The 144179-nt window shown below is 38.6% G+C and overlaps 3 protein-coding genes and 2 long non-coding RNA genes across 8 annotated transcripts; 1 reads left to right on the top strand and 4 right to left on the bottom strand.

The window, feature by feature from the left end:
* Positions 1-24027: 24027 nt before the first annotated feature.
* Positions 24028-120349, top strand: EMB1135 (RING/FYVE/PHD zinc finger superfamily protein). Of its 2 annotated transcripts, none has more exons than XR_016049353.1 (32): positions 24028-24871; positions 35754-35819; positions 35977-36150; positions 36313-36443; positions 39534-39610; positions 51737-51918; positions 52110-52187; positions 53335-53467; positions 64459-64519; positions 64609-64690; positions 65780-65908; positions 86129-86272; positions 86413-86512; positions 86607-86735; positions 99502-99572; positions 99675-99847; positions 100003-100096; positions 102553-102650; positions 102745-102880; positions 103049-103155; positions 109653-109748; positions 109852-109958; positions 110049-110169; positions 110446-110557; positions 110667-110790; positions 110939-111016; positions 111114-111232; positions 112251-112310; positions 112464-112566; positions 117568-117696; positions 119477-119588; positions 120007-120349. XR_016049353.1 is itself a non-coding variant. In XM_006855807.4 (32 exons), the coding sequence occupies exons 1-32, from the start codon at positions 24500-24502 to the stop codon at positions 120036-120038; spliced, it is 3711 nt and encodes a 1236-aa protein (XP_006855869.2). In that variant the 5' UTR covers positions 24028-24499; the 3' UTR covers positions 120039-120349. The 2 variants fall into 2 exon arrangements, 1 of the variants encoding a protein (XP_006855869.2); XM_006855807.4 differs by having other exon boundaries at positions 109871-109958.
* LOC148783152 (uncharacterized) lies at positions 114251-114927 on the bottom strand. The gene is made up of 2 exons (XR_016049356.1): positions 114842-114927; positions 114251-114377 (listed from the first exon to the last, which is right to left on the bottom strand). It is a non-coding gene; the product is annotated as an uncharacterized LOC148783152 (long non-coding RNA).
* Positions 115270-115807, bottom strand: LOC148783151 (uncharacterized). Its single transcript, XR_016049358.1, has 2 exons — positions 115667-115807; positions 115270-115467 (listed from the first exon to the last, which is right to left on the bottom strand). It is a non-coding gene; the product is annotated as an uncharacterized LOC148783151 (long non-coding RNA).
* Positions 120350-120480: 131 nt separating the features above from the next.
* Positions 120481-122488, bottom strand: LOC18445676 (metacaspase-4). The gene is made up of 2 exons (XM_006855809.4): positions 122064-122488; positions 120481-121576 (listed from the first exon to the last, which is right to left on the bottom strand). Exons 1-2 carry the CDS (start codon positions 122407-122409, stop codon positions 120654-120656), a joined length of 1269 nt encoding a protein of 422 aa, XP_006855871.2. The 5' UTR covers positions 122410-122488; the 3' UTR covers positions 120481-120653.
* Positions 122489-124673: 2185 nt separating this feature from the next.
* Positions 124674-141880, bottom strand: LOC18445678 (uncharacterized). 3 transcript variants are annotated; one of them, XM_088858257.1, is made up of 8 exons: positions 140298-141880; positions 139838-139959; positions 137317-138036; positions 136286-136538; positions 135990-136158; positions 131568-131667; positions 125224-125321; positions 124674-125090 (listed from the first exon to the last, which is right to left on the bottom strand). In XM_088858257.1, the coding sequence occupies exons 1-7, from the start codon at positions 141513-141515 to the stop codon at positions 125267-125269; spliced, it is 2637 nt and encodes an 878-aa protein (XP_088714383.1). In that variant the 5' UTR covers positions 141516-141880; the 3' UTR covers positions 124674-125090; positions 125224-125266. The 3 variants fall into 3 exon arrangements, with proteins under 3 accessions (XP_088714383.1, XP_088714382.1, XP_088714384.1); XM_088858256.1 differs by lacking the exon at positions 125224-125321; XM_088858258.1 differs by lacking the exons at positions 124674-125090; positions 125224-125321 and adding an exon at positions 128660-128925.
* Positions 141881-144179: the final 2299 nt, after the last annotated feature.

Raw genomic sequence — 144179 nt, 5'->3', positions numbered from 1 at the left:
GGCCTATGGATGAAGCTCACGACATTAAGCCTCTGGATGAAGTGCACGATGTTAAGCCTCTGGATGAAGCACACGACGTTAGGCCTCTTTAGTAAAGTGTGTGACGTTAGCATGAGTAACGCACGCGGCGCTCAGCCTTGGATAACGCACATGACAATAACTCTTTTAGAGAAGAGTCCGGTGCTAGCAGCTGAAGGACGCACAATGTTAAGCATAGCGATAGCAACAGACGGTAGCGGGTTCATGAGGCACAAGTGGCAGCGACTCGCATTCGACCTTCGGCCTCGACCCGCTCTGGCTTGGTCTCATCGCCATTTGGAGACGACAACTGGAGCGTCCTTTTGAGCTTGTGGGGGGCACTTTGTGTAACCCTTGTCTATAAAGGGGGTAAAACCCCATTTTACTGCTTTACCATCGGTAAAACAGTGAAGAGAGTTTAGAGCAAGAGAGAACTTCCGACAAGAGAAACCCCGACGAGACCCCATTGCTCAGAGACGTGCTAATCGAGCCTTAGCAAGTGTGAGGACATTCACAGGGTGGTTGCGAGAGTTTGTAGAGAGTGTCAAGACCTTTTGGAGAGGGTAAGAAGGGCTTCACAGGGATTCACTGAGACTTTTTCGGTGAAGAACAGTAGCCATTGAAGCAATTGCGAGGGAAATAGTGGTGCCATTAGTTTGCGACATGCACAGGGACTATTTGGTGGACTTTTGGTAGTTTTGCGATCACCGACAGTGAAGAAGAAGGAATAGTAGCTCTGGGGGACAGACCAGGGGATTCCAGTGATTTTTTTTACGGTCTTGTGATCACTGTCAGGGAGAACAGTGGTTCTGCTAGTAGCACTGTAATTTTTCAGCGAGTAGAGGAGTGCAAAGAAGGGAGAAAGAAACCCACAGGGTCACAGGGGAGCTTCTACAGAGGTTCCAGTGGTTTCCCGATATTCCCGGCTGCCGGTGACGGGAAAGAACAGGGTCAAAATGGGGTTCCCGGTGAGAAGAAGAGTTTTCGGTGAGAATAGGAAACGCTGGTAGGGGGCCTGAGGGGTCGAAATCCTATAACGGTTGGGAGGTGAAGGGCAGTGGGACGGCGAACGGTCACTCTTCGCACGCATGGTGACAGGCCACGTCGGGAGTGTCGGGCGGCGTGCCCAGATTTTGAGGAATGTGGGGCTGCATGTGTGGCACATGCGCACAGTTTGCAGTCGGTGTTAGACGCAGATGGCGTCAGTCCCCTTACAGCAGACGGCAATAGCCTCTCAATTGGAAGACCTCGTTGTGTCTTGTGTTGGGAAACAACGATAGCCTTGCCTTCTGAGCACGGCATTAGCACTGCCCCTTAGTGACTTGTGTGCGGCAATGAAGCCTTTGCTCTAGCTTCATGGCCCAGCCTTCAGGTGCCATTCCTGACGTGAAGAACCTCCACAAGTAGGGGATCTTGGCACTAATGAATTCACCAGCGAAAGTTTGGTGAGGGGTGAGCCAATCTGGCTCATCGATGCTTTGAGTGAACCAAGGTGGCCTTTGAGTGTCACCTTTGCTAGTGACCCCGTCCGCTTTGAGGTTAGAGAAGACAACGACGTGAATGTAAGAATAGAAGAAGGGGTAGGCCTCCTCCATTGTTTGCATAAGAGTATAGCCTCATGCGAGGGCTTGTCGACCCTAAGCAAGAGAATGGTGAAGACCCCGAGCCTGAAGTGGTCCTCTGCTGGCCTCCGGGTACAAGGGGAGTAAAAAGGTACTCTTCCTAGACCATAAGAGTGTTGAGTCGATACCGGAGTATTCTAAAGGGCGCTTCCTTGCTGGCCGCCATTCAGTGCTCGGCGAGATACTATGACTGTTGTTAATATCTCTACTAGACCTGTACTTCATTGGTGGGCTCCCACTCATCGATGCTATGTATGACGAGTTCGTGCCCCCGAACTCAGTCATTTTTTAAGGTGAACGGGTCAGGAAAGAATATCTGCTAGCTGGACTGCAAAAGTTATTTGCGGTTTACTAGCTGCTCTGCTTCGAGTCCAAGCATGGACACGTCTCCTTCATCGAGTGGGTGGCATTCTTCTATGGAGACTGTAATGATGAGGTCGGTCCAAGCCCAAGAAGAAAGGGGAAGGCATCCATGAAGGGAACACTTCCAGTATTTGAACTTCACAGAGGGAACAACCACATCTTCTTGGAGGCATACTTGGTACTCTTTCTATGTAAGTTTGCTCTCCCCAGAGGAGCAGACACTGTACGTCTAGGCACGTTCTATGTAGCCTATGACATGGCGAGGGGGCGAGAGTACGCGCTCGCACAACCTGTCTTATACAACATCTACTACGACTTAAGAGAGGTGTCCAGGGGAAAGCTTATTAGGGTGATGGAGGGAATGCCATAGTGGACGGCGAAGCCTTCCCAGGGGACTTCAAGACGCCTTTCCCCATCCACTACGTGTACGGCTGGCTTGGGGCTTATTTCCCCAACCTCAAAAATATGGTGTTGGAGGGAACAATGTGCTCATTTCTCTTGAGGATTGTTGGGCAGAAAGCAGTCTTCAAATTCCTGGTCATGAACGTAGCTTGTTCTACAATGACCACTTTCACATGAGTAGGCCCGCCTTCCCGGTCGGAAACCTTATGGATCGCGCTTTCTCCGAGCACTTGGGCAAGAGCCTGAATGATGCTTCTACTACTCATAAGGAGCTCATGTACATGTTGAGTGTCAGAGGCGGGGTGCTACCTTACCGCACCATCCACAGTGCCAAGCTTGAGGGGTATTTCCCTCATCGATTTGCCCGACAACACGTGATAGACCAGGGGTGCCCATTTTCGATATTCTTTGAGAAGTGGTACAGCAGGATCAGCCACAGAAAGAAAGACCACCTGGGGACTCATCGTGAGACCTGGCTCCCTAGACATATTCGCATGGCTTGGGCCACGTGCCTGGAGTTAACCGAGATACGTGCTGCCACATTTTGGTAGAATAGTGCAAGAAACTGAGGCCCACAAACACTGGTGGCAGATCACCAATAAGGGGTTGGGAAGCCAGTCACCCCTGAAAAGGGGAGTACTCCTGCTGGAGCCAGGACACGCAGCAGAGGAAGATGGCGAGGACTCCTCAATTGGGGGATACATTCACTCTGGGCTTCCCTTGGAACTAGCGCGACGTTGGGCAGCCCCTCCAAATTGCCGTGGACAAGTCTCTGCCATGATTTCTAGATATGGAGAAGAAGACAGAGAGCATTTTCGACAACCTCTCTGCTATTTTCAAGTCAAAGGAGGGCCTCAAGGTTCCGAGGTATGAAGAGTGCCCAGTCTAGGACTTGAACAAGTTGATAGGAGCCGCCCTCACAGCAAACTTGCCGCCGACTCTTCTCGAGGGGGTGTTTCTGAGACTGCTGCACCTTCTCAATCAAAGGGGAAGAAGAGGAAGTGGGATGCCCCGGCCATTCCTCGTGTGCCAGCTCGTCATGCAGCACGAGCTCCGAAGCGTAAGGGGCTCAAATGTCTAGTGGTTCAGGAGCCGGAATATGGTTCTTCACCGGCTGCTTCCTCGGAGTCCTATGTGTCTCCATTGGTCTCTGATTCACCCTTCGCTCTTGAGGTTTCATCTTCCCTTTCACTTGAGCCTTCTTCTGGCTCTTTAGAAGTTCCAGCAGGTGAGGGAGAGTGTCCAGTCCCAGTGGAGATCTATGGGGCTGGCGATGCAAGCCTTGAGGGTGCTGGTCAAGGTGAGGAAGTTGTTGTGGTTGAGGAAGCTGCTGCACCTACTGAAGCAGAGGATGCAGTCATGAAAGGGGCAACCCCAAACTCTGCTAAGAAGAGATGACCTGTGGTGATAGAGGAGGTTGGGGCCCCAGAGACTGAAGAAGGGCAACCCGAGCAGTAGGAAGAGGCCGAAGAGCCAGGAATCTTCAAGGGGCTGACCTTTATGGCTCAGAGGTGGTACCCCTGGCTGTCGAAGAGGCGGGCTCTGTCGCAGAGCCTATAGCTGAAATGGTTGCCATGGCGGACAAGGGCGAAGAAGGGGAGGGGAGAGGCGTCACACCTACCAAGGCAACTGTGGGAGTTCAAGAAGAGAGGGAGCAGGAAGAAGACACTGCCTCGGGAGGCTACCGGGGTGCACCATGATACTGAGGCGGTAGCTCCACGAGAGGAGGTTGGCCTTGCCCCAGTTGAGGCTGCGGAGCTTACAGAGGGCGAAGCTACAACACCTGAACATGAGAGGGTTGAGCCCGAAGAGGTTATGGGAGGAGATTTGAGGGAGAGGGTTGTTGCCGAGATACCAGAGCAGCCTGAGGATGCCCCTGAGTTTGGGAAGCCTGAGGCCATGGTTTTCGCGGTCACACCAGAGACGCTAGCGACCCATCTGGTCACTGTTCCTGCAAATCTCGTGGCTGCAACTGGGGATTCTCCTGCTGTAGTCACGCCTGCTGCGCCGCCTAAGCACATCCTCAATGAAATTCCTGAAATTATCATGGTGATGCTTCGGGTAGGCATTCAAAAGCTGAAGGAGATACCCCTGGCCGATCTTGGCGACGCATTCATGCAACTGAAGCAGCTTGCCCTAGGGGGCGCACTAGAGGCCATCCCATACTTTGATAGCATCGTGTATGAGTTAGAGGACTGGAGGGTGACGCCTTTGCAAGCGGAAGAGACTGCAACGCGACTTGGGGGCTCCTAGTTAGAGTCCTTGGAAGCCTCACTGGCACACAGTCACGAGCTGGCAGAGGCCCAACTATAAGAGAGGGAGGCAACTATCTCTCATAGGTTTGCCCTTACTTAGGAGGCCATAACACGCCACAACAAGGTAATGACCCTAAAGGCGAAAATAGCCAAGTGGGCGAGGGAACTTGAAAAGCTGGAGAAGGAGACGACAGCTTGGGATGCTGAGGATAAGGAGTTGAGCAGAGGCTACTTGACCTCGAGTACTCCTTGGACGAAAAGTTGGCCCTGGTGGAGCATGAGGCCGTGCTGGTGGCTGAACTAAGAGGAGACATCCAGCGAGGGAAGGCATCAGTTGAAGAGTGCAGGGGAAAGGTGAATGAGATCATTGACTGCTTTTGACAATGCCTTCTTTCTCTTTTTCTCTTCATTCTTCTATTGTAAAGAAAAGAACGCTAGTAATCCCCCCTTGATTTATGAATGAAATAGCTCATTTCTATTTCTGTGTGATGCATGTCTTTACTCTTTCCCTTCTTTTTCATTGCTTTTGCCCTTTCACAGTGTGAGAAGAAAAAGAATAGCCCACTCCTTGCTTTGTCTTATGACAGCTTGTTGTGGCTGTAATGGCCTCGAATGGGGGAGCAGTTGTTTCCTCACCCCTTAGTGTTTGACTAGATAGAGGCTCATAATTCATGGTTCTCATGATTTGGTGAGCTTATTTGTTATAAATACTCCAGTCCGGGGGAGCTTTGGCATCGCTTCAAGGTGCATTGCTCTTGAGCTCATCATAGGTCTTGATCTCAGGGATGAACTCCTTTAAGTGCTTTAATGCAACGCGCATAACCTCCAACTAATTCTGAAGGCTACGAACCTCACTTCTCATCTCTGTCATGGGATCTTGTTCCTGAGAGCCAAAGGGCTGACTCTTATCTACCTGTCCTTCTCCGAGAGCATCTGAGAAGTGTAAGAACTTCTTTTGGCTGCTGGTGATCTCCTTGTTCAAGGAGGATGGGATTTGGAGTACCTTCCATGGTGGTTGGTATGTCAGGTCTGCTTCTAGGAGAGCAATATGGATCTACAAGATTTTTTGCTGGTCCGACATGTAGGTGAGCCTCAGAGCTAGAAAGTCTACCTTTAGGGCTTTCTCAGTCTTAGAAGTTGCTTCTAGCTCGTTATTTTGTTTTAGAGAATTAGAAGTGGAGGTAGAGGGGGGAGCTTCATCTTCGGGGGATGACACCATGACCTCAGAGATGTGGCAAGGTATACTTGGGTAAATAGGAGTCAAGGAGAGGATCTTGCCTTGTTTTTCCTCCTCTTTGAACATATTTGTAATCATTCGCCCAAGGTCTTCGACATCATCATGAGACAAGGGTCCTATCTCGCTCACAGGTTTCCAATCATCATCCTTTGGCCTTTTGGTGCTAGAAGATCCGTGAAATAATACTTAGCATCAACATAGTGAGTCTCGGCTACAGGGAACGGTCTCTTGTTAGACCGTGTGATGTCTTCCATCTCGACTGTACTTGAAGCAATAGTGGAACGTGGAAGGATCCACCCCCCTGACTGTGAAGCCAAGGGCGGCCGAGCAGGACATTATAAGATGTATCGGTATCGATTACATGAAATTGAGCATAATCGTTCAGATCACTGATCTTGAGGCGAAGACGAACTGTCTCCTGATTGGTTGAACCCTTGCACGGTGATGTGGGTAGGAGTGAGGTTACTTGATCCTAATCCCAATCGGGTGAGGATCCTTCTTGGGATAGATGAGAGGCCTCCTTGGAACAAGAGCTTGAAGATGGCTCGGTCTTGGCTTAGGCTACCTGGGCGTTAGCAACTGCCAAGAATCCAGCCATCTAGGCCAGCATCTTTCTTAGGCGCTTATGGTGTGACCTACTAATGTTGGTGCCTTCGAGCTCTCTGTTTAGGGTGTCGAAATCTAGGCACTGCCGAACTGCACTTATGAAAGAGATGGAAGAAGAGGGAAGAGAAGAAGAAGAAGCATAGTTAGAGTGTTCTGCACAGCTTTTTACGTCGTCACTAGAATTGGACGTATACAGGAGGTATTTTAGGTCTTGCCCTGGCTCTGACTGTTGGGAGATGCTTTTAACGTCGTCAACCGTATTGGACGAGTCCCGAGCAGTTGATAACTCAAGGACGTCCACCAGATTGGACGAAGGAATAAAGCGAGTTACGCCTTGGAGGAAGTCCTGTAAGGTCGGCAGTCGAGGAAAGGGCATGAGAAATTCTTCCTCGACTGGTGGCTGAGGAATGTGGTTCCTTCGGCGAGTTGACCTAGGTGCTCGTCTCCTTCTAGATCCCTTGAGAGGTGTTTGGTCCATCCTATTGGGCTGATGAGTAGCCTTAGCTTACCGAGTTGCCTCACGCTTCAGGGACTTGAGCCTACTTCATCCACAGTTGACTTCCCAAGGCTGAGAAGTTAAGGGCTCTGAAGGGTCTAAGGTTTGCTCATAGGGGACCTGTAATGGGATTTCCTCTTGGACAGGAGTGATGGCTTGGAAGTGCTATGAGAGAAGGGTGCAAACAATGTAGCCTTTTTGTACCTTCTCCACGACTACAGCTTTGAACCCAGAGTATTCCCTTAGCTCTTGGCCCCATACCTAGTGATATGGACACCAGAGATTTTCCCTACCTTGGGCAAGATGCCTAGGCTGCTTGGCGGGTTTGGGAGTGACAAGACCATGTTGGAGCATCGCCGCAGATGGTCTAGCGCACTTTCCTGGGCTTGTGGCGAGAGGTCTTCTTGCACCGGTGGAGCAGGAACTTGAGGGTGTCCTTCTGGGTTACCATGAACTTCTTTATGTTGCTGCATCTTCTTTGCCAAGAGCTTGTGGAAGCCAGTGCATTTGCTCAGGTCATGGCCTCGTATCAGATGATACGGACACCAGAGGTTCTCAGTTCTTGGAGGCAAGAACTTGGGCAGCCTTGTCGGCTTTAGCGTGATGAGACCTTCTTCGAGCATTACAGAGAATACTGCATGGAGGACGGTAGCTCGTCATCATCTTGGATTGTCACTATGTGGGAAGCCTCAGTTGTCCCGAATACTTTCTTTAGCTCTTTGAGCTTTATCTGGCCCTTGTTAATAAGGGCTTTGATAATGTCTTTAAGTGTATAGCACTCTTGAGTGGGGTGGCTACTCTCATGTGACATGTGTAGTATCTTTCGTGTGCCTTCTGTCTAGCCTTCTCTGAGGATTTGGCCTCCTGCAGTTGGATCATGTTTTGCTTTAATAATAACCGAAGCAGCACAGGAACCCACTCCTTCTTAAAGGGGTACACCTTGTTATGATGCTAGATCAAGTAGTCACTTCGATTTATATTTTTAGGGGGTGGAACCGTATCATAGGACTACTGCTGCTTACCTTGAGCCTGAGGTGTCTGTGCCTTGGCTGTGACTACCTCTTTGGAGAGGTCCAAGGTTTGAGGGGCAGCTTTCTTAGTGTCAGTCATGGTGACAGCCGCACTAATCACCCCTTTTTGCTGGTTACACCAATTATGGGAGCGAGAATTGCCACGCCCTGGTCATTTCAGTCATGGCTCTTCATCGGGCGATGAACTTATCAACTGGCTCACCAGGCTCCTGAGTCAGAGTGAGGAGCATGATGGTTTCCACATTTCTCTGGACTTCATAAATGCGCTGGAAAACAATTGCTCCATTTCCTGCCATGGGTGTACCGAGCTTGGAGGTAGCGGAGCATACCACTAGAGGGTTGGCCCTTCGAGAGTCTCGACGAACTAATGGAGGTGGAGTCGCCGGTCAGCTGTCGTCTCTCAACAAGCTGCTTGTAAGTGAGTGATATGGTAGTGTAGGGATATAGTAGAGTCCAGTGGGGGAGTTTGCCTAGAAACTGTGTCATCACCAGGTAGGGAGTTGGCCTCATGGTGAGAAGAAAGGAAGGGGCCTGGAAGCCTCCAAGCGATCCATCTTTTCAAGAATGGACTGCATCATCACCTCGAACCTGTTCATCCATTCTTCTTGGGCGTCACCCGTCTTGTTGATCACCATGACGCTGATCGTTTCTTCTGGAGGGTCAGAGCCAGGTGGAGTCGTGGACTGCTGGGATTGGCGAGTCGTATGTGGCAAGTCGGTGCGTAGGGACTCAGCATGCCCCGACTGGACTCGAGTCTTGTATGCCGACTGTGTGAGGACTGGTTCTTGACAGTCTTGGGACCATGATTTCTTGGCAGCTTGGTTTTTTCCTGTGATGGTAATCACCGAGCAACATTCTTGGACTTCTTACTCATATTTTGGAATTCGAATAGGGAAGAAGGGATTGTGAGGCTGGAGGTCATCAAGAATGGTAACCTCAACTGCCTTAGGGGCCTCTCTAGTAGTAGCTACAAACCTCTCTTCTGCTTGATCTTGAGGCTGCAATAGACTTCACTCCAAAATTGAGCCTAAGATCTGGACTGCCCCGTTTTTCTTGAGCATGTGAGGGTTGTATCCATCAGCTAGAGCAGAGAGTGAGGTCCAATGATAGAGGGCAATCTGGGATGCTGCATTGGAGGCTGTAGGCTTCTATCTGCCATCACGCCTTTGCCTCGAATTCCTTTATGAGGTCTGGGTGCATGACTGACCTGAGGTGGCTGACTTGAGATGGTACTCTTAGGGAAAACCTTTGAGTACCAGGTCTTAAGGTGTTTGCCTGGCAAAGGGAGGGTGACAGAAGAAGGAACTAGCTCACAACTCCGCCTGAGTCGGGATCGGGGAGGAACTTGTAAAGCTGATGCATGTGCACCTTTGGAAGCAGCCCTCCAAGTGACTTGGGGGTCAGCCTGGGCTCGATCGTTCGACCTTAGGAGGCCAAGACCTACGAGCTCGTGTCTGTGAGGGATCGGGTAGGAGCTTATCTCTCACAGGGTGAAGCCGTGTATGCTGAGAGGGAGGATGAAGTGGTCGACCTCAATGTGCTCGAGCTGGCGCAGAACTGGCACTGCCCCGAGCTGTGGGATGCAGATGCATGGCACGTGCAGGGTTCGACCCAAGAAGACATAACCCTGGATGCGAGCTCAAGGTAGCATGAAATTTTCCTTGAGGTATGGCTCGAGTGGACGGACCACAAGCGTTTAGGTGTGTGCGAGAGGTGGAGGCCCCAGGATCTCCTCCTTGATGTGTTGAGCCTCTAGGCATAGAGGTTTGGGGTGGTGAAGGAGAATGGGGGGTGGCCTTGCGGCGACCCTTAGGAGTGATGACAACCTGCTTACCTTTGCGAAAGTGGACATGGCAGCCTTTCGACGTACCTTAGCAATGTGACTGGCAAGGGACTTGGCAAGAGCAAGATGCGTGTTGTGGGTGGTAGCAAATGTGCTACCAATGTGATGGGCCTTGGTTGACAGTCCACCAGTACTGGAAAGTGGGGAGTTAGGGACCTTCAAGTCCATTCTCACACCAATCCAAGAGAGAATCTGTGAGCCGGACTGTGAGCCCTGACTGAAAAGGAGTGTAGGGAACGAGGCTTTAGAAGCTTACTTCCCTGGGACGGTCATGAGTGCGGGGATGTGAAAATCCCCAACTCGGATAAACAGGTTAAGACGTCATGGAATGCAGTGCAAAAAGTAAAAGGTCATACTAATCAAGCAAGAGTGAACCGACAAAGGGGCAGCAAGTCCCTAGTGGAGTCGCCAAACTGATTGCATGCCTCTATCTCACCCCCCGTATCTAAATGATCGGGTGACGCGTGTCTCGGGTTCGAAAGATCTGAGACCGCTCTTCAGGAATCTTGTTCACAAAACAAGGGCATGTACCCCACTGGGGAGAGAAGAATTTCAAACATGAGGTGGGGACCAACCTCACTTAGGTCCGTGACTTACTCGGGCTGACTCGTGCGGGCGTCCTCTTAGATCACGTTGGAAAGCCCTCCAGGTGGTTCGCAATTGTCTCCCTTGACCTACAATCTCCTTGTTTTCTGCAAAGCACTAACATGGTTAATTTGCAAGACAAGTGGGTCGAGGAACCCACCCTTGTCTTGCTGCGAACGTGCACAGATGTGCACATTCATATGGTAGAGAAGATGAGAAGTTAGAGTGATGAAGAAGATGGTTTGAAAAAGGCGGAGAAAAGAAAAGAGGACTTGACAAGGGAATGACACTAGCATGATAGCTGGACCAGTTCAGTGACCGACTCGGAGTGGTAGCAAGACAGACACGGTAACTCAGACCGGCACGATGGCAATACTACTATAAACCAAGGCAGATATGACAGTCTTAATCTGGTGTGGCAGCAAGACGGGCATGGTACTCTGGACCAGCACGACAACAATACTGCTCGACAGCTAGATGCGATACCTATCGCCGCCCGGGAAGGGTCGTGCTGCCTTCTCATGGCCAATGCCGTCTGCAGTTCTCTGCTCACCCTTCCACCGTGAGCAGCAGTGTCCAGCGCCATCTAGGGGCCACAACACTATTACTGCACGACTGTGGACGACGATGCCTAATGCCGCCGGGACCTTCCTACTCCTTCATCTCGCATCTTCTCTCTGCTCTCTTCTATTCTCCTTTCTTCTTCCATTCTTGCTTGATTAAAGGATAGACTCAGTCTCGTACCATCATGGTGATCTAGCTGTCGAGCAGTATTGTTGTCGTGCTGGTCCAGAGTACCATGCCCGTCTTGCTATCGTCATCTATGATATGGGAAGGTAGCAGCGACCATTCGCGGGCCGTGATAGGTATCACTGTCTGTAATAGGCATAGAGCGCACAAAAGAGGCCTACGGACGGCGTTACGCATAGCCGTATATGATAGACGCGCATGGGTGAGACCCTAGTGGGCGACGATAGGCATCGCTGTCTGCGACCCGTAAGAGGAAGAGAGATAGTCTGCGGTCGGCGATACACATCACTGCGCGTGACACCAATCCTGGAACCGAAAGAGGAGCCTAACCTGCTGCTTGAGAGCGGCCCAGCTCACCGTGTGCTCCTTCAAACGGCACTATGCACAACAACAACTAACGTCGTGCGCGAACCATATTGAGGAAAAGAAACGAACAAAGGGAGAGAGAGAAGCACACGCATGGCGCTGCAATCGCCATGCACGACTTGCGAAACCACAGAAGGAGGAAGAAAGAAAGAGGCATGCACGACACTGCCACTGCTGTGCATGGCCTCTGGGAAAGACCAGTAGAGAAGAGGAAGACAAACGAAGAAGAAGAAAGACAAGAAGAGAGAAAAGAAAACCGAAGGGAGAGAAGAAGGGCAGAGAGAGAAAACACCTTGAAGATAGGAGGGTACCGCTCCAAACTTTCTCTCTCCACTCTCTCTCTCCAAGACGTGCTCAAGAGAACTCAAGAAGAAAGATTTGATTTTTATCGATCAAAGGTGGAATGCTTGTACAATGATTTATCAGCCTCTCTTCTGAAAAGGTCCCCCTCTCAATGAGAGGTAGCAGATATTTATAGACTAAGCCTAAAATGTGGGTGGATCACACAAAACTAACCCTAATTGATGATAATTAAGGTTTATTTGAATTTAAAAAACTAAGAAAATAGGGTACAAAATGACTGATTTGCTCTTTCTTAACAATTACAAAATTTCCAAAACGGTCCCTACTGAGAACTAGGGACGTTCTTGATTCTTCTTAGACGATCCATTGACAATCCGGCATCCAAATGAACAAAAGATGATTGCCATCGCGCAGGGCTCAATGCTATGATCATTTTGATACTAATTTTAAGCCACAAATCATACTTTAAACGCATGATCACGTAACTTGAAATTTGAATAGATCTTGAAAACTTTTGATTGGTAGTGCATCTTCATCTTAATGTTTTTCTTCGATTTCTTCGTTGAATTGCACTGAGCATGTCACCAGGTTCGCGTTGCAATGAATGAGACGTGATTTGCTGCCCGAATGAAGATTTGACAATCTTGAATTTTTTACCGGAATTTAGGATTTTGGTTGCCGAAATTTAAGATTCCGGCTGCCAGAATCTATAGTGAATTCAATTGAATCTTATGCGAAATCAGACCGTTCATCACATGCGGGGTTTGGAGTTCGGACTAACAATAGCCACCTTACGCACACGATGCAACTGGTCTCGCATTGATCGGACTCGCTGGTGCTGTGATATGGCCGTTCACGTGAGTGGAGGTCCTGCTGATTTTCTGCAACATGTTTCTTCAAATCGCGAACTTCTCTCTAGCTTTTCTCCTTGCTCCGACATCGTCATAGGACGTACCATATATCAAAACGCTCATTTCGACGAGACAAACACTCTCCAATAAGTTTGAGCGCGATTTGATCTTGGACGAGGGAGATATGGACGTCGCAATTTCATTGTTCGTGACTGTACTTTAATGGAGTTTAGTTGCAGGGTGGCCACATGAGAATAATGTGCTCCGCCTGTTTTAGTCTTTTACCTATAACTTCTTCTTGGAGTGTATGTTTAAGCTGAAATTTGACCCTTGGGTGTTTTCAACTGTGTCGGGTCCAATGGTAGTGGTCCCATTGCTATTTGATGCTCTGAGAGTAGGTTTCAGTTATAGGGGTCTATTTTTGGGTGTTAAAGGTTGACTCTGCCGAAACTGTTTCTTAGTCGGTACTACCTTAGAGATGTCGGAATGCGATGAAACTTGGTAGGAGGCTTTTAGGAGTCCTTATGAAGATCTTGACCTATTTTGGGGCCATTTTGAGACTGTCAAAATTTCCACTATTTGTGAAGCTTTATCGACCGGCTTCTCTCTTTTATTCCGCATCGGGGACCCATGGTGCTGAAAAATGTCTTCAAACACTCCCCTACTCTCTCCTTCACGCATGCAGATTTGAGTCGTAGGCCACGCCCTTTTTCTCTCTCTCCCCCTATCTTTCTCTTTCTCTCTCTCTCTCGTCTCCTATTTACTTACTCTCTTTTCTCTCTCTCATTCACTCTCGGGACTGTATGCCACACCCCTTCTCTCTCTCGCCCTCACTGCTCCCTCTCTCTCTCCCATTCACTCTGGGCCCTATGGGTTCAAGTCGCATGCCACACCCCTTCTCTCTCGCTCTCTCTCCCACGAATTCTCTCTCCTATCTCCCTCTATGTTCTTATTCTCTCTTCCCTCTCTCCCTCTTTATCTCTCTTTGCTCTATGTTCTCTCTCTACTCTCTATTTCTCTCTCCATGTTCTCTCTCTGCTTTCTATTTCTCTCTCCATGTTCTTCCTCTCTCCCTTTTTTCCTCTCTTCTCTCTCTACCCGTTCTCACAATCTCTCGCTCTCTTTATTCCCCCTTTTCCTCTCTCTCTCCCCCCATCTCTCATTTTCTCTTCTCTCTCTGCCCCTCACATTCTCTCTTCTCCCATCACTCGTTCTCTCTCTTTATCTCTATCCCTCTATGTCTCCCCCTAATTTCTATGTTATATCTCTCTCCTCATCTCTTTCTCATCTCTCTCCTCATCTCTTTCTCTCTCTCTCCCTTTATCTCTCTCTCTCTATTTTATTTATCTCTTCCTCTCTTCTTCTCTCTCCCTCTATCCTCGTCTCGGGCCTATGGCCATAAACCGCAGGCCCATTCCTCTCTTTCTCCCATTTTCTCGCCTCTCTCTCTCCGTCTCTTCTCTCTATCGTTCTCTCCCACATTCTCGTCTCTCTCTCTCTCCCTCTCTTTATCTCTATCTCTTTTCCCCATCTCGTCTCTATCTCTCTCTCTTCTCTCCTCTCTATCTCTCCTTCATTCTTGTAATACCTCTTGGGGAAGTTGACGTCGGAAGGCTGCCCATTTTTACCAACATCTTCTTGATTTATTTCTTTCAAATATTAAATAGTTCTATTTTCTAGATTTCCTTTATCTTTTCGAGCCTAACTTGAGGAGACACCTGAAAGCTAACAGTATAGGGGTTTAAAGAAAAAAGAGCAAGGCAAGGGAGTTGAATTCAAACCGAGCTACAAAAGCTCAGGGCGGCCTTCGCAATAGATCTAAGAGGGCAATTTGCCCGGACACATCCTACGAACCCAATGACAAGGTATGCTCTTGACACGCTAATCGTCGTACTAAAATTCTCTCATAATTGGTGTCTATTTACATGCTTTATGTGTGGTTGTTTGAGAGATGGTTTCTATTAAGTTCAGGTCCTCGACCCAAGCACCTCCTTTCGGAGCCTGTAGAAAATCCAAGCCCCACCACCCGAAGAGGCCTGAATTAGACCAAAGCAGAAGCATCAGGCTTCACTTCGTTTCGGTCTAGGCTAAAATCCAAAGGCTTCAGCCTCTTCAATCGAAGTGAAGCGAAGTTAACAACACTTTATGTGCAATCCATATACAAGTGAATATGTAAAGTGGTGTAGTTTGATTCTACATGAGCAATCTGTATGATTTTATGACTTGGGTCTCTATTAAGTTGTAAATCTTTATTTTTAAATGTTTTTTAAGTCTTTATGAGTTCAATTTTATGGCTGCAACAGTGAATAAAAGTTATGGGAACTTGTATATGCAAAGTATTACTTATAGAATTTTAATTTGAGTTCTAAGTTCAAGTGTTGTAAATGGAGCTTCCTAGACTCTATATCACCTTCAGGTCTTAGGGGTGTCCTTAGTTTTATATGATGGGTGACGATAAAGCTGGCCCTATCTTTTGTGAGGGGTCGGTGGTGACATTGTGGTCCCACGTGAGTGTGGGTTAAAGCCGACCTTTTTTTGAGTAAATCAATGAGGATTGGCGCCCTTGCTTATTTTCCATTAATAAGACAAAATAATTTATAACATTAACCATGTTGTAAGTAATTCTTGCTGAAAGAGGTAAAGATAAGAAAAAATATATGGGATGGGACCTCCACACAATAGCTTTCGCAAGCATTACAACATATATTTGTTATGCATTCAGCAACCATATTGCCTTCACGAAGCACGTGGAAATTTTGCCATTGGTGACTCACATGAGTTTATAGTTTGAAGAGGCAATTGGTTCCAGTGGTATGTAGTCTCCATGGTGATATGTATCGAAATGCGTAGTTTATACAAGAATGTGGGAATCACTTTCGATTGGCAAGGGTCTCGTAGGACACCTCCACAAGTAGCAACCCTTGTATTTTGAAAACATGAATTATCAAAGTTAAGCTTTAACAAGCCCTTTGGATTTTTTTTTTATTTTTTGGTGGTTGGGGTGGGGGGTTTCCTATGCAATCAAGAATGACCTATCAAGTGATCAAATGAATTGGATGATACGACCCAATAATTATGATCTGCTAGGGCATTTCGTTCAGTCCATATAAACCAGATTGTAGTAGAGAAGAGGGAGATCCAGACATTCCAAAGAAGGACTAACTTGAAATGGACTTTAATTGATTTTGTGAACATCTAAGTAAGAGATTATTCCATGGGCATATGCTTATCACATCTCCACATAATAGATTTCCATAAGACCTGTCAAAAAGCCCACTATAATAAACCATGGTTAGCATGGTCTTCTTTGTTTACTTCGCTTCCTACCTGTACCTCGAAGGATAGGGTGCATCAAAGAGGGGGGAAACTATAGACACCCAATTTGAAATTGACTAATTTCCTAAGTTCCTAAAACCCTAAAATTCCGAAAAACATGTGCACTTGAACCATAGTTAACCTATAGTCCATAATCCCTTGGAAAACCACTAAGTCTAGGTAAATCTTCCCAAATCTAGTCAAATCAGCCTAAATTTGTCCAATCTATTTGAAGACATTCTGATTGATCTAGTCTTATCCAACACAACACACAAGCCTAAACAAACCTTGATTAAAACCCCAAACTGAGTCAAAACTGATCCGAACCTGCCTTAGAACATGGTACAAAACGCTAGCATAATCTGGAAAAAAAAAAAAATCCATAAAGAGAGTGGCAACATATGATTAGTGCCGCTCAGCTTAGAGAACCCAGCGATGCGAGGTGTGTCCTTGGCCGATCAAGGTTCTAACAAATTTCTAAAATTTCCATAAACATGGACTTGTTCGCGGTCCAAGGTTATGGAAGTTTCTATGGATCTAATTTGGCTAGAGAATACCTAATTCTAAGCAACCCAAACTTCTGATCCTCATCATATTATAGCCTAATTGAAGCTTATAGAAACCCCCTCCTACACTGCCATAATTCAAACCTAAAATCCTGGAGAAATTCCTTAGAAATGAGATATAAAATCCTTAAGCTAGAGCAAACCTTGGAAAACCCTAATTCTCTTCAAAAACACAAATCCATAGCCCTTATGAAGACAATGACCAAAGCATCCAAACGTTAGGAAGAACATGCAATAGGACAAATTCTTCAAGAAAAGAGAAAGAAAATAAGTAAATCAACATACATTGTGATGCAAGTCTCAACTCTAGGTCATTAAGTGTCTCAGGCCAACTAACTCGGTCCATATAAGTTTTCTTTCTTTTAAATCTAAGTTTTTCTTTCTCGATTTCATTCTTGTTTATGTGATTTCAAGTTGGCTTGATATATGAGGAGAAATCTATTCTTATGTAAGACTTTTAACAAGACAAAAAGTGGAGCATACATTGTAGTTCAACAGACACCAATATTCTCTATCAATATTTTATTTGTTTTGTTTGAAGCCAAAATCATAAAGGATTTCGTCCTAAGATCACCGAACCTACCCAAACCAAACATGAACCTACCGAAACCAAACACGAACCAACTCAAACTAAACTCGCACCTACCCGAACCAAAATTGAACCTACCTAAACGAAACTCGAACCTACCCGAACCAACCCTAACCAAACCAAGCCAAATTGAACAACATATAGGACACACCTAGTCAGAGTGAAGTGTGACTCGAGGGGAAACCGAGGCGGTGAAGAGTGTTAGTGAGTGGAGCTGAACCGAGTTCAAGAGAGGGACCGGAGGGCTTTCTATTGCAGCGCTCACTGAGATCTAAGAGGGACCCCAATTTTGCTAGGTAAGTAATACCTCAAATTTTAATTCATTAGTTTTCCATTGCACTGCACCACACAATTTATCCGCACACACACTGCATGGGCACAAGGGGTCACCTACATGCGCACACACACACACGCGAAGGGTAAACCGTGGGGGCCAGTTGACCAACCACGTCCAGGGCCATCAGCCAACACATATTTTGGCCATCGATGAATTATGGCCGATGAACCAAATGATGTCCAATTTGAATAATTTTTGGACTAGAGGCATATGAGGACTCATTGAATATATATATTATGGCACCCCTCAATGTGATATTATACGATGCGATTTCCTTATGACCCGGCTGTTAGCAGACGACGGATTTAAAGACGTACCCAAACTCCTCTAATATTGTGTGGATAGGGAAATTGTGGCCTCAGGGATATGTAACCCATTGCTTGTCTCGAATTGAGTTAGCATAATAGTATTTCATGACTGATTGTTAGCCAAAATGCACATATGTTACTGAATAAGTTCGAAAGTACCATATTCAAACTCTTCCAATATTGTGTGGAATGGCATATTATGATCTCGAGAATATAGGACCTAGAGCTTGTCTCCAATTGAGATGACATGATCGTTAGCCAAGATGCACATTTTTTATTGATGATGGATTCGAATGTATATCATATCGTATTCAAAATCTTCCAATATTATATGGAGAGGTATATTATGGCCTCATGGATATATGTCTTGGAGTTTATCTCGAATTAAAATGGTTTGATACCATTTGCTATCATCAGTCGTTAGCCAAGGCATATGAGTTGACCCACGATCAAGACTCTTAAGGCATGTAGGGCCCCTCACATGATGAGTCCTAGGTGCATCATACTCCTTTATCATATCAGGTGCATGCCTCGCAAATATTTTATAATAATCATGTCCATTGGGTTTGTATTGTGATCCACTATCTGCGAAGGTATATAGAACTGACGTCCACTCAATACTTATTTCCTGCATCACACCCTCATGATTTTATGCATATGTCTATGTGTGTTCTTAGTCTTGTATAATGACTAAAATTACACCCAACAACCTGGAGGTCATAAACTTCCAAAGAGCAACACGAAGTTTTAAATACAAAAAAGTTACCAAAAAGGAGTAGGGTGATCGCTGGCTCCTCCCTCCCAAATAAGCCAAGGGGGGTATTCATGCTCTTCTTAAACATCCTGCTCTGTTGCATTAACGGCCTAACGAGTTAGTAAAAAAAAAAGGAGTTTGGTTTCAAGTATGCTAAGGGGTCTAAAAAAAGAGAGAGTAGGTCATCCCATTTATGCTTAAGGATGTAAAAGAAAAATATGAGAATGAGCTTAGCCAACCAAGCAGGAGATTGAAGGATAGGAAGCTGAGATATGATTTTGAAGATCAAGGTCCAATTGAAGCAATTCAAGGAGAAAAACTTCCACTAAAATTAAGCAGCTACTATCAAAGAAGTGTTGGATATCAACTAGGGGCAAGGAAAATCTAGAGATAACCAAGATTAAAACCTTCCTGCCACTTGGAGGAATGAAGGATGATCAAGTTCTTATATGTTTTTATGATGAAGTGCCACAAAAAGGAAAAACACTACTGACTCCTCTTCTTTTCCTCCTCCTCTTTCATCTTCTTCTTTTCCTCCTCTTTCTCCATCTTCCTCAAAAGTGAAAAAAGAAAAAGAAATAGAAAAAGAAAAAGAAAAATAAATTCTATTGTGTTGAAAATTTGAAAGAACCCCGAGCGTGGAAAAAACGCCACTGGGTTGAACATCCGAAAGAGGCCCATGGACGATAAGAAAAAGAAAAGAAAAAAGAAAATCCAAAAGAAATCTCGAGAATTGAAAAAAAGCCACCAAATTGAACACTTGAAACGATTAAAAAAACAGAACTAAAAGAAAAAGTTCTCTATATTTTTGTCTCATATCCATTATCTTTAGAAATTCTTCTTAACTTCTCCTCTCAAGTTAGAACAAGTCCAAGTAAATATGAGAAGCATCAACTATCTGAACTTCCAAGGGTTAGCAGTGGAGGAAAGAAGTTGGAAAGTCCGAGGAGATTCTGAACACATGAACAACATCCCATTTTACCCAAGACATTGGCTTACTCAAAATCTTAAAGGAAACTCTCCCTTGAGTTGTGATACATGAGCCAACGTTGCAAGTTAAAAGAGAACTCAATGATTCCTTATTCTGAAGATCCAAAGCTAAGGCTCGGCAAGCTCGTATTAAAAAAATAAGAAAACAAAAACAAAAAATAGTTTCATGATGGCAAGATCCTAAACTGTCTATCAACCTATTTTTTGAATTTCTCCCTCTTTTTAAGAATTTTCTCCCATGAGTTGGTGATTTAAAAAATCTTAGTTTCTTTGTTAAAATCATATGCCTAGTAACCTAGTTCTATTTTTCAAAATTTATCTATGTTTTACTAAAAATGATTTTTAAAAACAAAGGAGTTGGACCTCCCGTACATAATGCTACCGCGTTTCTGCCTTCTCTAAAATTCTAGAAGCATGGACTAAAACCCTCAGGAAAACTCATTTATAAGACGAACTAACATAGGTTCTTAAAACCTCAGCCTGAATCTATAATCATAAAAATTTAGAATCAAAGGTGAACAATAATTCAGTTAGCGAGAAAATCACTATCAATCATTATTATTTAAAATTTTCATTTGATTGAAAACCAGACTAAAAAACAAAGGTCTAAAGCTAAATATGACTATACTAGCATCCTAAATAGCATTAGGGTGACCTTAACAAGGAGAAGTCATGAGCTCAAAGCTAGTACGGTTTCTGCTGTCTGTCACATCGGATCTCAATTGTCGGTGACCTCTCAACACCACTGACCCAAAGGTAGTGTAGTACCCATTCGATGTCTTATGAATAAAAAATATCTATCGGCGTACTGCCTTCCTAATGGGTAGTGGTCATTTAAAAGGATGACCCCATTTTTCTTTCCATTGTCTCGGGTATCTACTTCTTTGCTATTCACCTGGTGTCTCATGTGAATGCCAAAGAGGGGAAACTGTAGACATCCCTTTGAAAATCTAACTAAGAGAATTTCTAAAAATCATGATTCTGAGTCCTAAGGACCACATTAATCCCTAGTGAGTCATAATCAACTTAGACCAATTTTAATTGTCCAAAACCCACCAAAATCTAGCCCAAGTTGTAATATGCTTTGAGAATTTCCAATGGTCAAAGGATCACCCGAATCGGACCTACGGATCAAAATTTTGGGTATGGGGAAGTTCACTTTGCTAAATTACAAAAATTAAGAAAATTCCCAGATAATTAGGAAATTCCTATAAAATTTCAAATAAATAGGGAAATGCTACAAAAATTTAGAATAAATCCTATACAGTAACGAAATTAATCCAAAAACCCTAGAAAAATAGGAAAAATTCTAAAACCCTTAGAAAATGAGGGAAAACCGTTGGAAAATAAAAAAAAAACAATAGGATAAAACCCCTAAGTTCAAATCCTCTCAAAATCCTCATCTTAAAAACAAGTTCTCCTCATATAAATCAAAACTTTAGAGTTATGCTTCAAGAAGGCAAGAGAAGACATTAAAAGGTGTAAATCAACCCGCAGTCCTGATACGGCCCCAACTCCGGGTTTTTCAAGTATGTGCTCTTTCTCTCTCTCTTTTATTTTAATTTATTTCTCTATTTTTTTTCTTTTTTTTTCTGGTTATTTCTTTATTTCTTAGATTTATTTGCATTTTATGAAGTCTTTAATCTTTAATATACATATTTTGAGCTGGTGCTGCCAGTATATTAAAAATATAACTAGATTTGTAAAGAATTGTGATGCTTCTAAGCCTATAATTTGAGTGACCCCACTCTCTCTATTGACCCCTAAAATTAACTCATTCTGCATGAGATTTAAATTGATCATGCTTTGAGATCAATGCAAATTCGAGCATAAATATCAAGGAATCTCCAATCCACAATATAGTGAATTGTACTGCCAATGAATGGGGTGGTATTTTGAACAAAATGCCCCTTTGCCACAGTGAGGTCTTAAGGGTGTGGCAGCCATCCATGCCTTCCTAAGGAATAATGTGCACCATAACATGTAGGCCGTGGACATAATTCCTTTTTCTTAATAATGGTGTGATCCAGTGGTTTGGAGAAGGGTGCCAATGGAAATTGTTGATGCCTACATCACTGGGAATGGTGGAACATTGAAGCTTATATTACTTAAGTATAGAACATCAAAGTTGAGCAACCGCCTCTTCTTTTGCTTTCCTTTGACTGTTGGGCCTAATGACCCAAGTCGTATTGGGGTTCACTCCATGATTCACATAATTGAGTCATGTTCGTTAGTCTCTAGAGAAAGTGGCGGATAAGAAATGGTATATGAAGGCTGTCCTGTTTCCTCGGACTCATCAACTATGCATTTGTCTTGTCATTAAGGAGGGAAAGAAATAAAAGTCTTTATCAGGGCTTTTAGGTACAATTGCAAGGATCATGTTGGGGCCCTTTCCTTTCCTTCTGAGATCTCTCGAAAGAAGAGATCAAGAGTGCCCCTATCGCCTGCAAATCGCTGCTCTTTATCTGTCTTGTTTGTTGGGGGAGTTGAGACTATAGCTCCAATTCAAGTCTCTTACTTGTCCGTGAGGGATGCTCAATGCATGCTACAAATGAGCCTCGTGATGATGTGCGAGGCACCTTACAGAATCATTAGGTGCTAGGGGTGTGCTCAAATCATCATATTTAACATCAGTTGTGACTTCATAATTTTCATGTCAATCATACCTCAAAAGAAAATATAATACAAAATAGCTAGAATAGACTTTTTCAGGATTCAGAACTCAAATAAGTAAGGTTATTTCGATAATTTAACCCACTTAAGTGTCCCTGCCAAACGATGAAAATACATTTGGTCGTTCATGGTTGGCAACATGGACTAGAGGTTCCACTTAAAAAAAGTGAATTATGTACTGCCAACCCAAAACAATTGGGATTATTATCGTGATTTGGCAGTTTGTGCATTGCTAACCCTGTAAATTGACTCATTCCAATTAAGTGGAGCTAAGTTACCAAAAATGTTCTATTTATTTAGGGTTCCAATTAAAATAAAATTTAAAAAGTAACATTTCTAATATTAATGAGATGATTTGACCATCTTAATGATTTTGCAAGATCCTTTAGCCCTCTAATTGATAATTTTCTTTTGTACATATTGTACTTCTTTTCACCTGTTAATACAATGGATTGGTTTTAAAACACCCTGGTCCTCAACAAAAGAAAATATTTTTTCTTGAAAACAAAAGGTAGCTTAATCATTATTATTATTGTCACCCATGTTTCTTAGCCACAACAGAGGAGACTACATATTATGATGCGATATGGTCATAATAACATCATAGCGATGAGCTATTGTAATCCCGTAATGGGTTGAACGGTGGTGAAGAACGGGTCCCAACCAAATATATTGTAACCCTATTTATAAACATCGTGACTTATTGAACCGTGATAATCCACATTGCCATGTTTTTTGATCACGACTATGAATTAAATTATATTTTTCATCAAATTATATTTTTCCTAGTCCACAGCCACATAGGGCCGTCAAAGCAGCTTGTAGCATCGTGCTCTGCAGCACAAACTTGCATTGTTGATATCATGCGAACTATTTCCCTGCTCATTGTCCTCTCCGCTGGAGAACTTTGATCAAGACCTTAGACTGTTAACATCGGACGGTAGAGTTAACACATAGTTTACTACTGGCTAGCTACTTTGTCAAACCCCTATTTTAGACGGTAGCATATCGGTATGTAAATATTTTACTTCTCGCACTTGAGTGTATTCGATATACTCCCTCAGGCATGATACTGATAGAAGTGCTTTTTAAATCTCAAAATTCTTGGATGTAATCTCTACGACTTGTAGAATAATCTCATAAACAAAATAGTGCCTTGAGATTGAATAGAGACTTTTCAATTTTTGAAAGGTTATATTTCATCGTCATCGTCAAAGCTTATTTTTAACTAATTGAGGTCGGCTACATGAGTCCTGGTCTGTCATCTTGCTCTATTAAAAGGCGTAGTCTTAGTAACGTTTTAAGTCTCAATATCTTTTCTTATTGCTTCGAACCATATCGAAATACTAGATCTTAGTGTTACAAAAACTTAAAAATTAAAAATTTTCTTTTAAAAATAATCATCTAATAATTTTTGAGATTGTATATAATGAGACTATTTACTTTTGATACAAAGAGCTCATAATTATTTATATCCATCTGATGTGAAGTCTCACAGCTTGGGTGAATCACAAAATTCAAGAAAATTTCGTTTGAAGTCTGAGTTTGGCCAATGGAATAAATATAGTGATCCAATTTTACATCTAATGGTCGAGATTAATTGTGACCACCTTAAATTAAAGATAAATGGTCTTAGTATACTTTTCCATAATTTTTATAGGATTCCTAAATTTCAGGCTAAAAAAATATTTGACCGAAGAAGTAGATACACAATATGCTCCCGCAGGAACATAGTATAGGCGCGCAATTGCTCCACGTTCGTCCCTTGCGGCGTCGTGTGAGGAGTGGGTCAGGTAGGGAGCGGAGAGAGGGAGGGCGAATGGGAGGGAAGAGGGAGCCGAAAAATTTTGCAGGTTCAAAAGGGCAGCACTCTCCGCCCAAAGCACAAAAGCCATGTAACAGGTGGACTTTCATATTTCTCTCTCCCCTTTGAAGCTCCGTTTCCTGGTTCCATTTCTCTAGGTTTCGAAGGAAGAGGAGGAGACATTTATCGCAGCTGGAATCGATTTGAAAGAGAGAGAGATGATCCCATTTCGCTGGGTTTTGAGTGCGAAGATGAGCATATGACAGCCGATTTTGATTGGAGAACATTCATAGCTAGAAGGCTTCTGTGATTATATTTCTTCATATCATGGCGTCGTGATAGAGCGTGATTCATTTTCTCAGGGTTTCAAAGAAGCAGGAGGTGCGTGCCACAGGTCTGAGAGAGAGAGCGAAAAGAGAGAGATAAAGGGAGAGAATGGTTCAGTCGGCGGCGGCGGCTGGGTGCCAGGTGAGATGTGCAGGGTGCAGGGGCATCCTGAATGTGGCGGCTGGAATGACTGAATTCTGCTGCCCCAATTGTCAGCTTCCCCAAATGCTTCCTCCAGAGCTCAGGGGAGTCGCTGCCAAGGGCATTGACCCCACGAAGATCCAGCTGCCCTGTGCCCGCTGCAGTGCCCTCCTCAATGTGCCCCATGGCCTCTCCAAGTTCACCTGTCCCCAGTGTGGTGTTGACCTTGCTGTCGACCTCCCAAAGCTTCAAAACTACCTTCTCTCCTCCTCTTCCTCCTCAATCTCCCCATTCCATCAACCCCCACCACCGCCACCGCCCCCCGAAGAGATCAATGAGGTTCTATCTATTCTCTACACTTTATTTGTTATTTTGCTTGCTTGGTGTTGTTCTCTCTTCTCATTCCTTTTCTTTTATACTCTTCCCATTTTTTAGTTAGGTACAATGATTCTGATAGTTGACAGTAATTGCTTTTGTTTGATTGGTACTATTCTCTACATCCCCCTCTTATATTCTCTTTCTTCCTTTCTCTTCATTTCTCTCTCTACTTTATTATGTTCTTTTGATGTTAGTTATATTTGATGGTCAATGGATGTTTCTGGCACAATTTTCCCTCCAGTTTTTTGCTTTGTTTTGGGTTTGCTTGTGTTGGTGTACTTATTTGCTTGTATATTTGTGCTGTTATTGTTGTAAGTGTTCTGTTTTATTGGATTTGCTTCTGGTGTGATTTGCTTCTTGACTTAAGTTAGGAGGTATTCCAGGGATCTGCATTTTGTGACTCCTAAGGTATCTATTTTTTTTGAATCTGCATTTTAAGGTATATTTTTGGGTACTCTTTTTAAACAAGTGGCTGAAGATGGTAACAAAATGCTCCATGTGGTCTTCTAATAGACTTAAACAGTTCATTGTTATGATTTCACATAAATATAAATGAAAATGCTAAAAATAAATAATAACATTAGAGATAGCATTTTCAAAGGGTTAAACCTCCTTACGAGCCACATCAAGGGGGCTAGTCCTCCATTAGGTTTTCTCTTTAATTTTCCTCCTCCTTCATATCGTATAACACCTTTATTTATCATTTCTGACTTAGTAGAATCTTAACCTTAAATTTGAATTCCAAACCTCTATTAAAAGGGAAAATGCATTGTTACCCCTTTCTATCTAACTCCCTTCTAAGCAAAACAAAACCTCAATTTAGCTCCAACTTACCTACTTAACCCAAAACCTTCCTTTTTAGAAGATTTACATAATCGCTTCCTATTTTAATAATTTTCCTAATTCTTAGGTTTCTAACATTCCATGATCCTTAAAACCAACCTTGCCCTCAAGGTTGTCTGATTTGGGCATTTAGCGCCATTGCACTCTTGATCTTCTTGATCATCCTTTTGTTTTTAGAGATCATTTCCAATATATTGGTTTTTGACTTCTAATACTCCCTACATCTCTTTGCAAATTTGTTTTTTCATTTGGGGTCCCTTGTGCTGCTTTGTTCATCTATTTGGAACGCTTGACCTCCTTCTTATTGTTCATCTTTTCAAAATTCTCTTTAACTTTCTTTGTTCTTCCTAATTATCTCGTAACACCTTTATTTATCATTTCTAGTTAATAAAACCTTAACTTGAAGCTTGAGTGAAACCTCTATTAGAAAAGGGAAACTAACTATATCCTTATCCCTATCTATCTATTTTCCCTCTAAGCAAAATAGAAACTCAATTCCAACATATCTACCTAACCCAAAACCTAATTTTTTATTCTTTAGAAGATTTATATAGCTGATACCTATTTTAGATATCTTCCTATTGACTAGGTTCCGAACATTCATCCCAAAAATGTTGCAAGTGCCTTGATGGGGAGTTTGCCTTGAAAGCTGGAGTGATATAATAAGTGAGGTCCTTGCAATATTGTTGAAATTACATCAAAACACCTTTGGTAATGGATTTATGGGTGCCCTAACTTGGAAAGATTTGTGAATATTAAACACAATAGAATGATCCCCAATTCTTAATGTTGCATAATTTGGGATGAAAAGTTCTTTGACTATGTTCTGCATTTTGATTGTGTTGCTTTGAAACGTGGGGCTGGTACTCTTTTGTTTTATGCATTCCACTTACACATGAAGTTTGAATATTGGGGCATTTTTATGGTGAAAATTGGTTTCATTCCTCAGATTCCATGTAAAGAACCAAAACCTTATAAGTCGAATCAATTCATGATTAAAGTTCAATCATTGATTCTATTGTCTCTTACTACGCAGGCTTGGCCATTGTTGTATGGTATGTCTTATGATATAAATGTTGTTCATATTGCACATCAGCTTACCCACCGTTTCTTATGACCCATTGAGGTCAACTCGGACCTGGAGCAAAAACTTAAGTCACAATAAGATTTGGTTAGGTCAATTTTTGTTTTTAAGTGAAACAATCCCCATCCTCCCTTCTGCTCCAACTTTTTCATTGATTCAATAGCCTCCAGATGAAGACTTTAACTTTGACATCCATTCGCCTATCGCGGTGGACACCCATGAACTTGAAAGGATAAAAAGAGGCAAGCTTAGTATGGGAGCCATGATTCAGATAATGGTTTGTATTTTGAGGGCAACATAGTCGACATTGCTGACACTCTCAGACACGATGCTGGCGCGTCTTAGTAAAGTGCCTCTCCCAAAACCCCAAAGTCTTTAGAGAATGAGCTAATTTACATTATGATATTAATTATGATTCCCCTGCCCATCCTTTAAGCAGGTTCCTCTCCTTGCTTCTTTATCTTTGAGCCCTAAGAAGCGTAGGTCTAGAAGGAAACAATCCCTACACCCCACTCCCTAAATGAAGATCCTCTATGGGAATATTAGGGGGCTTGGTAGTCATACCAAGCCTAGCACAATTTGTTTCTTTCCACTCAACACCTTGAAATTCTTGGCCTTTTTGAAACCGAGCTCTCGTTCCCGAATTTATCCTTAAATCAAGGACACTTGGGGTAGGAGGCCCTGTAGCTGGGTTGCTAAAGTCTCTCTGGGGGCATTTGGGTGCTTTGGTACCCTACCATTCTACAGGCCATTTCATTTTCTATTAGGGACTTTTCCATCAATGTCCTCTTTCGCTAAATCTCTGATAATCCCTCATCAAAGTTTCCTAGGCTACGGTCCTAATTGTCCTGCTGTCTGCCGAGCCTTTGACTTGAGCTCCTGTGGGAAAGGCCCTCTACTGACACCCTTTGGCTTCTTCAGGTTGACTTTAATGTCGTCAGATGGGATCATGAGAAGAGCTACGGAGGACGCATCACTACTTCTATGAGAGCCTTCTCTGACTTCATTGATAGCTTTCCCCTTATGGATATTCCACATTTAGGGGTCTCCTTCACTTGGTTTAACCATGCTGCCTCTCCTGTCATGACTAAGATTGATAGATTTTTGGTTTTGAACTCTTGAGAATCTAGATTCCCAGGAACATGTTCTTTTGTCCTCCCTAAGATAACTTCTAACCATAAGCCTATCCTCTTGGATACAAACCCCATCCCTTCAGTAATATTCCTTTTAGGTTTAAACTGTTTCGGCTTGATGAACCCTCTTTTCCGCAGTTCTTTAGAAGCTGCTAGACTTCCTTTTTGGTAAGAGAATGGGTTGTTTTAAGATTATTTAAAAACCTTTAGCTCTTGAAGGGCTCTATGAAACAGGGGAGCCACAATATCCCGGGTAACTTCAGGGAACAAATTCAAGAATGCACCACTCTTATTCATTCCCTGAACACCCTGGAGAAAGTTAGAGCTCTCTCAACCCTAGAATTGGCGGACAGGTTGTTTGCTAAACAAACTCTTTTGCAACTCCTCAAAAAGGAAGAGACCTTTTGGTATACACGGTCTAAAATAAAGTGGCTCAAGGCATGAGATTGATACACCGCCTTCTTCCATAAAACCACCAGCTCTAGAAGAAGAGGCGATGCTATTAATACATTCTCTCAGCCTGAGCAGGTATAATCATAGTCAGATGTTTTAGAAACCTCCTCTCATCGCCCACTAGGCTTAAGCCTCTCTCCTCTCCTTCTCTTCCTTATCTCCTAATGATGCAACTTTTCTTAAAAGGGTCGTTGTTGGAGGAAGAAATTCATAAGGCCGTTCTTGACCTAGGTAGGGAAAGCCCTTGCTTTCCCATCGCCATCTTCCAAGAATTCTGGGATATCATGGCTCCTGACCTCTTAGCCTTCATGAATTTTTTCATAGAAGCTGCCTGAACTTCGCTAGAAATTGTACTTTCATTGCTCTCATCCCCAAGATTGAAGGGCCGAAAAGTTGAGAGACCTTCGCCCTCTTAGCCTTGTTGACTCATCCTACAAAATCCTGGCCATGGTCCTTGCTAATCGCCTCCAAGCCATTTTACACTCTGTCATTTCCTGAACTCAATCCGCTTTTGTTGCCTATTGGCAAATACTTGATGAGGCTCTCTTCGCCCATGAAGCCATTCATTCTAGATTCAACTCTGGGCTTGAGGGCCTTGTCATTAAGCTTGACTGGGAAAAGGCCTATGACAAAGTCGATTGGGACGTTCTTGACGAAATGCAGAAGGGTGTTGGCATCAAGTGGAGATCCTGGATCAAGGCTTGTATTTCCAATCCTCAGTTTCTATTCTTATTAGTGGATCCCTTGTTGGTTTCTTCTCCACCTCCAGAGGCCTGAGGTAAGGAGACCCGCTATCCTCTTTCTTGTTCACCATCATTAGTGAGCTCTTCTTTAAATCTATCTCTAGGCTCTATGATACAGGTGTTCTTGGGGGCTTCCAAACTTCTTCTAGAGGTCTAGTTGTTTCCCATCTCCTTTATGCCGACGACACCTTGATTCTCTATGGTGCCGACCTAGCTCAATTGGATAATCTTTGGTTGTTCCTTTGATACTTCATAGTTACCACTAGAGTGGAAGTTAAAATGCTAACTTTGGAAAGGAAGATACCTCTCTCAGGCAGGTCGCACTACTCTTATTAAAGCAACTCTAGCCAACGCTCCGGTTTACCTTATGTCACTTTTCCAAATGCCAGTCTCTGTGGCAAACCGGTTGGAACAACTAATGAGAAACTTTCTTTGGTCAGGCCAAGCAGGAAATCTAAGTGTCACTTGATTTCTTGGGATAAAGTTTGCCTACCAAAACAATAGGGGTCCTAGGGATTAGGATCCTTAGAAAACATAACCAGGCCCTCCTAGATAAATGGTGGTGGCGTCTCGCAACCCAGATTGATTCCCTTTGGGTTCGAGTTTTGCGCCATAAATATAAGATGGCCGAAGGTACTTGGGTGCTAGATTTGAGAAATCTCAACAAGGTCTCAAGAGCGTGGAGATCTTTCACTTCTTCCCTTTTTCTTAAGGAATTTCATTCGTTTCCACTCAAGGGAGGGTACAAGAGTACGCTTCTGGTCGGATACTTGGCTCGGTCACACTCCTTTTATGGACCTGTTCCCTTCCCTCTACTCCATAGCCTTGAACAAAGAAGCTACAGTCGCAGAAGCAATGGCAGTGGTGGGAAACCGAAGGGTGTGGAACCCATCTTTCAAAAGGAATCTATCATATGAGGAAACCTCACACTTTCTTTCTCTGTCCGCAACCCTTCATAACTCCTTAGCAACATGTGGGCGGGATCAGCTGATTTGGTCTCTCACTTCCTCCGATACTTTCACGGGTGCATCTTTTTACACATGGCTGATACAACCACCCACTTTCCCTTTCAACCCCCCTTTGGTGTTATCAAAGGCGTGGTCTACAATCGCACCCCCCAAAGTGCAGTGCTTTAACTGGATAGCAGGATCACAAAGGGCTCTTACTATGGATCAAGTCCAAAAAAGAGGGATTCGCATTCCCAACAGATGTGCCTTGTGTTTGAGCGAAGAAGAATCGAACCCCCCATTTCTTCCTTCACTGTAACATGACCCATAGTATTTGGGGTCAATTGTTGCAGCTTTGTGGAGTTCAATGGGTTATGCCTGCGACAATCAAGGATTTGCTATCTTTCTACCCTGTTTCACACTAGCCGTTGGCTGGTAGAACACTATGGAAGGCTGCTGTGGCAGCAATCGTTTGGACACTATGGAATGAGAGAAATTCTAGGATTTTCCAAGGAAAAGCTACCAAAGGTGCAACCTTGCTCCACAAAGTTACGTCCTTAGTAACTTTCTGGGCTTCCAATCACCGTATCTTCTCAGGGTTCTCTGCTAACTCTTTCCTCTACAACTGAAAGAATATTATGCTCCATCGTCCTCGCAAGGCCCAAAGATCTCAGAACTTGCAACCTCTCCCTCTAGGTATCATTAAACTCAACTTTGACGGGTGCTCATTGGGAAACCCCGGTCATGCTAGAGCGGGAGGAGTGTTCAGAGACCATCATCGGGCAATTTTGTTTACTATTTCCAAATACCTTGGCATTCAAGATTCTCAGTACGCTAAGGCTAAGGCCCTTCTATTGGGCTTGAAAAGCTTCAATTTTTCTTGGGGGCAAAACCTTATTGTGGAAGGGGATGCTAGTAATATCATTTCATGGGCATCAGGGAGATCCTCTCCCCCATGGTATCTTGCTCCCATTTTTTATGAGATCACTGATATTTGCGGGGATATGGATGCCTCTTGGACGCATACCTTGAGGATGTCAAACGGCTTAGCTGATCTTCTAGCAAAGGACGGGGCTAGGGCTCACACTGAAGAACTCGCCGAGTCACATGACGTCTTCGACCCGGACCATGGAGGGACCAGGGAGCAATAGTACTCGACCAACTATTTTTTGACTTGCATCACATAGGCTCTGTGTAAATGGGCAATACTATTAGCCAATTTTTTGTATACTCATTGTATATCTTGTATCACCTAGGGCAGTCCATCTAACCAATTTTGTATAGGGTTGCTGGACAATTTTTTGGAGATTCCCACTGAAGAGGGATTCTCTGTTTAAACACCTCTGTATATCTCCTTTTATAGCAATACAATTAACTTTTATCAAAACAAAAAAGATGTTGGGAGTTAGGGTTTCTGAGGCTGATACTTTGTCCCTTGCATAACATCTTGGTTGTGCCACAGATTCTCTCCCTTCTAAATATTTAGACCTTCCCCTCTATCTAGGAAAACCCAGGAAGCATCTTTGGGACAATATCTTAGAGAAATTCACTTGGAAATTTGCCAATTGGAAGGGTAGATATCTCACCCTTTTATGGTAGAATCACTCTAATTAAAGCCACCCTGTCTAATATCCCTATCTGCCAGATGTCCCGCTTGCAGATTCCCTCCCCTTTGGCACAACGCCTTGAAAAACTTATGAAGAACTTCATTTGGAGTGGCACCACAAATGACCATAGATCTTATTTGGGTCTCTTGGGAGAAGATTTGCACCCTTAAGAAGTGTGGTGGTTTAGGTATTAAGAGGCTCAAAACCATGCACTCTACCCTTTTGGGTAAATGGTGGTGAAGTTCCCCCCATCCCCTCCTCTGGAAGGAAATTATTTGTGCTAAGTATGGTCTAGAGGACAATGGTTGGTTGCCATGAACCCCTTTGTTTAGAGCTTCTAAGGCTTATAAGTGTGCTTTCAAGTTACCCACCAGATTCAACTTAGGCAATGGCCTTAGAACCAGATTTTGAAAAGATCTCTGGGTTGGCACTCGAACCCTCGACCTTCTCTTTCCTACTTAGGCAATGGCCTCTTGGTTTTTATATTAAGGGGGAGACAGGAAAGGTTTGCAAGTTAAAGTAGGCAATCTAGGGACTTAAACAGTACCCTAGAGCATGGTTTAAAAAATTTAGTGAGGCTTTACTGAAATTTGGGTTCAAAAGAAGTCAAGTCGATCATACACTATTTGTGAAGAAGGATATTGTTGGAATTACTGCCCTTGTTGTGTATGTTTATGATATTATTGTGATAGGAATAATGTGAAGGGCATTGAGGATCTTAAATCTTATTTAAGCAATGTGTTTGATATCAAAGATTTTCGACCCCTTAAGTATATTTTGGGAATTGAAGTGGTGAGATCAAAGAAAGGGATAGTCATCTCTTAGAGAAAATATGTGTTGAACTTGTTACAAAAACCAGGGATGTTGAGATCTAGATCTGTAGATGCTTCTGTAGATGCTCTTATAAAAGTCACTCATAAACTTCAGGAAGAAAGGGGAGAGCTACTCAAAGATCCTAATCGGTATCAACGAATAGTGGGCAAGCTTATATATCTCACAATCACTCGATCAAACATTTCTTATTGCTGTTAGTGCGGTCGGCCAATTTATGCATGCACCATGTCCAACCCACCTCGAATCTGTGTATAGAATATTAAGATACTTCAAGTTTGCATTAGGGGAAGGGATATGTTTCTCAAATCAAAGACGTCCTGACGTTGCAGCTTACACATATGCTGATTGGGTTGGATGCCAAATTGATAAAAGATCAACAACTGGCTATTATAACTTCGTTTTGGGAAACCTGGTTAATTGGAAAAGCAAGAAGCAAAATGAGGTGGCAAGATCAAGCGCTGAAGCAGAATACAAAGCAATGGCTCATGGTACATGCGAAGTAATGTAAATAAAAAATGTTCTATTTTATTTGGGTATTAGAGTTAAGCTTCCCATGACTATATTATGACAACGAAGCAACCATTCATATTGCGGAAAATCCTGTTTTCATGAAAGGACTAAACACATTGAATTAGATTGTCACTTTATCAAAGAGAAGGTTGCTGCCAAGATCATTTAGACTCCTCATGTGAAATCTTAAGCTCAACTTACAGGTATCTTCGCCATGGGCGTTGTATGGGACAAATTACATGATATCATAAGCAAGCTGGATGTGATTGATATCTATGCACTCGTTCGAGGGGTGTGTTGGAATAAGCTTTATTTTATTTGATGGACAGAACTGTAATTTATCTTTTGTTTAGTCCTTATTGGTCTTATATCTCTAAATAGGGGCAGTATTATCCAAAGTTGTAATTAGGGTTATTGCTTAATGTATAAGAGGGGTAGCGGTCACAAGTGACCTCAATGCCACTCACTTTCCCTCTCTATCTCACTCCCTTTCTTCTTCTTCTTCATCATCATATTTATTTTCTTTCCTATCTTTTCTCTCTATAGATTCTACCAAACTGTTTTCTTCTCTCCTTTAATTTTAACACCTCAAAGGCATCCTAAAATTTTGCTGACAGAATTCCGCCTCTTCTTTTATGCGATCTCTCACAAATGCTTTAGGAGGCTATCTAACAAGTCAGACATGGAAATGGCGGTTCAAGACTTCCATGCAGCAGTAGAAATCACTCATGGGCGCCTGTACTCGCGGATACTGATATAAGGCAGCGGGACATACACTCTCACACAAAAACATCACAGACATGATGCATATGCTTGCACATATGACTCATAGGATGTTTATGGAGAGGAAAATAGAATGATTGGCAGCAGACTTTCTTGGTCTGCTTGCTCTGCCAATAATTGTAATATTATGAGCTATTATTTCTCCAACCAAATTAGTTATTAATAGCATTTGTTGTAACTTAGAAAAGAGAATAGACATCAATGTTTCACACTGAATTGTTCAGGTTATATGTATACGGCCTCTAAAAGTATCCCACAAGATAAGATTAGTTAACGGCCACTTCAAATCTTTACTGCCAAAGGATTGATTTTCGGGTGTGTAAAGACAAGCTGCTCAATTCAGAGCTCAAACCTGCTTGGCCTCATTCTAAATAGACAAGTCAATAACTTATTATAGTTGCTTGGATTTTTGGGTTATGCGAATAGATGCCCGTCTCACAAAAGCTTGCATTAGGCATTATTTACACACACACACACAGACAAAAAGAAAGGAAAAAAAAAAGACGAAAAGAAAGAAAAGGACAACTAACGTTTGATAAACAAATGCATGTCATGTTAGAAGAATAGAAAATTTGTAACATTTCACTAATTTTATAGAACTCACTGAAAGAAGGATTCAGGCAGTCGAAGTTTTTCCTTTTTTAGTTCCATTGGAAGAAACCACTTGTACAAGGGAAGAAAGGACATGACAAACACCACTATTGTGGAAATAAAATTCCCAGAGTCTATACTCCCTAATATATCGTCGTCGATATTGGTCTTCATAGATGCAATGCAAATGCATTATTGATTTTTCTGGATGTATAAACAAAACTGGCAGATCATCAAGGTGTGGCGCTGGAGGCAGTTAGTTGGGCATATTCCCCTGTAACCCACAAATCACATATGGGAGTTCTCCTTTATCATACATGACCTGCCAAAATTCAGTGAGGATAGGTATTTCAAGTTGTGACACCTCGCCAATATCATTGAACTTGTGAAGAATCGACAATCTTACCTTATCCAATTCTCTTTACACCCCTAAAACCTTCTTTACACAGGTGCTTCAAAAGTGGGTTCTATGACTTCTTGGACTGGCCAAACTGACTATTCCATGCCCTCTCTTTTTCAATTCCTAGAATATTCTTGAATGCCATCATTTTGTGGGTATCTTGTTCATCAAAGAATGAATTGATCATTTTGTGGGTATCTTGTTCATCAGAATGAATTGATCATTTTGTGGATATCTTAAGCAATTTCCCAGTTCCTCTTTAACATCATCATGAATATTTCATATTAAAATGTGAAAGTCCTTTGGGATTGTACCTGTTGATTATCAACTTAGCTGATTTTCACAGTGCTATACGATAATTACATGCTCCAATATTTGCATTATGCTATTTGATGAAACGAGAATCTCACGTAAGTTCTATTCTGTAAAAAAGAATTTTATGTAGGATGTGGCATAAGAGTACTGTTAATAGGTTGTGACATTAGTGGTTCAAAATCTTTGGAAGCGAAATGGCGTTTCATGGGACGCTAACTCAATCTTAGCGAGTCACTGCTGGGTGCAGGCTCCTTTGTCCGTAAAACTGGCAGTGTGTACGAGAACCAATAGTTTCAGTCAAGTTACGCCTTTGGAACTAGACTCCACTGGGAGGAAAGGGAAGATGACATTGATCACATTATAGTGCCATCTAATTGCTTGTGACTATCGTATCAGTGTGGCACGTTGCAAATTTTTGTTGTTAAATGTTTTGTCTCCTTTTATTCTATGGCTATTTGGTTTTCTTTGATCGCTATTTTAATATGAGGTATGAATGTGTGGCTACACTTCACATTCACCTTTATTTTATATACAGTTAATTGGAGAAAAATATAACTTCTTGCCAATTAATTAGATACTTTTGGGTTTTCCCTCTTTCAGGTGGCTGTGGATGTTGAAAGAGAAGAAGATGAAGGTGGGATGGTTGGAGACACATTTACTGACTATGTAAGATTCTCAAGTTTCAACACTTGGCCCCTTCCAGTTTGTTGTAAATTTATTTTCTCGTTGTAAGGCAATGTATGGAGATGGTAAGGGAACGGGTGGGCCTTTTGGTAGTGGGATTCTCATGATTGTAATTGTTATTTTCTCTCATTTTCTGCAGAGACCTTCCAAAATATCTATAGGCGGCCCTCATCCAGATGCAGTAGTGGAAACTTCTTCCTTGGCAGCAGTGCAGCCTCCAGAACCAAGTTACGACCTAAGACTCAAGGACGAAATCGAGAAATCAAAAGCATTATCCTGTTTACAGATTGAGACAATAGTCTATGCCTGTCAGGTTGATGGAAATATTTTTGAAGACCTCCTATTGAAATGAGAGTGCAATCAGTAAAAATAGTGATCTGTAAAAAAGAATTTGTCTACATGATCTTTATGCATTTCTATGCAATGTCTTTGTTATCATGTTTTCAATACTTATATGTTAATATTTGTATATCAGAGGCATCTTCATCACCTCTTAAATGATACGAGAGCAGGATTCTTCATGGGTGATGGGGCTGGTGTAGGTAAAGGTCGGACTATTGCCGGGCTCATATGGGAAAATTGGCATCTTGGAAGACATAAGGCACTGTATGTTTCACATTGGAAAGCATATTCTTTTTGTTATCCCATGCATGTACTAAATAATTTCTTAAAGAAATTTGCATCTTGTGTATAACATTACTTTGAGACATCAAGTTTGTCTTTTATTGTTTCAGAAAAGCATGTATTTTCATATTGTTGTGCAAAAGCATTATATAAACTACTAACATGCACACACTTCGCAGGCCCCACTAAAAGGTTATACATAAGATATTGCTAGAAATGTTATACAAAATAATACGATAAACCACTAGCAACATTAATTATAACATTAATGAAATTATTCTTGAAACGTCATAATATACCAAAATATGTTATTGGAGGAATATCTCTAAAATATTATTATCATAATCGTATTATGTAATATAGTCTTCATTATCTGAAAAGTCCAACAATAACTTCTATAGTGCTATAATGTATATTGTACAATGCATATTTTGTATCGATATTTGGTATGATTATATTAAAATGTATTTAATATAAATTGTAGAAATTGAGGTTAGATAGGAAGACCTATTGACCCAAAGATTTTAGACCGTAGGATTGATATTCTAGTAATATGCACATAACTAAGTAATCAATATGAAGAGAGTTGAAGAGAGAGGCAACCTAGAAGGCAATCACCAAAAAATCCAAATCCAAATTTCTAACAAAGAAACCATACCACCATTGAACTTCATTGAAATATGCATCAAATGTAGCCAAAAAGAGTCAAAATAGCGAAAAATGTACCTATTTTTAATGCAACCTAGAGAGAGAAATACAGGCACATCCCACCCTTTATATAGGGCCCTTCCATTTCTCCCCTTTTTATGAATCGCTTTTCCTAAATCTCCATTTATATAAATCTCTCATCTGTATCTTCATGTGCCTTTCTCCATATATAAGCCCTAAAAGCTCTCTTTCTCATCATCGTGTCCATGTACTCTCTATATATCCAAACTTGCTATTTTTCTCTCATTGTATCTTTATCTCTCTTAGTCTCCTTTGGCTTTTATCTCTTCATATATTTTCTAATTTATATATATTTAGATCTTTAGAAAATATTCCTTAATTGTGATCAGTGTTAAAAAATTCGGCTGCCTGGCCGCCTAGGCGGGCAAAGGCCTTTCCTGCCCCCATAAGGGCCTAGGCAGGGTGGCTAGGCGTTTGGCGTCTAGGGGCTGCCTCTAGGTGGGCACCTAGGCAGTGCCTAGTGCCCTTTAGTGAGATGGCGGAAATATGCCCTCCGTTGAGGGCAAAAAATGTCATTTCCCCCCCACAGAGGGGGGAAAGGGGTTCAGGGGGCATTGTGACCCTAAACCCTTTGATGATGATGGCATAGCATTGTCATCATCAGATGGTGGCTTTGGTGGCGCTGGTGGTGGGCAGCGAGGCATTATTGGTAGTTATGATGAAACTCAATTACCAATCTAAGTTCATCATGATCACATCTGATATAATGTTGGGAGTATGGAGTTGGACTTTTTTTCTTTTTCTTTATTTCACTTGGCTATAATGAATTGATATTGTGGAATGCTGATTTTAGGAAATGGGTAACAGCCTATTGGGCATCTTTCTCTTTTATATATATTTTTTTATATTTTTATTTGACTTTTAGATTAAGCAATTCAATGGCAAGTTCATATTTTATATATTTATGAAATATGGTATAAGGGACTTAGATAATGTGTTTTACTAGTATTTTTAAAAAACTATCGTTTCTAAGATAATTTTGAGGCAACCAAACCCCACTAGACAACTTCCTTGGGGCTTAGACCCTTAATTTTCCTAAACAGGCCGCCTAATGAACTAGAAGCCCGTCTAGTCGGCCAGCACCCCTGGCTGCCTAGGCGGTCAAATCTGTATTTTTCAACATTGATTGTGATTATCTCTTATTTTTATCTCCACTTGACTCTCCATATATATGTGTTCTACAAGCTCTCTCTCATCTTGATCTTGAAATACACTTTCTCTATATCTCTCTAGCTCTGAAAAGGTATAATTGAAATATAATTTCCTATTAAAATTTAAAGATAAATTTATCTGTCTCTTTCATATTTATCTCAACGTGCCTCTCTCCATATATGTCCTAAAACCTCTCAACGGGCCTCTCCGTATGTCCTAAAAGTTCTCTCTCTTCTAATCATTATAACCAAGTATATGATCTCTTTCACTATAAATCTATAGCTTTGAAAAGGTACAAATTGAAATATAATTATATAATGATATGACCATTCAATATAAAGAAAAAAATAAATAAATATGCAAAATAACTAACAAGTATTAATTAAAATTGAAGACAAAAATAGTATTAAGAGGGACAGTTGTCGCAAGAAAAAAGAGATCGCCTTCTTCATATTTTTTTCTAGATTCATAAATATATTTGGACCTTCGGAAAATAGTGTTAAAATTCATGGCTATTTCGAAAGCTCTCTTACATATTTTTCTCTCATCTTTATCTCCATGTGCCTCTTTCGATATATATGTCGACTAGCTCTCTCTCATATTCATCTCCAAGTGCCCTCTATATCTCTCTAGTTATGAAAAGGCATAGATTAAAATATAAATGACCTATTAAAGATCAAAGATTAAAAATTAAAGATAAATCTCTCTCTCTCTCTCTCTTTCTCATATTTATCTCATTGTTTGTACCTCCATCCATATATACGCCCCTCCATATGTATGTCCTAAAAGCTCTCCATGTAACTCTGACCGTACACTTGTCCTAAAAGCTCTGTCGCTCATCTTTATACCAGGTACTCTCTCTTTTTCTTTTTATTTCTCTAGAAAAAGTATAAATTGAAATCTAAATATCCTATTAATTTTTTAAAGATAAAGATATAATGGTTTATAAGGAAAAATAGATAGATGGACAAAAAGACTACAATAGTATTACTTGAAAATTAAGAAAACAAAATTGGTATTGAAAATGACACTTGTCGTAAGAATTAAAGGGCCCACCCTTCTCACTTCATTTATATTAAATACATACGTGATTAAAAGGCCCACCCTTCTCACTTCATTTATAATAAATATATACGTGTGTTGATTATTTGAAGTTTTAACTTGTTTGTCATTGGGATTTTTCTTGCTTAGATGGATCTCCGTTGGTTCTGACCTCAAGTTTGATGCACGAAGAGATTTGGATGATGTGGGTGCCTCTTGTGTTGAAGGTACTCCAGTATATCCTTTAATCTTGTTAGTGGGGCATGCCTGATTGAATAATGTTGGTCACTGCTAGTTATTTTAGTTACTTGATCTTGTGCTACTTCACCTTTGCAAACTGCTTCCTTGTTTCTGTGGCTGGTTTCACTTGTCTTTCTTGGACTTGTGTCTGCGGTTAATTGTAGGAGTGTCTTATGGAGACTCGCACCCCAATTTTGAAATATTGGTTTTGGTTGGAATTGCAATTTCATTTTGACTGAATTGCCATTTCATTGTTAGTTGGTGTTAGATGAATTCCCAATGATAACCCATAAGAATCTTTAGAATTCAGAACATATTTGTGAGTGGCAATCAGAGCATTGTGAATATTTGATTGAATATTTTAGTAATTAGCATTATTGTGGATATTTATTTGAGATTGATGGACTTCAGAGTTTGTTCATGAGCTTCTTTGTATTATGAATAGCAAGCACATTTTTGGAATAGTGGGAACCATAATTTATGACAACTATATTGATATCTGGACTCTGGTTCACATATTTCAAGAGCACAAGGAACATTTAGATATAATTATAAGAAAATGAAAATAAAGATTAGATGTGGAAAAATGAAAAAAACTTGTGGTGCAAATTATTACATAAAAATGGTGATTTAACTCTTGTTACTCTCCCTCTACTATTCTTGCAATTCTTCCAACCATGAATCTACTGTTGTTCTTTTGTTCTATGGAAATATTCTCTGTAAGATTTTATTTGATCCATTAAACCCATACTTCTACAATTGTCTACATGAAACTGGTTAAAGTGATTGGCAAAGGGAACTATTTGTGCACAATGAATTGTTGTTTGTAAACATTGTAACATATGTAGTATTTGTGGTGCATCATCATTGTCTGAGCCTTATACCAACTATTTGGGGTCAGCTACATAAATCCTATTGCGCTATTCTGCTCTATCAAGGGTTATGCTCTTAGTTAAACCATAAGTCACTATATCTTTTTTCACTACTGCAATCCATGTCCTTTTTGGCCTTCCCTTTGCCTTTTAGAACCCTTCACTTGAACCAAATCACCCCTCTTAACCTGTGTTCTAGGGTGAAGCTGCACATGACCTTACCACCTAAGTCGACTTTCCTTCATTTTATCACCTATTGGAGCTACCCCTAAGTTTTCTCTGATGTTTTCATTATGAATTCTACCATTCTTTGTCTTGCCATTCATCCATCTCAACATCCTCATCTCATCTGCTCTCATTCTATGGAATATATTGTTTCTTGACACTCTAACATTGCGTCCCATAAAGCATGGTTTGTCTTACAACAGTCTTGTAGAACTTGCTTTCAGTTTTATTGGTAATGCGACAATTACATAAGACTCCAGAGCCACATTTCTACTTCATCCATCGATTCCATCCAACTCAAAATTTATGAGCAACGTCTTCCTATATCTCCTTTCTCATGGATTATCGACCCAATATATTAAAAATAATCGCTTATAGGTACTTTTTGGCCATCATTATTAACTAATTTGTTGTTTCTGCTTCTATTATTATTATTTTCTTGAGAACTGTTAACATTGTATTGCTAAGACAGTAATAATTATAGAAGTGGGAGAGACCGAGAGCACCTACTAAGAGTGGTTTTTGGTAAGAAATATATCAGTCACTCATGTACAAAAATAGCTTATTAAGTCCCACCCAGATACAATGATTTACAATGGTTTTTGAAAAAATATGATTAACGCTTAGGAGTGCCCTCGTCGAGGGAGGCTACGTAGTGCGGCTGTGGTCCTGAACAAAAAAGGAGTATGACCTGGCCTGTTCTTCCACTTGGAATCTAGCTCCCTCCTTTGCCATGAGATCTGCGAGCTCGTTGGATGTCCTCCATGTATGCTTCCAGGAGACATTCATATCCCTGCAAATGTGAGTAATTTCATAAAAAATTGTAGTTAGTTGCCATGGGGGAGAGGTCAGACCACTTGCCCATGAAAGAGTGTTTGAAGAATCTCCTTCCAGAGTGTTTTAAGAATCTCCTTCCACAATCAGGTGTGCCCCAAGATGGGTTGAACGTTTTGAGACCCAATAAGAGAGCCATAGCTTCTTCGTATTAAGAATCATTGCTGCCAAGATACTCAGAATAGGTAAGGAGGATGCTACCTCTTGGTAGTGGTTGCCAATTGTTAGCTCTTTAAACTTTTGGTGGCCTGTGGTTGAGGATATTTTTCCATTGGTAAAGGAAAAAGTTCCTTGATACTCCTGAGAAGACCTTGTGATTAGCGGCCAAAAGGAGGCCAGCGAAACTACCCTGTGTAATAGAGCTGGTAGGTGGATTTTAAGTCCATCACAAATTCTGTTATTCTTTTCTACCCTTATTGTCCATAAAGTTCTTCCAGCCAATGGCCAATGTGACTCCAATTCATAAGATATCAGGCCCCTGACAGTGTGGGGTGTGACCCAATGAATACCGAAGAGTTGCAACGCTTGGCTCCATAGCTTGTGGGTAAAGTCGCAATGAATAAAGAGGTGTGGGTTGGATTCTTCTTCGCATAGGCACATAGCACATCTACTAGGGATCGAGATCCCTCTTTTTTGTAGGTGGTCCACTGTGAGTACTCATTGGTAACAGGCAATCCAATTGAAGGTTTGAATCTTAGGTGGGGCGATGGTTGACCATACTTTTGCCAAAACTGAGGTGGGATTGAGAGGATAAGTGGGGGGCTGAGTGAGACTCTTATAAAAAGAGACTATCGTGAAGAGACTTGAGGGGGAAAGAGGCCAAACTATTATGTCTCTCCCATGTTGGAATAAAGAGTGAGAATAGAGCATTCGAGAGTAGTTGGAATTGATTGGTTTCCTCTTTTGTAAGGTTTCTTTGAAATGATGGGTTCTAGATTCTTCGGCCTCCTAAAAGTAACATTTCCTTGGCAATAGAGGAGTTTTTGTTAGAGGCAAGAGAATATAGGGTTGGGAAGGCATGATGCAGTGGAGAGTTTCCTAGCCATAAATCTGACCAGAAACTCACCCTATCTCCTTCTTTAGAGTGAAATCTTATGAATCTTCTGAACTGTGAAAGAGAAGTGGCAAAGGATTTCCTAGCTCCTGAAGCTCTATGCCTCTGGATCCTTTTTGGCACCCAGGTTCCTTCCGGGATCCTGTATATAAACCGTAAAACCTGAGCCCAAAGAGAGTTTGGCTGAGAGGCTAGGCATCACCACCATTTGCCTAGGAGTGTCGTATTGTGTTTCCTAAGGACCCGAATCCCTAAACCCCCCTGCTTTCTTGGTAGACAAATATTTTTCCATGCTACTAGTTGAAATTTGATCTTTTCTGCTTGTCCTGACCACAAGAAATTCCACATAAGCTATTCTATGCGGTTAACCACCTGTGCAGACATCCGGTAAAGGGGCATGAAGTAGACCAGGCTATTCTGCTTCTATTATTATTAAAATTGCATTTTCATATATTCTTTCTTAGTCCGGCTAATTTTAAAACCCTTAGATTCTACAACATCCTTTTGACTATGTTATCCACTAAGAATATGCATCACAGAACCTCATTTTGTGGGTACCTAATTAACTCGTCCGTAGCTAAAGGAAAGAGATACGAGCTCACCATTGGCCCTTGATGTGGGCCTTTTATCATTGAAAATTCACTTGTCTCACCACTAGTTGTCCTCACATAGTTAGTGCTCCTCGAAAATATCCCTAATAATGTCAATATGTCCTCTTGAGACTCCTTTTGTTTCCGGCACCTTCCAAGTTATCCCTCTAGGTACGCTATCGTAAGCTTTCTCTAAATCAATGAAGACCATTTAGAGGACCTTACTCTTCTCCCTAAACTTCTCAATCAATGTAGGAAAATAGCCTCGATGGTTGATCTCCTTGGCATAAGTCCGAACTGATTTTTTGATACACTTGTTCATGTCTTAGTCATTGCTCATTCACTCTCTCCCACAGTTTCAAAGTTTTGCCACTTTTCTTAATACAATAAGTCAACTTATTTCGTTTAACATTAAATTCGTCCTCAGAACTCTATTTTCTTTTTTAGTAAATTTATTCCTAAATAAGTCTATTACCTCTCTTTTTAAGTTCTGGATACCATTAATGTTACTCGCTCTCTTCCATCTCTTATTGTAAACATTCATAACTATGAGCCTACCTTGCATGGTCAAATTCTCTTCTGGGATAACCTTACAGTCTTTGCATGATGATCGTTCTGTCTTGTTAACTAGAAAAATGTACATTAGCTTTGTGTGTTCCACTTTTATAATTTTCAAATATTCATCTCGCTTTTTAAAGTAGGTGCTTGCTATTGTTAGATCGTAAAATATAGTAAAATCATAAATAGCATCACCCATCTCATTTCTTTCCTCAAATTCATATCCTCCATGTACCTTTTGTTATTTTTTTCGGCATGACCATTTAAGTTCCCTCCCTACAAATATCTTCTTTCTGTTTGGTATTCCTTGGACCAGTCCATCCATGCCTCCCATAATTGTCTTTTAATTCTATCATCGAATCCTGCTTGTGCTGCCTACACACTAATTGTATTAATTATTTCCTCTCCTAACACAATTTTAATTAATAAGAGCCTATTACCTACTCTCTTAACATCTCTACTGCTTTATCCTTTATAATCTTTGTTTACCATTAGACCAGTGCCATTTCTAGTGTTATCCTTTCCTATATAAAAATGTTTGTATCCATCACTTTCAGTTGCTTTTGCCCTTTCCACTTAGTTTACCGTAAACAAGCTATATTAACTCTCATTCGCCTCATTGTATCCACTAACTCCATACTATTACCTGATATTGTTCTTATGTTGCATGTACTTGTGCTACATGCATTTCGAGTTGTTCTTGCAGATTTTATCGACCCTAGGTAGGCTGCATTTTTTAAAGGTAGGCTTATTACCGATATTAATCTCATGGCAAACGAACTTATGTGTCTTTGCCATAGGAACTCAGTTCGGCCTAAAATGTGTTCTGCAGATCGATTTGAGCAATGCATATGATAGAGTGCCCTGGGATTTTATAGTGGGCAGGATGCATACTTTGGGTTTTCCTGATTTATTTGTTTCTTGGGTTCACTTGTGTATTTCCATTACTTCTTTGTTATGAGGAATGGATCACTCAAAGGTTTTCTTAAAGGTAAGAGAAGTTTGAGGCAAGGGAATCTTCTATCTCCTTATCTTTTCTGTTGGTCATGGATTTTCTTAGTAGAAAGCTTGATTGTGCTATGTTGCAAGGCACGGTTCCCAGGGCGTTTCCTTTAGGTTGTGACTATGGGGTCTCTCATCTTTTCTATGTTGATGATGTACTTATTTTTTGGGAGGCATCCATCTCTACTGCCATTGCTTTGTGTGAACTTATTCATAATTTTGCGAGGAGTATTGGTTAGATTCTTAACACATATAAAAGCAAGGCCTTTTTCTTTGGTGCACCACGGGGAGGACGGGGAAGAATTTTGAGGGAGTTAAAATTTATTGAAGGGTTTCTTCCTGTCCGCTATTTGGGCCTACCATTATTTCGTGGACATCTGAGGCACAATTATTGTCATTGTCTGGTGGGTAAGGTGTTCGGTAAGATTGGGTCTTAGCAGTCTCTATGCCTCTCATATGCTGGTCGACTTCAGTTGCTTAAGTTTGTATTGGGGGCTTCATCGGTGTTTTGGTTGTTAATCCTTAATTCTCCCTAAGAAAACATGTAATATGATAGAGGGGCTACAAAGAAACTTCTTATGGGCCGGTGAAGCAGGAAAAAAAATGTTATCTATCTCATAAAATGGAAAACAGTGTGCCTCCCCATGGCTGAAGGAGGTCTTGGGATAAGGGATATGGTGGATTTCAATGTCTTAGGAATGATGAAGTTAGCATGGAGAATTTTGGAAAATCCCTCGTCGTTGTTGGCACGGTTCTTCAAACATCGATTTTTTAGGAATTCCTCCATTTGGGAGGCTGAAGACAGAAGAGGATGTTCTCATGCATGGAAGGGGATTTTGCTTGGATTATTTCGCTTGAGAGGCAAGGTACAGTGGAATATTGGTAATGGTTAGATGGTGAATTTCTGGATGGACCCATGGCTAGCAGGTCAGGCATTTTTAGACTCTCACGATGATAAACATTCAAGAATATTTGGGGACTGCAGTAGGGAGTAGGGTTTCAGACTTCATCAGAGGAGTACCTCAAACTTGGGTTCTGCCATATCCCACATCTGGTTTTTTGCGGAATATATGGAGAGAGGTGGAGAACTATACTCTCCTTATACAGCCCAAGAAGGATTCATTGATCTGGATTCATTCTACTGATGGATCATTCTATATTAAAAGGGCATGGGATTTTATTAGGCATCAAGGGTCATCACAGCGTATTTTCTGTGCACTTTGGTCCTCCAAATGCCACCCAAGGGCGAAATGGTTCTCATGGCTGGCCTTGCATAACCGATTGCCCACTTTCTTCCTATTATAGCAGCAAGGCATACAACTGGACTCTTTATGTCCCTTTTGTAGTAACCATTACGACAATTTATTTCATCTATTATTCCAATGTACCTTTGCGCAAGGTGTATGGAAATCACTCGCCTGGAGATGTGGAAAAAGGGTTGTCCTCGGTAACTCTATCCTTGATTTACTTCGGTGGTGGTTACTTTTCAGGTTTAAATCACATGGGCTTCTCATTATTTAGGCATCCATGTTTTTTACGGCTATTTGGTTTCTATGGGAAGAGCGCAACAGAAGAGTTTTTGAGTCAAGACCCACCAGGAGAGAACTTGTTGTGAAAAGGATTACCCTACATGTTCAGGCACTAGCAGAAGTTAAGAAATGGTCTTTTCATTTATCAGAAAAGGCCATCATTGACAACCTTCAGATAATTTGGCAGCAGTAGAGGGTTGAATCCTCTACTCTGGTTGCGTGGTCTCCTCCAGGGACTCATAATTATAAACTCAATATCGATGGTCCTTCCTTGAGAAATCCAAGTTCAGCAAGTGGTGGTGGAATTATCAGGAACAGTGTGAGCGGTTTTATTACTGCTTTCGCAAAGCATTTTGGTTTTACTTCTAAAAATCATGCAGAATTCTTGGCATTTGAGGAAGGATTTCAATTCGTTATTCAAAGTAATTGCTTTCCAATTCAGATTGAAAGTGATTCGGCCCTGCTCATGATTGTCATTCAGAATCGATGCAATGCTCCATGGAGCTAAAGATGATTGTAGACAATTGCTGCACCAGATTGTCCTCTCATCAATGGTCCATTACACATGTCTTTCGTCAGGCTAACATGGTTGCTGATGCCCTAGATAAGAGGGCAGCTGTTGGCCCTGGTGCTATTGTCTGGTGCCATAGACCACCAGATTTTCTTTCCTTTCTTTTATTATATGATCTGGCTCAATTGCCCTACCATAGGGTTGTACCTTAATTGTTTTTCTCTGCTCTTTTATTAATGAAAAAACGGGTAGGAGACCTCTTCCCCCACTGACTTACCCCAAAAAAAAAGGATTATTTGGTGAGATTTTGATCAAACACTTGTGAAAGAAACAAAACATCTTTCTTGTAGGGTACATTTGGTCATTGGAAGTTGGGATTCCCTTGAACTTGGACGTTCTAGTTCTCTGGAGCTTGGAATTCTTGATATCTAAGAGCATGTTTGTTTTGCGGGAGCGCAAGTTCCAGAAACCATTGCTTCCACAACTGTAGCAATTCAGTGCACTTTTGAAGCAGATATCTAAGTTTAAATATGATATCTAAGTTCGGTTTTGAAGTCGATAGAAAGAAACAAAACATCATGCTTTTAGGACACGTTTGGTAACTGCAAGCTAGGGATTTCCTGGTACCGAGAAGTTTTAGTTGCTTGTGGAAGCTGGAATCGTTGATATCTAAGAGCGTGTTCGTGGTAGCGTGACTTCCACAAGATACGACTTCATAACTGTGGCACTTCTTGCCTTTTTACGTGGGCAGTGCGATGCCGTTTTTGAAAGCTGCAGCTTTTAGCATCTTTCGAAACAACATTAAATTACCTTAGTTTTGAGAAGCATGACTTTCATGCTACCTTATGGAAGTCCTGACTTTCAGAGTTGGTGAAAGAGACTGCTTTCGCAAACATCTTTGTTGCCAAACAAACATGCCATAAAGTTTGGAGTGCTTATTTATTAACATGCCTGGGAGTTCTTACATATAGAGAACATGCTTCACAATGATCTAAAGAGCGAGAGAGAGAGAGAGAGAGAGAGAGAGAGAGAGAGAGAGAGAGAGAGAGAGAGAGAGAGAGAGAGGGGAAAAAGACATGGTTAGAGAGAGAACACATTTAAAGAGAGGAAGGAGTTAGAGCGGCAAAGAGAACAGTTAGAGAGAGTGGACTTGTAGAGAAAAAATAACATGATTAGAGAGAGAAATGAGATAGAGAGAAAGGAGTTAGAGAAAGAGCACAATTAGAGAGCGAGCGGACTTTGGGAGAAAGGATAGAAATTAGAAAGAGAAGTTATAGAGAGAAACAACATTGTTAGAGACAGAAGTTAGTGAATAAAGGGCATGGTTAGAGAGAAAGGACTTAGAGAGCAAGAGAGAGAAAAAGCATGGTTAAAGTGAGGATTTTGAGTGACTGAAAAGGCATGACTAGAGAGAAAGGGCATGGTTAGAGACAGTGAAGAAAAAGTCGGCTGCCTGGCCGCCTAGGCAGCATGGCTGACAAACCACCTAGGTGTAGCCTAGGCAGTGGGGTCTGGGCGGGCGTGCCTAGGCGCCTTGACCGCCTAGGCGGGCTCAAGGCAAGCGCCTAAGTGGTCTGGGCACCCTCCTAGTGCCATCCCTCGTAAAAACAAACAAAGAAATTCAAATCCACTCAAACAAAATTAAGAACTTATATTGCCCTTCTCTCTCTCTCACTCTCGGGTCCATGTGGTCTCTCTACATAAGAAGAAGAAGAAGAAGAAGAAGAACAAGAAGAAGAAGATGGATTCCAAGTGTTCGAGCTGCGACCTCTCTTTCCCTCTCATACACACACATAGACCCACCAAGATACACACACATAGACCCACCAAGATACACATGGACCCATATGCTCCCTCTTTACATGTAAGAAGAAGATGACCCATCAAAATACACATGGACCCATATACTCCCTCGTTACATGTAAGAAGAAAATGGGCAACCATATAAGCCCATTTTTTGTAAACTCATTGTAAACCCATTGTAAGGAGGCAACCTTATAAGCCCATTTTTTGTACAGGGTTTGTTGACCTATTTTTTACCGAGAGTCCTGTCTAGTGGGTACTCTCGGATTAGCCCAAAACTGTACTCCATCTCTTTATAGCAATACAAATGTTAACGTTTATCAAAAAAAGAAGAAGAAGATGATCTCCAAGTGTTCGATGCGCGGTCTCTGTCTCTAACACAACATATCCTCCAAGTGTTCGAGACCTCTCTCTCACAAATACAGATCCGAAAGAAAAAAAGAAAAAGAAAATAAGAAGATGATCTTTAAGAAATTCATGCGAGACCTCAGACACACACATACGTGCACATGCACATACATACACTAAACATATACACGCACATTCACAAACCACACACATAAAAAACATATGGGCCCCACCCCAACCCCCTTCCTTACGGCTGCTTGAGCGGCTGCATCCGCCTTTTTGAATATTGGTTAGAGAGAGTTGGAGAGGGAAATGTCACTGTTAGAGAGAGAAATGAGGGGGAAATATATTAGAGAGAGAATGAGCATATATAGAAAGAGAAAGGACTTAGAGAATGCACTCAACTAAAGAGAGAGGGCTAGTGAGAGGGGATGGTTAAGAGCAAGGGGGGGGAGAGAGAGAGAGAGAGAGAGAGAGAGAGAGAGAGAGAGAGAGAGGACTTGGGAAGTGGAAAAAAGGCCAAAGGAGAACTTAAGAAGAAAGGATATGCGAACTTCCATATGAGTGGATTGAAGATGTAGGTTCCAATTTATTGTGAACTATGGTTGTTGGAACACCTGTGATTTTGAATTGTTTCAGGAATCAGAATCGTGGGTTTCAAATGACTCCTATAGTCCGAATCGTCGTCCGTACAATGCAAATCACCTATTGGGTAATTTCCAATATGTTTATATGTTTTTCATGCATCCTTTGACGATGAAAGAAATATATGCTTCTTCTAACTTGAAACTGAGTCTCTATGATGTAGACCTCGAGCTCCTAGAGAGCCATTCGCTTCAATGCTTTATTGAGAAACCCTTTCAACATTAGGGTCTATCAGAAGTGAGAAACAATTTATAATTTTGTGAGGAGGTTGATGAACTGGTTAAGTACTTATCATTGATACCCACAAGGCTCAAGTTGAAAGTTGAAGATTCTAGTTTACACGTACCTGCAAAAGCTGATGCTGTCTACTTTGCTAATGAATCTATAAACCTAGCAATTTGCATTTGAATCTTGATTCTGTGTTAGTAGAACTTCGACTCCATGTTGATCAAAACATTGTTTGGTGCTTCTATGAACTTTGGGTTTTGCTGTTGTAGATCTAACTTCCAAAACGCATTGGTTAACTATTTTGAAAAATTGGATTAAGGTTTCATGGACGTTGAATCCTAGTCTAATGCACCTATAAATCGTAAGTTTGTTGAGATGGAATTTAGATTCCTAGTTTCCAGGAATCGGGATTTGAAAAAAATATTTGGAATGTGATTCGAGAAATTTGAATTGTGATTCCTATCTTTCAAGAATCATAATTCATCATGGGAAATGTAGAATCGCGATTTCGAGTTAGAATCGCGACCTCGGTACACGATTCCAGTAACTATATTATGAACCTGAAGACTTCATGAAGCCAGTTTCCTGTAGCACTTACTATTAAGAAACAAGGAAGTGCTATAGCAAAGCTAGAACTTCTAGCTTTTGGAGTTGGTTGTTCCTATTATCAAACGTGGCCTTAGCATAACAAAACATAGTCATCAATAGATATAATAATCTCTATCCCATGAAATTGTGGTGTATTCCTTGCAATCTCATATTCCTTTTGAACTTGTATAAACCTTATGCAAATTTGTCAATTCTAATGTATACTCCATCTATAACACATGGCTTACCCCATGTGTTCATCTCCATACTTTTTTAGATTTGCATCTTATTCTCCCAGCTGCCATAGTGTGATGGAAGTTCCTCTATAACATCTGACACTCTTATCTTCCATGAAGTACGATTGTATCTTGCATTTTAGATGGGGAATGCTGGTATATGATCACTAGCATTTTTTTGTAAGTCAAGTTTGTCTTATCCTCGGTTGGGCCGGCTATGGCCTACGGTGTGTGTTATCTTAAGGGCGAAGATAACACGCTTTTTCGATTGCGGTGGTATGACTGTCAGGCCCTCTCCTCGTTTCGCCCACTGGCCTATTGGGTTAGCAGCCTTCGACCTGCATTGGAGTAGAGCGAATATATTACTAACCTGATTATGTAGGTATTTTTTTGGGTTTCCTTCAAACTTTCATGATGAAAAATGGAATTCTTTTGGGTTTCCTTCAAACATCTCACAATGTGAAAATCAATGTTGTTCTTGAGCACCACATTGTTGTACGAAACAATAATGGGAAATTTACCAAAATATACCTATCAATTATTTAGTAGTTTACCTTTTTTCAACTATTCGAACTCATGATCAAGTGTTTTTTTATGGGATTTTGAAATTAAATCAAGAGAAATGGGTAATTTGTTAAATAGTTCATCTCTTAGGTGCATTTTGATAAGTTTCCTAACAATAATTCTTTAGATACCAATGATAAGACAATGACCAATTTTGTTTTGTTGAAAGGAGAGACTATGGGTATCATCCCTGATAGGTATGGGAGGAGCCTTGAGGCTTTACCTGTTATCAAATACTCCATAGTTATGGTACCCAACTTTCTAGGTGGATCTTACCCAATATAATTACGAAATTTAGAGGGTTGAAAATTTCCAATGGTTTTATTTTTCCTTTTATATTTTCTCTTTAAATATTAGGGTTCTAACCTTATTTTCCATGTAGCACTTATTTTACTCTGTGGAGTTTTGTGTGATGCGAATCATTTTCATTCCAGTGCACTGATGTATTTATGCATGTATGTTTTATGTATTTTATATAAATCTGTGTCTATATTGTTATATGATTCATAAGAATGGTTTTTTGCAGTACATGCCTTAAACAAGCTGCCATACTCGAAGCTCGAGTCGAAGTCAGTTGGCATCAAGCAGGGAGTTATATTCTCCACGTACAGTAGCCTAATAGCGTCTTCTGAAAGGGGTCGTTCTCGTCTGCAGCAATTAATACAATGGTGCGGTCCAGAATTTGATGGACTTCTGGTTTTTGATGAGGTACCCTTACTAATGTATATGTTTCATTCTAGTTTTTGTTTGTTTAAACAATTAAGACGTACTAAGATTTTTAACCATTTGTGTTTCATTGATTTTCCTGCTTGATTATTTAGGAAAATGTGTTGATGTAAATTGTACTTCAAGTATGGATTTGCAATCTTGTCCTTAAATGCTCATCATTTGCTCTACAGTGCCACAAAGCCAAAAATCTGATTCCTGAGACTGGAGGACAAGCAACTCGAACTGGTGAAGCAGTTCTTGAAATTCAGGTTGCAACTAAATAATTGGATTTATCTTCCAGCCATTTTTGTTTTTCTTACAGTGTATTACATGTTTTACCTTACTAAATGCATGCTTTTCTATTTCATGCTTTGGAATGGATATAAGTTGAGTTTTGGTGGTTGTGTTATCAAAGGTTTATCTAGTTCACCTTATGTCATAATGCTTCAATTGGTGTCGCCCCAAAAAAAATGGGTTAGGAATTTATTGATTAGGGCTCCTGATACAAACCATGAATTTAAGTTTCCACTGGGGATATCTTTGGGTGGGTGGAGGGATTAGATAAGCCCTCTATAAATGCTTGTGGAGCTCATTTTATTAGCTCTAAGAAAATCAAACCTCTTTTGTTGTTTTTGGAGATCAGTCCTTTCCAAAAAAACTTCATAGCATATTCTTTGGTTGGTTTCTTCTTCTCAAACTTTCTCAGACATTGAATTGGATATTAGATACCATTTTTGAGCTCCACTCCCCTTTGTTTTTTTTTAACTATAAACTGTTTTCCAATATTACTTGTTTCTTTGTTTCCATAGTTTGGTGGTGGTTGGTGTTCCTTCTTTGTTTGGTTTGTTTATAGTTGTAAAGTGGTTTTTTTCATTACATGGCTGCAGTTGCTTTCAAATGCGAATTGATGTTTTTGTCTATTTAAAAAACCCTATCTTGTGTAATTTAATTGTTTTGTATATGTTATACATAACACTCATGTCTTTGGTGCAGCAGCCAGGCGATACATATGTTTGTATGTTTCTCTGTAAAGTGTAGATATTATCTAGTAATTTTATGCACCACATCTTTTATCATGCATCAGCCACAAAATACTACCTTCAATCAACTCAGAATGTTTTCTGCTACCTTCTTGAAGATCTATGTGTATTTTCTTTGAAGTCCTCCATCGTTTTTCCAGTTTTCCAAGCTCGACACATTGATGTCCTGTGTCAAATGTTTTTCTATTGATTTCATGTGATGTTCAGGGTATGTTGATTGCTGGTTTGGAATTTTCTCAAATGTGGTTTGTATGAAACATGCAGTTTCTAGCATCTATATCAGTTTCATTGAGGTTCTTATTGTATCTTCAAATATTTGAGATATTTCTTTTCTCTTTTCACATCTAATATTTTATTTTTTAATTTACTTTGAAAGGACCGGTTACCACAAGCTCGTGTGGTTTACTGCTCTGCGACCGGAGCGTCAGAGCCTCGCAATATGGGGTACATGGTACGACTCGGACTTTGGGGAGCGGGAACATCTTTTCCTCATTTCCAAGCTTTTCTAGGTTCGATTTTCATGGCTTGCCATCAAGTTATATCTTTTTTTTTTTCCATTTATGAGATTGTATTTAGTTTTCTGGTTTGTGATTGTATCTACTACTGTCATTAGCTCATTCCCTCAAGGCTTCTCATTTGGACACTGCACGTGCACCAAGATGTTGGATGGCATATGGCTATCCTACACTATCTTGACTTTAATGCTTTGCTCATATAAGGATTAATACCTCATTCTTTAAATCAATAAATCGTGATTAACTCGAGTTGTATTGCCTTTTAACATGTTACCAAAAGATAGGAATGCATAACCTTCATAAGCCTATTTGTCAAGCCAAAGATGTCTATTCAAAAGTTTGAAGATTCTTTCTCCATGTTATCCGTGAGTTAATTCTGTAGTTTAGAACTTATAAAATCTGCATTCTTTGTGGGAACAATGCACCTATGTGACTTGTGTGGGATCATCAGCTTCCCGAAATGTTATATATTTTTTATCTCCTCACGATGACAGCTATACAAAATTTTAGCAATGGATATATTTCTTTCTTTTTCAGTTTCACCAGTGTAATTATTCATATAGGTGTAACCATGTTTTAATGGTTGTGCCCCCCCATACTCAATGATTGGCATTGTGAGCTTTAAGCATTGTGTTAGGATATTTGGCATATTTTTTGTAAATTTCTTATGCAGGAATTTTAAAGAACTACAAATAATGCACATGAGGGGGACTGAGGTATGAATGGTTCTGAATGTTTCTGAGTACTCTTTCCACACATAAATCTGTGTCTGATTGATTGTTTGAGAAGAGGCATCAAGGATTTTAAACGAAACTTTGCGCCCTTTCCTGGTTTTTTTTTTCCTGTGTGTCTTGATCCTTTGTTCCTAAACTTTTGGTTTATACAATCTGTATTTGCTTTGATACGCTAGTGTTGATAAATATTTGATAGTATCGGTGAGTCAGTATTGGCCTGAGAAGCTAAGGAATACCAGAAGTAAACCTGTATTTGTTCTGAAGATGGCTAGTACTGCAAGTAGTGGATTAAATGGGATACATTATACATTGTAATCAGTTGCAATGCAGAATTATATACTTGGATGAGGTCTTGTTTGTCGTATTGATGAAATTGCCACAAAATCTGTTTTGCCCAAGTTTATTACCATTGTCTACATGATACTTAAAGTTCATTGTGTTTCAAATTAGTCTAGCAATTGTTTTATTAGTTTGGCAGCAGTAAAGGTGTTTGAGTGGCCTGCAACATCGTTACCATCTTTAAACCTGTACTGCTGAGTTTTCTCATTTAAAACAAAATTGAAGTTAACTATGACGGAGATATTTCTGTAAAAGGTTTCTTCAGCCTTTAATTAGATATGTATGTATCCTTGTTTTTTTTGTAAGCAAAAAATCTCTTCTGATTCTCGCTGTAGATCTCGTTTGGTTTATGTGTTCACATCTGAGAAATCAGGAATGGAGAATAATAGAGCTCCATGCTTCAGCATCCTGTTCTGCTGAACATAGATAATTCTATTGCAGAATTGTTTCTTGAAGAGACCAGACTTGTATCTTGGTGTGGCTTTTGATCTAATGATTTTTTGTATTATGTTTTGGACATATGCCCTGCCAACTGTGTCTTGAAGTACACGGTATTTGGTCATGTAGTGTTCCATGTCCCATTAAGCATACACGGTAAGAAACTGTTGTCACTAATGCTATGGGCTAAATGTTTTACTTCTCTTCAATCATAGGTCCATCCAGTTGCAGCGATTTTGTGGACCGGTCTTCTCAATCATTACTTTTGGCACTTCATACACTTCAGGAACACTTTTATACCAAAACAGAATGTTACTTTTTTCATCATGGACTTTCCGAAAATGTGCAGAGCGTTTTGGGAGTTGGGGGGTTGTGGTGAAGGAGGCAAATAAGGTAAAAAGGAACTGAAGGGAAAAGCCTTTTTGCAGAATTTATAGGGAAGAAAATCAGTGTGGGGGATTAAGAAAATTGGCAGAAGTCTATAGAGGTTTTTAGGCCACATTGGCATTTTTCTGCTGCAGTTCATGATTCAATGTTTCAGCTAATCTGTAATTGAATTGGGGAATTTGGACTGCATGGATGTCTTCGGGGCTCTGCAGGTTAAATGATTCCAAAGATTTTACAATTAAAAAACAAAAGAAAAAAATTCCAAAGGTTTTGTACAATTTCATTATTTTCCATTGTTTTCCTCAACTTTTCTTTGGTGAAATTTGGGGAAAAATATTTCCTCTAAGGTAAAATTATTCCTTCTTCTCCCTTGTCACTTGAACTTTGATGGTATGTCAATGAATTGGTCCACTACAGAAGCAAGACTTCCATACATTCTGGGACTTGAAAGCAGAACAAAAGACAGGTCGATCTAATTGTCCCCTGGAAAGAGATGTGGCAATGTTGAAGAGACAATCTCACTTGTAAACATATCTCGGCGGGATCAAATATACGACAGGGTTACCTTATATTGTAATCATTGTTGATCAACAAGAAGAATATACGACTACAAAAGCCCTCACCTTTTTTTGATGGAGATGTTTCTTTTTTAAATACTACTGGAGAAAAACGTTTTAGGAAATAATGAAAAGTTAAATGTATTTGCCGTATATAGGAGGACTTTGACAGTGTTTTTTGATTAACGTGACAACATATTGCTGAAATAGTGTAGTTACAACAAATGCTTATGAGAGGTGACGTGTCGTGGCAAGCCACAGGTTGGGTGCTCCTTTACAAAAAATAATAATAGAAACATGTGAGAGAAGAACGGGGGAGGAGAGGGAGAGACAGTAGAGTGACGGGGTAGAGAGGGGAGAGAGAGAGAGAGGGCTTTGAAGAGATAGGGAGGTGAGAGTACAGTAAGTTCTGTCAAAACATTGTTGCTGTGCAGGACCTTTGACTGTTGATCCCCATTTTTTTCTTCTCTTTATCCGTATGTATTAGCAAGGTCAATTCTACTATGTTTCTTATTAATAAATCAGATTGTAATCTCCGAATTGTGCATATTGTAATTATAGGTCAATTGCTGAGTTTCTCATTCTAGTGTTTTGTAAGACATTATGTAGCACCTAGGCGGCTAATGGTATTGGTCGCCTAGGACCCAATGCTGACTGCCTAGGCAGCTTCTTAATTCTCAAAATTCTCCAGTATCACGAACATGGGATTTTATGGTTTTTTGAGTACTTTTGATTCTATTTTATATTTTAGTTTTGAAGCGAAAAATTGAATCATAAAAACTATTGAGTTTGAGGTGCTTTTGGATCACTTTTTGTGGTGAGGCTGTGAGAATGTGTGATTCCTTGTGTGGTTGAAATATGAGTTAGAATGGTTAACGTTTTCTTTTAATATCTTCATGAATGTGATTGTGAATCATTTTAGTGTCCCCTAATGGGGTAATATGTTATACCATACGGTAGATAAATATGTAAGCTGATTAAATCACATGTATGGATGACAGCTGTTTACAAAATTATTCTATTTTATCATATATATATTTTATTTTGGACAAATAGTTTCTCAAAAATCTTTATTTAAGAAATAATCCACAGTCTTCCCCAAAACCCAATGAAGCCTATGGTGATTCTCTGCACTAGTTAAAGCTAAATGGCTATGTAATCTATTTCCCAAAATTGGTTTTATATGACATCTTTAGGCCCAATTGTGATAATCCTGTATTTACTATCCCGTTGCTGAGGGGGAAATGGCCGCCTTATTCATTGCAGGTGTGTCATGACTATATGGCCCAGTGTTTCAAAAAGCGCTAAGCGGCGCCTAGGCAGGTGCCCAGAACCTAGGTGCCCCAATAGAAAAAAAAATCTCTATAGTCTAACAGTATAAGTATAATTGTATAACACATATGAATTAAGGATTTAGGGTACATCAAATATATAATACCCAAGTCCACATAGCACACACACCTCCATACTCCATAACCATTAGTCCATATCCAATTATCCATAGTCTAATAGTCCACACTCCACAGTCCACACATAGTTAAAACTTAAAATTTACCAACCAAAATACCAAAGTTACCAAACTAGTGAACCACAAATCCACAATACACAACTAAGAGGTGGAAAACAAAAATGAAAGAAATACTTGAAGACTCAACTAGTTTTTTGGGGCTTTTCTCTCTCTAAAATAGGCTCTAATAGGTTTTAGGTTTCAAATGAACCTAAAACCCACGATTTTACCCTTTTAGTATTAAAAAAATTATCAAAAAATGCCCTCAACGAGGGGCAATTCCGCTCCTAGGCGGCTACCCAGGGCTAGGAGTTAAACGCTCGCTTAAGCGAGTTCCCGGGGTCTAGGCAGGCACCCAGAGCTATCCCACCTAATTTGGCCGCCTAGGCTTGAGCGATGCACCTAAGCCCTCTGGACTACCTAGGCGGCTGCCCAGGCACTGTGCGGTCCGCTTTTTAAATCACTGATATGGTTGTATGTTCTCAATCTCTTTGCATGCAATGGGTGACCCTACCTTCCGTGAAAGATGTTATGGTAAGGTGTGTTACGATGGCCATCCCATCCAGTGGCTGGGTGCTTTAGTAGTTGAGCGTTGTGGCCATTATTTGGTGCATTTAAAAAGAGTGTAATGGTCATATTTTTAATGATCAAAGGGTGCATGAATTGGTCCTCAAAATATGGTGATCTCTTGGGTTTTGTGTCGACCAACTTGTTTCGAGCAAAATTTTGTGGTATGCCCCAACTTGGTCAAGGATTGGAAGACTTCGACCTTGTTGGGTCCACCATTGCTTTAGTGGATGACTAGGATCCAGCCCTGTAGAGTGGGATTTACAGAGGGGGTGGTGGAATTGACCTCCAAAGGCGCCCATGGAATCCTTGCTCGAGTGGCCTGAATCTTTATCGATGGAAAGATACAAAAATAAAAAAAAAGGTGAAAATGTCTGAATCCTCAATTCCATCCAAATCGGGGCTAGCTGCATGGTTAAGATGGCAATTAGACGGTCCATAAGTGAGCATAGTCACACTCCCTTCAAACCTGCTCAAAACAATTGATTGGAAAATAAAAACGGCAAACAGCAAGGAGCAAAGTTAAACACAACAAGGAGCTGTGTTTTTTTGTGTGTAGTGATCTATTTTTGTCCGAGAGACCCTGCCTGTGGGTGCTCTCGGGTCCCCCTCTTGTTTTCTGACGCTTTTCCAGTAGTGCAATCGTTAACTTCACTAAAATAAAAGGAGTTGTGTTTTACAAGGAGCACAATCACACTCCTTTCAAACCTGCTCATGAAATGTGATTTTCTTGCCTGCTCAAAAATTTGAGGGAATAGTAAAAACATCAAGGAGCAAAGTTAAACACAAGCATAATTCAAAGAAACCTAGGGTTTCTTCTCTAAACCCTAAGCTAGGGTTCCAAAAGCCTAAGCTTTTCTCTTTTTCAAGGCCCCAGACACCGCTTATATATTATAATTCAATGTTCAATGACATTACATGTCCATACAATGATTAAATGACTTATATATCCTAATTTAAACTTAAATTTTGTAATGATAGTTTTACCCTTGTGAACAGTACTAGTGAATAGTACTTGTGAAGTAAAAATAAATAAAAACCCTGGAATCTCTAAAAAATTAAAAAACCCTATAAATGAATCCTAATACTAAAACTATAATATACATCCCCTAAGTTGAGTAAAAATAAAAAATAAGAATAATTTTGCCCTTCATCAGTGTTGCTCATATGAGTGATACCCACAAGTTATTGTGGAAGCTGCTGAACTTGCCTTTTGAAGTCTTCAATCTATTCATCTTTGGCATCGTAGGGTGGAAATCTACGAGTGCTTCTTGTTGCTGCCATGGATTTGCTAAAATCCCAAATCCTAGGTAGGAAATCAGCAAACCCTCGGTTGAAATCAGCAACCCTAGGCTGAAGTCACAAGCCCAAGGTTGAATCACAAACCCTATGCTTGATAAAAAATTTCTTCCCTTGCTGATCACAAACCTCTGCTCTGATACCAGTTCATGTAGAAAAAGCTTCGCATGGAAGAAAATCGAATAATCTATTGATTGGAAAATAAAAGAGGAACCTAACAAGCCTAGCTTTAGGGGCTCTATAGAACACATAAAATTTAAGGAAACAATGTTTCTAAACAATAATTCAAATCTATGTTAAAATTCTCTACATAGGTTCTAAACAATAACTCAAATCTCTATTATAAATTCTCTATATAAAGCCCTATTTATAGTAAAAGATTTGATTTAAAGCCCAATAAATCCTAATTCTAATTGAATTAAAAGTCCTAATTAAAACAAAATTCGTAATGATATTTTTATCCTTGATAAAACAAATATTCCATATGCACAACAACTACTTTCCTAAGCGACTCCTCTAACCCTAAAAATATAAAAAAGCCCTAGAATCCATACAAAAATGTAAGGACCCAAAAAACAAACCTTGAAATTAAAATTAAATTATGCATATTTGAAACTAAAGAAAAATAAAAAGTAAGAATAATAATGTCCCAATCACGTAAATAAGTTAAGAGGAGAAAATGGGAGGTTCTTATTGAATGATTCATCAGAGAAAGAGTCCTTTTGGTGAAAATGGGATACAGTCTGCACACTAAGGAACTGGGGGACTTAGAATTCTGAAAATCAAAGAGAAGGGCCATGCATTGGCACTTTGGCAGCTAATTGGTGATGTAGATTTGCAGTATCCTCAGATCATCTATGGAATCATCTGTTGAAAATATTGAAGAGAGGTAAATGGGTGGCATGTTAAAAAGTGGAGGAGCTCTCAGTGTGTTTCTCGTGCTTAGAGAGGAATTATTAGAGTGCAATAAATGTTTGTTGCTAATACTAGAATTTTGGTTGAACATTGATGAAGGACTCAATTTTGATGGATAAATGGTTAGGTTCTGAAACCTTTCAAAATCATTTTTAAGCCTGTATATAATTGCTCAAAAACAGTGAGCATCTGTTCAAGAGATAGCAATTTGTTCTATATGCTTAGTAAAGAGGACATATTGATAGTGGTACATGCCAACCAAGGGGTTCATGGTAAATCATTCTATAGAGATATGACTGGTTAACCAGGTGGCATGAAATCAGTGAGGGCATGGACAATCCGAACACCACCGAAATTTCAAGTATTTGGGTGGTAGTCAAGAATTAACATAGTGCTGACAGCAGATCATCTACAGAGAGGAATGCTAACCACAAACTGGTGCATTGTGTGTAAAAACAATGATGAATCAGTCAGCCACTTGTTCATCCATTTTGAAATTGCAGCAAAGGTGTTGGAGTTTTGTTCTTACATTATTTTAGTTTGAGCTGTTGATTCCTGAATCAGTGGAAAGGATTTTTTTAAGTCATGGATATTTTTGTCTTTACCGAAGTTTGGTGGCTTGCTGTTGAGACTAAATATTCTAGCAGTTTTATGGGCTATATGATGGGTTGGAAAGAAAGACTTGTAGCTTTAGCTCTGTGTACCATGGTGTGACATGGCTGAAGGACTGAATTAAGTCTATGGTTTTTTTATGGGCTAGGGTGAGGGCTGAGTCTTGATGGGTATTCTACCATGGATATTGAAAACCAGTTGCAAGCAAGTATATATGGCAGCCTAAAGAAGACACACTGCATTTAACTTGGCGCCCATCTGAGGACGGAATGGTGAAAATAAATTTTGATGGCAGCTGTAAGGGGAACCCAAGTCCAACAGGAAATACAGGATAGTTCGTAGTCATTTCAGTTGAACCTTAATGCTATGCTCAGGCCCATTGCATGGTGTAACAGTCAAGAAAATCAATAAACATGGTAAGGAAATTGTTCACATAATTTGATGCTAATAAGGCTCAAATATTGCTCAAACTTGGAAGAAGATTGTGATAGAGGGGGATTCATATAAGATGGTCTCATGGTTCAGCAGGCTGTCGGATTACCCATACAGACTAATAGAAGAAAATTTCGAGATTACTAGGGTTATCACAATTTCTCTAGTACATATAGCAATTAAGAGAAGGATAGATTTGCAAGAGACAATGCCTCGAAGACCTCTCTTGTAGTTTTGTTTTTGTAAAAAGATGTGGAGAACTATAGCTTTAGGAACTACAGGAAAATATACTCGTAGATTTTTTTGATTAAATGAAATTGTATAAGAAGCCAGGTTATTAGTGTATATGGGCATATCTAGTTTTCACCAAAAAAGGCTGTGAAACATTTTATGAGCTTCCTTAATAATCAGGTGAGAGAAATGGCTCTTAGCAACGAATAGTGGAGTGCACTAAACATTTGCCTTTTTAGACATGAATGGGCAGAGAAGTGAACAGAACTATTCATTGACAAATGGTTTGTCCAAATTGGAAGTGTTAGCAAAACTTGCAAATGTATGAATTTAGCAATGCAAGCATGTTAATAATGTTAATCAAGGGTCACTAGTTAAAGCAACTTGAATTCAAGAAATCAGGGGAAAACATAACATTAGACGGATGATTTCTTTCTAAATAGCAAAAACATAGAATTCAAGAAATCAGGGGATAACATTCCAACAACTCCCATTTGGTTTCTTTCTAATTTATATGATGTGTGTTGATGTGGGGAGCTTGTTTAAGGAGTGGGGATCCCTCCTTGGAATTTTGCTCTGGCAATACAGGTTCCTAAGCCCGAGCAGAGCTCACTCCCCCCATCTAGGGATCTCGTCCATTTGTTATAAGGATCTCGATCCCTGACTCAAATAGGTCTTGCCTGTGTCGAAGGGGACCACGACTCCCATTTAAAATGGGGGCATGATCTTGGTTTAAAGGGATCACAAATTCAAGGGAATTTCAAAATTTTTTGAATTTTGAACCGACATCTTTGACTTGATGCTGATTTTATCGACATCTTTGACTTGATGCTGATTTTTTTGGTCTCTAACGTTTTTCTTTCTGGTGACCAGTTGCAGATGTTTGTGCTTTTTTGTTTTCATGATCGTCAGTTTCCATCAGTGGTTGAAAACTTGTGGGCCGAGTTAGAGTAGTCTGAGTAAGCTTGCACTCGAGGGCTTCCCATGGAATTGCCTAGGTTATCTAGAATTGGGTGGTGCACTCAGTTCCATAGTTGTGCGAACCTTAGGGAGGCCACAGTTCCAACTTAGGAGCTCAATCCTGCATTTTCTCTAAGGGATCTTTGAAGGAGCCGGTTTAGTGAAATAGGGATCTTGCTCCCTATAAAATGAGACCTCGGTCTCCATGCTTGTAGGATCGCTCTAAGGAGAGGAGCTATACTATTAGTTGCACTAGTGCTCCTCTACTTGGTATTCTAAATTTATTTCTTTTGAATATATTAAACCGTGGTGCATATCACATCATGCTACACTAGAATCATGTTATTAAAAAGCTACAGTTTAATATCGTAGTAAGCCAATTTTTGCTATTAATAAACTGTTTTATTATAGTAAATTGGGGTACTATAACTATGGCATTGCTAATAAGCTAAGGTGTACGATAATGGATCGAGCGGACTTTGGCTTGATCCTAAGTTTATGATATACTATTAATTGATCTTGTTTTATGTGTGGTAGAGCTTAGATCCCTCCAAATCAAAACCTCGATCCTAATGACATGGGATCTCGCTCCCAGGTATCTTGGGATTTGGCTCCTTAATTTGTTGAATGTTTTGATCCTAAGCCTAGGGGAGCTTCCACCCTATAGTAGTTCGGCATTCCCCGAGCTGATCCAGCTCCCGAACCCGCTCCTGCCCCCGCCCCCGCCCCCAAAAACTATGCCCAGTTCACTACGGGGGCTAGGACTGTTCTTGAATACAGTTCTTACGAAGTTCCTTTGATGTCATTTTTCTCAAATATTTGTGGGTCTCTCGTGCTATAGGGTTCTCATTCTGCATGGATAGAGATAATGCTAAAAAAGTAGATTATAAATATTTCAATTTTTCAATAACACTTCCAAAAATAAATTAAAATAACAGCACACACACATGCATATATCACTTTAAAGAAAATAAAGTAACATGTATACATACATCCATGCATGCATGCAGACATACGCAAGACATGCGCACACATGCACAAGCGTATACACAAGCAAGCACAAATGCCCATGCACACAGGGTGGTCCCCAACTGCTCCTACATATATAAATTACTATATCAGGTCATTTCCAAGCCTGAATAATGCTCCAGGCCCTCCCAAGATAGGGAGCTGCAGCCATCGATCGATCGTAGGCTCCCGCTTCCAAGAACTATGGTGGGAATTGTATATGTTCAATGTTACATGCCATGTGGTACTCACTGATATTTATTTGTAAGTCATTAGAAACTGAATTGTTTTTTAAAGTTCTGGTTTAACTAATGGTACTCATTTGCCTGTTTCTACTTGGAAGTTATTTGCTAATGATGTACCTATTGAATGCTTATTTGGAGTTGATGTGAACATTTTGAAGTGAGAGAATGATGGCTTTGGTTTGCATTCCCTGTGATATTTGTGGTGGTTACTGCCCAGAGGAAGATATCATGGTGTCTGCTGATTTGGTGTATGAGATGCAGTCTTCGTCCTTATGTTTCTTTGGCATAAAAAGTTATGGGAGCAATCAATTTCTTTTTTCTCCATGGGTTTTGCAGTATTTAGTGACCAAATTTTCCTCGATTTGAAGTGATTACTTCCTTTTCTCTGGGGTTCTATGGCCTGCCTTGCCATGTCTTGCAGACTGGCTAGTTGAAGTATGTAGGTCTTGTTTTGTTTACCTTATGTGTCTGAATTTAATATTGCCATGCTTGACATCCTCGAAGATGCCACTCTGACTTCTGAGTATAAAATGTCCTATTATAAAGTGTTATAGTTTTGATGACATCATTTCACTAGTCGAGTGATAAATTGGATCTGATTCCCAAAAGCAACAATGTGAAATGTTCTCACAGGAAACTAGTTCTTCTGCTACAGTGTTCCATAATTTTATAAAATATGAAGGTTCTCCATTATGTACTTCTGGTTGCCTCCACTTGAGGGCTATTGAGTGACATTTGGGCAGCTGTTGTGCAGGGGCTCTTGAGAAAAGGGGCATTGGTGCACTGGAGCTTGTTGCGATGGACATGAAGGCCAGGTTTTTCATCTTTAGGAGCTACTTTACTACATTCTTACTGTTGCCAAATTTCACCTTATTAACTAGTGCCACTATTTATCTTTCTCCAGGGGAATGTATGTGTGTCGGACTTTAAGCTTTCAAGGAGCAGAGTTTGAAGTAATTGAAGCCCTGCTAGAAGCAAAAATGACGGTAAATGATGATAAGAAACGACCTCTAAACCGTGCATATTATGAACAAATGAACCTATATTGCTCATAACTAGAAATGACAAGGGCACATTTTTTTCATTCGAAAGTTCTTTCCTGGTAAGAACTTCCTCATGAATAAGGTCTGCCCATGGGAAAATGCTGTCATACCTCAATTGGCATGGCTGTCCCACATCTTACATGGTCAGGGCTATGTTGGGACGCTGCTTTCTTGTGGTGTTCTCCACTTTGCTATGAGACAAACACAGGAAAGTGGTTCCTCCGGGAAGTTCTCTCCCAGAAAGCACTTTCCCATGAACAAATGTTACCTTGTGGAATTATCTGGATCATGAATGGAGTGGTTGGAGTCCAATTTTGTATAGGACTTGCCCTAAGGGGTTGCAGGGAAACTGTGGCTTGAAAGGGATGGACTGCATGTAGTTTTGCGTGGAGGTGCAGAATTCATAGCTAGCACCTGAATTAAACTAACTATAACTAGTGTAATGTGTCACTGCTAGGCTTATAATGGCTAATAAAAACAAGTCACAAGTGGTATTGTCATCATTGTTTTTAGGACAATGTAAAGGCTCCACTGTTCAACATGTGTCAGGGTGCCTATTTGACTGCACTAAATTTGCCACAACACAGAAATATGTAGATGAAAAATTTCAAATAAAAAGCAACACAAATATGTAGATGAAAAATTTTAAATAAAAAGCACGAGTTTCCTCTGTACTGCTGGTTATCGTTTAGCCACGGGGAATCAACCCATACTCGGTTGAATGCTATACTATGTTGTGCATCATAGAGAAGCACCACTATTAAATTTAAACCACCATATATGATGGTTATTTGCAACTTTTTTACGTTGAGAAGTGCAATTAGGAAGCATGAGAAGGGGAAAGGCACTTGTTATTTAGATTTGCAAGTCCATGCATTTTACTTTCATGATTGTGTATTTCATTGTAAAATATCTCGAATCAAGTTTGTCATTATCATCTGTTATTTTTTTGGTAAAAGTCTTTATCTTTAATTTCTGGCAGCATTGATAATAATATAATTGACATACATTACAATTTTTCTACTTTTCCAGGATATTTACCAAAAAGCAGCTGAATTTTGGGCAGAGTTACGTGTTGAATTATTGACAGCAACTGCATATCTTTCTGATGATAAACCTAATCCAAGTCAAATTTGGCGTTTGTATTGGGCAAGTCATCAGGTGTGTTCTCTCATCTTTAATTATGTTTTCAAGCATTCATTCTGGTATTGATGTATAAGACTGGGTGTCAAACATCACTGGCTTCTTGATGCAGCTACTCATGAGTCATGTCTATTGATGTTATTATATAAATATAACACATTGCATCTCATTTAACTTAATAATGTTTCAATACAAAGTATGCATTCTAAGTTGAATCATACACCTATAATTTGTAGTTAAGAATTTTTGTCTTAGTTAAGTCTGCTAAGAAATGACTAAACCAGTTCTACTTGTTATTATGCGCATTATGTATCAGAAAGAAAATATTATATATCTTATGAACCTGGCTTCCCAAATCCTGTATCAGTTCTGTGCCCTCTGCATCAGTTCATACTCCTGTTTTTTATGGAAATCTGATGTGATCGGGAACATCTTTCCTGACCAATCGAGATGGGCAAGATGATGGTGTTACAGCAAAGTTTCTTCCTAACTCTTGCTTATCTGTAGCTTGTTCTGCCAATAGGTCTGCTGCTCTCTTCCTCTCCGAGAAAATGAGTTTCGTTGGCCACGTTCTTCTGTAAATGAGCTTCCCAAATTAGCTGATGGTTCTTTTCATGGTCAGAAATGATGGGTGTCATGTAAAAATAATGGTTACATGCTTATAGCCTCCCCCTTAAATGTACAAGGAGCATGAATGCCCAGGGTATGAAACTAATCCACATTTGTGAAATTTAATGGCTGTCAGGTATTGTTTCGAATGAAGGGGACAACAGCCATGCTTTGAATGTAAAAGTTTCTCCTTTTCACTCTTGTCCCTCTTTCTCCATGGTTTATGTTATTTCTAGTGTTTTAGATATTTGAACTGGGTATGGAATTGGGTAGGTCCCCGTCCAGGTCGAGCTGCAGGATCATAACTATCACAATTGGGAAAAGGTAGTTTGCGGCCTTGAATCTCTTTCTCAATTCCAAACCCGCATCTCAAAACTAAAAATGAATGGTCCGAGCAATCAACAGCTCTGCTCGGTGAGTCCTGTCTTTAGGAAGCCGAATTTTTTTGAAGAACAATCTGTAGATATTCTGAAGACCTAGTCAAGTTGGGGTCGGCTAAGGTCAGATTCAGATCATCTGAGTCTGGGTCATCTTGAGCCCAAAGGTGCCGATTTCTGAATCTAAGCACCAGTTAAAACTGACTGTTAGTATTATGGAGCGATAAAGGGTCCTTTATGCTTTTGGATTGAGAGCCATAATGATATCCTTTAGGTCTTTTATTGGTATCCCTTTGGCACCCACTCCCAATAATTCCAAAGCCTTTCCCATGTTATTTGGTGATGCCTTCAGTGCTGTCGTTATTGCATTCGTTCCACCTAGTATTTTAAAAAACTTCCTTGCTCGGCGCCCAGGTGGTGCTTTGAGGCATGTCGAGGCCCTAAGCAATCCTCTTCGTGAGGTAGGGTATCCAAGGTGGGGCCCCTGTAGGTGCCTGTTTAAGTGGCCTAGGCACTGCCTTGGCGCAAAGTGCTTGCCTCTGAGCTCCTTAATGGCCCTTCAGGTAGAGAAAAAATTGGTCCTTTTCCCTCTCAAAAGGGGGAGAAAAGGGGTTTGAGGGTATTCAAAACCCTGAAGCGTACAGAGTGAGAAATTCCTATGATAACAAGGATTTAATTTTTTTTTTGAGAACATTGAGATTTTGGTGGTTCTTTTGAAATATTGCAAAAACAGAGAGCGTAGAAGCCAAGAGATGTGTCAAAGGCGAAAGCTTGCTGATTTGAGCAAACTTGGATTAGGTTTCCAAAGGTTAGTTGTTTTTTATTTTGTTTTTTGATAGTTTTCAAGTTAGGTTTTTGGTTTTTGTTTTATTTTTCAAGATTTGGTTTTTATCTTTCTATTTTTTTTTTTCTCCAAGTTGGATTTGGGTTTGTTGCCCCTTTTTGATATTGGGTACAATGTTGGGAAAAACAGAAGTAGGCACCTAGGCGGCTAGGGTTTCTGGCCGCCTATGTTGGTGCTTAGATACTTGGGCGCCCTAAGGTCTCTCTCTGTTTGAGGAGTAGGCATCTATTTATATATAGAGAGAGTGGTCACGCATCGACCACTTGGAGAACATGTTTCTTGTTGTTCTTCTTTACATATGCAGAGAGAGATAGAATATGAGCCGATGATAGGGTTTTGGGGGGGGGGAAGGTCATTTTCTTCTTTTTCTTCTTCTTATGTAGAGTGAGAGGTCATCTTCTTCTTTTTCTTCTTCTTAAGTAGAGCAAGAACGTATTGGTCCCTGTGTGTGTTTGTGTCTATTTGAGGGAGATAGGGGCCTTGCATTCAACTCCTGGAGGTCATCTTTTTTGATACGTAGAGAGAGAGAGCACATGGGCTTGTGAGTGAGAGAGAAGGGCCTTAAGCCCTTAACCATTTCTATAGGCCTTAAAGTATTTATATATTCATTTAAGGGGGCTTGTGCTTTATTTTTTGTGCGACACTAAGCGCATAAGGGTTTGTGGTGCTAGAATGCCCCGCCCCCAACCAATAAAAAAAAAAGGGAAAACCATTTTCACCCAGGCACGCCTAGGTGTTTTGAGAGGCTGGCTGGCTAGGCGGCGACTTTTTAAACAATGGTTGGATATGGGTTTTGGTTTGCATGACTGAGTGTTGGCCTACAATTTTTTTTTACTATCTACAAAATTCCATTTTGGACCTTTTGTTTATGTTATTGTTTTTTAGAATGGGTTTAGTTAATTGGTGACTTTCTAAGATTGGGTTTCGGTTTAACATACTTTTATAATATTCTTTTCTTTGTGATTTTTTCTAGTTCTGAACTTTGATTTTGGATTTTTTTGTTTTGCAAATTTTTTACGACGGATTTTAATGTTTTGGACCTTGTTTAAGATTTGGTTTAATTATTTTTTCCAATTCATGGGTTTTTGTTTTGGTATATTTTCTAGTTCCGAACTTCGATTTTGGACATTTTGTTTTATAATTTTCTTTAAGTATTGGTTTGGGTTTTGCTTTTGGTTTTTCTTTAATGCTCTTTTCGAGGTGCTTTAAGTTAAGTTATTATCTTTTGTTATTTCGATTTTGGTTTTATGAATCCTTTCTAGGTTTGAATTTGGCTATCAAACTAAGTTGTTTTTACTAGTGATTTTGTTGGGTTTTGTAGCCATTAAAGGCCAAGAGAGCTTGTAACTAAGATATTTTATAATGAAATATGCACTTATGTAGGAGTGTGCATGTTGACCGATCTAGAATTGGCCGATTTTGGCCCTGAACATTTCCCTGGGCATGTGGCACTATCGAGTAGGGTTTCTACTGGGTCATCCCTTGTTGAGGTCGAAGAAATGCCTAGTGATGATGTTTGTAGGCCAGGAGATCCGTGTGGTCTCTTGCATGCGGTTGTAGGCTTGTGAGAGTAGGGGTTGAAGCCTCAACGAATTTCCATACGGGTGTACACATGACAGTCTCATTACTGGGAAGCAATCCTGTAGAGGGGACACATGTACATGTGCATAGAGAGAGCCCCTTTTGTATTATGGTGACTAGTGCAAGACTTGCTCTTAAAAAGGGTATTGAAATCCACATTCCAGGATCATATTCTCACTGTTTATTGTCTAACTTTGACAAACCAATCATGAGCCTCTGCAATGAGCTTGTGGGTCATGGGTCATTGTTGATAAGGATAAAAAAACATTAATGGATCATGGTTTATGGGGTGAGTGGAGTGTTTTTATTGTTGCTAATTTTGACCTAATAGTATCAGTCCACTCCTAGCATATTTTATTTTCATATTAGAAATATTTTTATGACTTTTAAAATATTTTTCAAAATTTTAAAATATCATTTATGCTGTAATTTTCGTCAAAAGGGTATTTTTGAAAATTTTATAACTTAAAATAACACACGTGGGACCAAGGATCTAGCCCCACATTTGTGTGTGCTCTTTTTAAGAGTAGGGGCCACGTGCCACCCTTTGGGGGCCCACACCCAAATTTTTTATATATAAAAAATTTGCATGCTACTTATTTGAGAAATAAAGGGAATGCCACTTATTTAGGAAGTGCGTGGGCACGCCCCACTTTCTTATTGTTTAAAATTTAAATTAGTAAAGATAGAAATTTTCTTTAATTTAAATTAGATTTGGTTTCTTATCATATGAGCGTTTTAAAGTATAGAGTATCCTTGATTATGGGAGATGTAGATAATGATAAAGTTAGGTTGCATTTCAAATTTAAACAGTTGGATTTGGGTCAAAATCTAAGGGGATAACGTTTCTATTTTTCACCCAAAGTCATGATGGCTGATTTGTGGTATGGATGACTTTGATTAAATCTTTTTTACCCCACAGATATCCTAGTTATCATAAAGGTCTAAGCTGGAAGTTAGATAAGACATACTTAGATTAGAATCCTATGCAAAGTAAACTTTGATCTTTTGATCTTTCTCTCAACACAAGATTCTCTCTCTCACGCCACCCTCTCTCCTATTCTGTTTCATGCCACCCACTCTCCTCATAATTTCTGTTATGCCACCCTCTCTCTCCTCTTGTTGGAGTAAAGTCTATAGAAAAAAAAGGGAGGAAAGATGAGACGTTCAAAACCCTAAGTGAAGCTTGTTGTATTTTGAAGAAACGAAGGGTGACAACCGACTTGAAGAGAGATCAACTCACAAGCTCAGCCCTAATATGTTCACATAGGTTTTCTATAAACCTTAGTTGATTTTAGAACTCTCTAAAACCCTAAAAAAAGAAGCATTGCCTATAAAGCTTCTCTATCTCTAAATTTTCAGCAACACCTAAAGGAGTAAAAGTGTGCCATCGGTCAGGGAATCATATATGAGGTGTACCAAGCCCTGTGAGGATAACTCTAGGCATCTTCTAGTAAGTTTTCTTAGTAGTTTTATTTTATCATCATCATTTTAGCCTTTTCCCAATTAATTGGGGTTAACTGCATGAATCCTGGTTCTCTATTCTGCTCTATTAGAGGCCATATCCTCAGTGAGGCCATAAGTCCCCATATCTTTTCAGACTACTTTCAACCATGTCTTTTTGGGCCTATCTTTTACCCTTTTTAGTCCTTCCACTTGAACTAATTCGCACCTCCTAACAGGTGCTGTACTCGGTCGACGCCACACATGGCCATCTCACCATAGTATACTATCTCTCATTTTATCGCTAATTGGTACCACGTATAAATTCTCTCGAATAGATTCATTGTGAATTCTATCCCCTATTATCTTCCCACTCATCCATCTCTACATCCTCATCTCAGCTACACTCATTCTATGGGTATATTGTTTCTTATCCGCCCAACCAGTGTTAAAAAAAGTGGACCACCCAGCTGCCTTGGCAGCCGCCTAGGCGGTCCAGAAGGCTTGGGAGCATCACCCAGACCTAAGTGGTCAAATTGGGCGGCTGCCCAGCCAGGGCTGGCGGCCGCCCAGCCAGGGGTAGCTGCCCATGGCCTGTGCCCTGCGTAGGGGCATAATTGTTTTTTTGTTCTATTGCTTTTTTTAGAAACATAAAGGCTTTTAAGGATGAGTTTATGTTCATTTGAAACCTAAACCAATAAGAACCTATTTTAGAAAGAGCGAAACTTCAAAGAAACTAAATTTCGTGATTTTCATTGGATAGAAGTATTTCTCAAACTTACGAAAAACAAATCCAAACATTACCCAGGAAGATTAGATTTAGTTTTGGGGTTTTATAATCCTATTACAGGGTGTTTTTGATTATTTTAGCACCTGAAAAACATCTCAGAGGTAGGAGTTTGGAGTTCGAGTAATCAAAGTAAGTGCAAAACTTTATTTTTTAGATTTCTTGCTTTATTTTGAGATGTCTTCTTCAGGATCTAGTCGAAGTGAAGTTCCGGATTGGAAATATGGATATAACCCGTATCCAAATAACAAAAATTGCATTAGATGCAATTATTGTGAAAAAGATACAAACAGGGGCATAAACGAGTTTAAGAAACATATTGGCTGTATTAAGGTGGTTGTTGCCCGTTGTAAAAATGTTTCTGAAGCTATCAGATAGGAGATTAAGCAACATATGAGTTCTATAAAACAAAAACAGGAACAAAGTCCTTATCATTTGAATAGATCTATTTTTGCTTCTTCTAGAAGAAGTTATCAGGGTTAGAAGTATGGTTATAACCCAAAACCAAACGATAAAAATTGTGTAAGGTGTAATTTTTGTGAAAAAGATACAAAGGGGTGCATTAACTTATTCAAGAAACACCTTGCGGGTATTAAAGGGAATGTTGCTTCTTGTAAAAAGGTTCCTGAAGCTATTCAGGATGAGATTAGACAATTTCTGAATTTAAAGGAACTAGAAAATGATGAAAATGAGCCTTGTTCTATAGAAATATCTGCTCTAGGTTCTTCTAAAAGTGGTAATCCGGGTTGGAAGTATGGTTATAACCCGAACCTGAATGACAAAAATCGTATTAAATGTAATTATTGTGGAAAAAATACTAATGGAGGTATTTACCGGTTTAAAGAACACCTTACTGGTATTAAGGGGATGTTGCCCCGTGTAAAAATGTTCCTAAGGTTATTAGGGAGGAGATTATATAATATTTGTATTCAGATAAGCACAAAATGATAGAAAAGGGTAGAGCAGCCAAGACTCTTAGGACCTCATCTGCACGTACTAGTAAGAGGGAGGTAGAAGAAGACGAGGAGGAAGATGCAGATTTAGAAGAAACAGAGGAGGACGAGAGTTATAGTGAAGAGGGAGATGACTTTGATGGCCTTGAATCTGATGCATATGATGAGGCTTGCCCTATTCTTTCTGATGATGTTGATGATGATGACTGAAGACTCTTGGTGCTGAGTGTTGACTGTGAGCGTTGACTATTGTGTCCTAGACTGTGGTCTGTATATTTTTTAAATTTTGGTATATTTTCTTTTTCTTATTTTTAGTTTCTACTTTCGAGTTTCTAGTTCTACTATCTAATTTTTGTATGTACAGTATACAGTGTATCAGACTATTAGTGTATCCTTATATGGTTTACTGTTTTAGGCATTTAGCATTGTATAAAAATATAGATTATGATCTTATGGATTATCAAAATTCTCTTCTGGACTTCTATCGTTTTTTTTTTCAACTGGGATTATGGTTTTTTGGATTATCAAAATTCTTATGGATTATGGTCTTATGGATTATCAAAATTCTTATAGATTATAAGAATCTGCCAATCTGTATTTATTTTTTTTCAACTGGGCTGCCTAGGTCTTGGGTGCCTGCCTAGGTGGCCTAGGTGCTGGGCGGCCTGGACCCCCATGGCCGCCTGGGTGTCGCTTAGCGCTAGGTGGGTCCTTGGCGGCTTGGGGGGTACTGGCCGCCCAACGCCTCGGCGGGCACCCAGAACTTGGCTGCCCAATTGAATCCAAAAAGGATTCTAGAGTTATATTGGTATAAAATATAAGAATTAGGTATTTATGGTACATCAAAATTCTAAGTATACTACATATTAGCACACTCCATTAGCATAACCATAAGTCGGTCCATATTCAATTAAAACATAAAATTTAACAACCAAATTACCAAACCAAAGTTACTAAGTACCAAACGAGTGAACTACAAATCCACTATCCACAAGACCACGATACACAACTTCCCAATAGATTTAATAAAACATCAAAAATTAAATCTAATATCAATGGGTGATTTTTTGATCAATTACTCATAACTTTGAGAAACCATTTGATCCTAAAGAAATCACCAAAAACTAGTTTTTTGGGGGCTTTCTTTCTCTACAATGGGCTCTAACGAGTTTTAGGTTTCAAATGAACCTAAAACCCCTATTTTTGGACCTTTAGTATAAAAAAATAGAAGAAAATAGCCCCCATCGAAACCTATTTCCGCCTCTGGGCGAGGCGCTGCACCTGGGCGGCCTCCTAGACGGTTTCCTGAACGCCTCGGTAGGCGACCAGGAACCTTCGCTCTTTTTGGGCTCCTAGGCCGCGTCGCCCAGGCCTCGAAATCTGCCTAGGCCGCGTCGCCCAGGAGCTGGGCGGTCTGCTTTTTGAAACACTGTATGCGGCGATCACATAAAATTCTAGTTGCACATCTCCAATTTGCCCACCCAGCTCAAATTCTGTGTGCAACATCTTCATCGATCTCATTATTTTCTTGGATTATCGACCCAAGATATCGGAAGTGCGGTCTTTTTTGTGCTTCCTGGTTGTCAATCTTAACTACTTCATCGTCTCTACTCCATATACTCTGTCTTTGTAGTCTTTTTTGTGCGGTCTTAACTACTTCGTCTTTTTTGTGAGGTCTTTTTTGCACTCCATATACTCTGTCTTTGTCCGACTAATTTTAAAACCTTTGGATTCTAGAGCATCCCTCCAAAGGCTAACCTTGTGTTGACGCCAGTGTTTTGAAAAGCGCTAGGCGGCACCCATACGGCCAAGGGGGTCCAGGCCGCCTAGCGTGTAGCCGGGCGACAGAACCTGGGCGGCCCAGTTGATTAAAAAACAAACTAATGAAAAAATTGATGAGTGATGATTGATAGTGATTAATTTATAAGAATTTTGATAATCCATAAGACCATAATCCCAGTTAAAAAAAAGGATAGAAGTCAAGAAGAGAATTTTGATAATCCATAAGACCATACAATGCTTAAACAGTAAAACCATATAAGCATGCACTAATTGTCTGATACACTGTAGACGGTACACACAAAAGTTAGATCGTAGAACTAGAAACTAGAAAGTAGAACTAAAAACTAAAAATAAGAAAAAGAAAATAAACAAAAATTCAAAAAACAATAGTCAACACTCAACAGTCAACACAACAGTCGACACTCAACACCAAGAGTCTTTACTCTTCAGTCATCATCATCATCATCATCATAAGAAGGAATAGGGTAAGCTTCATCATATGCATTAGAATCGAGGCCATCATCATCAGAGTCATCTCCCTCTTCAATATAACACTCGTCCTCCTCTGTTTCTTCTGAATCTTCCTCTTGCTCCTCCTCTTCTTCTACCTCCCTCTTACACGTATGTGCGGATGAGGCCTTAGTAGTCTTGGCTGCTCTACACTTTTCTATCTTTTTGCGCTTTTCTGAACTCAAATATTGTATAATTTCCTCCCTGGTAGTCTCAGGAACATTTTTACACGGGGGCAACATCCCCTTTAATACCGGCAAGATGTTTTTTAAACCGATAAATGCCCCCATTAGTATCATTTCCACAATAATTACATTTAATATGATTTTTGTCATTCGGATTCAAGTTATAATCATATTTCCAACCCGGATCACCACTTCTAGAAGAACTTGGAGAAGATATTTTCACATAACAAGTCTCATTTTCATCATTTTCTGTTTTTTTTTTAAATTCAGATGTTGTCTAATCTCATCCTGAATAGGTTCAGGAACCTTTTTACAAGAAGCAACATTCTCTTTAATACCGGCGAGATGTTTTTTGAATCGGTTAATACCCCCATTGGTATCTTTTTCACAAAAATTATACCTTATACAATTTTTGTTTGGTTTTGAGTTATAACCATACTTCCAACCCGGATCACTTCTTCTAGAATTAACATAAGGGAAAATATCTCCCTAGACCCCATTTTCAACTTTCATTTCTCCATTGACCTAAGGTTGCAAAACCTATCTTACTATATAGAAATTCACTTTATTATATCTCCTATATTTTATTCAATTTTTACTAATTGTTTTGGCCCAAACAAATTTAAAAAAGTCAGTGTTTTCTAAACCGCTCTCTCTCTTACATGATTCCCTTTCTCTATCCCCCTATCAACCTCCCAAACCTCTCTCTCTCTCGTCTCCCCCAACTCTTTCTCTCTCTGTTTTCCATCTTTCCCATCTCCTCCATCTCTCTCTCTCTCTCTCTCTCTCTCACTCAAAGCCAAGTTCTTGAGACCAACCAGGATCTAAGAAGCCGTCACCAAAATTTTTACCCTTTATCTTCCCGTCCTTCATCTGCTTCACCTTTAACCTCTTCACTATAATTTCTAGGTCATCAACCAGTTTCCATGTCTCGTCATAGATGATTTCATGTCATGGAGACGCAGCCCAAGCAGCCATTGCATGCTGCCTGTCAGGGTTAGGATTAGGGTTTGTCCTCTCGTCTGCAATTGAAGACGAAGGGGCCATTGAAATCGCAGATGGTCTCCACTATAGGAGAGAGAGATTTTACCCTTCTCTCTTCTTCTACCACTGAATTTTTTTTTGTTTTTTGGAATAGCGTCTTTAGATGAACCAGAAGAAGGTGAAGGAGAATGCCTCTGGTACTGTAATGGCGGATAAGGTGACGACGATGAAGTAGAGCTCCATCATGAAGCTTGATGGCACGAGGTGACCCATTTTCTCTACAATCTCCAGGCTTCCACTATTGTTGAGATGGAAAGAAATGGGTTGCAGAAAGAGAGAGGAAGAACAGTCTAGAGAGAGATTGAAACATGTGAGGAGAGAGATTGAAACACGTGAGAGAGAGAGAGTGATAGAAAAAGATGTATTTTTTAATTTGTTTGAGTTAAAAGTTGGAATAAAAATAGATAAACTTATTTGGGGAGTTAGAAGATAGGATTTGAAATTTTGGGTTTGAGGAGAAATGAAAGTTGAAAATGGGGTCTATAGAGATATTTTCCCTTAACATAAATAAACCTATTCAAATGACAAGGCTTTTGTTCTTGTTTTTGTCTTACAGAACTCATATATTGCTTAATCTCCTCTCTGATAGCTTTAGGAACATTTTTACAAGGAGCAACATCCCCCTTAATACCGCCAAGATGTTTTTTAAACCGGTTTTTCGTATCTTTTTCACAAAAATTGCATCTAATGCAATTTTTGTAACTTGGATTCGAGTTATATTCATATTTCGAACCCGGATCTCCACTTTGACTAGATCTTGTACAAAACATCTCAAAATAAAACAAGCAAATCTAAAAAATAAATTTTTGCACTTATTTTGATTGCTCGAACTCCAAACTCCCACCTTTGAGATGTTTTCTGGTGCTAAAATAATAAAGAACATCCCTTAATAGAATTATAAAACTCCAAAATAAATCAAATCTACCTGGGTGATGTTTGGATCTGTTTTAAGTAATTTTGAGAAACACTTCGATCCAAAGAAAGTTACAAAATTTAATTTTCTTGAGGTTTCTTTCTCTCTAAAATGGGTTATTGTGAGTTTAGGTTTGAAATGAACCTAAAACCCATCCTTCAAACCCTTTATATTTTTAAAAAAATCAATACAATGAATTTTTTTTTTTTTCGCCCTTAGGCGGGGTGCAGGCCCTGGGAGGTCGCTCAGGGCTAGGCGCTGGGCGCCCGCCTAGGAGGGTTCCGTATTGCCTAGGTAGTCGCTTAGGGATTGCCGCCCAGTTTGGCTGCCTAAGCCTAGGCGATGCTCCCAGGCCTTCTTGACCGCCTAGGCGGTTGCCTACGTGCTGGGTGATCCGCTTTTCTGAACACTGGTTGATGTCGTTTCAGATCTCATCAATCAAAACTATGTCATCTGCGAAAAACATGTGCCACGATAACTCCGCTTGTAGGTGCCTAGTTAAGTCGTCCATTACTAAGACAACGGTATAGGCTCAATGCTAACCCTTGATGCGGACCTATTGTCACTGAAAACTTACTCGACTCTCCTCTAGTTGTTCGTACACTAGTTGCCATTCCATCGTACATATCTCTCACCAAGTCGATGAAGGGTCTAGAAACGCCTTTCTTTTTCAACACCCGCCATATCAAATCTCGAGGTACTATATCATAAGAATTCTCTAGATCAATAAATACCACGTGGAAGTCTTTTCCTTCACCCTACACTTCTCAATCAGTTGCCTAAGTAGGAAAATAGCTTGAGTTGTTGACCTTCATGGCATAAAACCATATTGGTTTTCAAATACACTTGTTTCATGCCTTAGTCGTTGTTCAATGACTCTCTCCCAGAGCTTCATCGTATGGCTCATAAGCTTGATCCCTTGATAGTTTGCACAATTCTGTATGTCTCCTTGTTCTTGTAAATAGGTACTGTAATACTTTTCCTCCATTCGTCTGACATGTTCATTGTTCTCAACACCTTGTTGAACATCTTTGTCAGCCAGTCAATACCAATTTCCCCTTGCACTTCCATGCCTCTATCGAGATATTATCTGGTCCTAAAGACTTTCCTATCTTCATCCTTTTCAAAACTTCTTTCACTTCTGACGTCTTAATCCTACGAATGTATTTATGACCTCCGTCGTCACTTGTAGCAACGGTTCCGTCTACCACTATGTTCCCATTTAGTTCGTCATTTAATAATTTTTGAAAATAGATTCTACACCTTTCATTGACTTCATCATCTTTCAACAAGACCCTTTGATCCTCACTCTTAATGCATTTAATATGGGTTAGATCCCTACAGTTTTTCTGTTTTATTTTTGCTAATTTGAAGATATCTTTTTCACCTTCGCTTCTTCGCAATTTATTGTATCATATACTTAAGTTTTACTTGACTTACTATTTGTTTAGCATTTTTCTTAGCATTTTTATATTCTTCTAAGTTTTGATCGTTTCTATTACACTGTCAAGTTTTCTAACAGGATCGATTTTCGCTAATGGCCTTTTGAACCTCATCATTCCACCCCCAAGTTTCCTTATCGAAGTTTCTTTTCCCTCTAGATTCTCGTAAAACTTCTTTTGCCACTTTCTTGATACATTCAGCCATCTCATTCCTTATTACATTGACATCATGTTCAGAGTTCCAGTTTCTTTCTTCAACTAATGTATCTCTAAATAAGTTTAGTTTCTCATTTTTTAAATTCCACTATCTAGTTCTTAGACGTCCATTACTTTCACCCCTTCTCCTCCATGTCTTTATGTAGACGACCATGACCACGAGTCTATGTTGGGTAGTCAAACTCTCTCCTGGCATAATCTTGCAGTCTTTACATGATGATCGATCTTTCTTCTTAACTAGGAAGAGGCCTATCTGGCTGTTATGTGTTTCAGTTTTATAGGTTATTAAATGTTCATCTCGCTTTTTAAAATAATTGTTTACTATTGCTAGGTCGTAGGCCATAGCAAAATCTAGAATAGTCTCACCCATCTCATTTCTTTCCCCAAACCCATATCCCTCATGTATCCCAGCATATTGTCTATTATCCTTCCTTACTTGACCATTTAGGTTTCCACCTAAAAAAGTCCTCTCTCCATTTGGTATGTCTTGGACTATTCCATCTATGTCCTCCCAAAATTGTCTCTTAATTCTATCATCTAATCCTACTTGTGGTGCATAAGCGCTAATTACATTAATTATCTCTTCCCCTAATACAAGTTTAATTAATAAGAGCCTATCACCTATTTGTTTGACATGAACTACTTTATTTTTTAAATCTTTATCTACTATTATGCCTATGCCATTTCTATTATTATCTTTTCCTGTAGACCATAGTTTTTACTCATCTATTTCTTTAGCTTTTTCTCTTCTCCATTTAGTTTCCTGTAGACAAGCTATGCTTACTCTCCTTCGTCTCATTGTATCCACTAACTCCATACTCTTATCGTTAAACGTTCCTACATTCCATGTGGCTAAACGAATCCTATGGTCTTGGACTAGCTTCTTTACTTGCGCTCGTCCAGGGTGTCATGGGAACCCTTACCAATTTTTCACTTCAACCAGGCGGTATTGCGGTACGTTGCTTCTACCCCTTGTTCATTTCTCACTATACCCGAGTCCCGGTATAACGTGTCGCTTCCGACGAATGCCCTAGCATAAGCAGGTACTATAAGCTTATCAGGATTCATGATGGGTTTTTGTAAAATTTTACGTTGGCTGCCTACCTAACACAACCATGCCCCTTTACCTGGGCATGGGATGGGTTAAGGGAAAATTTAACGTCACCACCCTTCTTAGACCATTCTTAGTAGTTTTACTTAATTATTATTATTATTTATTATTATCTATGAATTTTCAGGAACATGTATTGTACAAAAAAATTATAGTGGAAGTTTGTTTAAAGTTCCTGAACAGTTTCTATTTCTTTCGGCAATGAGAATAAAGATCTGAGCTTGTATCGAGGGTATTATTTTAATTTACAGCAACATATAACGACCTATGTAAGTTGAATTTAATTCTATTGAATAAAAAATAAAAATTTTGAATTTAATATCTTGAGTTCCACATAGCTATTCCTTTCAGATTTCATTTTCTTGATTATTTTTTTTTCAAAAATGAGTTTTGGTTTAGTGACTTTTTTCATTATTTGGATTTTCGTTGGTTTTCTTTATTCATTATTGGGTTTGATTTTTACATGGTTTGAACCAGCTCATGGATGAAAATGCCACATGCAGATTGGAGTGAAATGGTCTTTGCCCACCCTCTGAGGGTACATTTGGTTCACGTAAAAGTAGTCACCGCATAACTGTTTTTGTATGAAACCTGCATTACATATGTTTAGTTGAAACAAAGTAAACGTGAAAATTCATCCCATGAGGAATCTCTCTCCCTCTCCTTTTTTTTTTTTCTTTTTTTTTTAAACCATAGAATAGCCCATTCCATATGAAAGCAGCTCCTCACGTCGATAGGCAGGTAGCAACTTCTTGCGAAGCCATTTCCCAGCGGACCTGATTTTTGAACTAATCTTATTATGGCCGGACCTGACCAGTTCACCAGTCAAACTAGTCATAAAAGAAAAACTTAGGAAAATAGAAAGATTTAGAAAAAAACTAGAGAAAATATGGAATAATCAAGAAAATATAGAAAAATGGAAAAATTATTTGGATGAAAACTATGGAATATTTTGCAGCTATAATTATTTTTCATAGTTCTGTTGAAATGTTAATGAATAAAAAAAAAAAAGCAAAAAAAAGAAAAAAAAAAAAAGCTCTCATGTTTAATTAAAAAGAATTCATATAATCCACCTAAAAAAGCATATAATCCACCAATAAAGCAAAAACCTACAACGATATGCTTATTAAAGTAAAAAATCTATTAAATTGAATAAAGAAAACAATCTGTTCTATTGGTTTGAAAAGAAAATTATCACTTCTACGTAAACCAATGAAAGCCTACTTTTTGCCATTTTTTTTAATATTCAACAAACAATTTTCTAGTAGAGAGGAAAATCGCCAAAGTTGCTCTCTATCCCTAGAAGTTCACTTTTAAGCCCCAAACACTCCTCTTGTGATGGTCATGTATGATATCTATTGCAATTTTGGTTTAATCCTTTTTCGCATTTGAGAGAGGGAGAGGGAGGTGGGGGGTGGATGGTGTTGAAATATCATGTGATAATCCATGAATTGTTGAACAACTTATTGTCTAAAACAACCACTTCTGTTTTTTGCAACATGGGAACAATTGAATGATTATTTTTAAGATATCACCTACAATGGGCAGATATCCATATGTAATGAATAAAATCTTATGTAGTTATGAATGGTTAAAAATAGATTTCAATCAAAGTTTAGATTACAACTTCCCAAAGAAGTTATCAATAAATATGATATTGATTACATAAGGTGCTGTAGGGGTGTGACAGTTTAAAAAAAAAACAGAGAAAAAAGGTTTTCTAGACATGTTTACCAAGCATAGGAAAAACAGGCTTGGGAAACTCTTTCCTGTAAACTGTTTGCGTATGTAAATAATATTAGCAACCTGTTTCACGTGAACCAATCATACCTTGTGCTTTGATTAAGGGGATTAAATAAAAAATATCAATTCAATTAATCTTGTTTCCACTTTTTTGTATATCTTACTGGTGATTTCTCTAGTTGATATTGTACTTGTATTGGAAGGATTTTCAGACACAATAACAACCAAGGGATGTGCCCTTTGATGTGTTGCATAGTTAGTTATGTGCAGTGTTCGAAAATTTGGACACCTGACTGCCTAGGTGGGTCCCCTAGGTGAAAAATTTCAAAAAAACATCTAGGTACTGTCTTGGCGGTGGAATTATGCGGCCTGTCTCCAAACGCCCGCCTAGGCGCTACAGTCTAGGCACCCGCTTAGGCTCCGCCCAGTGACAGTTTGCGGAAGGGCGAAAATAACCCTCGGCGAGGCTAAAAAAATGCCATTTTCCCCCTAAAATGGGGGTAAAAGGGTTTTGGGGGTTATTCTAAACCCCCAAAACAAAAACCGTGGCTTTAGGGTGAGAAAAACTCCCCAAAAAACTACTCTTTTGTGATTTATCGAAAGATCGATAAAGTTTTGATTTTTGCGATATTTTCCCAAAACAAAGGCAATAGTTCGTGGGTGGATTTAGAGCTTCTAGAAGTTGATTTTGAAGATTTTTGGCGACCCAATAGACGAGAAGTTTGCACCGACATCAATTTGATTTTGACATTTTTAAAGTATTATCATTTTGCTACAACATATTATGTTGCGAATCATGTGTTTTTTCTTTTACCCTTTTTTTTCTTTTACGATATGTTTACATGTTTTGTTGATAACTTGATGTATTTGTTTTTTGATTTTGTCTTGTTGACTTTGTGTATCGTTTCTAGTCTAGAGTTCTAGTTTCCTACAATTATATTTGAGATCTAGTTTCCTACAATTATATTTGAGATTTGAAGCATTTTAATGTCTTACAAGTTACAATCTCTTTGAGACATGTCTCCGCAATTCTATTATGTGATTGTACTATTACATTTTCGTCTATTTCACGCGGAGTTTGGGGCTTTAAAATTGCCCTAAAAACTCTCAAAGACTTAAACCCCTGCCCTAAGAACTCCCCTGTTTTTTTTGTTTGGGGCGGGAGGGGAGGGCACCCTGTCTCCTGTCTCTGGGCGGGCTACCGGGCCCCTTGGCAGCCAGGCACCCAAAATGCCTAGGTGCCCAAATACGCAATTTTGAACACTGGTTATGTGCCTGCATTTAACAGCTACAAATTTAGTCTAGTTATTTTGAATTTGGCTTCATGTATGATTTCTTTTGTCTAATTTCTTTTAATAATATCTGTGAAAAGCCGGCCCCTTATGATTGAGGCAACCCAAAGGCAACATGGCAACTGAAAATGCCACTGGTTATTTCTGGGCAATGGCTTTCGGAATGGTATCTTTTATTGGTTAGAAGGCTATAGTTGGTATTTCTGATTTTCTACTGAAAGACAGGTAGTTCTGGTGTGAAATTCTAGATATTTATGTGGATACATGTATTGGTTGACTGGATTAAGTATTTTATATTTTGTTATGATGTTAAAGCCACTACCCTGTGCCCCAACACTGACGCAGACAGACACATAAATGCAGACAACAAGTGGATTGAGTATTTTAATTTTTGCCGTGATATTAAAGTAACTAACCCAACCCCCTTACACTGACAGTCACACACATGTATGTGGACCTATCCTTGGCTTGCAAGAGGGAAGGCGTAACTGTAAGGGGCGGAAGTTACATGCTGATACTCCAGCAAGCTATTCGTTATCCTTGGTGTAACAACTGTGTGCAAAAGGAAGTAGGGCCTGGGGAAAGTTACAATTTTGAATTCTTTTTGTCATTTTCTTGTCGGTCCTCATATAGAAAGTTGCATTCAGGCTTGGGCTTGACTGGTTTGAGCATAATTGTTGGAAATTCTGAATTGTTTTCGGAATCGGAATCATGGAATCACGGTTGGCTTGAAAATTCCAGTTTTCGGAGTCAGCATCTATACAAGGGGTATTGTGGGAAATGAGATTCCTTCGTTATAGGAATTGAGATTCGACAAAAATGGAATCAAGATCCCTACATATATTAAATTAAGATTCTGACCTCTTTAGGATTGAGTTTCTAACCTACTTGGAATTGATACATATGGAATCGAAATTTTAACTTCTTATGGAATCGAGTTTTTGATGTATTTGGAATCGATATTCATTCCAATTTGGAATCGGTATTCATATCAGTTTGGAATCGAGTTTCGACCCACATGGCAATTGAGATTTGTAACTTTATGGGGTTGAGTTTTAACCCCTTCAAAATCAAGTTACCTACCTATGACATCTCGCGCCTTAACAATTTGGAACCTCATCAAGCCATCGGGATCAAAGGTCTCTAAGACCTATACAAGGGTTATGTAGATATGAAGTCGTTGTATTGACTTTTGAGCCTTCGATACAATATCAGAAGTAAGGTTTATTAATAAATAGTCGCAGTCCACTAGGGAATACAAATATTATCTCACATTTTTTTAACATGTGATTTTTATTTCATTATCATAGTTCAAACTAAGATTTTGTCGGTGCCATGGTGTTGTTTGTGTTGTAGTCCTATCTGAATGTAAAACTCTTTACGAATTCTATTTTTTAAAAAGGTAGCCAATCCTTCTAGCACAATTAGAAATGTGATCCAAGCCAGTCCTAGCACTATTAGAAGCGTGATTCGAATCGGACCTAAATCTCTACTACGATTACCTTTTGAAAAATAGCAAGCCTTTATGGTCTTGGACACCATGCTCTTTGAATTGTTATTATTTTTTGGGAAATTATAAATATCCCCCAATTTCAACTTCCTAGACATCCTCACCCCCAATACTTTTTCTCTCACATTTTAAACCCCAACCTAACGTTTTTTTGTATTTACCCCCCCTGTCAAATAGTCAACTAGGTTTGGGACAAAATTGCCTTTTTCTCTTTCTTCCTCTTTTAAAAAAAAAAATAAGTGGCCTCTCGTTCTAAGAAAAATCATGTGCCTCTCACTTTCTCGCTCTTACTCGTTCTCTCTCTCACTTTTTCTCTACCTCTTTTTGTCCTCCCGTTCTCTCTTTCTCTCTCTACCTCTCTGGCTCCACTCGTCCTCGCTATTTCTCTCTGTACCCATCCTCTCTCCTACCCTCTTTCTCTCTCTCTCTATCTGTAGAGATTGATAGATTCCGACAGAGAGGGAGAGATTTCCGACAGAGAGGGAGATATTCTGGCAGAGAGGGAGAGATTTCCGGCAGAGAGAGTTCGGGAGAGTGACTCGCCGTGCGAGATGGAGAGATTCCGACAAAGGGAGAGATTTCCAGCAGACTTAAAGTTCGAGAGAGAGAAAACTTAGGGCATAAAGAAAGAAGGTTTGGTGGAGAGAGAGAGGTAGAGAGAAAGTGAGAGGGAAAGACTAGGAGAGAGAAAATGAGAGGCACGCATTTTTTTTGGAAAAGTGGAAGAGAGAAAAAGAGGCAGTTTTGTCCCAAATCTAGTTGACGATTTGATTGGGGCGTAAATACAAAAAATAGTTGGGTTGGGGTTTGGGATGTGAGAGAAAAAGTGTTAGGGGGGAGGATGTCTAGGAAGTTAAAATGGGGGGTGGGGGAGGGGGTATTTATAATTTTCCCTTTTTTTTTTTTATATTTTGCTTACATGTGTACTGTAGCATCAAAGGGAAAATTACAAGTTTAAAAATCAAGCACACACATGGATAGAGAGTGACAGAGATCTTGAACTATGGTGGCTCATAGGAACTATAGGGGACAATCGTCTCTGTCCCGGTTTCTCTATACACAAATCGAATTCCTACTTGAACCAGTCAATAAATCACATATTTGTGCATCTAGAACATTAGTATTTGAATTTGTGATATCACAATTCCAAAAAATCATATCGTGATTCTATGTGGGTGGAAGCAAGATTCAATGTTTGATCAATTCATTGTTTCTTGCATCTACAAACAACGGTACTTGATATTAAGAATTTAGGATTCGAAAAAAATTGAATTAAATATTTTTATATGTTGAATGTAGAATCAAGATTCAAGAGTTGTGGAATCGAGAACCGATAAATATTGGAAATGAGATTCTCTAAGTGTTGGAATTGAAATTTCTAAAATAAGAAATTGAGTCTTGACTTCATGAAAATGGATTCCGCAAAGATTTCTGGCGGAATCGAGGAATCGGGATTCTGAATCAGAATCATGACTTTGGGTGAGAGATTCTAGTAACTATGGGTTGAAGTGTTCACTACATACCAACTTTGAACTCTAGTGCTAAACTTCGAACACACACACGCATCCATGCACATACACACACACAAGGGAGATTTGTTATAAGAATTACTGTTCCACATGGACCATGACTTACATAGTTTTGAAATTGTAATTATATTTAAGCGTATGGTTTTTTGCTCACATGCTCCATGAATTTCAGCAAGGTGTCGCCAATGATAGTTTTTAAGTTTTGAAGGGTCCTTGCACACATATATCTTTAATTTTCTTGGTGAACTGGATGCAGAAATTTGAGTCTATCTCGCTTAATGATTATTGTATATTTGATGGCCTTTCTTTCTTTTTTTTCCTGCTTTCCTGAGTCTGAGCTGATTGACTCAATATATGCTGCATCCAGCGTTTCTTCAGACATATGTGCATGTCAGCAAAAGTCCCTGCTGCTGTGAGGCTTGCCAAACAAGCACTTGCAGAGGGCAAATGTGTCGTGATAGGTCTTCAAAGTACTGGTGAGGCTCGCACAGAGGAAGCAGTTACGAAATATGTGAGTTACGGCTTTGGTTATGTGATGTCCCTGGCTTTCCTTAGTCCTTATCAGCTGATTCATAGCTTATGCTTCTAGCTGATATGCATGTGTGAAGTAATCAATTGTGCATTTTCACTTTTCCTTTATCTTTTAAGCAGGGTCTTGAGTTGGATGATTTTGTCTCTGGTCCTCGAGAATTGTTGATTAAACTTGTTGAAGAAAACTACCCTCTACCTACAAAACCTGAATCTTTTACTGGTCAGATAATCACACTCCCAGGTCCTCTTTTGTCTCTTAGTATCATTTTACTTCTTTGTGCTTCAAAGTTGATCTTTTGCTAATTTGATTATAGGAGAAGAAAGTGTTAGAGAACTTCAACGGAAACGCCATTCAGCATCCCCTGGTGTTTCTTTCAAAGGAAGGGTGAGGAAGATTGCAAAATGGAAAGTGGCATCTGATGAGAGTGGAAGTGATTCTCCAAGTAAGCTTCTTCTATCCCGAATATGCAAGAATGCTTCTTCTTGCGTTTTGTACTCTTGAGCTTTGGGGCTAACTTTTTATGGTCTGAGACTGTCATTACATGTAATTTATAACTCTAAATTATACTGAATTGCAGAAGAGAATGTCTGTTTAGGAGAAAATATCTTTTTAAGTGTACTGCTGAACACAAGCTTGGTTTCTTTCTTTTGAGCCTCTTCATCTTAACAACTAAATTTGCACTCTTCTATTGGCACTTATGCACAAGCATACTCATGCAGACACAAACTTGTGCTATGTGTTTTTGCAGCATATTTGACAGACTTTTGTGACCTACATGTGACACATAATGTTATCCAGTAGACTTGTAAGTTCCACGTAGGAATGTGTAAAGAGATAGAAGAATAAAGAAATAAAGCAAAGTAAAAAGAAATCAAAATGATGTAAAAATATACAATTCCCCTCAAACTATATAATCTACTGAGGATTGCTATATCTAGTGCATGGTAGGAGAGATCAATTTTTCTAAGCTTACTGAAAAATAATGGGATTTCAGTAATATTTGGGATGTGACTTTCTAAACCCAATGCTCGACCTAAACAAAACTGCATATTGATCTGATTTTTCTCTTGAATAGACAAATATCCATCAGTGTTCCTATTTTATAGAGAATTATGGCGGAGTATGAATCTTGGAAAAGATTTCCTAGGAAATGAGTGGTTCTTCGATTTTTGACATATTTCCTGCTATTACATCATATGATTACAAATTTATAACAAACTATGAGAAATAATTGGGTAATACATGAACATGTGATTATCACATGATTATTGCAATTAAATATACATTGTTTTATTTATTTATTTAATATTTAAGTTCAATAATTTTTTTTGACTTTTAATTTCAATAATATTAATGTAATTAGTATTATAGTCAGGATTAAATGTTGATAAATAATATTTGTAATATTTTATTTTATTATGAATTTATATTGATCATATTTAACATAATTAAATAGTTTTAACTAAAACAATATTTAACCAATAATAATTATATCTTTATTATTTTCTTTATCATAATTTATGAGTTTTTTATTAAAATTAATGCAATCATAATACAAACTAAAAAAAAATTATATTAATAATTTTCAAGAATATAAATTTAAATGTCATAACTTATAATATATAATAAGACAATAAGAGAATATAATCACAAATATACTCTTATATAATGAAGACAAACATATAATGAGAGCATCTTTCACAATAATATTAAGGACATATTATTTGAAAAAAAATAATATTAAAGATACATATCTAAGAATTTATAGATACATAATGAGAGTACATATGTAAATATATAATGAGAGTACACAATGAACCAGAGTAAGTGGGGTGGTCCAACAGGGTGCTCCTGCTATGCACTAAAGCACGTGACACATAATAATATAAATTACATGATATAATTCCATTCCCTGCTGATTTCCTATTTCTTTATCCTTGTCTATCTTCAACTCTCTCTCTTTCCTCCCTCTCTCATGAGCTCTCCTCTCTCTCTACTTTTGTCATTTTATTCCTGTGTCGCCCTTTTATTATTATTCTGTTGTACATGAGCACCTGATTTGTGGGCTGCATCTTAACTCACTCCTCGTGAGCATTTTTTGTTCTAATCTTTTATTAAGTAATATAATGTCACCTTCTTCAAAACAAAATGAAGACGTTTGTTATAAAGATAAATATATATTTATTGTATATTTTCCCATTATTTTAATAATGATGTGTGGTTTATAGTCGTTAGAGTCCTTTCGTTAGAGTCCTAAGCTACACAACGCAACTTAGAAACATTGATAACCCAATATTAAACATCTTTTTGCTCTCTTTTCATAAAAAAACACCATCTTTTTGCTCTCTAAGAAAAACCAGAAGCTCATGACTCGGGCTAACTTAAGATCTCCCAAGAAAATCCTTATGACCCGAGAAGCTTTTCTACCCTAAATGGCAAAGTGGAGTTCCATTAAATAAATTAGACACAAGAGGTGTACTATGAGAAGACGAGGCTAAGAGGCTAAAGCCCTACCCCTTTTGAAAGGTAAGACCTCAGGCCGAAAGGCGTAGTCGATGGACAACAGGTGAATATTGCTGTGCTACCCCTTGTTGGTCCCGAGGGACGGAGGAGGTTAGGTTAGCCGAAAGGTGGTTTATCGGTTCAAGGACGCAAGGTGACCTTGCTTTTTTTTTTCTGGGTAAGAGGGGGTAGAGGAAATGCCTCGAGCCAATGTCCGAGTACCAGGCTCTACGGCGCTGAAGTAACCCGAGCCATACTCCCAGGAAAAGCTCAAACGACCTTCAATAAAAGGGTGCCTGTACCCGAAACCAACACCGGTGGGTAGGTAGAGAATACCTAGGGGCACGAGAGAACTCTCTCTAAGAAACTCGGTAAAATAGCTCGTAACTTCGAGAGAAGGGGTGCTCTTCACAAAGGGGGTCGCAGTGACCAGGCCCGGGCGACTGTTTACCAAAAACACAGGTCTTTGCAAAGTCGTAGGACCATGTATGGGGCCTGATGCCTGCCCAGTGCCGGGAGAGAGATTTTAGGGTTGAAAAAGGTGAAGGGAGAGAGATAGAAGATTAATCAGTGGAGGAGAAGAAAACCCGGGGTCTGATCACATTACTTTTCTATTCCAAAGAACCTCTTAGATCTCTTCCAAAAAGTAGTTTTTAGATTTGGTTACACCCTCAGATCTGATCATACCTCTGTTTGATTCTGAAGAACGTTAAAAACAACACTACCGATGTTTTCTTGCATGGTAACTTTCAAAAACAACACTACCGATGCAATTGTTTTACCTACCTTCAAATAGTAATGCGGTAATCTCAATTCCAGAGATGTCAAAATCTCGATTCCATATTGGTCGATTCCAAATGGGTTGGAAACTTGACTCCTTAAAGCTAGGAATCTCAATTCCATCTAGTTGAGGATCTCGATTCCATTTTGGTTGAATCTCGGTTCTCATAAAATAGGAATCGCATTTTTTTTTGGAGAAGTTTACTATAATTGCATTAATAATAAATATTACAAGACAATCGAGAAGTATGGTGACCCCTCGAGGTCACACTAAACATTCCTAAAAGAAAAAATGGTGACCCCACAAGGTCACTTTATACAAGCCCTAAAGGGACCAAAATGTACAAAAGTGAAAAGGCTATTAAGAGGATCTGCGAGGATCAGATGGGCACACAAAAACTAATTCCCCACAGGGGAGTTGGAAGCGGCCCATGATTCCTTTGTACGGACTTCGATTTCTTAATCTGGAATCTTCTAGCTGGTTGTGATCCCTATTCCTAAAACAATTCAGATTCGGAATCGTTTCCAATAACTATGGTCCTAATCAACAATAAAAATATGTATACCCTCAGATATAACAATAATTAATTATTTCCAACAAAACATGTCTTCCCATTAACTCCCCACATACGTCATTCTTATTTAAACCCCATCTCACCAATTGAGAGAGTAGATACTGAAATGTCAACATTGAGAGAGAAGATCCTAGAGTGGGCAGTGCAGATCTTAGGCCAACCTATATGCCATGGTTGTTTCAATTTGAGGCAATCCTCAAGTCCTATGTAAAATATTATTGTTCATGGAATATGGACTGTTGTTTCTCTTTGGTATTGGCTTGCTTGGTGGTGCTGGTTTTCACACTGCTTTTTCTCCCTATCTTGTCATTCTTCAAGGGAGACGGGTTTGTTGCTTCACACTAGAATACAGTGGTAGTAATACATAAAAGGAAAGTGCTACAACTCTCCTACTTTTTAGATGAATAGAATTGATAGCATGCTTATCTCTCTCTCTCTTTTTAGAAAGAGGGAGGAAACAAAAAGAGAAACATGGGATGATTAAGGCATTTAAAGATATGGAGGAGGCGAAGTTTAGATAAAGATGCGGAAATTTTCCTTTACAAAATTAGATTTTTTTAGAGGAAGAGTAGAATACTAGATCAATATCCAATTCTCTTAAACCTCCAAAAATCTCTACTTGCCTTTTCTTTCAATAAAATTCGTGAGCTGTTTCTTTTCCTTCTATGTTCACGATTATCCACATCCTCTTTGAGGATGGGATCCCTCTTTATTTTATAACATGTGTACACCCCTTAACTGTGGTTCAATAATATAGTATATAATGTTGTTAGATTTAGTTGCACTGGAGCACACAAGCATTTGGCAACAAAAATTCCATGTTGAGGGACTACTTTGTTAAATGCATACCTAGCATATTCCTACATTTATACATTTCACTTTTGTTGGTGTACGCATATCTTTGAATGCATATGCAGATACAGCTGCAATCTAGTAAGTCACTGGCCACTTCTTCTGCGATCCCTTATAGGCCTTTGTTATATCCCTTACATTATCACTAATGTACAGCAATCTCATCTCCTCGCTGAAGGGATGACATCTGGACATAAGTTTCTTGTCAAGTTACTATGGTTGTCACTGCCAATGTTGGTATGAGGGCCTTCTGTTGTATTCCACGTGATTGGGATACAATTGCCTTTTGTGCTTTGTCATTATTATGATTGTATGTGTCGCTCTTGGTTCTTCTCCCCTATGCTGGTGGATATATAATCCTTGCATTTTTATTATTTTCTACAAAATTCTATTATGCAAAACTGTTTTGGTATGTGTGTTTGCCTATGTAACCGATCCATGTTTGCACACTTAAGCAGTTCATGCATATCTCTGTGCATTTTCCTCAAATTGTATTTCTTATATAAATGGGTGTCTTTTTTGTTCTATGCTATGATTTTGGACAAGAGTTCTTTCTTCATTGCATCCTCTTGGACAAAAAATTGATTCATGTTGTCTATGACTCGAGATTAGGTGTTAGGGTTTGTGGCCTTTAAAGGCCTTGACAACATGTAATATAAATATTTTATTGTGCATGTTTACACTCTAGTCGGAGTGTTGGTTGACTGACCTTGAGGTTGGGCAGTCTATGGCCAAGGTCATGTCCAAAACTGATACCCTTGGCATATGCATTACTACGAAGGGTGTACTGCATCATCCCTCTCTAAGGTTGGAAAGATGTTCAAAGTTCGGAAACTGTCGGTGTGTGTGGTTGCAGTCGTGTGAGGGCAATGGCCAAATCATCAACAACCACCGCATGACATGTTAAACGTATAAGTTTAAAAAAATGGTTCACCCAGTGCCTAGGCGCCCGCCTAAGTGTTTTTTAACAAAAAGCCGCATACCTCATGAAAAGGCGCCCAAAACGAGCATCTTTACTTGGGCGGGCGCCCATTGAAGTCAGGCAGAAATTGCTTTTTAAGTTCGCCAAAAAGAGAAGAATGGGTCATTTTAACCCCCAAGTTTGTATAAAAAAGTTATGGGGTTTATTTTTTAACCCCCAAAGTAAAACATATGTTGCGAAATGGAATAAATTACAATATTTGATACAATTATATGCATATATGTACATTAGGATATCAAATATTTTTAAAAATGCTATGATTTTCCACTACAGGGCTAAAAATGGATGATTTTCCACTACAGGGCGTCTGAGGATCTGGGCTCCCGCCTAGGCGCTGGGCGCCAGGCTGGCCGCCTAGGGGCTGCCTAGCGCTTTTTGATACCTTGGTTAAACGTGATAATCGCATTCTGGGAAACAACCATATAGAAAGGGTACTGTGTACATGTGTTAAGAGTGTCCCCTTTGCACTATAGTGATTTGTGTATGGATTCTTATGGATATGACTTGCTCTTTTATTTTATTTATTTAATTTTTTTTTTTTTGTGGGGGGGAAGGGGATGGGGTGAGGGAACCTGTAATCCACACATTAGGTTCAGGGTTCCGTCATTTATTGACCAGCTTTGATGGACCAATCATGAGACTTGGTATTGACTGTGGGTCATGGTTTCTGTTGGGTTGGTTTGAGAAGATCGTTGTGCACCAAAAATTCTAGCATAGGTGGTGTGCCTTGGATGCTACTTATTCCTGACGCATTGGTATTAATCCACTCCTAGTTTTGTACTCGGTGTTTGAGAATTTCGGAATTATTAGAAATATTATTTTTCAATCTTATTTATGATTTTGTATTTTTAAATATTTTTCAGAATTTTAATAATATTATTTAATGCCAAAAAACCCCTAAAGGGTATTTCTGAGATTTCCAAAATTGCGTGAGGCTTTGGGTGACCCACATGGGGGTAAGGGGCCCAGTCTCCACATTGGGGACCCCTCATAGGGGAGGATGTGGGCCTCACTAGCCCCACACGTCCAACCGCAATGGTAGGTACTACTCACAATATTTTGTACTTTGTGAGGACTAAAACTGAAGGAAAATCTTTAATATAGGGTTTAGTTGGTTATGAGGGTATTTGACTTTGAAAATTACTTGGAATTAGTGCTTCTACTTTGACTTTGAGTTTGGAATGAAATTAGATGTATTTCTATGAGAGAACAAGTGTCCTGATTATGTGGGACTATGGAAGGTGTAATTCTAGTCCAAGTAGAAGTCTATATGGGTCAAGGACCTTGGACCCACATGAGGGGCCAAGTGCCCAACCTATAGTTGTTGGAAACACCTGTGATTTCGAATCTTTTTAGGAATCGAAAACGTGTAATCGCGTGTCAGATGATTCCTAATCTTGGAATCACTGTCCGAACAATGCAAATCACTGAAGATGTGAGTCACACTATGTCAAAATCGCGTTCCAATAAAATAGGAATCATTTTTTCTATTTGTAGGAATTGGTGTCCCATCATGTTGGAATCGAGTCTTCTACCTTGCAAGAATCGCACGACCCCACACCGTTCAGTGGCGTCTGGAATCGCGATCCGATGAGATTGGAATCGTTGTCCCATCGACTTGGACTCGAGATTCTCCCCATTCAGGAATCGTGCACCAATCCCCTCTGGTATATGGGAGTGGTATTAAGTAAGAAAAGATTTAAATTTTTAAAAATTTTGGTCTCCATATATTTAGTCGAATAAACAATGGCAACCTTGTAATGATATTTTTGTCAACAATCCTATACAATAAACTCGGTTTAGCAACAACCCTCCACCTACCAAAAGCTCTACATAGTCCACAGATTCCATACAACTTGTGAGAACAAGGGTGAGCTCCCTCTATCTCCTTTCTGAAAGGTGTGGCTATGTGGAATTCAAAATATTAAATTGAAAAAATTTCTTTTATTTTTATTCCAAATATCTGAATTCCATTTACATGGGCTATAATATATTGCTGAAAAATTAAAACACTGCCCTAGATACAACCTAGGATCTTTATTTTTACTATCAAAAGAAATAGAAATTATCCAGGAACTTTAAACTAACTTTTATTACAATTTTTAACACAATATTAGTTAGAAATTTACCGAAAATATCAAATAAAACTGTAAATAAATAAAAACTAATAAGAATACTTATTGGAAGGTGCTGGGAGTTACCCAAATAGGACTTGGTACACCCCACACCCAATTCCTTGACCAATGACGCACTTTTGCTCCTTAAAGTGTTACTGGAAATTCTAAGATAGGGAAGCTTTATTGGTAATCTTTCTTCCTCTACAGTTTTAGAGAGCTAAAAAGTAAACTAGAGTTTATACAAACTGAGAATAAAATAAGGTTGACATTGGGAGTTGATGTCTCTCTAAGGTAAGCTTCTCTCTTCTTCCTTCAAAATACAGCAAACCCTAGTCTAGGGTTTCTCCAAAAAAAGAGGCCACCTCTATTTTTCTTTTAAGATGAAATATAGAGGAGAGAGAGAGAGAGAGAGGTGGTGTGCCTCTCTTTGGTTAAGAGAGAGATGTGAGAGAAAGAGAGATCCCCTAATATGGTGCGAGAGAGAGAGAGAGAGATCCCCCAATTTTGGTGCATGAGGGAGAGAGAGATCCCTTTGAGAGAGAAAAAATCTTGTGATGGATCTCAAATAATTTCAAGCTTGGTCTTTAAATAGAAGGAAATCTAGAAGAAAACCTATCTTCTAGTTTGAATACGATTTGACTTATCTCATTTCTAGCTAAATTGTTTAGGGTAAATAGGAAATCTGTGAGGTGAGAGATTAATTAGAGCCATCCATGTCAAAAATCAACCATCATGATTATGGGTGGAAAGATTAGGAACTTTATCCCCTTACACTTTGACCCAATCCACTCCTATTTAAAATAAATCCAATCAAATTTAAACTTTGTCGTTTTTAAATTCGAAATCAAACTTAAATATTTTTTAGATAAATATTATCCTGATTTCCTACAATATTGGGAAACCATATCTCATCTGATTTTCCCATATTTAGATTTATCAAGTTTAAATTTGATTTTAGAATAAGGGGGCGTCCCCTTTCGTCCCAAAAAAAATGGTGTGGGGGATTGTGCCACAAAAAGTGGCATGCCCTCCTTTCTCCCATTAAAAAAAAAGTGGCCCTCCTTTTTAGTATATATATATATATATATATATATATATATATATATATATATATATAACTTTTATAAGTGGTGTGCTCCTTTCGCCACAAAAAGTGGCGTGCCACTTTTGCTTTACAAAAAAATAGGGTGTGGTCCCTAGGTTGCAAGTGGTCCCACATGTGGGGCGGGATCCTTGGTCTCAAATGTGTGATATAAAGTTATGAAGTTTTAGAAATACCCTTTTAAGAAAATTTACAGCAGAAGTAATGTTTTAAAATTCTAGAAAAAACTTAAAAATCAATGAAATATTTATAATACCGAAATAAAATATTCTAGGAGTAGAATGGTACCAATGGGTCAAAATAAGCGACAATAAGAGCACTCCACTTGCCCTAGAAACCATGATTCATAACTGTTCTCTTATCCAACCCAGCAAAGTCCTATGATCCACATTCTCTTCGCAGGGGCTCATGATTGGCTTGTTAAAGTGTGATAATAAATAGTGGGACCATGATCTTAGAATGTGGATTGCAGTTCTCCCCTTTATGTGCAAGTCTAGCACTTGTCACTACAGTGCAAAGGAGGCTCTCTCAATTCACATGTACACGTGTCCCTTCTAGAAACGGCTGCTTCCCATGCGATTGTCATGTGTACATGTCATGTGAAAGTTTGTTGAGGATTGGGCCCTTGCTCTCACAGACTTACAACCACACAGTTCTCCTGGCCTAAAAACATGATCTCTGGGTATCTCTTTGACCTTAACAAGGGATGCTCCTAGGCTACGAACATGATCCTTGGGATTCTCTCCGACGATAATAAGGGATGACCCACTGCAAACGTTCTCGGTAGTGCCACATGCCCAAGGCCAAGGGTTTTGGACATGACTTCGGCCATAAACTGCCCAACCCTTGGTCAGTCAACATACACTCCAATTGAAGTGCATATTCCACTATAAATATCATCTTTACAAAGCTCTCTAGGCCTGTAAAGGCCACAAAATCCCAACACTCTCCTGAAATTATAAAATAAGTAAATGAAATAGAAATTCTCCTTCTTTGTTAAATGCAGTTTTGAAAATTGAGTTATTCAATTTTAAATCAATTTCTGATATTTAAAAATGAATTGGACATAAAACACCACAGGGTATCTTAGTGCCCATCATATATCAAACAATAGTACATTAGTACCCACAACATCTACCACAAACTATTAAATTTGAAGTGAATTTTTTTTAATAATATTTATGCTTATTATGGAATTTGAGTATAAGGATAGAAATTAGAAGACAAAGAAAATAAAAAAATTCAAATATTCCTAAAATTTAAAACCTTGAATTTAATGACATGCTACAACTTCAAATTCTCTCTCCCAATCATTCATGGCTCCTAATTTTCTTGCAAAAGCATAGTCCAAGTCTCCAAGATGGTTTAAGGTCTCGTGCTTTTCAACGTTGGTGAAATTGTAGCTATTAGATGACTTGTTCCTTGATTGTGCCTCAATCAAAGTCTTGGTATCATTAGATTTACCTTGTTTGATCAATATGTTGTTTTTTTTTCAGAATCCAAAGCCAACAAGTGGCCATGAATTTCGTTCACCATTAACCCACTCCTTGCAATATACAAAAGTTCATAGGTCTGCCTTTGACCAACTTTCCACATAAATGGTTCTTATACATTATTAGTGAAATTAGTCATTGCAAAAAGAAAGCTAATATGTTGTATGTGCTCCTCATAGTTATTGTGAGGGCGCAATGAGAAAATGTGCTTCAAACTATGATCGAATATTGGATATGTGAGCTTCGAGCTCTTAGGGTGCTGCATGCTCTCATGTTTTATTGAAATGCCCTTTCAACATTGGAGGGTACATTGAAAGTGGATAGCAAACCAATATGCATTGTCTTTCATGAATCTTTTGATGAAGAAAGCTATGCATCTTATAGCTCCAAAACAAGTCGAATGTGATGTGTACATTAAGCCCCTGCAGAACCATTTGCTTTGACACACAGTTCAATAAAACCCTCTCAACATTAGGATCTATCAGAAGTGAGAAATGGTTACTTGCTTTGTGCTGAGGGTGATGAATTCGTTAAGTACTTAACATCGATACCCGCAAGGCTCATGCAAAAAGTTGACTATCTTGGTAGACACCTACCTACAAAAGACATTATGGGTATCTTGGTAGACACCTACTTGAAAAAGGCAATACTGTAAAACTTTGCTAAAAAAAACAATAATTAAAGAAATTTGCGTTTGAATCCTGATTATATGTTATTAGAACTTGATTAGATGTTGATTGAAACATTTTTTAGTGTATTTATGAACCATGCCTTTTGCCTATATGGAACTAGCTTCCAAACAACATGAATTCATGATTCCTAAAAATTGGGAAAAATGTCTCGTATAAGTTGAATCGCAATGTTTGCAACTACGAATCACAAATTCTAGGATATGGAATCCAGATTCCAAGCTTCCAAGAATCGAGATTCAAATAATAATCCAGAACGGGTTTCAAGTATTTCGGAAATGTGATTTCTATCTTCCAAAATCATGTTTCATCATTTGAAACGGTGAATCGCGATTTTGAACCAAAATTGAGACCTTTGGACACGATTCGGGTAACTATAGCTCGACCCACACATTAGGCGCCCCTCATGGGCCATGACGTGGGCCTCAGTAGGCCCGCATGTCCAACCCCAGTGGTAGGGACAACTCACGATATTTTGTGCTTTGTTAAGGACTAAAAACTTAAGGAATATCTTTAATATAGGTTTAATTGGTTATGAGAGTATTTGACTTTGAAAATTAGTTGGAATTAGACCTTATACTTCAACTTTGAATTTCTAATGAAATTAGAGTATTTCTATGAGAGAACAAGAGTCCTGAATTTGTGGGACTACAGAAGGTCTAATTCTAGTCTCGGTAGAAGTAGATGTGGGTCATGGATTTGATGGATAATGGTTCTAGGATTCCTCATTGATTGTAATAGCTGATCTAAGGAATTGATGGCTCAGATTTAATTCTCTCTTTAACTGATAGATTACCTAAAACTTCTTGGTCAAATTTGAGTCCCACTAGAAGTTGGCATACCCTAGGCCCTGAGGCCCAATATAAAGAGGGGAACCTGTTTTATTCCCACCATATGTTCTTGCGGAACCCTCTCTCTCCTCTCTCTATAGTCCACACCACTCTCTTTCTTTCTATCTCGCCTCTTCTCTCTTGGGATAGGTGACGCTACACCTAGTAAGGCAGGGCCAAAAGAGGGTGGCACACCACCTTGGCTAGCTTGAGATAACCCCACCCAGTTTTCTATTGTGATTTCAGTTATAAGGTTTGAAAAGAAACCCTAGTTTGTTCATGCTATCGGCACCAATTTTGTGAGAGGATATTGCCCTAGGTGCTTCTCAGATTTAGAAGACTCAAACAGGGCCAAGGATTAGTGTGCCCCACCGGATGGTAATCAGGTATGGCTTGTGCTAAGTCCTATAGGGGTGTGGCAAAGTTCAGATAAGTCTTCCCAGCTTTTCTTGTTTATTTTCAAGGAACCTTCTATTTGTGGTTGGCATATATTATTAGAACTTAATATTGGTTTCTGACTAATTGTTGCTTCCCTTGGATCTTAGTCTATAGTGTGCAAGTTTGCTGCCTTCGTGCTAGTTTGATCATTTTGAACCCATGAATTTAACAGTAAGAGTATGGATTAGACGTCTATCGTGTGTTCTGCTTATGTGTGACTTCCCAGTCTATGAAGACGATCTTCTCATCTTCATCTGCTTTTCATTGTCTGTTGTCTATATGCTGATCCTGGCCTTTTGTGAACCCATTTTATTATATGTTTTTTGGGTAGTTCATCTGTATGATTTGATCTTGGGAGGTTATGTTCCAAGCTTTAACACCTTAGTAAATCAAACTCAAGCCCAAATCCTATGAACCCATTCTTATCATATGTTTCAGTTTCCAACTGTTTACTGCATTGTGTTTGTCATAGTCTTATAGATTTCAACGTATATTTGTTTGGCTGCTTTTCACTTCTTCCAGTCTTATTACCTGTGACAGCCATAGGATTCCAAGTTGAGGCACAGTGTTTCAATGGTCTACACCTTAAGCAATCAAGTCCATGCTGGTTTCCTAGGAACCCATTTTATATCATATGTTTTAGTTTCCAACCATTTGCTGCGTATTACTTATTTTACATTGCCTGTATGGTTTTGGGCTGTTTTCGCCACTTCTATAATGATTGCTGTGAGGTAACTATTAATTGATCAACATTATTTTTCTTGTATGCTGCTTTTTTAATTTATTGCTTTCTCCTTTGATTTTCTTGACTAATAAACTTATGCCTTCTTAAATTTTGTTGCTTGCAGTTGAATCTGATCATGGATCTTCTGAGTCTGATGAGGAGTTTCAAATTTGTGATATATGTGTTATGGAAGAGGTGCGTTATGTGGGTTTTGATTAATAGTAAGCATTATGGAGATATAATGCATTTACCTTATCATTTTTTTGGTCTATTGATGCAAACATGCTTTATGCTCAGGAAAAGAAGAAGTTGCTTCGTTGTTCATGCTGTGGGAAACTCTTTCATCCTAATTGTTTTGTTCCTCCTTTGCTGGATGTAGTCCCTGAGAATTGGTCATGTGTTTCTTGTAAGGAAGAAACTGATGAGTATGTACAAGCACGTCAGGCATATTTGGCAGAACTACACAAGAGGTGCAGCCCTACATGCATCTTAAGTGTTTGCTGTATTTCTTTTCTTTTTTTTTCTCCTCCTTGTCATTTTTGATGATTTAATTACCTTTATATGGCCCTTATTTACTTCTTTATCCTTCGACTCTCATCAAGGATTCTGTTGGCTCAATGTTTAGGTATGAAGCTGCAATTGAGCGCAAATCGACAATTTTGGAGATTGTTCGTTCCATGGATCTTCCAAACAACCCCTTGGATGATATAATTGATCAGGTATCATCTATATCCTTGGTCAAGCTGTATTAGTAAGTGTCATAAGGTTAATTGTTGCTCTTTTATTTTATTTACATGTTAACAAAGATGCTTAAGTTCCTAGATCAATGAGAGATTCCAAGCACCTCTTTTTCTTTTCATTTTTTATAAGTCAACGGTTGAACATAGATGAAGTTATCAAGTTGTACCTGGGTGTACAATAAGAGAGTGATGTTGAAAATTGGAGGGGAGAGGAGAGGAAATGGAAGAAAGGGCCAAGAGAAATAAGAAAGCACAAGAGTTGATGGATTGTTTTCCATAATCTAGTATAATTTTAGGGCATTGTAATGTTCAGTTAGGGTTACTTGCTGAATGCATTCCTTTTGCAGTTGTTTTGGTTCTTATGTTATTTGATGTCAGACCAGTGATCGATTGTCCAAATAAGAATAGCCATACATGGGAGCCATACATGGGATCAATGCATTAGAGGCTACTCTTTGAATGTGTAGACGACCGGATTTTATTTTTAGTTGATTTTATTTTATTTTGTCTCTCTATGTTTCAATGTAATTAAGCTGTATTTGTGCATATGTCATTATCCAAACAATACGTGGTACAGAATACCTTTTCAGATTTGTCAAAAGAAAAAGGTTCCCATATCCAGACAAAGGAGTACATTAACTTCCCTGTTTGATTCATAAGACCATAGTAATTTGTGAAGATTTGTCTCTACAGTGTATTTTTGTTGCTACTCAAATGAATGAATTTGTTGAATTTCCCATTTGTGATGGATTCGTGTTTCGAACAATGGTAAACTGTCATGAATTCTGTCTCACTTGAGATGGAAGTTGATGAACAAAGTTAAAAGATAAGGTAATTGAGTGCTTTAACTTAATGACTATTCCTTTATGGGATTGACTAAGAAGACCATGAACCAAAAATAAAAACCAGACAGGTCACTTAAGTATGTTAAATTCCTCAATTGCTGTAATAGCTGGATGTAATGGTCCAGTGGTGCTATTCAATATGAGAAAAGTCCTTTACTTTTACTTAACCTAACACATCCAACTTTTGGTGATGTCATTTTTTGTAGAAGATAATTGATATTAGCAAAATACATTTGCTTGAAATTTTGGATCTTAGGTTCATGGAATGTTTTGAGTGAAGCCTATTTATGCAGATTTTGTCATGGCCGAGGTGCAGCCCCATACTTCCACCGTACGACACTTGTACCTAAGTCCATCAAGGACGAGTCAGCCTTCCCAACCACGAGCACAAGCGTGGACCAACCAAACCTGATAGGATAGCCAACACTAGTGCGTACCACCCACACACTAGCACAACCAAGATGAACACACAGTCGGTACTAGCACGAGAGAGAGGGACACACACGAATTGAATGGAAAGAGCTTGTATTCCACTAGAACTCAATAGTTACAGGTTTCTGAGGTGCTTTACAAATGAGGGGTCCTCCCTACACTAGACCTTACAGGCAACGATCAAGATTAATACACATGTCGTACACCCAATAGCTCGGATACTTCTAGCCTCTATAATATTCTAGACAATTCCTTCCAGCCCTTCCCTTAAGATAGATCTAGAAACCTCTAGACCCTCCATGAAGCCACTAGAGTTCTCTAGAATGTTTTTGGTGTGTGACAATTTTCTCTCTTAATACCTTTTGAAAAGAACATGAATCGAAGCCTCAAAATCACTGACTCATATGTGTAACTTGTGTGGCTAGAATATTGACTTGATGATAATTTGTCTAATTATATAAGAAAGACTTTCCTCTGGGTCCTTTCAGCAGTGTTGGTGCGTTGAGATGGTGTAGTATGAGATGAGAACCAGTTTTCCAATGTAGTAAATCTGTTGCTAATATTGATCTTACATTTGTTGTGGGAAACTTTTACCAAATGGGCTGTGGGGCTTCTGATTTCAACCAGTTAAATTAGGTGAACTGTGAAACTGGGGGTTTCCAAGGCTGAATGGGTGCATTGTCTTGCTTAGAATTGGTTGTGATTTTGATCTATGAACTATGGCTTGTGAGTTGGTTCTGGCTATTTGCTGTGGACTTCTCAATTTTTCTATCATGCTATACAGAGCTTGATGAAGTATTGTTTTATAGCGGGGTATACGCACTAATCAAATTTAAGCGAGTTCGTTTCTGTATTAGGCAATACATGGTTTTTATAGGTTGATAGGACAGTGATTATTTGGTTGAAGAGGACAATTATGTTGTCAAATTCTCAAGCTATATGCTGTACTGATCTATGACGTCTTTGTGTACTCTCCTTGATGTGGAGGATGATGATTTTTTTTCTCCAGCCCTTTGTGATAGTTTGAAGATGCTGAACACTAGCTGTTGCTTGAAGAACTCTGTAGTTTGCCTTGGTTTTGTAGTTTTCTTTATCATAAACTAGTGTACTCCTGAAGAAAAGACTGGTAACAAATTCTTCAACTCTGGCTATATGCAGCTCGGAGGTCCTGATAATGTTGCAGAGATGACAGGCAGACGTGGTATGCTAGTAAGGGCTTCAACAGGAAAAGGTGTTGTTTACCAGACACGAAACACGTGAGTGTTTGATGGACTTTTATTTGCTACGTCTTTGCTTTGCCTTCCATCTTATATCTTGGAGTGTAAGAATGGAGATCTCATTATTTTCCAGAAAGGAAATCGCAATGGAAATGGTGAACATGCACGAGAAGCAACTTTTCATGGATGGTAAAAAGTTGGTTGCAATAATATCTGAAGCTGGATCTGCTGGGGTCTCTTTGCAAGCAGATAGGCGAGCCATAAACCAAGTATGTACTCCTTTGTTGTTGTTACAGAATGCAATAATATTTCGTGTGAAGGATTCTGAGCAATATATGAACTCAATTCCTTCATTTTGTGATCCACCTTCAAATCCAATGTGGTATTTATTATCCCTTACATGTGTATAATCATCTTTTGTAATTTAACTATTCCAGAAAAGAAGGGTCCATCTGACACTTGAACTTCCTTGGAGTGCTGACCGAGCAATTCAACAGCTTGGAAGAACGCACCGGTCAAATCAAGCTTGTGCACCTGAATACAGGTTGTCCTTTATTCATTTTCCGGGTGGATTGAGTATATTTTAGTTTCTGATTGCAAAAGTTATTAGTCTTTCATTTTTATTTTCCTTTGTTTTTATTGTTTACTCTCTCTTGTATTTTAGGTAATATGTAAGATGTAAAGCCACATATACTCCCTTGAATTGTTTACCATAATGGTTTCTTTTGCTTTTCTTTAATGGTTGAGAATTTTTTGCGGGTGACCAAAATATCTAATAATGAATGAGATTCCATGAATTATTGTTCTCGTTGCTGATGTCTCCATTTATGATGGGGTTTGCCGTAGATTTCTGACATGACAACCTCCTGTCCGGAATTTGTTGCTTGTATAATTTTCTGGTGTTCAATATGATTTATGAATATTTTTTCACTAATAACTATCAAATGATTTGCATTAGAATGGTATGAAGGTGGGAACTGTGGTTGTATACTTTTACACTGGTCTCTATGTCAAAATAATCTAAATGGAAATGTGGGCATCCATGCTAATTATATGACGATGTCACGCTAAACATTGGACATTTGCTTTATGAGTTGAAATCTGTGGACTGGAAAATGTGCCCTTTAGAAACAACACCAACTTCTCCATGTTGGCTAGAAGTCCTAGATTAGAAGTGATAACACGGTCTTCTAATCTCTTAAGCACTTACCAGGCAGCTGGTTGGTTCGCAAGTATCATGAATATTGTAGTTCATTATGACTTGGAATGACTGAAATGTTCATTTGGAGTATTCTTTATCACGTATGCTCCTGGATTTTTATTTGACTATTTGAATTAGTAGGTATTCTGATCTGATTCTGTAGATCTTACAGATGAGCTTATGACTTTCATGGATGCTGCTTCTGTATTCTCAAGTGTTCTCTCTAAATTTTTAAATTGTGTTACAGTTAGCAGTTAGAATAATTGCTTGCGGAATGTGTTATTTGTGGCTCGTGATTCTTGTTTTCTGCTCGAGTGTTTTCCTTGCTAGTGCATGGTAGTGTTTTTGCTCATGGATATTCAACTATATTGTTGTTGGGGTTTTGCTGCATTTCTGTGTGCGCAGATAGAGTTCACATCTGTATTCCATGGTTTCATCCTTTTCTCTTCCATGCTCAAGTATTTGTTAGTTTGATCTTGGCTTCTTTTATGAATTAGGAGAGGTCTTTTCTATTTTTTGGTACGGGGTCTTAAGCAAGCATAGGTTCAGTGGAACTCCCATTTCTTTCTGCTTTAGTACATGTTGGGGACTATTAAGCTCATCATCGTCATCATTAGAGCATTTTCCCAACTTATTGCTACACGAGTCCTAGTCTGCCATTCTGCTCTATAAAGGCCATACCCTTAGTGAGGCCGCAAGTCCACATATCTTTTCTCACTTATTCCAACCATGCCCATTTAGGCCTATCCCTTGCCTTTTTTTGAGCCTTCCACTTGAACTAACTCGCGCTTCCTAACAACTGACATATTGGGTCTGTGCTGCCCATAGCCAGCCCACCTAAGTTTACTTTCTCTCATCTTATCGCCAATTGGTGCAACTCCTAAATTTTCCCGAATGTATTGATTTCTATTTCTATCCCTTCTTTCCTTGCCACTAATCGATCTCAACATCCTCATCTCAGCTACACTTATTCTATGGGTATATTGTTTCTTGACCGCCCAATATTCTGCCTCATAAAACAAAGCTGGTCTCAGAGCTGTCCTATATAGGGGTGGCAACAGATCGGGTCGGGGCTGATCGGACCTGAACCTGAAAAATATTATGGGACCCGGACTCAGACCCGGCCCGACCTGACCCAATTGGTCCCGACCCAAAAAATTAAAATATATATGTATTTAACTATATTTAAATACATTTTGGAAATTGGAACTCAAAAAAAATATTACCGGACCCCGACCCGGACTTGAATAGTGTTTGGGTTCAAGATTTGGACCTGAACCCGACCCTCCTGGGCCAAGATCGGGTATACTGTCTAGGTCCATTTTCTATAGAAGTTGCCCTTCAACTTCATTGGTATGAGGCATTCACATAACACTCTGGTTGCACATCTCTACTTCGCCCACCCAACTCTAATTCTATGTGCAACATCTTCCTCAATCTCTCCATTTTTCTGGATTATCGACCCAAGATATCGAAAGTTTTCCCTTTTTGGTATTCTTGATCGTCAATATTAAGTACTTTCTCGTCTCTACTCCTATTATTACTAAACTTGCATTTCATATACTCTATGTTAGTCCCGCTAATTTTAAAACCTTTAGATTCTAGAGGATCCCTCCAAAGTTCTAAATTTGTGTTGACATCGTTTTGGGTCTAGTTGATCAAAATTTTGTCATCCGCGAATAACATACAACGCGGTACCTCTTCTTATAGGTGCCTATTTAAGTCGTTCATAACTAAAACAAATAGATATGGGCTCAATCAGTATTTTAAAATGTGGGATGCGGCCAAAAGCGTTGGGAGGGGGGAGGCAATGCGGCTTGATGCTGTCCGGATGCGGGTGCATCACCGTGATGGGGTTAATAAATAAAACAAATTCTAAAAAATCTAAAAAAATAGGTTAATGCATAGGAAAAATATGGAGGTGATATATGTGATGGTAGGTATTTAGTTTATTCATTAACTCGAAAAGTCTCAACTGTCGGAGATTCTGTATCCACTATCCCTTGATAGAAACCAGAAACTGGAAACTTGCTTCATAAAACATTCAACAATCAACTACCATAAGCACAAATCTGCAAACACATACTTTAAAGTTACAAAATACTACAAACTAAAAGTCCATGAAGATTAAAGAGTTTAAAAGTCAAGCGCAAGAAGAATAAATACAATCATCATCATTTCTCAAGTTTTAAGAGTGAGAGTCTAAATCAACAACCAAGCATCAATAAATGCACAAATCGAAGAACTTCAACAAATAAAATTTCTGCCCAAATTTTTTTTTTATTCAATCTTATCTAATAAAAGCCACGGATGTGGCTGAAAAGTGATGTTTGGAGGGTTTAATACCCCTCCAAACCCTTTCCCCCCATTTTCGAGGGTCATAATGACCTTATTACCCCTGCTTGAGGGGTTCAATTTCCAAAAAAATTGTAGACAGATTATGCGGCCTGATGCGCTCAATGTGGGGTGTGGCTTTGATGCGAAGAAATGCGGTGGATATGCAGGCGCATCTCTCCAAACCGCATTTGTGGGCATGTGTGAACGCCCTGATGCCGCTACATATGCGGCGATGTGGCCTCATTTTAAAATACTGAGCTCAATGTTGACCCTTGATGTAGACGTAATGTCAATAAAAACTCACTCGTCTCTCCACTAGTTGTTCATACACTAGTTAGTGCTCTCTCGTATGTATCTCTCACCAAGTCGATGTAGTGTATGGTGCTTTCTTTCTTTTTCGGCACCCACCAAAACAAATCTCGAGGTACTCTATCATAAACTTTCTTTAGATCAATAAATACCATGTGGAGATCTTTTTCCTTCACCTTAAACTTCTCAATTAGTTACCTAAGTGGGAAAATAGACAGTTGTTGACGTCCTTGGCATAAATCGAATTGGTTTTTTGATGCACTCATCTCATGCCTTAGTCGTTGTTCAATCACTCTTTCCCACAACTTCATAGTATAGCTTAGAAGTTTGATGCTTCGGTAGTTTGTACAATTCAGTGTCTCATTTGTTCTTGTAAATAGGTACCACAATACTTTTCCTCTATTCATTTGGCATTTTCGTTGTTCTCAACACCTTGTTGAACAGCTTGGTCAGTCAATCAGTGCTAATCTCCCCCATGCACTTCCAAACCTCTATCGGGATGCCATCTGGCCTTAAAGCCTTTTCTATCTTCATATTCTTCAAAACTTCTCTCATTTACAATATCCTAAACCTACGAATGTATCTATGACCTCCACCCACATTTATGCCAACAGTTCCTTCTACCGCTATATTCTGATTTTGTACGTTATTAAACTACTTTTCCATTATAACATAAGCACAATAGTAGTCCATTATTGTTTTCTTGGAGCCTTTGTCTAGTTTGCTCTCGTTAAACCAACTTCCTCTGTTTTGTGCAACTTCCCCTTACTAGCATAGGACAGACTGCTCTCTTGGCTGTGGGAGGCATTTACACTCTGCCATTATATTTAAACTCGACCTCGGGCATGGAATTGGGCAGGGCCTAAGTCTGAGTCAGTAGTTAGACTTGGCTGAGTCTGAGTCTAAATCAGCCAAGTCTTTAGAAGAATAAGACAATAACTTAGAGTCTCAACAGGACCTAGGTTGGGTATGCTTCCTAAGGCCACTATGTAGCACCACCCTACAACAACCTAGTTTGGGCATGCTTCCTTCCTTAGCCCTAGTGTTTGCGTGCCACCCTAGGAATCCTTGGGTGGTGCTGCGATCTTCCAAGGAAGAGAGATGAGAGAGAAACTAGAGAGAGATATGAGGCATGGAGAGGAGTGAGAAGAGAGAGGGGCTAGAAAATTGAATGAATGAAATAACGGGTAAGCCCCCTTATTTATAGTTTTTTTAAGAGGTTTAATGTATGCTTTTCTTAATTAGAATCCAATTTGACCAATGGGATCCCTTGCAATATGTGAGGTGAGAGAGAAAACAGATATGAGACGCGCATCCAAAAAATTAGCCATGATGATTAGGGAGGAATTTTAGGAACTTATCCTCTGAATCTTTAACCCATATCCACTTTTAGTCAAACTAGGATAAGTCTTGATTAAAGGACTCTTAATACAATTAAAACTTCTGTTTTAAGTGGAATTCTGATCTATGTTGGAATCCTAGTCCAAGTAGGAATCTTAACCCAAATAGGACTCTTATTACAGCTAGGGCTTCTAAAATAAAAAATTAAGTATTTAAATTTAATTAAGGGCACAAGTGCCGCATTCCCTGCCCCTATTGGGCCTTCCCACATGGATCCCACTTAAAACAGGCCCTACTAATTTGTAAAATATTAATTTTGCCATTTTAAGGTTGTTATAGCAATTTTTTTTTAACATTCTAAAATTTCTAAAATGCACAAAATCATAATCACAGCTGAAAAACAATGTTTCTGAGTTTCTTAAAAAATTCTAAAAAACTAAGAAATGCATTTAAAAGTGGATTGGTATGGATCAAGATAAGTGACTCAGGGTACTCCACCCATGCCAGAAACCGTGACTCACAATTATCTTTTTCTAGCCAACTGAATGGGACCCATGACACACAATCATGCACATGGGCTCATGATTGGCCCATCAAAGCTGGCCAATAAATAATGGAACCACGATTCCAGTAATGTTCATTACCAGTTACCCTGCTAAGAGCAAGTCAGGTGCATGTAGCATGTATTACTATGGTGCAAGGGAGCCTCTCTCTATGCACATGTATACGCATCCCTCTACATGGTTGCTTCCTAGAATGCGGTTATATATGTACATGTTGTGCGGGAGCTTGTTGAGGATTTGACCCTTGCTCTCATAGGCCTACAACCGCACATAGGAGACCACGAACCTCTCCTGGCCTACAAACGATCTCCGGGCATATCTTCGACTTCAACAAGGGATGGCCCTCTTGAAACTTTGAGGGTAATGCCTTTGCTCATAGGAAAAAGAGTTTTGTACGTGATTCGGGTCGTAGACAGTCGAAACTTTAGTCGGTCAATCAGTATACACTCCCACTGAAGTGCATGCTTCACTATCTTTATTGTATTTACATAATTAAAGGCCATAAACTCCAACACAGGTCCCCTACATAAATATTTTCTTGAATGATCCTTGTTCTGCATTAGATTTTGTCCATATTAGAACTTTTTGACTTGTTAGAATAGTCTTGGTGCATATTTGTGATCAAACGAAGAGATGCGATCATATGTTTTAGTGTTTTGTGTCCCAAATGTAAGAATTTTTCAGTCAGAAAAGGAGGAATCTCTCTGTACAGATGGCTTCTACATTTTATGTAATTGTTGGGCTTCCTGCGCTGCAGCCTTGTCCTGTAAACAGTGCACCAGATACTGAATATTCCTCTTCAGCATACAATGGCTAGTCAATGGCGTGCTCTAAGCTTTAACATGCAGCACGTAATGGAGCTGCTTGGCTTGTTAACAGTTGCGATCGCAACATACTGCTTGATTCTTTAGAATCTTTCTCCATTAGTTATTCCTTGTTGCGAATATCAGTTCGGATTGAGTCCTGGATTGTAGTTCTCTACCAGTAGTTCAAAGATGTCTTGTACCTACTGCTGATGATCTGGTTTTTCAATTTGATTTTTTTCACTGGACCAAGAATAGTTTTCCTGACTTGAGGGCCAAGCCCTTCATATACTTTAAATTGTTTTTTCATCTCAATCAATTTGAGCTTTATAGGGGAAGGGGGGAAAGAAAATGGTTGCCATATTGCGATCTTCGATTGATTCGTCCAATGGTTTGCTGGATATAATCATCTAAGCATATTTTTAGTGCAGTCTGCTTGAAAACTGAGTTTGAAAATTTGTAAGGTTCTGAATTATGTCAATGACAGGCTTCTTATCACAAATTTAGGAGGTGAACGGCGTTTTGCATCTATTGTGGCTAAGAGATTAGAGACTCTTGGAGCTCTAACACAAGGGGATCGCAGGTGAGTTTCTAACGTGAATTGCTGATGTTGTGCACAACTTAATTATTAGCAGGTCTTTTATGGACTCATTTGAAATGACTTTCTTTCGTTATTGGCTGAGTAGGCAAATGGAATTTTTACAGGGCAGGGCCGTCGTTGAGTGCATTCAATTATGACAGCAACTTTGGTAAAAGGGCTCTTAGTATGCTATATAAGGCTATAATGGAGCAGGTATGTGTTTTGATTGCTGAGTATGTGCTTATATTGAGATCAGTTTATTCCTTTTTGAAACTCCATTTGAATCGGTTGATTTTGTCGCAGACTGAGCTGCCTGTTGTACCACCAGGCTGTTTGCGTGAAAAGCCAGAGGCAGTCAGAGAGTTCCTTACCCAGGCAAAAGCTGCTCTAGTATCGGTGGGAATAATCAGGGATTCGGTACTTGGTAAACAAATCAGCAGTTCCATTATAATTTTTTTGACAGTTAGATGCATTTAATTATGAGTATGGAAACTTGGATTAAATTTTGATGTTTGTATTCTGGCCCTTTCTCTACTGAACTATCAATGATTGAGGATGAACCCACTTACATCACATGTTAAGGACATATTTTTACTGGATTAATGGTAATTGCAAAATAGTTGTTGTTCAGTCTACGGTTTTAATTTTAGGTCCTTTGTTGGGGGGATTTCTTACTTGCTTCATTGTTGGCAAATAATAGTCAATGGGAAAGACAATGGAAGGATCACAGGGCGCATTGTTGATTCTGACATGCATGACGTGGGGCGGTTTCTTAATCGGCTTCTTGGATTGCCTCCTGACATCCAGAATAGGTATGTACACTGCACATTTACAGGTTGGAGATTTCGTGCATATAAAATTAGAAAGTTTCAGTAGTGTGGGAAAGTTACACCAAAAGTAACAGGAATGTTGGCTATACAGGCTTTTTGAATTCTTTACCAGCATTCTTGACCTTTTGATTCAAGATGCTCGTAAAGAAGGACAGTTGGACTCAGGAATTGTTGATATCAAAGCAAATGTTATCGAAATGCAAGGATCACCAAAAGTAAGTTGTTTTTGTAATTTTGTAGTGATTAGAGCTGTTGTTACCTCTTTATAGGATCTCAGAACAAAAGCAAGGTAGCTACATAGGAGATTTTGTTTACATGTATGTAGTTGTCAAAGCTTATTCACATTATCTATGTGCTTTGCAGACAGTTCATGTGGATCCTACTTCTGGTGCATCTACTGTGCTATTGACATTTACTGTTGATCGTGGGATCACTTGGGAGGTGAGTCTATTCTTCTTCAACTATTATACACCCAAATCCTATTTATTGATCATATTAGGATGTGCTTCCAAACTTATCCCTGACTGGCATTCTATAGGCTGCAAGTGACCTACTTGAATGTAACAAGAAGGATGGGGTTGGCTATCAGAATGATGGATTTTACGAGTCCAAGAGGGAATGGATGGGAAGAAGACACTATCTACTAGCATTTGAATGGTATAATTTCATATTTACTTTCTGTTATCAGTCAAATATTTGCATATCTGCATGCTCCAGGAACTTTGCAGCACCGTATAGCTTTAGGTTTACATGTCTCTTATTGTAGCTTGTTGCATTAATATAATATGTGCCATTATTTTTGTTTTGATGTTACATACTGGACATTTGCAATGCTATTACAATCTATCAGGTGTAGGATTCTAATCATGGTTTACAAATACTGCTCTCAGGCATAGGATTCTTCCATTGCTGGTTCTCTTCTAAACAATAACCACGTATCATTAGCCTGTTGTTGTTGTTGGCAACCTATTGTCGCCTACCATCCCTAGGATTCTAATAAATTCTTACTAGCCTTCACTACATCCTTATGTATCTTTCCAGACAAATTATCTAATTATATCTGCATGCTTCAATTCTTACCCTTTCTAATGCATTAGATGAAAACATCTGCTTAAGGGGTTCCTTCTACCTAACATGGTTCTTCAATCTAAGAAAGGAAAGGAAAAAAAATGTAATTCTCATTATAACAAAGTTCAATCAATTTCCCTTCATGCATAACTTTTATTGGGTTTGACTTCACACACGTGTGACATAACACAAGTTGTGGAATTTTTGGGATGTTAGTATTATTAGCCAAAATCATTTCCATCTGTCATATCTTTCACCATTAAATTCATTCAATGAACTTCATAAGGGGTCCAACAAAATATTTCTCATGAACTGATTTTATACTTGCAGCCATGTAATCAGTGGCATCACTGGTTGTAAATGACATTCGTTGGATTTACAAACTATATAGATCTCATCATAACTAAAGCAGTACCAAAAGTAGCCATTAATGTTGTAGAAATGATCTACTACAATCTTCTGTTTATCTATTGCTTGTGTTGATTGTTGTAAATTGAACCATTTCTCTTCCTACAATTACTTATTTAGGAATCTTTTTCATTCTCTGAATTGTATTCATGAAAACATTAATGTCGATCTCCTCTTTTGTCGATCTCCTCTTTTGCAGTAATAGATCTTCCCCAAGAATGTTTAAGGTGTTCCGACCTGCAAGTGGGGAAGCGTTAAGGTATTTTGAAAGTTTGTTTTATTCCATGTCTCTCAATTTAGCGAAGTAGATGTTCCTCCTGGCTATTGTTACTAGTAAGTTTATATTCGCTAGATTGTCCTCCTGGCTATCATGACTAGTTAAGTTTATATCTCATCATCATTATTCCTTTAGGGAAATGCCTTTCCCAGAGCTCCAGAGTAAGTATCGACTGTTATCGTCACTTGAGAAGGCCTGTAAAGGCTGGAATGAAGAATATGAGGCCTCATCAAAGCAGGTAAATAAATTCATGTATTGTTTTTCTCAGGTTGGCTTATTAGCTGAATGGTAATCTCCTCTATGAAAGAAATAAGCGGCCTGTAGTTAAACTTACCTTATTTTTTGTTAAATGGAGCATATTGAGTATATGTATGTGCATCTTTTTCTCTCCATTTAAGCATACAAATGCATATTTGTTGGAGAATCAGTGTTTGACAACAAATTAGTTGGTTTTGTGCCACTTCGTTTTTTGTGTTACAACTCCATTATTTGCTTGGTATTTATCCAATATGCACTTAACTTGTGGAAGGTTATTATAGGAAAATGGCTGTCATGAAATTTTAGTATTCCAATGTGAATATCAAATTAATTGTTCCTATAATCTTATCTGTCCAACAATTTGTTCGTAATGATTTGAGCGCATTTGAATTGAGTTGAAACAATTTCTTGGTAAAATGATAGGCATGACATGTTATTTGGTCACTGTGAACATGCCCAATATATCTTTCAAGCTTTTCTGCTGAATGATTTGGTTATCAATGGAAGTGGCCGTGGTCAGATCTCGTATGCAGCAAGGCAATAAAGAAGCTCTACTTGCAATACCTTTTTGCAGAGCTTTAGGGGGAAGTATCATGTATACGTAAACAATTTCGAGTACCTCATAGATGTGATTTTGTCATGCCCATGTGAACTACGTAGTTGCAAATGAACTCCGTGACCGGTTGAGCTCGAATTGTCAGAGTTAAATTTTCTGACCTTAAGATGCCTCGATATGTATATGGATGTGGATTCTGATACAATAGAATGGATACACTTTCCAAACTATAGGACGTTGATATTCTTATGCATATCCTATCTGGCACATGGATAATCCATGTTATAGCATTTACTTAACTTATGATCTATACGGTATATAATGATATTTTGTGCATATCTATCTATATATATATATATATATATATATATATATATATATATATATATATATATATATATATATATATATATATATATATATATATATATATATATATATATATATATCACACTTCCTATGGTTCGCAGTAATACATATTTAATCAGTTCATTGTATCTGTGAATGACCGATGGCTGTACATGTGTCGTTCATAAAAAGAGTTAGAAGGTAAAGGTTGCATGATGAGCAACAGCGCTTTAGCCCAAACATTGCAAGATGTAGTCTTTTCTTCCAGAAACAAATGTCTATTCCTCTTTGCCAGTAACTGTGTCATCTGTCCTCCTTGTTAACAGCATCCTAGACCCTCAACTGCGTCCCAAATGAAACTGCTTTTGCAGCTGGTAAAGCTTAGTTCATCTATGCCACTGTTTCATAAATGTATGAAATTCATTGAGTGATCCCAAGGGAGTTCTGTCTGACTCTGAACCATGCTGTCTATCATGTGCATACATATCTTTTCCAGTTGGGTCTAATCTTTTCGATCATTTCTTTCTCCTGTCCTCTTTCCTAGTCGATGCTGCCTGCCCTGCTACTAGAATCTACTTTCGACCCCCTTCTATCTTATCATTATACAGTCCAGACCTCCATCGGGTGGACTCTTTAGGTTCCATATTTCCCATCAGATCAGACTGATTGTTTTTCTTGTTCTTTTTTTTTTTTTTATTTCTTTTGATTGTTGACATAATTAAGTTGTGAAATCATACATCTATGTTAGTATGTTTCACAGGATTTACATGTGGGTAGCTATAATAGGGTTGTGCAGGGTATGAATTACAAAAATTTTCAGCACATATTTATCGAAGTTCTGTGCACGCTACTATCTTTCTGCTGCCTGCCACTGAGTTTTCTCACAACTGAACAGAAAAGGAAGAAAGAAAAACAAAGGAAAAAAGTTTATATCTATAAACAATCAAATTAGAGTGCACCTCAAAAATTTCACTAGAAGAGGTTGTTTTGATGCCCAAATATCCTCAAATTGGTCATCTCGAAATCAAGATGCATGGAGATGAGAAAAAACATGGATTTCAAGTTTTGAATATAGTGCATCTTGTAACGCATTTTTCGACCGTCAATTTTTAAGATTCTCAAGTTTCCATAGATCTGCTCGATCTACACTATTTTTGAAGCTTTAGATTTTATAATTAAATGAAAAATATAATTTAAGGCTATCACAAAGATTTCCAATGTTGAAACCACATTTCTCGACAATATGGCTCTATACAAACCGCACCCAAAACAAAGAGATAGGCCCATGTAAACCTTGCTACCGTATTCTCAAAACATTATCAATCAACAGAAAATAGAGAGAAAAAGCTACCTGATTTTAACTAGAGTCACCATTTAAGACTTTGTACACCCCATGCAATCTCCCCGGATCGATGCCAAACATTCAAGAAGGCAATTTCTCTTTGTGTCTCTCTGCTTTGGGCGTAAATCTCCAGCAAATGTGATCTTGGTTGCATGCCCCTTCCTGTCTTCTTGTATCTCTCACATAAGGCTTTTGTGAAGAACAAAGCATAGTTCACACAACCTACACACACCTCACCTTTCATCTCTAGTTTCCCTTGTCCAGACACCCTAGGGATCACACACCTCTCTCTACTTTTCTCCATGAAACCCAGAGCACGTAGCCCTCCATTGCATCTCTCTTGAGAAAAGCGTTGTCATGCCAAATAGGTGTGGGGTACTCTATTTATAGAGGTGTCTAAGGGTATGGAGGAAATAATGAGAATTTGCCTTCCAAGTTCTAATGGTAGATTCATGAGGTTAGAGTGGCAATGTCAACCATCCAACCCTTGGCTAGCCATCATGGATCGAGGGTCGGTAATCACTATTGCCCCTAGGAGAATCCTATTCTATGCAAGCGGCTCATGATTGGCTTATCAAAGCTAGCCAAAGAATGGAGGAACCATAGTGCAGCCGCATGTTCCATGTGATGCTCTCCTGAGAATAATTTGGTCACAAAGGCTTGAGTCACAAGGCAAGACATTGTATCACAAAGACATGGGGATCTTCTTGCATATGTCACAAAGACTCGTCAAGTCACACAAACAAGACTCAAGCACATCCACACTCCACGGATCACACACAACAGTGCTCATGCATCACACAAAACCAATAGATAAAGTTGAAGCACACATACCTCACAGGCCACACAGGTTTTGCATCTGTAAGTGGGCGGATGTCTTGAGGCTTGAAGGCCCTTGTCCTGACAGGCCACCATCTTATCACACAGGAGCCAAGACAACCACTGGGCTGCAACTGATCTTGACAGGGAACCCACCTCTCATACCTGTGATGCATCTGGGCACAAATCCCACACCCTAGAAGGTGGGATATCCGCTTAATAGGTCAAGCCACAAGCCAAGGTAAGCACTTATGCTCCAATTGCCTCCGTCATTGATGCAGGGAGAAAATGTGGGAATTGGAATCGACCTTTTTCCTAAACTTTAAATGAGTAAGATCAGCAAGAAGAGAGAAAGAACATGGCTGTAAATCAAGCCAAGAGAATAACTTTCTTCTTTCATAAAATAAAATTTATTCTAATAACATTTTTTCCAAAATATGACATCCAACCTTTTATAAGCCTATGAAACCCTAATTTAACTTGAGGTCCAAGTAAACATTTTAGACTCTAAAATACACCTAAAACAGTACTATAATTTCAAAAATACCACTATGAACAATAACACGTGAATACTAACATGTGAACAGTAACTATGAACTGTAATTCATGAACAGTAACTGTGAATAGTACCATGGACAGTATTTGTGAATAGTAAATAAAAATAAAAACGCTAGAGTCCCTAAAAAACTAAAAAATCCTAGAAATAAACCCTAAAACTAAAACTACAATACACATCATTGAAATGGAATACAAATAAAAAAAATAGGAAGAATTTTTCCTCCATCAGTCATCCAATTAGAGCCTTGTTCTAATGGCCTTTTTCATCCAAGTAGAGCCTAAGGCTCGCATGGCCTCTTTCAACATGGAGGACCACACTCATGCCAAAACTGCTCACACAAAATCCACTCATATGGCCTGTTTCATCCATGAGGACCACACTTCCATTTAAACTGGGAGTATTTTAGCATGAGCACAAATATACGTGCCAATATACAAGTGCTGAATACCAAGGAACACATCTGAAGGCCTTTAAAAGCCACACACCTCAACACTAGATACCGCTTCTTACATATTATCTTTCTCAAAGTTGGCCCTTTTAACGCTGGATGGAACGTTTTAGCAGTAACTCTTCTGTATCTACACCTTCTTTATAGTCAGTTCTTTCATATGATTCCCTCCATGTGCGATTTAGCATTGCTAACATATTCAAGCACATCTCACTGATTTGATCAACTATTTAATGGAATCTCCATGGACATTTAGCTGACCTTGAATGTTCATTCAGTGACTTAAGCTGAATACCCTTCTTCCAACACTGTATACTAACTTTATCTCAACTGCGCAATCCCGTTAGCAATGCATTAGCCTCTGCCTTGCTAGAATCACAAACTGCAACATCCTTCAAGATTTCTATTAATTTATTGGCCTTATGATCTCTTACCATTAATGTGGCTCTTATGTGCAGTATCTTCCCGCAGGAGCATGCTATACACGTATGTTACTTTATGTGAATTTTGATTTCATTTCTTCATATTTGCTTCTCTACTTTCTGTAATATCTGGAGACAATATATCCAGACATTTTCAATCCATACTATTGTTAACTTTCCCTACTTATTATTCTTTACCAATTGAACTTGGTTTGATTGCATTGTTCAATTTACATCTTTATTTCTTGTGATATTGGGGGACTAGTTTCTCCAAATTTTCTACAAACAGGAAAATCTTTATTACTTGTGATACTGGGGGACTAGTTTCTCCAAGTTTTCTACAAACAGGAAAATCTCCAAAATTTCTACAAATAGGAAACTGGGAATACTTCTTACTGATTGAAGTTCTCTGTGTAGAAGGTGGTTCCTGAATCCTAACAACAATATGTTGCTCCTTATAACCCTTGGTTCTTTACCGCTTTTACAGTGTATGCATGGGCCAAAATGTAAAGTTGGAAGATTATGTTCTGTTGGCAAAAGATTACAGGAAGTTAACATTCTTGGAGGACTTATTTTACCTCTTTGGGGCACAATAGAGGAGGCTCTATCAAAACAGGTGAGTGGCCATACGTGTATGCTTGTTCATCCAAAGTGTGGTGCTCATTTCTCTGTGTATGCATGCGAGCATGTGCATGCTTGGGTGTCCTTATCCATGTGAATATCATTGTATGTTTGTACTACGATAGACTTGCTAAATTTATCCTCCTTATATAATTTAAATCAGAATTTCGAATGATGTGAATTTTTGTTTCATTGGCTGTTGCATGATTCCCACCACGCCCCCGCATTTTCGTATAGATATATCTGCCTTTGGTGTATTTTTTCCCACAAGATATTTCTCGATCAGAATGGATAAGATATTTCTGTCTGAATGGATCTTCAAGTCTTACATATTTTCCATAAATCATCTTATGTTTGTGGCATACTTCATGTTTGTATGTTTATATGAAGGGTTGCAAGTGTGACATACAGAGAGATTTGTGCTGAAACATGCGGATGAAAATTGGATTTCTGTATATAAATCTTCTTCTAAAACAGATTAATGTGAGTTAAAAATTTAGGGGAATGTAATGGACAAAACCAACAAGTTTTATGGGTTATCCGATAAGTCACATCCCAATCCCAGTGTGACATATTCAGTGCCCAAAACAGTTTTTATCAGATTGAGCATTTCCGAAAAGTTGATGATGCAATATGTTAGTGTGGGATGACTCTCTTAGCAACGGCACCAATTTTTCAAGATATAAGAAGGGCACTGATCCATGATGATCAAAATGAACTCATTCCTCATCAAGGCATACCCTATTTTTTTTTGTTTTGGTCTGGTTGTTTCGGGGGTGGGGCGGGGGGTGGAGGATTGGGGTGGGGGAAGTGGGGCTATGGACTGTATGGTAAAATCTTGATCAAAGTTTAGGTTTCTTCATAGATGTAGGTGTGCTCCCATGGCTTGTAGCTTATCATATTGCCACCCTTGACATTTCATTTAGTGATTGTAATCATAGTTACCAGTAAGTGTGGTCATAGTTACCAGGAAGTTTCAAGGTGACTTTCCCCTTACAAGTCTGTTTGCATCTTACTTCTGTTCCGCATGAAACAGATTTCTTAGTTTTCGTATTTGATACAGTTTCTTTTCATCAAAATGAAAATAAACTGCAAAGTTCAACAGGACGTATTGCTGACATTAGTTGAGGTAGCATACATCTCCGTGTACCAATCCCCTTAAATTCTCAGGATAAAGTACTTTACTTCCAACTTACAGTCAGTTGCACTGAGACTCACACTATGGCTATTTGGTATGCAGAACTTTAAAATAGAAATATAGGAATAAAACAATTAAATAGAAGCTGGTGGTTAATAAATCAGATGATTCAGCATTAAACGCCCAAAGGTTTAAAGGACACTCTGTGCCTAATTTTTTATTGTGATGTTTGGGTATCCATTCATTTGTAAGCATATAAAAAACCTGGGCTTCTTTATTCTCAAAAAGGGGGGAAAATGCTTTTAATGCCATGCATCATAAAAAAGAATAGAAAAAAATAGCGGAGCTTTAAGCCAATGCATCCATGCTGATTCCTATGGTACCTGTGGTTCATCTGCACATGTCCGAGTTTATTTCAGCAGAACATGGTTTTCCTGGGTGTTATTTACATTCTATAATTTATGAAACCTGCAGACCTCATAAATGTGCCCTATATAATTTTGGTGTAGCGCAATCCCAAGTGCCTCAAAACATGAGTGATCTCTTGTTATGGTGCAGTAGCCAATAAAATGTTGTGCCTTTCCTTTCTTCGACACAAACTTGAAGTTTGCTCTTACTGAAATTGCTCTGTTCAAAGGTTCGGCAAAGCCATACGCGACTACGTGTGGTGCGTCTAGAGACTACTGAGGATAATCGGAGAGTTGTGGGCCTTCTCATTCCAAATGCAGCAGTTCATTCAGTACTTGAAGGTAGCTTCCCTCTTTCTTTGACAAGCAAGCTCGCAATGGCTTTTATATATCTCTATAGGTATGTAGAGGAGCCAAGCATACATAAGCCTCAACACACACACACACACACACAGGGTCTACCCATCATTTACTCTGACATGCCTCTTGAGCAGATCAACTTGATAGGCTTTGAGAAGGTTGACCATGAACTAGGCACGGGATAATTTTTATGGATGAGCTTGCATGCGTATGATGTATAAAAAATTGCCTGAACATTTGGCCCATGTTTTAGAAAATTGGGTGCCAACACGGAAAAGTGGAAAGTTTATACTCCGACCTTAAGATGGTCTTGATATAGCTTGGCTATGAAAGCTTCTTGGTAGTTTTTTTGTTTATTTTTATTGCCAGCTGATTTCTGTTATAAATATGCATTCTGCAGATCTATCTTGGGATGCAGACGAAGACAGTTGAGTGAAAGAAGAAATGAAAAGCATGGGCAGGCCTTCCTGATTTTGACATGTCTTAGCACGCCACCATGTCTGTGCTTTTTGATACATCTATAACACCAGCGCTTTAGCAGAAGTTTCACTTGGCTTGGCAGTCCATGAATACAGCATCTCCAATGTTTACGGGGAGTAGAAAATACAGAGCTTCTGATAGCAGAAGCCTGTGTCTCTATTATATATATATATATATATATATATATATATATATAATTTGATGCACTGTAATTGTAATTTTGTTGATATATATTTCTATTAAAAGTTTTTGCATTTCATCTACTGTCAGAGAAAAGCAAAAAGAATCACCATTGTCCCACAATCTGTTTTTATTAGAAAATAGATCCCATAGAAGTCATAGCTTATGATAAAAGTAGATCCACTTCTTTTTCTCTCACACACATGCATATCCATTTTCACCCAAATCAAGTTTTCATAGAGAATTTGAGTTCATCCACATGAAGAAGAGCATTTAAGGAAACAACATGAAAATAGCACACCTAGTGAAGTGCCACCCAGATTATGAACCAAAGCCATTCACTCAATACTTTTCTCACCATATAAGCAGATCCAAAAAAGCTAAAAGCTAGTCATAGCAAATGAATGGGGCATCAGCATTCGTATTGCTGCAGTAGAGGCCAGGATGTTGCTTGAACCCCTGTTTGGCAAGCATCTTCCGAGCCTTGAGCACAAGCTCCTGGTTAGTCACAGGGCCCTTGCTCTCAGCCAAGATTTTCTGAATGGCATTGCTCAGAGCCCCATAAGCCTCACCAGGTCGACCCGGAAGGCTCGCATCAGCAGATGTTTCATGCGTTTGGCAACCACTTACCAGAATTCCCATATCAGGAAGCTCCCGCTTTGTGGAGCCTGCATACACTTTTTGGGTGCCTGATACATCGGCTTCCAAAGCTGGCTTCACATAATCTCCATCATTCTCTTCTAACTTTTGCTTGAGAAATTGTTGGGCCAAGCTTCCCACCATTCCCATGAAGCCTCCTTCCTCACCATTATTGTTGGATTGGAGCTTGTTGAGGAGGAACTTCATGAACTTCTTAACCTTGGGACTGGCATCCTCACCGAACAAATCAAAGAGCGTGGGGCGGAGCTTACCTACGTCTATGTCATCTTTGCCCGTCTTTTCTTTGAGGATATCAATGAGGGTAGAAAGAGGGAGTGATTTATTCCTAATTTTGTGACCACTTTCACTGACCATCTCTTCATTGTCTTTGTTATCTTCATCATTGGGTCTGTGGTGGTGGTGGCCAGATGAAAGGTGGATGCCTCGGGACTCAAGGGCGCTGTGCACTGTTTGGTGCAAGAAATCCTTGAAACCGCCAAAGCTGCGGTTTTCACTCTGATCGGTGTCCTCTTCTACTGCTCCATCTTTGGTGCTCTCCCCTATTTGTTCCTTCGCCTCGTCGATGAGGCCGCCACTATGGCAGGAGTCTGAGACTATTGTTATCTGGCAGCCCTCGGGAACTTTGTCCACGAACTCACGGAAGTCATCATCTGCGCATTAAAATAGATGAGAGAGAGAGCTAGAGAGTTCCATGAAGATAGTCGGTCAATGAATAAGCAGAAACCAGAAAGTGTGTAATCTGGGTCCCCCATCTCTGAGAAAGATAATTATGGGAAGTGGGGATGTTACAGTACCCTTCCAAGGGGTTGTGAAGTGCCCCCAAGTTGCTGGGAACCAGATACAAATAAGTGTCATTAGGGTATGGATAGATCTTAGAGAGAGGCATCATGTACCAACCGGCAAAGAGGGCAATAGAAGGTTGGAGTGGGCCTTGCAAAGATGTGGCGGTTGATGAACATTACTAGACAGGGATTAAGGGTAGCAGAAACTGTGGATCTTGATCTATCAGAGATCAAGTTATCCAATACGTCAATTTTCTTAGATCAGGGTATGACAGCCACCAACATAAAAAGCTAGCCCCAAATGAGGTGAAGAGAGAGATGATGAGATACATCCAGGAGAGAGAGAGGGGTGTACCTGTGATGAGGTTCATGTCGCAGGGGACGATGCACTCATCATAACCAGTGTCATCATCGTCGCCCGTCTCGGCTGGCAGGCGGGTGCCATGGCCGCTGTAGTGGAAGAAGAGGATGTCTCCATCCTCAGCCTCCTCCAGCAGACGGCCCAGTGCCCTCCTGATGTTGGCACCTGTGGGCTGATCGTAGGAGTCGTCGGTGTCAATGAGTATGGTGATGTCGTCCTCATGGAAACCAAAGCGGTTGATGAGGCATTCCCTCATCCTTCTCACATCGTTTACGCATCCCTTCAGCTCAGCCTTGGTCCCTGGATAATTGCAACCCACCAGCACAGCCTTCTTCCCCATCTCTCTCTTCTCTCTATCTCTCTACTCTACTGCTTCGCTTTCAATTCAACAAATAGGATACAATGGATCTCTCTCTCTCTCTCTCTCTCTCTCTTGGTGGTTAAAGGTCAGGAGTGCGTCGGCAACGCGGGCTCTTTTTGTTTTATTTTAATTTGCTCCTGTCCTGTACGACCGACCACCCATAAAGTGTTTTTTCCTTTTCGAGCACACATACTGTGCTCCCGCGGGAGCAAAGTGTGCATATACTATGCTTCTTTGCTCAAAACACTTCTTTAGACTATTTTATTAATCTAAAAGTTTGGAAATCATGTGTGAATTACTATAGGGTGCGGTTTGTATAGAGCTGAGGATCTAAACAATCAAAGTAAAGCGCAACTTCAAATAGTATCGAGAAATGTGGTTTCAATACTATAAATCTTTGTGATAGCGTTAAAATATATTTTTATTTTTACTTATAAAATTTAAAGCTTCAAAAAATAGTGGAGATCGAGCATATCTATGAGAACTTGAAAATCTTGAAAATTGATGGTCCAAAAATGCATTACAGGATGTACTATTTCCAAAACTTAGAAATCTATTTTTTCTCATGTCCATGCATCTTGATGTTGAGATGGTCAATTTGAGGATATTTGGGTATCAAGATAAATCTCTTTAAAAAAGTTTTGAGGTGGGCTCTAATTTGATTGTTTAGAGACTCAGCTCTATATAAACTTTTTTCATTACCATATGATTATTTCTTAAAAAAAAAAAAACAACATTGAATTTTAAGTTTTGTAACACTTAGATTTAGCCTTTTTTTTAAAAAAAAATGGTCTCTATTCTATCGTAAGGCATAAGTGTTTTACTAATATAGAGTTTATTTCGGAAATTTGGTTTGCTTATGGAGATTATATCCCCAAATTTGAGATAAAAAAAAATATCCTTGCCCGAGGGAATAAATGGATAATAGACTTCAACTAAGAAATCTCTTGGCTTTCGTTTTTTAAGTCGGGGACGAGTAGACTTTCGACTCGCACCTTTGCGTTTGAGGGCATCTTATTTATTTATGTACCGATTTTTTGAGATCGCAGTAGAGTTTCGCGTACGCATGTAAATATGTGGTCCTAACCATGAATCAAAGCTTAACTGCGATTTGGAAGCTCAACTAGGGCACAGGGTTGACTTGTTGATATCAGAGTAAACATGGCTTTGTTGACCCATCCCAAAGTATATATGTGCGTATTTTGTATGGTTTGCACCTTTGAAAATCTTACAGAAAGGGGCGTAAAGTATTAAATTACCTCAATTGTCCCTTTTCTATTTCTCTAAGTCTATATCTTGAATAAAGATATTCATATCAGTTCTTGTTAAATGATTTGTTGGGAATGGGTTGAACCATCGGTGAAAAACTTTGCTGGTCATGCCGTTCCCAAGTCTGAATGAAAAAGGGTTATGATAGGTAGGGCAGTCATTGTATAACTTAACTAAATCTTGTAATGAATTAGTCATCACTAAATAATTTAGATAAAGCTCAGATGATTAGAGGGGTGGATGCTCTAACATAACGTCCTATCCGTCCAATTCCCAATGGTTAAAGGGGTTGATGCCTTAACATAAACGTGCTACGTTTCCATTCCTACGGTCATCATATTAAAAAAATAATAATAAAACCATTTTTCAAAAATGAAAATGAGAGGCCAAAATTTGGGAGTTTATGCTTTGGTTTAGAAGGGGGTTTTCTCAACTTATCATTTGTTCTCTCTCACACACATTTATCCCATCCCCTCTCTCATTTATCCCATCCTCACCATCCCCACCCTGCCCAACTCTCTCCCTGATTCACCATCGACGGAGGCCCCACGAGTTCCCTCCCTCCTTGATTCACCATTCAAAGATGCCCCCAACCCTTTCTTCACTCTCTCAGGTCTTGTATATAAGTGGCTACGCCCTTTTCTCTCTCTCTCTCTCTCTCTCTCTCATTTTGAGATTTTCATTGTTTTGTATTGCTGTGAAATATGCACTTCGTTTCATCTTTGTTCCCTTCCCTGGTCTCTCATGTTCTTTTTTGATAGGTTGGATGAGATGATTGCTCCCTTTTTACATCGGCTGCAGATAAAGTTCCATTTGAAAGTTCATATACTTCTTGCTTTTCAAAGCCTCGTTTTAATCAAATAAAGTTGATAACATTTCGAAGGTTTTCCTTTTAATTGAATGTTTTCAAGAAACTGAGGGTAGTTTGAAACGTATACATAGGAATCGGAACAAACAATTCAACAATATAAAGGTTCATGAAAGCAGTCCAGTATACAATTTCATTAATGTAACAAGAAATAGTAACAAGTAGTAAAGTTTTGATACATTGGTTGCACTGCAGGAATGAATCAGTGTCACTGAGTTTATTCGTTCTCTTCAAAATTTGGCTATAAATACCACTTCAACCGTAAACAAAATATACAATAAAACCAGAATGAGCGCGGAACCACGCTTCGAAACTGGCCTGTCCAAAATTTGAATGGAATTCATAGTTTCATATTCATAATTCCACCATAGGAACAAAGTGGACTCTCCCATTGTGAACCATTGTTCAATTGTCAGTATATACCCGTACAACATCCACAATAGGAGCACGGCATATTGGACATCTCCCACTGTTCCATTGCAACTCATTTGCACACTTTAAACAAGTACACATGTGCCCGCACCTAAAAAAACATCATGGAATACAAATGTAACAACCAAATTCCAAACATCTTTACTGACACCTTCGTGGAAGTAAAAGTTTCAAAAAAAAAATAAAAATAAAGAAAACATAAAAACATCTTTGTGGAAGTATACCATGACAATCTCACAGCTGATCATTGAGGTGTTAAGGGCAATCTCACAGCTGATCAATGAATATCAATTCCATTAAGAATAAAAGATATTTCTTGCGCCTGTGATAGTGGATAGGGTCAACCAATTGTTTGAGTGAAGTAAAGGATCGAACTAAACTTATGGACTGGAGGAAATAGATATGTTTATCTACGATCGAATTATATCGGTTGAACACACCATTGTCAATATGAATGTTGGGAAAAATAAAAGAAATAAGACATTGTCTTGGTACTATATATATATATATATATCTATATATATATATATATATAGGATAATCTAAAATTCACAACCCTTCAAATTATAAAGGTTAATGATAAAATGAGTTGAAATTATAAAGGTTAATGATAAAATGAGTTGTGAATGATGTATCTACTAACATAGTAGTTTATTTTGTAAAAAAAATTATTTTTTATGATATCTTGCTCACTAAGTAAGCGTATTTTTGTAAACACACTACTAGCCAAGGGGTACTTTTATCATCTCCATAAGGAGTAAAGTTGAAATTTTACTTAAGAGCAGAGGCACCCTACAAATAAGATTCCAGGACACAAATTTTCAAAATGCCATTGTAGTTTTGTAAAAATTTTAAAATTTGCCTTTCTAAATGGTTAAGTTACCTATTAAAATAATTTTTTAAACAAAAAATAATCAGATAAATACACCCATCACAACCCCTTCTACCTTAACCTTTGTATTTTGAAGGGTTATTCACTCTAGACAAACTCCATATATATATATATATATATATGAGATAATCTAAACTTCACAACCCCTCAAATTACAAAAGTTAAAGTTAGAAAGGGTTGTGATGGGTGTATTTATCAAAAAGATCATTACTTTTCGTTTAAAAAATTATTTTAATAAATAACTTAACTGTTAAGTTGATATTTTTTTAAAAGTACAATGGCATTTTGGAAGTTAGTGTCTTAGAACTTTATTTGTAGAGTGCCCTTGTCACCCTTTATAGAGATGACAAAAGTACCCATTATCTTGTAGTAATATTTATAAAATTGCCCTTACTTAATGATTAAAATATCACAAAAAATAACTTTTTTTAAAAAATAGACTATAAAATTAGTAAATCCACCATTCACACTCTCTCTATCTTTAACTTTTGTAATTTGAAGGGTTGTGAAGTTTAGATTATCCCCCATATATATATATATATATATATATATATATATATATATATATATATATATATATATATATATATATATATATATGAGGTTTGTCTAGAGTTAGCAACCCCTCAAAATACAAAGATTAATATTAGAAGGGGTTGTGATGGGTTTATTTATCAAAAAGATCATTACTTTTTGTTTAAAATTTTATTTTAATACGTAACTTAACCATTAGGCAATGGTAAATTTGAAATTTTTACAAAAGTACAATAGCATTTTGGAAGTTAGTGTCCTGAAACTTTATTTGTAGAATGCCCTTGTCTTTTAATAAAAATTTTAACTTTACCCTTTATGAAGATGACAAAAGTACCCCTTGTCTTGTAGTAATATTTACAAAAATTGCCCTTCTTTAATGATGAAGAAGTAACTTCTTTCTTCATCTAACCTTAGTAATTTGAAGGGTTGTAAAGTTTAGATTAACCCTATATATATATATATATATATATATATATATATATATATATATATATATAAGAAAAAGATCCTATCAGTCCAGTAGCTGATGGAATCCACTAATACCAATCGCTCAAAATACAAAGGCTAATATTAAAATTGGTTGTGCTGGGTATATTTGTATAAAAAAATATTACTTATTTAAAAAATTAATTTTAATAGGTAACTTAATATTAAATAAAGATAAATTTGAAATTTCTACAAAAGTACAATGGTAGTTTGGAAGTTAGTGTATTTGAACTTTATTTGTAAAATACCCTTGTCGTTTAGTAACTTTAAAGATGACAAAAGTATCCCTTATCTTTTATTGATATTTACATATACACCCTTACTTGATGAGCAAGATATCTCTTTAAAAAATAAACTACACAGTAATCCACCCTTGATAACTCATTCTAACATTTACCTTTGTTTTCAGGTCAACTCGCTAGCAGACAGCTACAGTAAACGCCCAACGACAGAAATTGAATTTGGCCCGATCGAATGGGTGAAGATTGCATTTCCTATTTGAATTTGAATTTTAATTTTTAAGTTTTTTATAAATCCAATTCACTTGAAATTTTGAGCGTCTACTCTTGAAAAATAGACAAACCTAATAAAAATATTAGAAAAAATAATTTGTAAAAAATAAATTAACTAAAATACCCTTGAAAGCTATATGAAGTATTTTAGTCAATTTAGTTTTTACAAATATTTTTTAAATATTTATTAGGTGCAACTTAATGAGAAGAGTGAACACTGAAATTTTAAGTGATTTGGATTGGTAGAAAAAAAAAATTTAATATGAAATACAATCATAACCATCACATCGACCTAGTTTGAATCTAGGCCGCTGAGCTTATTTTTCCATTAGCCCTTGGGCTGACAAAATCTTTTTCTTATATATCATCATCGACACAACCTTTTCCCAACTAATTGGAGTTGGCAAAAAGAATCATGATCTGCTATTCTACTCTATTAAGGGTCATACCCTTAATGAAGTTATAAATCCCTATACCTTTTCTTGCTAGTACCAACCATATCCTTTTGGACTTACCCCTTGCCCTTTTTGAGCTTTCTACTTGAACTAACTCACACCTCCTAACAAGTGTTGTATTGAGTCTGCGCCACACATGACCAGCCCACCTAAGTCTACTCTCTCTCATCTTATCGCTTATGGGTATCACACTTAAATTTTTCAAATGTATTCATTTCGAATTCCATCCCTTCTTATCTTACCACTTATTCATCTCAACATCTCCAACTTAACTACACTTATTCTATGGGTATATTATTTTTCGATCACCCAATAGTTCGCCCTATAGAGCAAAGCCGGTCTCATAATTGTCCTATAGAACTTGCCCTTCAACTTCATTTATATGCGGCACGATCACATAAAATTTTGGTTGCACATCTCCACTTCGCCCACACAGCTTTAACTCTATGTGCGATATATATTCCACAATCTCTGCATTTTCCTGGATTATCGATTCAAGATATCGAAAATGCGCTCTTTTTGGTATTTCCTAACTGTCAATCTTAATTGCTTCCTCGTCTCTACTCTTATTATTATTAAACTTGCATTTTATATATTTTGTCTTAGTCCGGCTAAGTTTAAAATATTTAGATTCTAGAGCATCTCTCCAAAGTTCTTACTTTATGTTGACGACATTTTAGGTCCCATTGATCAAGACTATGTCATTTGCGAACAACACACGCCATAGTACCTCATTTTGTAGGTGCCTACTTAAGTCATCCATAACTAGGACAAAGAGGTATAGGCTCAATGTTGGCCCCTGATGTAAATCTATTGTTACTGAAAACTCACTTATCTCTCCGCTAGTTGTTTGTACACTAGTTAACGTTCGATCGTACATTTCTTCACCAAGTCAATATAATATCCAATACCCACCAAATCAAATCCCGAGGTACTCTATCATAAGCTTTCTCCACATCAATAAAGACAAGTGGAGGTCTTTTCCTTTCGTCTTAAACTTCTCAATCAGTTGCCTAAGTAGGAAAATAGCCCCGGTTGTTGACTACCCTGCCATAAAATCGAATTGATTTTTTTATAATACTCGTTTCATGCCTTAGTCGTCACTCAATCACTCTCCCAAAACTTTATAGTATAGCTCATGAGTTTGATCCCTCTCTCTCTCTCTCTCTCTCTCTCGATATATATATATATATATATATATATATATATATATATATATATATATATATGAGTAATGATCTTATGAGACCCTCCCATAGGATCATTACTCATGATCGTGCGATGAACTTTGGACAGTAATGAGGGTAGGCGAAATCACTGTTCACTTTCGCTTATAGGCATTTTGTAGTATCTTCAATATATATATATATATAAAATGGATTCTGTCAGCCCACGGGCTGACAGCTACAGTGTCAGCCAATCAGGGCCGTTCTGACGGTCACAACCTCATTTCACATTGGATTTTATTTTTTCTTCTACAAATTCAAATCACTTGAAATTTTAGGCGTTCATTCTTCTCATCAAGGCACACCTAATAAAAATATTAACAACATAATTCAAAAAATATAAATTAACCAAAATACCCCCGAAACCTTTTGGAGGTATTTTGGTCAATTTATATTTTTAAATTATTTTTTCAATATTTTTATTATATTCTATTATTTTTGAAGAATAGACGCTAAAAATTTCAAGTAATTTGGATTTGTAGAAAAAAATAAAAATTCAAACACAAAATGAAGTCGTGGTCATTGGATCGGATCCAGATTCAATCTGGGCCATTGGCTGACACTGTAGTTGTCAGCCCACGGGCTAACAAGATCCTTTTCCACATATATATATATATATATATATATATATATATATATATATATATATATATATATATATATATATATATATATATATATATATATATATATATATATATATATATATATATATATATATATATATGTGGGAAAAGATAGGATTAGCCTACTAGCTCATATGAACATATAAGCCCAACGTCCCAGATTGAATCTAGGCCAATCTGACGATCAGGGATGTCCGATATTGTTTGAATTTTAGTTTTTTTTTCTACAAATCCAAATCACTTGAAATTTTAGGCGTCTGTTCATCAAAAATAAGTGAATCTTTAAAAAATATCAAAAAAAAAATTTACATAAAATAAATTGACCAAAATACCCCTGAAATGTTTCGAGAGCTATTTTGATCATTTGTTTTACAAATAATTTTATTAGGTGCGCCTTGATGAGAAGAACATACACCTAATTTCAAATTGTTTGGATTTGTATAAAACAAAATAAAATTCAAGTACTATCGGATATCTGTGATCGTCAGATCGGTTCAGATTCAATCTAGGCCATTGGGCTCTTATATTTATATGAGCTAGTGGGCTAATTTCATCTTTTCCCTATATATTTATATATATATATATATATATGTGTGTGTGTGTGTGTGTGCGCGCGCACGCACGCGCGTGTGTGTGAATTGTTACAGTGTTAAAAACGCTTATAAGTGAATTGCTATAGTGTTTCGCCCCTGTCACGGACATGCTATGTCCATGGTGGTTTTGCTTAGAAATCGCCACAAACCTACATCGGCCGTGAAAATAATCTAGTCATGGACGTTCTATATCCATAACAGACCGCCATGGGTGACGGTCTTTAATCCATACTTCCGAAAAAATCAGACAGCCTATGGCCGAAAATACTTTTCATTTTTGCTCATATTTGTCTTGTAGTCTCTTATATATATATATATATATATATATATATATATATATATATATATATATATATATATATATATATATATATATATATATATATATATATATATATATATATATAATGATCCTATGAGCCAAACGGCTTAGATTGAATCTGGGTTGATCTGACGATCATGGATGCCCGATAGTGTTTGAATTTTAATTTTTTTTTTTTACAAATCCAATCACTTGAAATTTTAGGCATGTGTCAAAATAGGTGAACCTTAAAAAAATATCAAAAAAATATTTGACATGAAAAAATTTGACCAAAATACCCCGAAAAGTTTTGGGGATATTTTTGTCAAACTTTTTATGGATTATTTTATTTATATTTTTATTAAGTGCGGCTTGATGAGAAGAATACACGCCTCAAATTTCAAATGATTTAGATTTGTAGAAAAAAATTAAAATTTAAACACTACCGAACATCCATGAATTTGGGCTGTTGGGCTCATTTTTTCTTGTTAGCCCACTAGCTCATAGGATCATTTTCCTATATATATATATATATATATATATATATATATATATATATATATATATATATATATATATGAGTAATGATCGTATAGGACCCTCCCCCACCCATGTGTGTAGGACCCCAAAGGATCAGCATTAAAGTTGACACGGATCTTTAGAAAAGTTATCACATGAGTGTGGGACTTGACTTTTCCATAGATCCATGCCAAATTTAATGGTGATCCTTTGGGGTCTTACACACATGGGTGGGGAAAGGTGGTCCTATAGGATTATTTCTCTCTCTCTCTATCTCTCTCTCGATATATATATATATATATATATATATATATATGGGTTATAATGTTTTTGATATTTCATTGGGATGGGGAGTGGCACAATTTGAAAATGGAAACTATATGATTTGATGTATGAAAGAAAGATCTAGCTCAAACATGTATACCTGTACAGAAGAGTGTCAACTTGCACTTCATAACAAACGCAGCAAACACCTTTCTTCACAGTTCCCCGTTTGGAACCCATCGATGTCTCCTCTCTGATACCTGCAACACAAAGAAATATGCTCCTATTATAAAGAATGATCTGAAACCACCATTCCTAGAATATGGTAGGTGCGGCCCTACACAATGAAACAATGGCATTCTTTGTTTATTTTCATGGTAAACATATCAAACAAATATTTTACATAAAATAAATTGACCAAAATACCTCCTAAAAGTTTCAGGGGGTATTTTGGTCATTTTATTTTTTGCAGATAAATTTTTTTATATTTTTATTAAGTGTGCCTTGATGAGAAGAACACACACCTAAAATTTCAAGTGATTTGGATCTGTAAAAAAAAAACTAAGATTCAAGCACTACCGGACATCCGAGATCATTAAATCGACCCAGATTCAATCTGAGCCGTTGGGCTCATATGTTCATATGAGCTAGTGGGCTAATCTCATCTTTTCCCTATATATATATATATATATATGTGCTAGCGTAGGGCTGCTAGCCTACAATTACATATAAGCCCAACGGCCTATATTGAATCTGAACTAATCCAATGATCACGATTGCATTTTGTATTGAATTTTAATTTTGTTTTATAAAAATCCAAATCACTTGAAATTTTGGACGTGTGTTCTTTAAAAATATTTTAAAAAAAATAAAAATATAAAAAATAAATTGATCAAAATACGCATAAAATATTTCAAGGGTATTCTGGTCAATTAATATTTTGTGAATTATTTTTTTAATTTTTTAATAGGTGAGCATTGATGAGAAGAATAGAAGCATAAAATTTCACATGATTTGGATTTGTAGAAAAAAAAATTAAAATTCAAATATGAAATGAGGTCGTGTCCATCAAATCAACCCAAATTGAATTTTGGCCTATATGTAGTTGTAGGCTAGTGGGCCTACGCCAGCATATATATATATATATATATATATATATATATATATATATATATATATATATATATATATATATGGTGTGGTTTCTATAAGGTTGCAACCTTAAACAATCCAATTAAGGTGCACCTCCAAATTTTATCATAACATGTAATTTTGTTGTAGATAATTCATAGGATTATCTTAAAATCTATTTTCATATTTAATTAGAAAATTTTAAACTCCAAAAATAGTTAAAATCAAAGAGATCTATAGATATATGAAAATCTTGAAAATGGACGGCCTAGATAATGTGTTGCAAGATGCACTATTTCTGAGACTCATAAACGTTTTTTTTTTTATATTCATACATCTCAATGTCGAGATGATCAAATAGAAGGTTTTTCAACATTAAAACAACCTTGCCGATAGATTTGGAGGTGCATTTGTAAGTCTACATTTAAAGTTGCAACCTTATATAAACGTTTTCGATATATATATATATATATATATATATATATATATATATATATATATTGTCTAAAGTTAACAACCCCTCAAAATACAAAAGTTCAAGTTAGGAGTTGTGATGGGAGTATTTATCAAAACAATCATTACTTTTTTATTAAAAAATTATTTAAATACGTTACTTTACCATTAAGCAAGAACAAAATTTAAATTTTCACAAAAGTACAACGGCATTTTAAAAGTTACTGTCTTGAAACTATATTTGTAGAGTGCCCTTGGCTTTTAGTTAAAATTTCAATTTTACCCCTTATGGAGATGACAAAAGTATCATTTGTCTTATAATAATATTTACAAAATTGCCCCATAAAAGTAACTTCTTTTAAAAAATAGACTACAAAATTAATAAATCCACCCTTCACAACTCTCTCTACCTTGAACTTTTGTAATTTGAAGGGTTGCGAAGTTTAAAATATCCCTATATATATATATATATATATATATATATATGGAAAAAGTTCTTGTACGTCCATGTGCTTACCGCTACAGTAAACGCCCAACAGCCCAGATCGAAACGGGGCCGATCTGACAGTCACAGTTGCCCGACAGTGTTTGAATTATATTTGTTTTTTTACAAATCCAAATCACTTGAAATTTTAGGTGTTTTCTTCTCATCAAGGCGCACCTAATAAAACTATAAAAAAAATAAATTTGCGAAAATAATTGACAAAAATGCCCCAAAAACTTTTCGGGGGTATTTTGGTCAATGTTTTTCATGTATAATATTTTTTTGATAGTTTTCGTAGATTCATCTATTTTTGAAGCACGCCTAAAATTTCAGGTGACTTGGATTTATAAAAAACAATTAAAATTCAAACACTACCATACAACTGTGATCGTCAGATCGGCCCAAATTTGATCTGGGTCGTTCGGCATTTATTGTAGCGATACGCGAATCGGCATACCATAGCATCTTCCTATATATATATATATATATATATATATATATATATATATATATATATATATATATATATATAAGGAATGGATTCTGTCAGCCAACGGCCTTGATAAAATATGGGCCGATCTAACGATTACAACCTCGTTTCGTATTTGAATTTTTATTTTTTTTCTATAAATCCAAATCACTTGAAATTTTAGGCATTCATTCTTCTCATCAAAGAACACCTAATAAAAATATTAAAAAAATAATTCACAACTTAAACATTGATAAACAATATACCCCCGAAGGTTTAGGGGGTATTTTGGTCAATTTATATTTTACAAATTATTTTTTTATATTTTTATTATATTCTATTATTTTTGAAGAATAGATGCTCAAATTTTCAAGTAATTTAGATTCATATAAAAAAAAATGAAAATTCAAACATGAAATGAAGTCGTGACCATTGGATCGGGCCTTATTCAATTTGGGTTGTTGGCTGACACTGCAGCTGTTAGCCCGTAAGCTGAAAGAATCATTTCCCATTTTTCTAATATATATATATATATATATAGGTTTTGTCTAGAGTTAACAACCCCTCAAAATACAAAGGTTCAAGTTAGAAGGGGTTGTGCTGGGTGTATTCATCAAAAAGATCATTACTTTTTGTTTAAAAAATTATTTTAATAGGTAATTTTACCATCAAACAAGGGCAAATTTGAAATTTTTACAAAAATACAATGGCATTTTAGAATTTAGTATCTTGGAACTTTATTTGTAGAGTGGCCTTATAATTAGTTAAAATTTTAACTTTACCCTTTATGGATATGACAAAAGTACCTTTTGTCTTGTAGTAATATTTACAAAATTGCCCCACAAAAGTAACTTTTTTAAACAAAAATAGAATGTAAAATTAATAAATCCACCCTTCACAACTCTCTCTATCTTGAACCTTTGTAATTTGAAGGGTTGTGAAGTATAGATTATCCCATATATATATATATATATATATATATATATATATATATATATATATATATATATATATGGGTGCAGACGGATGTCCGTAGGTGTAGAGGTAAGGTGCACCTTCAAATTTTATCATGGTATATAATTTTGATGTAAAATGTTCTTAGGATTATCTCAAAATCTATTTTTATATCTAATTATAAAATTTTAAATTTCCAAAATGGTTAAAATCAAGTAGATCTATAATGAAAATCTTGAAAATGGACGGTGTAGATAATATGTTGTAAAATGCACTATTTCTGAGACTTAAAATCTTTTTATTTTTTATGGTCATACATCTCGATGTCAAGATGATCAATCAAACGATTTTCAACATTAAAAATACCTTTTCTGATGGAATTTTTTGGTGCATCCGTAGTTCCACATAATAAGGTTGCATCCTTATATAAACTTTTTCCTATATATATATATATATATATATATATATATATATATATATATATATATATATGAAGATACTACAAAACGCCTATAAGCAAAAATGAACAATGATCTCGCCTACCCTCGTCACCATCCAAACTTCATCGCACGGTCACAGTTGTCCGGTAGTGTTTCAATTTTTATTTTTCTTTTTTTACTAATCAGAATGATCTGAAATATGGAGCGTGTGTACATCTCAGTGAGACACACTTAATAAAAATATGAAAAAATTAATTTGTAAAATATAAATTGGTCAAAATACTCCCATAAATTTTTGGGGGTTTTTTGGTCAATTTATATTTTACGAATTATTTTTTTCATATTTTTATTAGGTGCGCCTCACTAATATATATATACGCTCCAAATTTCAAATAATTTGAATTTGTAGAAAGCAAATGAAAATTAAAACACTACCAGACAACTGTGACTGTACCATGAAGTTTGGATAGTGATGAGGGTAGACGAACTCACTGTTCATTTTTGCCTAAAGCGTTGGGAAGAGTTTTCCATATATATATATATATATATATATATATATATATATATATATATATATATATATATATATATATATATATATATATTTGTGTGTGGGTGCCGCTGCGGGAGGAAATATGAAAGAACAAATACCCTCATGGGCCTTGCTTGAATGGTTGAGAGCAGCAGATAGTTCCTGCCTAACGGAACGTTGCAACTCTACTTGCATCTCTATGCAACTCTCTATCATCTTCTGCAACTCATGCATCCCATGTTGGAGGTGTGCCATCTCGGCTCTCAAATCGTAAATGAGATCCAATTCCTGGAATATATTGAATAAAATGTTCACAATTTTAGAATAAAAAGTCAGATTCCACAAATTTAGAACATAAAGTCAGTTGCTTCTAGGGTAAATAACCTCACAGGAGTTTAATATGTCTGTAACTCACAATTGAATGGTTACTACATGTAAATGCAGAATGTGATGGGCCTTCTAGCTGCCGGAGGAGCCGAGTTGGCAGCGGCAATGAGAAGGATGTAGAGGCAATTTGATCGAAGTCGCTATCACTTTGATGCTGAATGTGTTCCTGGTCCTCGATGCTTTCATTGTTGGGTTCGTCCTCTTGCCTTTCCAGGTGAGACAAAATTAACTGGTCCATAGTCACTCGGAAATCACTAGCAAGAGCATTCGATACACTTCTCCTGATTCAGAAAGAACACAATCAAAAGTAGGAACACAGAAAATTCTGACTATCAAGTGTACAAGTTGTGAAGTTCTAGTCAAATTTGTCTTTGGAAAATTGATAAGGGAAGACTATGCCCTTGAGATGAAGAAAAAAAGGATACCATAGAGGGACTCGGTGTCAGACTGTTAAAAGCATTTGATGTAGGATCATCCAAGACATATGTCAATCGGATAGAAGCTAATGCAAAGCACGTAATCACAAGGAACAGTCCTTTCTGCTAAAGATTTCTTTTTAGCTCTTTTCTAATGGTTACTCCTCGAGCAATTATTGCCAAGATTGGACTAAATATTTTTGTTTATCCTTTTCTTTTGGCCAAGGCAATTTGTGGCATTATAGGGTATCAAGTATATTCAATAAGCAGAACAGTCAAATTATTGAGAGAAATAATCGCTTTAAGGCATATATGGCTGATTAGGACGTGGCCCCTTGCATACACTCGTTGTATCACTGGAAATGATTTCCTGATCCCTTGAGTTGACTTAGTAATATGAACCTTGGCTGTAAGTTCAATGTAACTTGGCATGCATTGTTTTGTAGTTCATGTCATTTTCAAGTAAACAGACAACAGTTTCACTAAATAAACAAACGGCCAAGAATCTCAAATAAATACAACAGAGATGACACAGAATTTAAATCAAAACTATGATGAGGCAGACTACCTCTGTTATTGTTTGGACTGTAAATCACTTGTATGATGAAATATGAGCTGATGATGAAATCATGCAAATGAATACCTTTCTTGAAGTTCGCGCAATTCCACATTATGCAAGTGGTTTTCTGGCCAATCATAATGCAGATTTTGAGAGTGAACTTCCCAAATTTGGTGTGAGAAAGAGGACTCAGCCATCTCCCATGGATGTTGATCAACATCTTCAATTTGTTGATCCTGCAAATCATCAGCATGAGGTTCTTCTGAGACATCCCCCTCTTGCCATTCCAGTAAGGTCTCAGCATACTCGTTTCCTTGCCACTCCGAGTCGCTAATTTGTAAGCTTCTTTCCCGCAATAAAGAATCCGAAGTCTGGAGGTCTTCATTTTGGGACTGCACTGGTGTTAGCAGCAGTTGCTGTGCAGCTATACCATCAGCAGCCTCTCCTGTAGCGACCTCTGGATCCAGGAGGTGGTTTGAGCTTGATGCCAGGCAAGTCAAAGAATGGATTGATCCCAGAGTAGTAATCTCATTGTTGTTGTTTTCATTGTTGTTGTTATTGCCAAAGGCGCTGCTGCTCCTGTTGTCATTGTTGTTATTGTTGTCGTTCTTGTTGTTGCTGCTACTGCTGTTGCCATTGTTGTTGATGCTGATGTTGCTGCTGCTGCTGCTGCTGCTGCTGTCGTTATTGCTGTTGTTACTGCTGCTGCTACTGTTATCTGGTGGCTCTCTCTTACTTCTGCTTGATTGGTCTGCAACATGGTCCGTGCGTTCAGTAGTTGGCGCTCCAGGAGCAAATCTCTCCCTGGTCCAAAGCAAAAAGACAACTTTTTAAATTGTTAGCCTGAATAAATAGAAGGTATAGAAGACCCGTAGCTATTGGAAGTAGGCGCAAGGGATTGCCACATGCTAGAAGCTATCTAGTCAGAAGCGCATGCCACACAGTTATTTAATTTATAAATAAAATATAATAAAAATTACAAATTTCACAAAAAATTCAAAAATCCAATAGTCCAACAAAATATGGAAAAATAGGCAATAATTATTAATTAAATTTTATTTAATGAATAAATGAGGTCTTTATCTTCCTTTGAAATGTAGTTTATGCAACAATAATCCCACAAAATGCAATAAAAAATCATGATGAGGCAAATCCAGATAACTGATAACAATACAAGGGAGCTGATTTCTTATTGATAATTTATTTACACTTTCACACCCTAAAACCTCCAAAAAAGACGTAAGAGATAATGAGAGAAAATGATTGCATTAAGATCCAAATGAATTATCGTCTTAGCCTCTGATTGCCCCTTTGAATGGTAACGAATGATCCTTAAAGAGTGGGATCGAGATCCCAAAAATTCAAAAATCATGATATCATGGAGGTACCCATCCTGGACCGAAGGAGTGAAATCCTTAAGCGGAATCAAACACATGTGTTGGAAGATCCTGATAAGACCCCATATGGGACAAATCCAGATAACAATTATCAATTGAAGTTTATTTAATGAATAAATAATATATTTATATTCCTTTGAGATGTAGTTTATGCAACAATAATCCCACAAAATGCAATAAAAACATCATGATGAGGCAAAGTCAGATGACAGATAACAATACAAGGGAGCTGATTTCTTATTGATAATTTATTTACAATTTCACACTTTAAAACCTCCAAAAAGGACTTAAGAGAGAATATGAGAGAATAATTGCAAGTAAGATCCAAACGAATTATCTTCTTAGCCTCTGATTGCCCCTTTGAGCGGTAAGAAGTCCTTAAAGCGTGGGATTGAGTTTCCAAAAATCCAAGAATCACGATCTCATGGAGTTCCCCATCTGGAGCGTAGGAGCGAATACCCCATATGGGACATATCTAGGAAACAAATCCACTCCATTTCAATGAAACAAATAGGGGAGGTAGTGGATATTCTGCCCAGTAAGAACTTGTTAGTCTCTGAATATCCAGAAACTTATGCCGGCACTGTATTAGGTAATATAAATTTAAAAAGGAGTCTTACAGGAAAAAGTAGTCATGAACTCCTGACTACCATAATTCTTCACTGTAGATACCTAGAAATTTATTGTATTTACTATCTAATAATATAAGTGTTGGAAGGAGAAAGCTTACCGTCAATGCATCAGTGCTCCGTTGTATCACACACAGCACTTTCCCAACATGTATAGAAAAACTTGATGAATCAAATTCAGGTAGTTATTACTACTATGATTTTGGGATACACATGTGATGAGGATAGAATTTGGGTGTTTGTGATGTTTTGCAAGTTTCAATCAGAAAGGTATTTCAATAAGTTCCAATGGGATGATATTTTTGATAAGGATCGAATCCTGGATAATTAAAAAGCTAGACTTTCATGAGAGCTGCTCCCTCTCAGTTACCACCCTATAGTTTGAAGTACCTAAACACTACGAATTCGTCCAGGGAGAACATAAGAAAGTCTGAAGTACGTAGATCAATCAAAAGGGTGTTTCAATAAGATCCAATAGCATGAGCAGGAAATAAGTAATCAAATACTAGATTTGTTTCTCGTAAACCGACTAAAACTCAAGAAAGTGTACTGCTGTAGGATTTTTGAGGGAAAAACTACCTTAAGCGAGATATGCTCGTCCCAAGTTGTAAGTATTCAATTTCAACTGCTGCCGGTGGCTGAGGTGGCCTCTGATCGTGAGCTGCCAATCTATGGTGAAGAAATCTCCCTTTAAGTGTCGTCTGGAAAAGATTTAGACAGAGAAGGTCAAAAAACCCAACATATATGTATAAAGAATATCCAACAGTAAAGAAAGAAAGACAAAGAACCCTTTCATGTCATAACATGACTAGCAACATCAGACCTATCATAAATGCACAGGCCTTTTATTTTAACACGAAAATCTTATGAAATGCAACTGCGACAAAATCCATTGCGTTCCTCTTCCAATTCAGATGCCAAATCTCTTAAATTTATCTCTCGTGTATGCAGTTTAAGCCTTTAAAGTCATCAGAAGAAATGGAACAAAAAGAACATCTGCACAAATGAGAGAGAGAGAGAGAGAGAGAGAGAGACTCACTTGAATGCGATTGCGATGAGAAAATCCAGAGACTGGGCGTCTTTCCAACAGCCCAGTGAGCTCTCTCTGTCTCTCCCTTACCAATCTCATGAGCAGATCCACAGTAGCCTGCCTCCCACGAATCCGAGGAGGGTTGCTCCGCCCAAACCCCAACTGCCCCACCACATTCTCCCCACCCCTCAATTCACCCTCACCTCCCCGCTCTCCCCATCGCATCTGAACCCCACCTTCTGGTTGGTGAAATCCAACATTCACACCCTCTTGATGATCTGTCAAGCACATGCTCCACTCTACAGAAACCTCCCTTGAACACTGTTCTCGATCATTGAAGCTCGAGAGCCTCTGAATTATATCTGCCACCCTCCTCCTTCCCCCTTTCTCACTCTCCCCTGACTCCTCCAAAATGAACATTGATGAAGTGTCGGGCTCATTGCTCGATGCCCCAACATCAGATTCCCATTCTCCAAATGCGTCATCAGAGCTTAATGCCTGATTCTCAACACCCCGTCCTTGTTGGGGCCAAAAGTGGCCATATCCATACCGAGGAGAAGAAGGATTAGAAGGCTCACTCCTCCTGTGGGTCCGTGGGCTCTGGTTGGCCCTGGCCTCGGCCTCAAGCTCCCTCCACATTTGCACGAGAGAAGACGCTCGTAAATTTGGGGGCTCAACCACAGAGGAGCACTCCGATTGAGCAGGGGAAGACTCCCTCAGGAAGGAGGATGCCCTTGAGGAGACGCTGTTGGTACCGGAGAGAGCAGTGAGCTCAGATTCTAGGGCTTGCCGCTCGATCGTTGTGATCATCTCCCGTGCCTGACGTGCGGCCCATCTGTCTAGCAAACGAGACTGACGACGGCTCACAGGCGACGAAGATGGCACATATTTCTCCTCCTGATTCTCATTGCGATTGCGATTGTGATTCTGATTGTAATTGAGGTTGTGGGGACTGTTTGTGGATGAGTCATCCTCCGACTCACTAACCCAGCCCTCGTTTGAGTCCCATGCTGCCTTGAGACGGTGGTGGCGGTTCCTTTTTCTGGAATGGGATCCATCCAAGGGAATTTCAAGATTTTCAGAGTTGCTGAAGGTCGTGGTGGTTATGCAGGTTTCGTGGAGGTGCCCTCTTACCAGTTCTTTCAGACCCTGCCTCAGAGCCGCGTGGGCCTGTGATGAGGATACACAGGTGGAGGAGGAGCCTCCTGTTTTTTCTGAAGATGCCATTGTAGAGGAATGTGGGATCTCAAGCTCCCTCCTATTACTAAATCAGAAATTCAGAATGGGTAAGATTTTCTCTCGAAGATCTTCTTCCCATATGAGCTCTCAACCTTAAACCAATCAAAAAAATGGCTGCTTATTGTCCTCCTCTAAAATATGAACCTAAACCAAATAGATCAATTTTTCTTCCACAAGGAGCATCAAATGACTTCCATTCTCTCACTGAAGCTTACCTATGATCTCTCATGAAAAAACCCAGAAAAATTGAGTTCCTAAAAGAGCAAATGGCTTCATCCTCTCTCTCTAAACCCTTCCTCACCAACACCCCAAATAAATTCTCCCACACCTTCCATCCTCTCTCTCTCTAAAACATTTCCATGATCTCCACAACAAAAAAAACAGCAACAATGATCTTGTACAATCCAAAACAAAAGCACAGCAACAATAATAATCTTCTACAACGAGGAAACTGTTTCCATTACTGCTCTCTCGCTCTACAACCATGTCATCATGTCTGAACAGAAACCCTAAAAATGGGGAGGGCGATTAAAACCTACCAATGAAATGCAAGGAAGGCGTGAAAGCCGCTTAAGTTATTTTTGGCATTCCAATCCCTCTCTCTGACAAGGAGCAAGTTATCAAACATCCATCATTTCCTTATTATTTTTACTAAGAGTAAGAGGATTTCAATATTTTACAGACACAAATAGATCCATAAGAATAGGATATTACCCAACACTCTGCAATTCAGGAACAATTCATCTTTCTCTCTAGAAAAACACCCAATAATATCCTTTATCAAATCCTAAACACTCAGATGCATCTAGAATGGAGAGATGTGATCAACCAGAATTAAATTAAAATGATGTTGCTGCAAACCTGCAATGCAAGCCATATATAGATATATAATCATTGCTATCTCACCAATACATAATAATAATAATACTAAAAATCAAAGAAAGGAGACGGAGAAGGGGGGCAGCAACTGGTGGCATGAAACAAAAATAGAGCAGCAGAGTAATAAGCAGAATAGTTTTTTTTTTTTTTTTTTCGGGCTTTTTTTTTCCTCAACAGTCAATCTGAGAGAGACACGCGCCTAGAGCGAGTGGAGGGCAGTAAGAGAAGTTTTCAAACTAAACGTTTGCATCGGGCTGCGCGTTCTTGTCCAGACGCGTACAAAACAAATACGAGGAGAATAACCTGAAACGAAGGAAAATTGTTTTATGTGGGCTGGTACGCATTTTTACACATGCCAGGCGTAAAGCGTTCATAAGTGTTCCATGTAAATACAATGTTTCCTTACTAAAAGAAGTTATTAATAAATCTATTTATTCAAGTCTCATACTTATGTGATAAGTTTTTATAGAGATTTATATCAAAATTTAATAGTGATCATTTGATGTCTTACCCACATGGGTGTGGGACGGTTTTATAGTATCATTATTCTTTTCAATTTTTGACATAGATCATGACGAGCGGGGTTGACATTGGCCCTAACTCAACCCTCAGGTTATAGGTTGTCACCCAGAACCGACTTTTTCAAGGCAAGGAAAACTAGGTCGAGCCCATTACGAGCCCAATTTCAAAGCCATGAGGAGAGACTGAGATTGTGACCGTTGGGAAAGAAGGATGACTCATAGCCGTTGAGGGAAGACACTCGTTTAGAGAGTTGTGAGTGTTTATTGATTGGTAGGTTAGGTAAGTGGGGTACGTGGTTGAGACGGTTGAATCGGCGTTTGGCTTTTTCCTAAAAAAACTAAAGACAAAAGATATTTTTCGTGCCCTTTAGTGAGGGAAAAGTGTACCATAAACATATGGATGCGAAGTGTACGATGATTATCCATTGTCCATTTTAAATTGGGTTAAAGTTGATATAGAGCATAGGGTCTAAATAATCAAATTAGAGCCCACATCTAAAATTCTACTAGAAGAGGTTATTTTGATGCTTAAATATCATCAAATTGATAATCTCAACATGAATATGGATGGACATGGGGAAAAAAAATGGATTTCAAGTTTTGAAAATAGTGCATCTTGTAACGCATTTTTTGACCGTCAATTCTCAAGCTTTCATAGATATGTTCAATCTAAACTACTTTTTAAGCTTTAAATTTTATAATTAAAGATGAAAATATATTTTAAGGCCATCACAGAGATTTTCAATATTGAGACCACATGTCTCGATACTATTTAAACCTGTGTTTTATTTTGATTGTTTAGAGCCTCGGCTCTATACAAACCGTACGCTTTTAGATGATAGGTTGGGGAGATTAACGCTGCCGAGGTAAGTGTTTGTTGTTCCCAAACTACGTAGATATGTAGTGTTAATCCTCCATTTTTTTTTTTTTTTTTTTTTTTTTTTTTATTTTCAAAGTTTCTACAATGTTATAATTTGTTTGTGTCATTTGAAAATATTTTTTAAGAAATATTTTTACGTGAAAGAATTCTCTCATATAGTTAAACATGAAAATATTTTCTCTCATATAGTTAAACATGAACATATTTTCACACCAATTGGTCCTTGTGCATTACCAACTAGCAGCTAATTGGCATGGAAATATTCTTTTCCCTAACTACATGAAGAAATATTTTCTTGTGATATATTTTTTGAGAAATATTTTCAAGTGAAAAACGTGCCCTTAATATTTGAAATTTATTGCCAATTCTCTT

This window comes from Amborella trichopoda, chromosome 2 (assembly GCF_054954075.1).
Source record: "Amborella trichopoda isolate Santa Cruz 75 chromosome 2, AtrichopodaSantaCruz75HAP2 v2.0, whole genome shotgun sequence".
NCBI lineage: Eukaryota > Viridiplantae > Streptophyta > Magnoliopsida > Amborellales > Amborellaceae > Amborella > Amborella trichopoda.
This window is presented reverse-complemented; position numbering and strand designations above follow the sequence as displayed.

Coding starts and splice junctions, on each gene's coding strand:
- EMB1135 (XM_006855807.4), top strand. CDS start 24,500: ATGGTTCAGTCGGCGGCGGCGGCTGGGTGCCAGGTGAGATGTGCAGGG. Junction 24,872..35,753: donor CCCCCGAAGAGATCAATGAG/GTTCTATCTATT, acceptor TCCCTCTTTCAG/GTGGCTGTGGATGTTGAAAG. Junction 111,017..111,113: donor ATCGTGGGATCACTTGGGAG/GTGAGTCTATTC, acceptor GGCATTCTATAG/GCTGCAAGTGACCTACTTGA.
- LOC18445676 (XM_006855809.4), bottom strand. CDS start 122,409: ATGGGGAAGAAGGCTGTGCTGGTGGGTTGCAATTATCCAGGGACCAAG. Junction 121,577..122,063: donor CGACATGAACCTCATCACAG/GTACACCCCTCT, acceptor TTTAATGCGCAG/ATGATGACTTCCGTGAGTTC.
- LOC18445678 (XM_088858256.1), bottom strand. CDS start 141,515: ATGGCATCTTCAGAAAAAACAGGAGGCTCCTCCTCCACCTGTGTATCC. Junction 136,539..137,316: donor TTGCGCGAACTTCAAGAAAG/GTATTCATTTGC, acceptor TTTCTGAATCAG/GAGAAGTGTATCGAATGCTC. Junction 125,091..131,567: donor GTTGACACTCTTCTGTACAG/GTATACATGTTT, acceptor ATGTTTTTTTAG/GTGCGGGCACATGTGTACTT.